The sequence below is a fragment of the Camelus ferus genome, chromosome 6, assembly GCF_009834535.1.
Source record: "Camelus ferus isolate YT-003-E chromosome 6, BCGSAC_Cfer_1.0, whole genome shotgun sequence".
NCBI lineage: Eukaryota > Metazoa > Chordata > Mammalia > Artiodactyla > Camelidae > Camelus > Camelus ferus.
Window position 1 is genome coordinate 24,620,440 of NC_045701.1, and position 144,179 is coordinate 24,764,618.

General features: G+C 35.1%; 1 protein-coding gene across 1 annotated transcript; it reads right to left on the minus strand.

Annotated features, from left to right (window-relative positions):
• Nucleotides 1-5,366: 5,366 nt before the first annotated feature.
• SPRED1 (sprouty related EVH1 domain containing 1) lies at nt 5,367-110,816 on the minus strand. The gene is made up of 7 exons (XM_006192048.2): nt 109,573-110,816; nt 60,619-60,793; nt 40,433-40,601; nt 38,038-38,087; nt 23,717-23,869; nt 12,615-12,716; nt 5,367-10,524 (listed from the first exon to the last, which is right to left on the minus strand). Exons 1-7 carry the CDS (start codon nt 109,602-109,604, stop codon nt 9,874-9,876), a joined length of 1,332 nt encoding a protein of 443 aa, XP_006192110.1. The 5' UTR covers nt 109,605-110,816; the 3' UTR covers nt 5,367-9,873.
• Nucleotides 110,817-144,179: the final 33,363 nt, after the last annotated feature.

A 144,179-nucleotide genomic window follows, 5' to 3' on the forward strand; every position in this document is an offset into this window, starting at 1 on the left:
TAACTTGCAGAGACCATTTTTTTTTGATATATAAAGCAACACTTACAGGTTCCAGGGAGTAGGGTCTGCTATCGTTGGGGTCATTATTCAGCCGACTACAATAATTTATTCCTCTTCTATCACCCTCCATAACTACGTCTGAAGTGGGCCTTTGGAGGCTACACAGATTTCTCAGCCAGTTTCTTGCTGGTGGAAGTTTAGTGGTCCAAGGATTGTTTTAAATCTTGAACACCAGTTTCCCAGAGTTTGTTCTTGATTCAGTTTTCTTCAATAATTTTCTGAATCAGATGACTTCTTGAGAAGCAAAGGGAAGTTTGAAAATTAGGTAACACTACTTATACTAATAATAATTAGCTTCTGGTTAAAAACACTGTCATGTATTTTTAGGTTTACTTATATTAAAAATTAAGTGGAGAAAGTTAAAAGCCTAAGAAAAATATCATTCATATAGAAGAAAAACAATTTTTAAGTGCCAAAAAGAGTACATTCTCTATTAAGACACAAAAAGATCAAACCTATATTATGTCATCAGAAGTAGAGATGATTTTAAGCAATTGCAGCTTAAACTACAGATAATAATGGATGGAAACTAGAATTTACTAAGCACAACAGATTTAATACTGCCCCATTACCAGGAGGTGAATTATGGCCTCTTTGTCAGAATGTAAGGCATTGTTGAAACATGCTAGAAAGCTTCCAGTTAGTCATTTTCTTTCTAAATCTTCAGAGCATAGACTTAACATCTTTAAGTGGCTTTGATATTGATGGCAGTCATGAAAATAATCCTACAGGTTGTTCTTTGAAAATCTAGTATTACTTGAGTGTCATTTGTGGGTAAGAACAGGTCAGTGAGTACAATAAGAGAAAATGCAGAATAATCAAAGAAAATACCAAGGCAGGAATTTGAAGGAAAAAAGTTAGATTAAGCAAATGTGATAAAGGAGTAGAAATCAAAGCGGAGAGACCAGGGACTTAGGGAGGAGATCATGGAGGGGAACTCCACAGAAGCAGAATGGTAGCCAGGAGAGTGGGAGTCAGGAAGACCAGGGTTTGAATTTCAGCTCCCACATTTAAGAACACAGGTACTTTCTTAATTTCTGTATGCCCTCAGTTTCCTCCATGAAATGAAAGTAATCATACCTACTTCATAAAGTTATTAAGAAATTAAATAGTAAATGTCAATATGTGTCACATAATACCTGTCTCCTAATAGGCGTATAATAAATGTTAAATTTTCTTTTCTCATTATCTGCTTACAAAGTAGAAATGGGGAGGAAAGGAACAGAGTTAGGGAAGTGTCAAATTAAGAAAAAAAGTAATAATTAATTCTGAAACTATGATAATGGAAAAGACAAATATTCGATTTACATAGGTAATAAATCAATTCTAAACATAAAAGACCTACAAGGAAGAGTGCAAGCAGGAAGCTGTTACAGAAGCACAGGCAAGAGATAACTGAGGCTTGGACAGAGATGTGGTGCACAGGGGGGAAACTATTCAGATTCATTATCTATTTTTGAGTCTCTTGATGAGGGAAAAAGATAGTAATTCTTCGAGCAACTGGGTAAATTATGATCCAGACTGGAGGTGAAGCAGATTTGGAGGGGGAAATCAAGAGCTCTGCTTTGCCCTTATTGAAAATGAAATGCTATGAAATGGAGACAGCCAAGTGGAGACAGATGTCAAGTGGAGGATGTAAATGTGGGCACCACCAGCATCTGTATGTCAGGTAACTATGAGATTGGATGGGCTCCCCTAAGAGAGAGTATTGCTAGAAAAGAGAATCTAACACTGGACCCTGGGGAATTCCAACTTGTAGAGACTGAAAAGAGGAGAAAGATCTAGCAAGGAGAGGAGGAATCAGTGAAATAAGAGGAAACTAGGATAGTGTAGTGACATGGAAGTGAGGATGTGTCAAAAGCTGCTCAGTGAGGTACAGTCTACCTAAGAAATATCCTCTGCATTTAGAAACGCGGAGTTGGTGGGTGGCGGAGACTTGGTTGAGAGCATTTCACTGGAATGGTCAGGACAAAGTGATGTAAAGGTGACTTAATATAATACCAGCCCAACAACTGAAATCAGTATTGCGTTCACTATTTAAAAAAAATAGGCCACACAGTAGCCAGATCACAAAATGTCCCTGTTCAAAACCTTCCAGTGGATTGGTATCACCATCAGAATAAAATCTGAACTCCTCCCCATGCCTTACAAGTTCCCAAGATCTGGTGCCTGCTACACTCTGCCTCCTCTAGCAAACTAGCCTCCTTGCTGTTCCATTCAACAAGCCAAACTTCTATTTACAGCCTTTGCATTTGTTCTTCCTTTAAACTAGATGGTTCCTTTCCTCCTTAAGTCCTTGGTCTCTCTTCTGCTTTGATTTCTGTTCCTTTATTGCGTGGCATTCCCTGACTCCTCTACATAAAATGGTGCCTCCCCAACATCCTTTAAGTAGTCAGCCTTGCCTGGAGATGTAACATTCAAAAGGGAAAGAAATCTGTACCACTTAGGCAATTTTTGATTTGCTTTAAGGAAAAGAATTTTGTAAAAAGTAAAGAAAACCTTTTGAATGTGGGCTCACCTGGTTATGGAGCTACTGATTTACTTATAATATTATTGGCAAGAAGATTCCTAAGGTTTTCCAGTAACATTCTTTTCTTTCACTGAAGCTCTCAGAAAACCAATACCATCACAAGAAACAATCAACAATAAGCTTATACTACTGAAAAAAAAAAAAAAAAAAAGAATGGGTTTAAGGAAAGAGGAATATACAGTCTAGTTTATCATTTCTGTATGTTCGTATTCGATAGTTCATGTTACTCTTAATTCCCTAGTTGGTTCTAGATGAAGTATTCTTTCAAGTCACCATCTTTCAGTTCCTCAGTCCTACCACAAACCATTTCTTTTCTCTAAATCTGGGGCTATCTCAATCTGACAATCTCAATGTGTCACCATTTTGTTGCAGTCTACAGGACTCTCACCTTTCAATCATATTTACAATATAGACCATCTTTTGTTAAAAATAAAGGCCTTCAAGTGACTCAATGCCTAATTTCTAGAAGAGTGAGACGACTTCTAATAGGCTAGTGGCAGTAAGGACAGAGGAACATGGGCAGATTGGAGGGACACCTAGGAAAGAGAGCTGTGGAAAACTGAGAACTGATGGTGAAAAGTAAGGGAAAATGAGAAACTAAGGGTAATGACTAGGTTTCTGGCTTGGACTCCTGGAAATACAGTGGTATCATCGTCCAACAAGATAGAGGAAAGAAAAAAAGGTATAAGGAATGAGGGAAATAAATTTTGAGCTTACTGAATTTGAGGTGCCTGCAAGAGAACCACTGTAGGCACGTGGATATTTGGGTTTAAAGTGCAGGCTGTGTTACCATGTAATTAATCACCTTGCACTAAAATCTTAACCTCTTTGGACCTGTTTCTACATTTGTAAAATAAGAGGAGCCTTCTGGTCCTAAAATGTCAGTGACCTCAATTTTTTTCAGTAATCTTAATTTGTTTTGGATCCCTATTTCTTCCTTAGAACTTTGGAGTATCATGCTGTCTGTCTGTATTTTACTTTGATAATTTAACAGTAACTTTAACAAGAACTATTCACTAGCTGGGAGCTTCTAAATTCATACAACTTTGTTTTTTCTTAAAACTTCAGGAGACAAAAACTGGATTCCTCTACTGATGACACATTTAAGCTTGCTGGTCATTCTGGTAAGAATATAAGAATTTCAAAAAGAACTATAATACACTGTTGAAATTTCTTCCCCATGAATTCTTTCCTTTGTAGATTTGGAAAAGTTGGAGACATTTCTTTAACAGGAAATGGAGGGAGGAAAATATGGAGGGCACAAAAGGGGTTTATGTTTGGCAAGTAATATTCAGAAGATATTCTGTATCGCATTTTTAAAAGAAAAAAAATTAAATTAGTATCTTGCAATTTGGCAATGCAAAATTCGTTAAGTAATGGAAATGAGAGTTAAACAGGTCTCCTTACTTTTATCATCCAGAATGTTATTTCAATATTAGAAATTCTGGAATCCTCCCTGTCCTACATGTCTTTCCAAATTGTACACAGCCTCTTGGTTATTGTATTCTTTCCAGGTTACAATTAAGTTTGAAGGAAGAGGGAACAGTAGCCTCATCATTCTGACATGTATAAGAAGTAGCTGATACTGAATGCAATTCTGGTATAAAGACAAGTTTTGTCTTTAAAGGCTTTGTACTTCATAAAATAACCGTATTGTTCATCTTAAATAAAATTTTACTTAAACAGGACAACATGATTATTCTGTGAAGTACATCTGTGACTCTTGTAACAAAACACAAAACTGCATTGTGACTAAAAGCGTGAGCTTTGGAGTTAAGACAATTTGGTTTTATCCCAGTACCTCTAATGTGATCTTGGGGTATTTTTTTAACCCCTTGAAGCCTCAATCTCCTCTTTAGCATAATGAAGATAATACTTACATTATAGGATTACTTGAGAACTAAAAGTGATCATTTAAGAACATTGTATAACAAAAGTAAAGACTGCTAGATAAAAGAAGACACAATTTCAACTACGATTTTGTTAGACTTTTATTATGAATATATTTTTTGAGCCATTATTTAAAGGATCCTTCTAAAACTGCAAATCTTAGAGCAGTTAATTTTAAAGAAGTCGACTCCAGCTTTCATGTTATTAATGCTGATGTTTTAAGGACCACTGTGTGCATGACACTATATTGACAGCCAAGCAGAAACCCTAGTTTCAATTTCTCTGATGTAAAAACTATTCTACTTACTTGTCGGTATTAACTTGATGTGAAGAATATAAAGCAAATTTCTGAAAACCTGTAAATAAGCACACGAGACTACATTTCATAATTCATGATAAAGGTATACAGTTAATTCTTGATTTTTCAAATAAATACAACTGTAATATAATAATCCAAAAGTTACCCTGGTGTTGAAATACTTTGATTTTTGAGTACAGTACTGTCCTAATAATTTTTCATTTAGATTACTTTTGCTTATATTACAAGTTAAGTGTAACTTTGAAACCGACGATTAAAAAAAAAAAAAAAAAGGGTAGTAGTGGGTTAAAGATTCCCTAGATATCATTTAAGGTGGTTAATCCAGACTTAGCAGTAACATGTTCCCAAACCATAAATATAATGTATTAGGTAACAAACTGTAAAAAAAAAAAATTCTTGATACAATCAGGAGCGAATAAATAAGTTATTAAAATGAACTATATATGAACTTTCAGTTAAAAATATACCTTAAAAAATTATGATCAAAAGCGTCCATTTCTACTGCTTTCTCCTTTAGTAATTATCTCTCATGTGATAGTTATCCTCTAGAAGAGTAAGAAAAAGTCCTTTTATATTTCATAATAGGTTTAATCAGGTAATTAAAACAAGTTCTTATGATATCATCTGGTATGTCCAATTACATGGGTACGATGTAACAGAAACAGTTACAAACTTATATATGCATATTTACAGAATATATCCCAAACTATCAAGCTAGTCAACTATATCTAAGGAGATACATTATGACATGAGTTAAACAATTTTTCATTGCTTATTAGAAAGAATGCATTCAAGCTTTTAATGGAAATAATATACAAGTGAGGCACTTTTGAGGTCAAAAACAGAAAGCAAATGACTACATACTGGCAATGCTCACAAAAATCTATGTGTATCTTTAATACAAAGGCTTTTCAACTAGATTATTCTTGAAAAATTTCAAAACTAGCAACTTATGCAATTTAAGGAGCTTTCAGGAACAAAGGCTAACATCAGTGTATCAAAGCATATGAAAGTTTTATAACCACCTGGCTGCTAGGCAAACAGTACCTTAATACTGTAAAGCCCTTTTCTTGTTGGTTTTTGTTTTGTTTTTGTTTTATATAAATTACCTCAGGTTGTGATTTTTCTTTTGACTTACTGTAAAACACCCTATGGTACTGTTATTATTGTGGTGTATAAAGATCAACACCCACACCCCTTTTTAGTGCAACAATGATGCAAGTTTCTAGTGCTCCCCCTTATACTTCAAAATGTGATCCTGGAAATCAATATAAGAATGAGAATATTTAGTGAAGAATCTAATTTACAGGTAACTAAATTTTTCAAAGTTTTATGTAGAAAAATGTCTATATTTAATGTATCTTTGGGCTAAAACTAAAAACCCAATCTTAAACACATATTCCAAAGTGTAATCACAAAACCTAAAGTAAATTTCAACAAAACAAACATTCTTAAGATTATTTAAATTGCCCATATGAGGAAAGTATACATTTCCTGTACTTTGGAGACTTAGCTGGATATTAAGAAACTTCTCTGTGGCATTCAATTAAGGGGGTGCTGGCGAGAGAAAAAGAAAAGGCAAGACTTACCCAAGATACCAGATGGCACTATACACATGAATTGAAAGTGCATTTGTATTACTTCAAAAGTTCATTTTAGGCACTGCTGAATAACCAATGAAATTAGGTAGTTTTAAGTTTTCCCCTTTAAATTTTAACCCCTGCCCAACATCATCCCAGAGACATACACACACTCTCTGAAGTTGTCATGATGAAATACAGTGACGCTTATATATATATATATATATATATTTAAAAAAATTCTCCCTGACTGGTTAATGGGAGGAAAAAGAATACCATTTTGGCAATGGCTTTTGCAAGTTAAAAGGATTGGTTCTATAAATGCTTCGGCACATCCATTAAGCTTGATTGCCAGTTTCAAATATCGATAAATATTTTAAAACAGGATATGTAAGAAAAAAGTGCTTAAAATCTTTCAGCGACCAGCAAGACACATTAGGGGAAAGATTGGTTTTACAGTTCCTCTGAGATATTTCTCATTCTTGCTTTCTCCATCTGGAGGTGGCCGTCACTTAAATAGCCCTTTGCTGGTAGTAGTGATGAAACTGTCAGGTCCCAACTGCCACCTCATGTCTGGCCTATAAATCATCCAGTAGGTGGTGCTGAAGTTACACACCTCATATTTCTTTCGCAATCAAATAATTCCCCCATCAAGGCAGGAGAAAAATCATTTAAGAATTTTCAATTCTGAATACAACAAGCCACCAGACCAAACCAAAGTCACTCTTGTCATGCCATCTAGATGACTTCATTTTCAATACTTACTACTACTTACGCAGTTTTGTTCAGCCATTTGCTTATACTACCAGATTAAAAACAAAAGTGAAAGGTTTTAGAGGAAAAGCCAACTGGCAGTGCCAAATCTGCATGTAGAATGAGAAAATGTTCCTGAACATACATCTATACACATATTCAAGAAGAGAAACTTAACTATCCGTTTGTTTTCATATAAGAATTCTAATTTGCTCAAGAGAAAATTTCCACATAGTGATTCTGAAAACATTGTATTATCAGTTAATCTTCTAGACTGATTTGGAAACTGGGTGTGTTAAACTATAAAGATCCAAGGTAAAATAAAAACGATTTCATCACCATAGTTTTTAATGAAGAAATTCGTTTAAAATTGTAAAGGAAAAAATGGGGATGGGACGGAAAATTCTTAGCAGCAAAGTGGTTAAACAAATTGAAAATATTAATGCACAAACATTAAAATATTAAAGCATATATGTTGCATATAAAATACAGTACAGAACCAGGAGTTGCACTACACTGATTAGTGCTCAACAGAAGAAATGATTAAATTTGTTCTTCCCAGAAGTATATACACAGTTCATTTCCACAGCAATTTCCTATATAGCCAGCAAGTTATTTTCTTCAGTTATTCACACCTTGCTCAAACCTGAATTATAAACTCAGCACTTACAAGTCTGAAAATTCATTCACAAGGAAAACCAATATTTCCATTTCACCAATAAAAGGTAATTTTGAAAGTTAACAGTCTATCCTAGGAAACCAAGTTTAGCTGAAAACTCAAGGGATAAAGATCATCTGGTGTAGCAGCATCCAAATATATAAACAGTAAAAATAAGACTTAAAACTGCTGCTACAATGTCATGTTTTGGACTTAGTTCATCCAATTGATTTTTAGTACAAAACTAGAAATAACCTCTTCTTCATAACATCTATAGTTATCAATATATTTTTCTTCTTTTCAATGTGAAATAATACTTCAAGATGATCTATATACACAATGTTGTCAGTTCAAGCTGTCATATAAATATAAATGCTTTCTTAAAAAAAGTATTTTACAGACAGATAGTGTTATATACATTGTTCAGTTTGATCTGGGGCAAAAGAAGAAAGCTAACACAAGTTTAAGTGTGATATGTAAAAAGAATGATTACATAAATGACATTTAAAAACCTGCATAGAAAATGAGCTTCAAACAGTAGTGTGATTTTAATTTTTATCACTTCTGAAACTTCAAGCCATTAAAAAAAGGCACACTTCTCAACTTTATCCCTCTAAGGGAATGTTCTTAAGGAATCCCTTACTTAGTTAAGAGTTTTAATGTAACACTTAAAAAAAGACAATTTGACCTCAAAGTACTTTAAACAATTTGTTGGAACATTTATCCAATTACTTTGTAAATAAAACATCCAGTAGTACAATGCTCTGCAAGAGAAATAAATTTATACGTACAAGATATTTTATTTACAATGTTGGATTAAATACTTCCCTGGGATAGTTTAGCACACCCTTTAACATAAAATAATTTTGCTTTCGGCTGGTTTAAATAAAATAAAATGCAACTGAGAAAAGTTATCATTGTTACGTGAGAATAAGCACTGAGACTTAAGCTAAAAAATTAGTAACACAGCTGAACATATTCTGGTTTAGCAGAATGTTAAATGGAGATTTCAGGAGGAAACTGTTTTACTATAACTATCCAGTTACACTTTTCACCTTGTAAAACATTTGTAAATGCAATATAAGTTTTTGAAGGAGGAAACTCTGAAAGAAAAGAACTTGCTGGTTGAATACCACAAAAAAAAAAAAAAAAAAAAAAAAAAAAAACCAAAACAAAAAACAAAACCAACAACCCCAAACCTCACTTTTTCTATAATGTTTACTCAGTCTCTTTTTATATAAAAATAAGTGTTATGTTCCCATCAGAACATTAGACAATTACATCTGTGCTTTAAAAAAAAGTTGGTCACTCAAGGCTATTAGAATATTTTTTAAGGATTTTAGATTACCAGAATGTACAGATACAACTCAATATAAACTGTAGCCAAAGGGAAATGAGGATGAAAATATCAAATCATTCACATGGAATAAAAACGTTATAACTAGATGAGTAAAATATTCAAAATATAATGGAATGTGACAGTAGATATATGTACATCTACTTCAAAACTAGGAAGGGCAAGAAAAGTTTAATATGTAATTCGTACCTTATATTTAGTTAAATATAAACATTTGTTATTTATACATAAAACTGCTTTCAAAAAACAACTAATAAATGATTTAGTTGCACTTGTTTTACTTCTTACAATTCCCAAGTGTTAACTTTTCTTAGATTGAAATCAACTGTCCCCTAGTGCACTTTTAGTTTATGTCTTAATGAATTCAAACTTTTGAAAGTCCCATCACCCTATGCATAAATATACAAAAATGCCAAAAAATTAATCCCTTTTAGTTGGATCAGATTTTATGCTCACTTTATATAGCCAATAACCAAAAATAAACCATGGTTTCTTTTTGCAAATATTCTTTACAACCTGTAACAAAATGTGCCATGCACTCCAGGGAAAAAGTTAGGCATGGCTAGCATTTGTGAAATGCCAAGAACTGACGACTTCTGCTTCCTCCATGTGTGGCCCCAAATGATACCAGGCAAGATTTCACATTGCTTGCCAAAAGCTTCCACAAATCCAAGTTAGCTAATTCCTGGACACAAAGATTTTAGCTCATTTTGGCACTGGATGCTTTCATCCAGCAGCTTTATGTTTCCCACCACAGCACCCACATGCCTCACCGCAACGATGGCACATTCTCAAAGGGACGTAGCAGCACATACATGGTACAATGAAAGACAAAGCTACTAGGGCTAACCATCGTAAGCAGAACTTGTCATCGCTAGTGTCACATGAACAGGGATCAGAAAAATCTCCCTCTGAGTCTGACATACAATGATACAACATGCTCTCTGCACAGAGCATGCAACTAACTTGATATATGCATCTTTTAATAGGGTCTGGAGCATCCTGACATTTTCCCCTGCCATTTTCTTCATGATTAAACCTTTCCTGGCAGTACACGCAGCGAGAACGTTCACCATCTTCTTTTCTTCGTTTTGACTTCTTAAATTTTAATGAGGAAGGCTGTGTCTTAAATACCACAGAGTCTTTGAGAGAACTTAACTTAGTCTCATCCCCACAAGAGTACAGATAGTCTGATTTTTTAGTGTCTGGTTTAGAAAATTGAATATTGGAGTCAGTATCATCTCTCTCCAAGTCATTTTTCCACATGTCAGGATGTCTGTAGTCTGCATAGCGACGTATTAAGATATCTCGAGGGTTTATTCTGACAATCTCATCCTCATCTTGAAAGCTGACATGTCGGATTGACTTCAAAGGGACCTAAAAAGGAAAGAGTTGAAAATTGCAATTAAGGACTGTGAAGGTTAAATTTATGTGCCAACTCGGTTGGGCCGTAGTGCCCAGATATTTGGTCAAACATTATTCTGGGTGTTTAAGTGAAGCTGTTTCTTGGATGAAATTAACATTTAAATTGGTGGACTATAAGCGTAGTACATTATCTATCCTTCATGAAGTAGGTGGCCCTCATCCAGTCAGCTGAAGGCTCCAAAGACTGACCCTACTGGAGCAAGAAGGACTTCTGCCAGCAGACTGCCTTTGGATATAGACTATAGCTCTTCCTGGGGTCTCAAGCCTGACAGCTTGTCTATCCTGCAAATTTTGAATATGTACCTAGACTACAACATAAGCCAATTCCTTAAAATAAGTCGCTTTCTCTTTATATATGCACATCTTGTTGGTTCTGTTTCTCTGGAGGGCCCTGATTCATACAGATTTTAGTACCAAGTAGTGGAGTGTTGCTCTTAAAAAACATCTAAAAACGTGGAAATGCCTTTGAAACTGGGTAATGGTAGAAGCTGAGTTTTGAGGCGTATGTTATAAAAAGCCTGAGGTAGCCTTAAAGAGATTGTTGGTAGAAATATGAACATTAAAGGTGTTTCTGGTGAGGGCTCAGATGGGAATGAGGAACATATTACTGGACAATGAAGGAAAGGTGATCCTTGTTATAAAATAGCAAAGAATGTGAGGTCAACTGTATTCTAGTATTTTGTGGAAGGTAGAATTTGTGAGTGATGGACTTTAATATTTAGCAGAAATTTCTAAGCAAAGCGCAGAAGATGCAGTCTGTTCCTCCTTGCTAGCAAGCTTAGCAGGTAAAATATGAGAGGAAAGTGATAAATTGAAGTAGTAATTTTTAAAGCAAAAAGGAATCAGAACTTGAAGAGTTATCACCCATGGCTAAGGGGGTGGGCCTCTTCCCTCAAGGGCCTAGAGGAATTTTGCCTCAGGATGAATCAAACTTTGAGTCTCACTCACACTTGACTTAGATGGTATACAGATGAGATCTGGGACCTAGAGGCGATGCTGGAATGGGTTAAGACTTTTGGGCTGTTGTAATGGGGTGAATGTATTTTGCATGTGAGAAGAACATAAATTTGAGAGACCATAGGGGGAAACATTATGGGCTGAACTGTGTTCCCCCTAAATTCGTATGCTGAGGCCCTAATCCTCAGTCTCTCAGAATGTGACTGCATTTGGAGAAAAAGCCTTTAAAAAGGTGATTAAAACAAGGCTCTTAGGGTGGACCTTAATCCAATTGACTGGTGTCCTTATCAGAAGAGGATATTTGAACACATGGAGGCACTAGAGATGTGGGACACAGAGAAAAAAAGGACACAGCTAGAAGCAAGCTGATCATTGGCAAGCCAAGGAAAGAGCCACAGAAGAAACCAAATGTATTGCAACACCTTGATCTTGTACTTTCAGAAATGTAAGCAAATACATTTTTGTTGTTCAAGTCACTCTGTGGTATTCTGTTATGACAGCTCTGGTAAACTAATACAAAGACATATGAGTTCACAGCTTGGCTATATAAATCTCTGAAAATGACTTAGAACACACCTCTCTTTTGCCTTTCCAGGTAGATTGTTTCCTTGAGGCCAGGGAGAAATGTAAATCTTTTGAGGATAAATCAAAATGACCCTTCCCTTCACCTATACAAATAGGCTTCTAGTAGTTACATTTTGTATCTTCTAGTCCTAGTCCTTGGACACAGTAACTAGTTTACAGGTAAGCACTGATGCAGGATGGGGCAAATTTCAATTTCCAGATATTTAGAATTGGGGCTTAAAAAAAAAAACACCATATCTGGACCAAAGGTGGAGTGATGGGTGCAGACTATTAAATTACAACATACAGCTCCTATTGGTGATAAATACACTGGAACAATCCAGAAACTTGGAGGAAATTTAAGTAATAGGGTTTAGAAGTATATATAAACAAATAACAAATTTATACACTCTAAAATAATTCTAGTACAATTCAATTATATGGAGAATTAGACTGGAAAATTTCACTTATATGTTACTTAGTTATATTCCAAACCAGAAGATAAAACTAAGATTACTCACCCTATTTTGGGTCTTTAGGCTTCCGCCATCCTTGGGTATTTGTCGCTGTACATAGTCTATACTTCTGCTCTGAATATCTAGGCTTGGATGACTGAACATCATCTAAAATACAACAATTTCTACTTAAGTGACAAAAGAATGCATTTCATGCTTTTTAATGAAACTAATTATAGATAATTTAATTTATAAAGTGTTTATTTATAAAAAAGTTTTATTTATAAAGTGTATTGCAAAACTTTATAATCTATTAGTAGCAAAGTTTTTAAAAATGGTTTTAATAAAAAGCATTACCTGAGTCATACTCTTTATTATTTAAACTTAGGTTTTTCCTTATACACTGAAAATTTAAAAAGTAATACAGACCTCTAGTTTCTGGTTCTGCATGTAAGGAGCTTAGAAGTTGCCACTCTATTGTATTAAAAAAAAAAAAAAAAGCTGAGCAGAAAAAAAACTGGTAACTCTTCTTGGATCCATGAAAGATGAGGACACAGGGCAAACTCCTACCCCAAAACTGCAGAGACAGACAACAAAATAAAGGGAGACACTGCTTACCAGAGCAGAGACTCATGAGTGGAAATCACCATGGAAACCAGTGCCAGGGTTGAAAAACCTTAACTACAAATGACAAATTGCTGGAGGCTCAGGATGGACAACTCTGGGAGTTGAAAACTCCCGGAGGGGATTCAGTAACTGTGAAGACCGCAAACTTCTGTGAGTTTACCTCTAGCAGCTCAACCAGTAAACATTAGAAAAACCTCTGCATGCTTCCAGCAGGGGGAGGGGAAAGAAACCATAATGAAATGTGCCAGAAGGATCAATCTTATAAAAAATATGGTATCTTTTCATAAAGAAAATGTAAAGCTTTATTGAGAGCTATAGAAGAGCTAAATAGGAGGATATACCACACTCATGGATAAGGCGGCTAAATTCTCCCCAATATACAGATTCAATGCAACTGAAATACAAACTGCAAATGGATTTTTCACCAAACTTGATAAGCTGATTCTAAATTTTGTGGAGGAATAAATAGCTTTAAAAAAAGAAAAAAAGAAGAGGAACAAGGTGGTCGAGGCACTTGCTCTGCAGATATTAAGACTTGTTATAAAGCTAAAGTAATTCTATAGTAAAGCAGACAACGTGGCACTGGTGCAGGACAAACAGACCAACAGATAAGAGAGACCAGAAATGGATCCAAATATATATATGGAAACTTGGTATATGGCAGATGTGGTACTGCAACAACTAATTATTCATATGGAAAAAATAAAAGTGGAAGAAAAAACGACACAACTTTTAAAACAAAATCAAGAGAAAAATCTTTGAGACAAGGATGGGGAGGAGTTTGTAAAGACACTACCAGGAAAAGAATGAAAAATTCAATTATAATAAAATTTATGATGTCTGTTCAACCAAAACAGCATGAAGAGAGTGAAAAACCACACCACAGACTAGGAGATACTGGCCGCAAATAAAATTCAAAAAGGAGAAGTGTCATTGGAACATTTATTACTCAGTAACAAGGTTATATAAGAGTATATAGTTAAAATCAGTTTGTAAAGAACCAGTTATTTCTATCATCTCTCAAATGCTCAATATACATCTCTCATACTCATAAGACACATGAATACTATAGATTAATTTGTCCAAGAGCTTTTTATAGCACATCAATGTTAAAAGTCCATTTCTGTACACCCTAAAGAAAGTCTTGCACAAGAATAGCTGGGGCAAGACAGTTTGCACTAGCAGTATGATTAATAACAGCAAAAACATGGAAACAACCAAAATATCTACCGGCAGAAGAAAAATAAGTAGTAGAAACATCAAGAAAAGCATAAGAATGCTAAGCAAACACAATCCAAGGTAATGGTTACCTCTAGGATGAAGATAGAATAGATAGAATTGGGGTGTTCCCTTTTTTAAGCTGTTTAGTTTCTCAGGAGTTCATTACATATATTGTTTTCTATGTATTAAATATGTCATAAATCTTTGGTCATAAGCTCACTGATACCTGTGGTCTTATCTGTGTATAGTGAAATGACCCCAGGAATTTGAAAGTAAGTGAAATTGAGTAAAAGAGCTATAATGTCCTCTAGGCCTATTCGATTTAACTAAAACCTGCCTGAGAGTATATTAGCAGTTTGTAAGAATGTACCTAATCCATCAAAGGATTTCAATAGCCCATGGAAGCACAGAAAACGAGTCAAAGACAAGCACTGACAATGTCTATTTAAGCACCACTAGAGGGAAAAACCTAAGCTAGTGTTAGGTGACAATTCTCCATAGATCTTATTTCTGAAGATACAGTGAGCAAAGGCACTGTATCTGCTTTTGCTTCAGACTGTCTTTTCAAAGATGTGTGTATAGGGAGACCCTTGAAAGATATAGTATCTCACCTTTGAAGTTAGGTTTGTTTAGTATCCAGTACAACAAAGACACTGTCTCCCTCCCTGGCGAAAGTCAGGCAGGATTATCACTGGTTATAAAAGACTGGGGTTCCCTAAACTCAGGGTTCCAATACTGTGATGCAAACCCACTGAGTGTGCAATATTCACCTAAGCAGGTTAGTGCCACCTTCATGAGATTTGGGAACAAGGGGAAATGACACAAACACGAAGTTCATGCTACTTTATTGTGCTGTGAATAAGAAAGTCCTCTGTATTTGATCTAGCAATCATGTCTTCTGGCAGCATTTACACAACTGGCAAATTAAATTTCTTCATATTTCTTCCTTTAACTTGACAGCATCATTTCCTTTTAAGAAACCTCTGTAATATTTGCTTATTAGATATATAGCTAATGTCTACTGTAGTTTTAAAAAAGAAAATGTATTCCATTCTAATTCCTAATAAACTGAGAAGTTAATTTATTTTAACATCAGCAAATGTGTAATTAAACATCTAGTTATACAAACTCATATAATAGAACACTTGTTTCTCTATGTCACATTGATCTTGAAGGTAAGTAAAAGTATCAGTTGTAAAGAAGGTGGAATTCAGACCCAAACAGTCTGGCTCCATGTTCAAAATAAAATTTAAAAAAATAGGCTAACAGCTATCTGCCAAATGTTCTTCCTTCTCCACAGTTATCTAGCACTATTTTGTACTTTTCTACATGGTGACCATTTCAACACTATCATGGCCATTCTGGGAGAAGAGTTCAGGTTCTTTTCCCTCCCTTCAATCAAAAGAACACCTTTAACTTTATAGTCCTCTCAGCCAAAGAAGGTAGGTCAAATAAATTCCCAGGGTCTAGGATAAAGAATATCAGTCTACTATAACTTTATGTTACATTCACCAGGTTTATTCTCCCTGCTCAACCACATGAATCAGTGACCTAGTTCACTTTCTCCCCTCTATTGGGATGAGTTTTTCTGCCATCACTCAGAATACTGGAACTTATTTTGTATTTAAAAGTGTTAAACTGGCTGTCTCTAGACTTAACTGCCTTATTTCCTGGGATGCCTAAAAGTATCACTCCAGATGGATTGCTGTGATATCTCAAAATCCCTGGAGAAGGTATGCTCTACCTTTCAGCCTCTATTTTTTGCTATTATTTTGCTCAAAGTAAAACTGGCTTGCAATTACTTTTTCCTTCTTGTATCACTATTTTAATATGATTTTTCTTCAATTTCTCATAAAATTTCATAATAAACTTAAACAAAAAACATGTATAAACTATAGATAATTTCTATTCCCCAAATGAGGCAGTTTGCATAATGAATGTTCTGAGGATTAAAATGAGTTACATGGGTAAAGTGCTTTAAACAGTACCCAGCACATAATAGGGACCAGCTATGATAAAGGGTAACAAACCATAATTATCAGATTTAATGAAATATAAAGCTGTCTATTTACCACAGAGGGAAAGATTTTAATCTGAGCTAGAAAAGGAGAAGAAAGAAGAGAAATAAGTTAAGAAGAAGAAACAAATGAATTACCATTTATAAATTACATAGATTTCCAATAAATCAAAAATTACTAGCCCAGTGACTTTGTTCTGGTACTTAATGATTCTTCACTGGTGAAAAATTAAAGATACTGGCTCTGCTCAAATGAAATACTAGAATCAAAAGCACTTAGTGAAGCACCAAAGGACTATAAAATCTCATTTTAAACAGTCTTCTCAATTCCTAAGACAATTACAGAGGTGGAATAAAATTAGTAAACATGAAAACCACATACAACACATTAACAACCATTCTGAAAATAATTAAGTATCAGAATGAGAATTACCTCTCATAGTAAAAGCAGAAAAATTCTCAGGAATTTGAGTGCTGTTCTCAGTAGTTTTATTTTCTGTAGAAGTTAATGAAAAACACCAGACTAACAGGCTTCATTATGCCCCTTCTCGTGATAACACGATATTCAAGGGGTAAAGTGTCAAGAATACCAGGATAAATTATAGTTCTAAGTACTGGGGGAACAGAGACACTCATGTGTTAGAGAGAACAACAAATCAAGACAATCAAGTTCTGTCAAAGAAACAAGAGTTTAACCTTATCTTCTGAGAAGAAAAAAAAAAAACAAAACTCTAAGCAATGGATGACAAGATTCATGTGTCTGAAAAATGGCCAACATGAAAGCAAAAGAAGAATAACAAGTTTATGCAGGAAATGTAAAACTCACAGTTCCAATTGACACAAAGCAGGAAGAAGTATCTCCTTACCCTAACGCTGCCATGATTAGCCATGGAACTTTCCTCCCAATCAGCCATAAATATGATTAAATCAGAAATTGGCCCTTGACACAAGGGCAAGCTGTAAACTTGTAAGACAGCCCAGAACAAGGGCTCTGCCCAAAACTGGCAATGCTGGATGGAGTATGCATCATTTTATCTCCTCTCAGCTTAATGTGTCCCCCCTAAACCTTGGGATGAAAAGCTGTATTCTATGTAAATCTGCCCTATGCAAAGCCAATCAGCTTCCTTCTTCCTAAGAATATGGGATTGGGTTAGAGATTACAGGAATGACACGTAGACTAAAGGGCTGAAATGTCAACTAGACTAAAAGGCTGAGCCCGATATTCTGAAATCCATGACAGACTACAAACCAATGAGACAACAAAGATTCTAGAACATAGAGAAGAATAAAACAGATGTGTAAAGATATAAATAGTCATATGGGGTATGTGTGTGTAGGGTAGAAGGGAGGAGGGGGAGCAGGGAAAGATAGAAGCTACCTAATGCCTTTCCAGATCTCAAAAGTTCTGTCTTAATCCTTAAAATGAACTCTGAGAAATGTCACTTGAGTCATTAAAACAAAGTCCCTTTTCTTTATGCTAGTTTGAATGGATTTGATACTTACAAACTCAATGATCCTAAGTTAACCAAGTTTCCAGTATTCAATGTTAACAAGACTAGAAATAAGATGAATCAAAACATCATTTGCTTATAGGGTGATGTTGCTAGCATTTATTCACCTTTTCTTTTATTCAGCAAATATTTACTGGGTGCTTACTCTATCTTAGGAACTTCTAGATTCCTGAATGAAGAACAACAAAAAAGTACAGGCAGGAGACAAGTTAAATATGTAAAATCAGGAAGTGATATGTGTTAAGAAAAATAAAATAGCATATATACATATATATATATATATGTTCATGTATAATTGAAAAATTGTGCTCTACACTGGAATTTGACACATTGTAAAATGATTATAAATCAATAAAAAATGTTAAAAGAAAAAGAAAACTAAAATAGCATATGGATATAGTTATGGATGGGCTGGTATTTCATTTGGAGTGCTCAGGGATGGCTTCACAGAAGAGTGTTCCAGACAGATGGTAGAGCAAATGCAACGCCCCTGAGGCACAGATGCTCTTAATATATTTAAAACATAGAAAAGTCGGGGTGTTAAGCCTGTGAGTGAGAAACAATAGAAAGTAAGTCTGGAGAAGCCAGGAACAATATCTTGAACAGCTCTGTAAAACCTCTGTATGTTGTTCTAAATGGGATGCTAAGCTTTTATAAAGTTTTGAGCAAGTCTGATTTACATCTTCTTAAAGGATCACTTTGGTTACTGTGTGAACAGATTGTTGGGGTGGGTAGGAAGGATAAGAGTGGAAGTAGGGAGATTAGAAGACTGTAACAGTAAGAAATGATGAAAGTCTATATACTTTCAATGTAAAGCTTATAGGATTGCTGATTGATTGGATATGTAACGGATAAGACTGAGAGAGGGATGAGTCAGGACGGCTTCAATGTATAAATGATACATCATTCACCCGGATGTGTCCTTACAATAAGCCCCTAGCGACTGATATAGCCTGAGAATATCTGTTTCTTGAGACCTTAAATAATCTAATTAATCAGGTCTATTAGCAGGGGAACTTTCATAATCTGCATCTAACCTGAATATTTCAAACTATATTTATTTGCTATGGTATGGCTATATTGAGAGTTGCTGGAAGAAAAGTTCCTAGATGATGCAGAAGGTTGTTTATTTTCTCTTCACTCTCTTCTCCACATTCAAATCTTTAGGATAAAAATAACAATTATATTTTAGGCTCATCCAAGAATCGATGCAGGCTCATCCACTATTGACCTGATCAAGTCTGAATTTCATTAACTTTCTGTTTCCTATATATCTATAGTTCTACCTAAACTTTTCTTTAGCCTAGAAGGATGAAGTACCTCCTCCTCTTTTGGTGTAATTCCTCTGTGTCCGCGATAGTTTCCTTTGTGCCTTTGCTCTATCAGTTATTCTTTCTGTCCCAGATGTTTAACTTCTCACCTTCTTTATCCCTTCAAATTATAAACATATCTATTCTTTGGTCCTGCACCCCTCTAGTTCTATCTACTCTTTAAAGGAAGGCCTTTTAGTTAAGCTTTTGAAAGGAGCCATAGCAAAAAAAAAAAAAAAAAAAAAAAAAAAAATTCCCCTTTGTTTCCTCTCCTGTCACAAATGCCTCCTAATCCCACTGAAACTATGCTAAGGCTACCAATTACCTTTATAGAGAAGAATTCAACTTTCCTTGGACTACATAACTGCAATACATTAATCACTTTCTTCAAACTCTCCTTCCCAGGCTTCCAAGACATTATTATCCTTGACTAGTTCTCCTATCTATGTGACTGTTTTCCTTTACCACACTCTTAATATTTAAAACCAGTGTTCTAGTTTTGAATACCATTTGTCTTACAAAGTAATTCAAACTTCTCTCACAGTTTTAATTTCCATCCTTAGATAATGATTCCCAACTTTTATGTCCAGTCCTTATCTCTCCCTGAGCCTCAGATTTAGAAACAATATTTGAAGACAATGGTGGAGAAATTTCCTAAATGTGTTCAAAGATACCAGCCAAATTCAAAAAGCTCTAAAAATCCAATAAAAAAACATAATACCTAGGCACAGCATAAAAAAACAGCTAAAAGTCAAAGATAAAGATAATTATTTCTTAACAGCAATGATGGGAAAGTACAGACAATAGTACAACATCTTTTAAAGTGCTAAAAGAAAATAAATGCTAACGTAGAATGTGACAGTCAGCAAAACATCCTTCAAAAATGGCGAAAATAAAAGATGTTTTCAGAAAAACAAAACCCAAGATTCACTAACAGCTATAGGCAACAAATAATCCTACATTGTAGTATAGTAATAAACAAGGGACTGAAAAACAGCCAAAAGCATGAGTAGGTAGATAAACTGAAATCAATGCTGATCGTTTGAAATATTATTTTAGGAGCCTTTAAATACACACACACACACACACACACACACACACATAATTAGAATGAACTAAAATTCAAGACAACAGCAATGCAAAAGGTAAATGAAAAAGAGATAAATGCCTGAAGGTATTGTAGGGTCCACCAGAAGTGGTTAAAAAAATCAGTTTAAAGGTAGATTCTAAGGAGTCAACAATTCATACTGTACTCTCTAGGATAACTATGAAAAATACTGAACAACTGCATTACTAATACTGAATAACTGCATTTCTTCTAATAAAGAAGAAAAATTAAGTAGTTAAATATACTCAAATAAGGAAAGTGGAGGAAATAACGAACAGAGAACAAATGGGGCAAGCAGAAAAGAAATGAGATGGTAGACTTATACTGTATCAGTAATTACAGTAAAAGTAAATAGATAAAATACTCCAAAAGACAAAACACTCCAAAAAAAAAAAAAAACAAAAAAAAAAAACCAAAAAAAAAAACCAACAAAATCCAACTGCATACAGTTTAAAGAGACATTTTATATATGACATATAACTCCTGAAAGTAAAAGGATGGAAAACATACACTGTGTAAATGCTAGCCAAAAGAAAAGAAAATTGATATACTCATACTAACATCAGACAAAATAGACTTTTAGACAAAAAGGATTACCAGAGATAAATAAAGATATTTCATAATGACAAGAAACAATCCAACAAAAAGGTATAACAATTACAAAATTACAAGCAATGTATAAAAGCCTCAAATTTTATAAATTAAAGAGCAGATAGAATTAAAGGGAGATGATTCTATAATCAGAGGTGGAGATTTTTAAACATTATCTTGCTCAATTACTAACAAGCAGATTTTTAAAAAAAGTTAAAAAGGATAACAAATATGACCTAGTATATAGAAAGAACGCTGCACCCAACAGCTAAGAATACACATTCAAGAGCACATGGCAAAGCTGACAATGCAATGCCGTTGTTTCAGAAAGTATGAATTTTTCATCACATGGTGTTGGATCAATTGGCTATCCAACTAGGCAGGGAAAACCTTGACCTAATCTCGCACCATTTACATGAAAGAAAAAAAAAAAAGAAAAGCTTCTGAAAGACAACAAAGTATCTTCATAATTTGGTCAGGGTGCTCAAAGATTTCTTACATAGGGCATAAAAAAGCACTAACCATAGAGGGAAAGATGACTAAATTAATCTTCTATTAAAAGTAAAAACTCTTATTCAGCAAAAGACATTAAAAAAGTGAAAAGACAAACCATTACGGTAAGAGAAGGTATCTGCAATACACAAGACTTATTTCCAAAATAAACAAAAAGAAAATGCCTGTATATCAATAAGAAAGGACAACTCAATGTAAGATGTGCAAAATACTTGAACAGGTACTTCACATAACAAAATTTCTAAATGGTCAATAAGCATATGAAAAAAGTTGCTCAACATCAGTCGTAATCAGAAAAGTATAAATTAAATTCACAATAAAATACTACTTTGCTTCCACTAAGTGACTAAATTGGGAAAAAAAAAAAAAAAAAAAGGAAAGGGACAATATCAAGTATACAGGAAAATTCCCACTACTGATATGAATGTAAAACTGGTACCACCACTTAGGAATTTTTTGTTTCTAAGTAAAATTCACACTCTGTAAAAATGCACCATGTTTAATCTGTGGTTTCTTGTGTCTTCTGGCACATGAATGCACACCTAGGTTTGTGAAGCAACAAACAAGATTAAGTCCAAAGTGTTTTGCAGAACATAAAAACTCAACAATCTGGCTCTTGCACTGTTTGCCTTTCTTTTTCACCCTCCATGTTGTTTCCCCCCCTAGATCATGCATACCTTTGCTCCCTGTTACAGACTGAATGTTTGTGTCCTCCTACCAAATTCATATGAAGCCCTAATCCCCAGTGTGATGGTATTTGGAGATGGGGCCTTTAGGAAGGAGTTTGGTCATGAAGGGTGTGGTCCTGGTATGACAGGATTAGTGTCCTTCCAAGAGACACCAGAGGGCTTGCTCACTTGTGCACTCTTGCCACATGAGAACACACAAAGTGGTTGTGGGCAACCTAGGAAGAGAGACTCCATTAGGAATCAACCATGCTGGCACCCTAACCTTGGACTTTCAAGCCTTTAGAGCTTTAGAAAAAAATGTGTTATTTAATCCATCCAGTTTATGGTATTTTGTTATGGCAGACTATGCTGACTAAAACTCCCTGTTTAAAACTTTCATCCTCTTGCTCTTTCTGTGTCTTTCCCCTCAATTTTCATTACCAGCCCTGTCTTCTTCAATTACTTAACAATTCTTCTCATCGTTGAAAAGTTTAGGTCTATCTAAAAAAAACAAAACAAACAAACAAAAAAAACCCCAAAAAACAAAAAAAAAACCCCTCTCATCTTACATAATGAATTCAATGCCCCTATCCTGTGCTCCCATATCACCATGAGAATGTATCTATCACTCCATCGGAAACTCTTTTACAACAGAAATCATGGTTTACTTTCCTTTGTATCCTTCAACTCTTGGCACAGGGTCTGGCATATGGTATACACATGTTAAAACATAACTAATATTAGTAGTTTGTTGATCTAAATGCTGTATCGTGTTATTCATTTGCTATGTTTCACTATCTAGAGTGCACAGATTTCTTCCCGAACAAATTTGACAGATAACATCTATCAAGAAGAAAAGATATTTTATCTTTTTAAATCACTTTGATGGGCCTTTGATTTTGTAGATATATACTGGGTATGGTTTAAACTACATCAGTTCACATAAAGTAACAGTTATGAATGCTTCTTTAATAACAAACATTTGCTTGTATTACTAAGATAATTAGGGTCAAGAATAGTCTTTTGATAGATCTGACAACACTTGTGAGTGGCACAAAAATAGGGTTGTATGTTATAACCGAGGTTTCAATTTTAGATCAATCTGCAACCATTAGGAAGTTGTATACTTAGTGTCCAATAGAAACATTTTCACTGAATAGATTTAGGAGTACATTATTATTTTCTGAAATAGGCTCTAAGAAACAATTTTATGAAATTTGTCAGCGTGTTTGCCATACAGATGTTTGCTGAGGACATTTTCCATATTTCTCATCTGAGAAGTGTCTTGTATAGCTAGGAAAACTTTTGCCTCCCTAAGAGGTTAAATGCTTTTGCCTCCTGGACAATGAATATGTAACTAACACCTCACTTGCACCATCAAAAAATTTAAAGTCAAATTTATGACTCAATTATTACAGCTGTATAGGACAGTATGACCTATATATTTATTGTATCAGTCTGGATTTGATTCATTATAAATCATATTCTCCTGTTTCTATAGTTGTTTGTCTGATAAAGGGCAGATGGTCCTAATGCTCTTCTCTAGTACATCTGATTTTCTATACATATGAATAACACACTGAAAAATACTTATTTTCTCACCTGATTAGCTTGGCTTTGCAAGTAGACTCTTCTGGCATTCAGATCTTCAAAGGGAGAAGGTCGTGAGCTTCTGTAAGGCTCACTGGTAACAACTGTCTCTTGCTGGAAAAGATGATCTTTCCCTAGAGAACTGGAAGTATCCTCTTCAGGGGCCTAATGGAAACAATCCCCAACTCATTAGTTTCCAGAATATAAAAAACAACCACCAAATAATCTGACAAGGATTAGCAAATCAGTAAGTATGTACCACCACCACCTCTGTGAATGGCAATTCCCCAAACTCAAATGTACATTAGGAAGCCATGTCAAAATAATACAAGTTAAAAAAAAAAAACAAAACAACTTCTGAACAAAATGGACCTTTTCATTATTAAAAAGCAATTTTGGAAAAATTAGAAAGCTAACTGTCATGTGAGAGAGATACCTAATTATAATAAAGCTTTTTATTATATATTATTATAACTAAAAGTGACATATGTACACAGAAAGTGAAGAAATTATGAGGAAGAAAATACGTAACAATAGAAGTATTATTTTCCAAGTTTAATTAAAAAAGTATTTTTTAAAAACACAGTCCAAGGATTGTGCTGTATGATACAGTGGATCAAAAGAAGGAAGACAGTAAGTAGTCCATGACTTGAGTGAGTGAATGAATTAATGAGCCTGAACTTAGGGATTACTTAAGATTCAAATCATACATGAGACTCAGGGAAGGTGATATGCTCAATGAGTCACTAATGAAATGTTTCTGAAATTTTGTAAACAATATTTCTGTGACAGAAATGTTGAATAAGTGAAACTTGGCACAATAAAAAATCGAAAGTCCTGAAAAGATGCTTTGTTGTTGTTGCTGTTGTTTTTTTTTTAAAAAGAAATAAGATACCTATTTGGTATTCTTTTTCCCATTAATATATAATTATTTGGGAAGAAACAGTGACAGTCAAGTAAAAATGACAGAAATACTTTTACTGGCTCATTCTAAAGTAATTTAGAGTAATCACTATATGGCTAATAATTTGAAAGGTACAGACTCTTACAAGTTTTTTTTTTTAAATAAAAAACATTAAAATTTGGTGTTACTTCTAAAATTAAGCAATAAAATTCATAAAAAAGCTAAGATATTATAAATTTATAAATACATGTTCTAGTCCTTGCTCTGAAATGAAAAAAGAAGTCTTGTGAAATTTAATTTCTTTAGAACTCAGTTTTCTCAATTATCAAATAATTAAAATACCTATACTGTTTTATGGCATGAATTGTCATAAGGGTTTAATGAGATGATAATACATGTGAAAATGCTATGAAAACTAAAACCTGTTATTTTATCAGGGAGTAAGCAATTAAACTTTAAAAAATATACCTGAGAATCTAATGTCACTTAAAACTTAATATAACAAACCCAGTTAATTGCTGTTTTTATCTCATTTCCCCAATAGCTGTCCTAATGTGTTAAGAGAGTTAACGCTAAGTTATTTGAAAAGGAGTTGGCTAAATAATGGTATCCAGCAAACATTCTTTCAAAATGCATGATCAAAATAGGGAAAAGTAAAAAAAACTTGGAAAATGAAGTTATTTGTTCCAGACAGTTGCAAAATAAATGACCCAAGTAATTGTCAAAAATCATAAGCAAATAGAAGAGAAGAAAACAACAGAGAGGTTTAAAGAAAGGGCCTATGTTGGAAACTTTCCTTATCCAATTAGGATATAAAATTTAAGCTATTAACTTCTCTAAATCACAATTTATTTTTATTATAAACTGGGTGTAACTGTATTAAAAATCTCAGGGTTGGCTGAGATACTCGAGAGATTAAAAACTATAAATAAGCACAAACTGTAGTAGTGGTATCAGTAGTGATTATAAAGTAATTATGCTTTTTAATAGTGCCAACTACTTGGATCAGACTGTCTTTACTGCATTCTAACCTAATTGAGGTGTTACTTACATTCTGTGTATTAAACAATAATACATTTCATTTTGATTAAGAATAAGTATTCATTTTAAAGGGAAACATCAAAAGTATTATTTCATTATTAAACAAACAAAAATATGTATATTTGGATAACAAAGGATTTAGTTCTACTTAAAAATGCTTACCAAAACAGCTGGAATTGACCTATTAACTAGAAATATTTCATATGACACAGTGAATTTACAACTGTACAGCTAAATATGTCTCAGCTAATAACGAAAACATTTTTTAGGTGTTTGATATGGTAAAAACAAAAAAAAAACTTTGAAAATACAGCCTATAATTTGTAACAAGGCATGAATTGTGAGAAACTAACATTTTTGGAGAATTCTAAACTGGAAGAGTATTTTCCTACTACCTAACTATATCTCTTTCAGCAAGTTTAAATTTAGATGTATATTAAATTGACAAAAATTTTTCTAAAAAGTGGTGATAAGGAAAATGGCCATTCTCATTCATTGCTAATTCTACACACAGAAGTAAAATCTGCACCAATCATTTCTGAAAAGCAGCTTTAGTAAAATGCATCAAAAGTTTTTAAAACATTCACACATTTTGATAACTTATTTCATCTAGTAAGGAAAAAAATGTACTAAATGGAAAGAGCTTTAGGCACAAAGTAGTTTTCCTCAGATTTATTTTTAATAGTCAAAATGAAGATACAACCTTAACGCCCCAAATTAAGGGAATAGTTACATAAATTATGGTATGCAAACTTACTGAATGAAGTTTATGAATAATACGTACTTTATATGGAATTATTTCGTGTTAAAAAGTCAGTATACAAAATTTTATTTACAGTATTATAACCATAAAAAGATGAAAGATTAAAAGGATATAAAATGAATGTTAGTACATTGATGGTATGGTTATGAATGATTTTCCAATTTTTCTAGAGCTTGTTTACTTTTATATGGCTGATTTATTTTAAAATTTAGGTATGCACTTTCCCCTTTTCTTTTGGTATACAATTATAATATTTAAAAATATAATGCAATTATATTCTATCAAAATATTCAAGTAATTCAACTAACTAATGAACCAGTCACTTGCTTACTGGCCAAAGTAGATCCCCCCCCCACCCCAACTCAGTACTTGAAATAATAAACTGAGACATTCTTCAACCTTTGCCCCAAACCCTTCTGGATTCATGCAGAGTATCTCTTTTGGTCAATAAAATAAAATAATTTTCTAAACAAGCTAAACTTCTGAGTGCCTTTCAAATCCATTTTCTCTTCTCCATACCCACTTATCCACTGCCTTAATGCAAGCCCTCATTATCTCTTTTGCCTCTTATTTCAGTAGGTTTCTAAGTGATCTCCTTGTTCCCAGCCTTGTGAAAGGCTACGCATGCAAATCTCTCGGTTTTTCTACTCAGAACCCTTCTAAGATACCCTATTATCAAAGTTCTATTAAGCAACCCTGTACACATTGGAGAATAGAGGGCAGAGAATCATTATTGTCTGAAGAACACTTACATAAGATACATAATTTACACAATCCATAGAAATGGGCACTCTCACCCCAGAAGCACTGATGTACAAGATAAAGTCCAATTTTATTTCATAGAAAAAAGAAACAGACAATAAATATGTGAAAAGATGCTGCACTTCAATTAAAGATATAAAAATGTAATGTCAATCTTTTATACAGGCTAGAAAAGATGAAAAATATACATAGTAATAATCCATATTGGCAATGGTAGGGAGAAACAGGAATAATTTGTGCTGTTGGTGGGAGTGCAATTCTTGAGTGATTGTATATACAGATACAAACACAAATAATCATGGTAGCACTATTTTTAACAAAAAAAGACTAGAAGAGGAAAAACATCCTATGGATATATCAGCACAGAACTGTTTAAAAAAATATGGTATATATTTACAATAGAATTCTATAACCCACTAAAAAGATCTATATGCAGTCAGTACTCAAGGTATTTCTAAATGGAAAAAAGCTAGGTACAGAACTGTCAGTATGATATGATCCTGTATGTCTAATTGATAGGATGAATGAATAGATATTTTAAAATTTTATCAATTCAAGGAAAGATATACAACAAATCACTGATATTTCCCTAAGGAATTACTTTATATAAAGGACTATAGACCTAATAATATAAAAATAATAATGTGAATATGCATGTACTTGTCACCCAAGGTAAGAGAATATAACCAAGACAATAAATAACTCCTGTGTTTCTCCATGTTAGCATCCCTCTCTCCCACTCCCACAACATAAGGTAAACATTATCTTGAAGTTGTTGTTTTTTTCCCCCAGTTTTTTACTCTTCTTTACAGTTTTGCCACACAAGTATTATTCCCAAACAATATTTAGTTATAGATGCTTCTAAATTTTATTTGACTGATATCATGCTACTTGGGACATTATGGGACTTGCTTTTATTGCTCTTTTTTTTTTGCATGAAACTTGTTCATGTTGACACGTGTAGCAATAGCTTACTCATCTTCACTTCTACGTAGCAATGATAACATATTAAGCATTTTCTATGTATCAGACATTGTCCCAAGTGCATGGGTTTACACAGGTTAACTCATTTAATCCTCACAACAACCCTTCGAGGTAGGTATTATTTTCCTACTCCATATGAAGAAACTAAAGCTCCAAGAAGTTACATAACTTGCCTAAGATAAAATACTTAATGTTTTGCTATTTCAAACAATGGTGCTAAGAACATTCTTCTACAGGCCTCATGATACAAATATACAATAATTTTTCTGGTACATACCCAGGGGTAGAAATGCTGGACTGTAAGATACACATAAGCTCAGTTTATATATTAAAAAAAAAAAAAAAAAAAAGGCATTTTCCAAGATGGTTTTAACAGTTCACATATCCACAAGCAATGTTCCATATTCTAAGACCAGGCGTTATCACAATTTTCACTCTTATTTATGTACGTGCTATTTAATATCTATAATGGACCAGTCCTATTAAAAATTATACTGTTTTCTTTTCATGAACAAGAAATTTTGAGAATGAACAAAAGAACTAACCAATGAATGCATGGCTCCTTACTCTACTGTTTCATCATCTCTTTTTGTTTCAGAAATACCACTGTACTTGTTTCTCTCCAGTACCATCTGACATTTCACATTTCTGATTCTATGTGCATGTCATTCCATTTGCCCACAAAGACTATCTTCAATTTTTCCACTAGAAAAACTCCTTTTTAACATCAGCCATAAACTCCTCCAAAGTCTGTTAATCCACTCTAAAGTTACTCCTTCCTTTGAACTTCTCAAAAATACTTATATCACCCTATAACCCTTTAAAAATCACCCTATATTCTAAGTGTTCTTTTATTTATAATTTTCCTGTGAGCCAGTAATGAGAAACTCTATGTCTGTTTTATCCCTAGAGCTTAGAACTATAACTGGTACATAGTGAGTACCCTATAAATAATCCATGATATGCAAATATCCACAAATCAGATCGCATTATATTAATACAGACCCTTGGTAGTAAATTTCGTAAAAGAAAAAAATGTAGAAAAAGAACTCCTTAAACAACAAAAGTCTCCTCCCACAAAATAATTTAGTAAGTGTTAGAAGTTCAAATTACACAAAAAATTCTTCACCCCTCAGGGAACAGCACCTATTATTATTTGGCATGTATCTTTCTAGACTTCTTAATGCATACACATATGCATTGAGCATATCTGTTATACTCTATGTATAACTTGATTCCACGTATATGTTTTGACAGTCTATCCATGTAGTGCTTTTTTTTTTGGCTATAAAACATACCATGAACCTCTCCCTGTGTCAATATATAAGATGTACCTTGTGCTTTAAAATAGTTGCAAAGAAGTTCAATATTTGAATGCCATATTTCTGTAGGCGATACTCTAATTATGGGCATTTCGATGTCTTTAATTTTTGGTCATATACATTGCAAGGCACCTTCTTATAAATACATCTTGGTGCAGTGGTAATATTATTTCCTTGGGATTAATTCCTGTTAATGCTAGAGAGTACAAGCAAACTTATGTGCCATTTGAAAACTTCCCAAGAAAGACTATTTCTTCACATCTCTGCCTACACTGGACCTTATTTAAAAATCTTTCTCAATCTAATAAACAAAACTTAATTACTATTTTACAAAAAGATTATCTATCATTTTCATAATTAAAATTAATAACAAAAATGTATTTTTTTAAAAAAGATTTTTCACGGGATAGTCTTTATTTTATTAATATTGTTAATTTATTTTTTGGGGGGTGAGGTAATTAGGTTTATTTACTTATTTATTTTTAGACGTGGTACTGGGCATTGAACCCAGGACCTCATGCATGCTAAGCATGAACTCTAGCGCTTGAGCTATATCCTTCCCTCAAAAATGTATTTTTAAATTTGGGTATGACTGAATAAAAGGTAGTCATGCTTAGTCAAACCTGAATGCTTTTCACTGGATTGTAACTCTTTATAACTAACAATTACTACGGGAACATGGACATAATCTTAGTTAGGTGGTGGAAAATGCCCAAAATCTTCAAGAGCAGAAAATCTAACATATGATATACACAAAGAATGTACATACATTTGCAGAATCCCTAGCTTTAAAAAAATTGTTTTTGGCAGTTATATACACCCATATTCAATGCTTTTAGTACTGTGCTGGCACTGGCTCATCTGTATTATCTGTAAAGTGCCCCATACCAATAATGCATGTACAATGGAAATTTGTTTCACTCTCAGAGGCTGGTATAGTAACTCCTCCTATGGTTACTAAGAAATTGTTTAGCTTTTTCTTTCTGTAAGACCACTATAGCAATTTTGTGTGTAGAGACAAAAGGATACAGTGTAAACTAATAAAATAATTCCAATTGTAGTTTTCTATCAGAACATAAGTCTAGATGACCGCTGTAGAGAAAATAAATAAAGATTTTGCTTTTCTTCTCTTTGTCCCTTCTTTCTGTACTGAGGCAGAGAAAACTTAGTATTGTTCTGCAAACTTTAAAAAATGAATGATTCCCAATAAATGATCTAATGTGAAAAAAAGTGATTATCACAGTCTACCAATTGCTCCAAAATTTCATTCTTGTAGTTGTATATCACAAAGCACAGGTGTGAATGCGTGGCTGGGTCATATCCAACAAAAGAAGTTTTAACAATTATAGAATTAGTTTATTTTAGCATGAGAGAAAAATTTTTTAATGTTCTTTGATAAAGAAATGTCATTATCTTAGCATTGTATATGTTAAAAATGCTATCAAAGCTATATTTTTGGTATTTAAAATTATACAGTCACCAAATTATGCAAACTTAGCACAGAAAAGGAAAAACATTACTAACAATTCTATAAGCTCAACAAAATCACTGTTTACATTTTGATAAAGCACCCAGTAGCAATTCATTTTAGATTTGACCACAACTGTCACTCATTCTTCTCATTAGATTTCTTTAGTTACTTCTGATTAGTTTAAGAATAAACTAACCCTTGAATTTTTAATTTTGCATTTGTCTATGAGTTTTGTCTAAAAACATTAATAGCACATATAGTTTTTGTTTAAGTAATCTGAACACAGTAATCAGCAATGAAACAATTTGGAAGGAACATGAGAAAAGTATCTATATTTATGTCCAGCAAAATCAGAAAAGAAAAACCAGTTCTCCACCCTAGATTAATCGACAGAAAAGCTAAACTACCTTTCTAATGAAAAGTTGTTTGCCTTAAATGTGCTATTAGGGTTTAAGTGACTATTTATTATCTTTAAATCTGGTTTTTAGTTAATAGGCCAAATAGTTACACAGTTCCTGCTAACTATATAAATCTTTAGATAATCCTTTAATTGGTAAATAAATTTCTAGAATTTTATCCTAAGGTCACAGTCATGAAATACCAACAAAAACTGATGTGGAAAATAAAGTAAGTGTCCAATGAAACATTAATGGTTAAATAAACTGTAGTACAATTACAAGATATAATGGCTAAATTCAAAGACTCTGAAATCAGACTGTGTGGGTTCAAATTTTATGATTTCTACCACTCAATTCCAACCACCACTATTCATTATCATTACCAATACAAACAAAAATCCCATCAAAAACACAATAAAAATGAAAAGATTGATTCTGATGGTGCTTTTAAAGAAATCTATTTGAATACAACATGCAAGAACAAAGAAAAACTTAGGCAGAAGTACACAAATCTTACTAGCAATTACCTCTAATAGAGATAAATGATTTCTAATTAATTTCTTCTTTATAATTTTCTAACTATATAAATATTCTACATGAAGATTAGTTTAAGAGTCAAGAAAAAACTTAACAATGACAAAATATGCAAAAAGATTATATAGAGTTTTTTTGCTCCCTTATTCGATAATAAAAATCTAAAATATACTAAGGTTAAAATCCTACTTGATGTAGGATGGTCACAGTAACACAGAACACAGTTTGCTGGCTAAATAAAGTCCTATCCATTACGTTAGTTTCCAAATATAGTGTTTTAAAAATGTTACCACCTTTGAAAACAAGTACGTGAACAATTCATATCCACCTTGCCTAAAGCAAAATTATTTTAAATAAATGAAAATCACAACCCTTTTAACCACTTTGGTTCAAAACTGACATTATCTAATTCTAAAAAAGGATTAAGTTAGTCAAGTACTTCTCAGTGGCCAAGCGAAAACATGACATCATTTTACTTCAGATCAATTAGGTGTCATCTTTCTTCTGCCCAAGCATAGAATCTGAGATCTTTTCCTCTTACAATCACAAGACAATCATGAGGTGAGCTTTATGGATTTCATTACAAATCTAGCATATCTGAACAGTAAGAGCTGTTACAACTGACAACTCTGGCTGGAAAAACACTGTAAAGATAATCTTAAAACAAATGTAAGCTAACATTAAAACAAAACAAAACACTACCTTAACTGTCTCATTAAAATAGTCAAATAAAAAAACCAAATGAAAAGAACTTTCATACTCTATTACTGCTTAGGTTTAAAAAAAAACCAAACACCTTAACTTTGAAGATTTTTCTTCAAACACCCTTTCTTGAGTACCGACTATGTATATGATCAACACTGTACTAAACATCAGGAATCAAAGATGAGCAAGATACAATTTTAAATCCAAATAATCATGTGTTATGAAATCCTTCCAAGCCAGAATGAAATAGAAAGGTAAATACCCTTCTGATGATTTTTGATACTGATGAAGATCCTGAACTGTTGAAAGCTGAAAGTTGTCTACCAGCAAATAACCAAATGGTTAGCCAAGTTATTGGAACAGAATAGGTGCTCAAATGTTTACTGAATTAATAAATACTCAAAATGGAGAGGATTTCCACTGTGAAATTTAAGGCCTTAAAAATATTTATGATCTAACTGTATCATAATCATTACTTCCTTGGAGTTTAAAAAAATTAGATAATAGGTTATTCTTTTAAAACCATTTTAGTTGTCTTTGCAAATGATCACTAATACTGTAAACCTGACATAACTATTATCATAAATTACAGTCAACTTGCACTCCAAATAATTTCAAAATGTTTATTTATGCCAAGCCCATAGATGAATTATGAAACAATTGGTCCTAACAGAGTGGTTAAATAAATTAGAATAATTTTATAACCTCCAATATATTCCAAAATAAGAATGAAGCATGTAAAAACTTTAGCATATCATGAAATAAATGGTACTAAGGCAAATTTAAGAGTTTCCTTTGGCGGTTTAATTCTGGACACTGATTCTTTTTTAAAAATTTCACATTTTGCTAGCATCTCAGTATCTCCCACCCCCTTTTTGCATAATTAAGGTTAATATATTAAATATACATTATCAGATTCAGAATTTTTTAAACTTATAAAAACTATTTTTTTCTACCTGAACATACTTTTAGTTATAAAGGGGCTATCAAACCAAGATACAATGGCAATCTTCTATTGAAAGATGTAATATAACTAAGCTAGATGTATCATCTAAAAAAATTGAAAGTGGAATGGCAAGCAAGATAAAACAAACATGACCATACACGTTAGCTTTCATTCTAATCATCTTCCTTTTCTAGTTATGTGTTGATTAGCAATTGCTGCATAATAAATTACTGCAAAACAGCAGCTTCAAGAACAAGTATTTTGTTATCTCATAGTTTATGTGAGAAATTTGGGAGCAATTTAGCTGAATTGCTCTGGCTCACAGTCCTTAATGAGGTTACAGTAAAGATAATAGCTATGGCTGCAGTTAACTGAAGGCTCAAACACTTGTTAGAAAGCCCCAGTTCCTTGCTGTTGTTGAAAGAAGGCCTCAGTTCCTCATCAAGTGGATCTCTTCATAGAACTATGTCCTTGTATACAGTAGCAGGCTTCTCCCTGAGTGAGTGATCCGTCAGAGAGATTAAGATGGAAGTCACAAATTTTCTTATGATCTGCCATCGTTTGCCATATTCGATTTGGGTTTTTAAAAATTGAAGTATAGGTGATTTACAAAGTTGTGCTAGTTTCAGGTGTATAGCAAAGTGATTCAATTATACACACACATGTTTTCATTTTCACATTCTTTTCCATTATGGGTTAATATAAAATATTGAATATAGTTCCCAGTGCTACACAATAGGTCCTCGTGGTTTACCTATGTTATATAGAGTAGTGTGTATGTTAATCCCAAACTCCTAATTTATTCCTCTCCCTATCTCTTTCTCCTTTGGTAACCATAATTTTGTTTTGTATGTCTGTGACTCTTATTTCTGGTTTGCAAATAAGTTCATTTGTATCATTTTTTCCCTTAGGTTCCACATATAAGTGATATCACGGTATTTGTCTTTCTCTGTCTCATTTATTTCACTTAATGTGATAATCTCTACGTCCATCCATTTTGCTACAAATGGCATTATTTCATTTTTTTTATGGCTGAGTAACATTGCACTGTAATATATATATATACACACCACATTTTCTTTAAGCATTCATCTGTCAATGGACACTTAGGTTGCTTCCATGTCTTGGCTATTGTAAATGGTGCTGTTATGAGCACTGGGGTGCATGACTTTTAGAATTACAGTTTTAATCCAGATATATGCTGAGAACTGGGACTGCTGGATCATAGGGTAATTCTATTTTTAATTTCTTAGGGAACCTCCATACTCTTCTCTATAGTGGCTGCACCAATTTACATTCCCACCAATAGAGTAGGAGTGTTCCCTTTTTTCCATACTCTCCCCAGCATTTATTGTTTGTAGACTTTTTAATGATGGCCATTCTCTCTGTTGTGAGTTGCTATCTCACCACAGTTTTAATTTGCCTTTCTCAAATAATTAGCATTGTTGAGTATCTTTTCATTTGCCTGCTGGCCATCTGTATGTCTTTTTTGGAGAAATGTCTGTTTATAGGTCTTCTGCCCATTTTTGGATTGGGTTTTTTTTTTGATATTAAGCTGTATGAGCTATTTGTATATTTTGGAAATTAACCAGTTGTCGGTCTCATCATTTATAAATATTTTCTCCCATTCCGTAAGTTGTCTTTTCATTTTGTCTATGGTTTCTTTTATTGTGCAAAATCTTTTAAGTTTAACTAAATCCTATTTGCTTATTCTTGCTTTTATTGCTGTGATTTATGTCAAAAGAATGTTCTGTCTATGTTTTCCTCTAGGAGTTTTAGAGTATCAGGTCTTACATTTAGGTCTTTAATCCATTTCAAGTTTATTTTTGTATATGGTGTTAGAGAATGTTCTAATTTCATTCTTTTATACGTAGCTCTCCAGTTTCCCCAGCACCACTTATTGAAGAGACTATGTTTTTTCCATTGTAAATATTCTTACCTCCTTTGTTGTAGATTAATTGACTATAAGTGTGTGGGGTTTATATCTGGGCTTTCTATCCTGTTCCGTCAATCTGTGTGTCTGTTTTTGTGCCAGTACCATACTGTTTTGATTACTGTAGCTTTGTAGTATAGCCTGAAGGCAGGGAATGTGAGTCCTCCAGCTCCATTCTTCTTTCTCAAGACTGTTTTGGCTATTCTGGGTTTTTTGTGTTTCCATACAAACTAGAATTTTTTTTTGTTCCAATTCTGTGAAAAATGCCATTGGTAATTTGATGGGGATTGCATTGAATCTGCACATTGCCTTGGGCAGTATGGCCATTTTAACAACATTGATTCTTCCAATCAAAGAACACAGTATATCTATCCATCTCTTTGTGTTGTCTTCAGATTCTTTCCTTGTTGTCTTACAGTTTTCAAAATACAGGTCTTTTGCCTCCTTAGGTAGGTTTATTCTTAGGTTTTCTTATTCTTTTTGATGCAGTGGTAAATGGAACTGTTTTCTTAATTTCTCTTTCTGGTATTTCATTGTTAGGGAACAGAAGTGCAACAGATTTCTGTATATTAATTTTAATGTCACATTCTATTTGTTAGAAGTGAGTTAGTAAGTACAGCCCACAGTCAAGGAGAGGGAAATTACACTTGAGTGAAGAGAGGAGTATGAAAGAATTTGTGGACATATTTTAAAACCACCACTGTTTGCTGCTCTTTGGACAAGTTATTCACACTTTCCTCATATGCAAAATACACTCACTCTGGAAAACACTTAACTAAAAATACATTTATTTTACATTTTATTACTTATTTCTTATACCAAATTAACTGAAATTCACTGTATTTTTAAAATAATAATTTACCATCAATAAAATAAACAGATTCATGTATTAAAACACAAATAAGAACTCTTAAAAGTGCAATGAGGATATGGACAATTAGGACACATCTATTGAAAACAAATTACATAAACATAAAAAAAGGTTAAAAATTATAAACTTGAAAAAATATTTAAGGGCGCAGAAAATACCATTATGTATTTAAGTGAAAAAAAAAAAAACTATAGTACAATGATATCATAATAACACATGTGTGTACCCATTTATTTGTACAGAAAAAACCCAAGGCTATATTTAAAAATATGTATGATGGTTATTATGGATGGTAGTGTATTTATGTTTTATTCCTTGAACTTTGTTATATTTCTCAAATTTTCAGAAATAAAAACATTTCTATTTCCTGATTATAACTGTACAGAAAATATTTTGCCAGGTCTTTAGATCATTAACAATAAAAATATGAATAACTGGTTATTAATACAAGATATACATACAAATTTTGGTTCTTTCACTATTATCCTAAAAGTATTAATACTTTTGGATATCAAAAGTACTAAAAAGAAAGTCATAAAGCTCAGAATCACACAAGCCAAAAGCAACCAACAAAATTATATAACATTTTAGCTGAGTAATGATGGATGACACCACCACATTATTATCTGTTTTTATGAGTCAATACGTTGCAAGGAAACTAGTAATAAAACTTTAATGGTATCATGACATTCATTAATTTAGCCATTTCCATTCTATTTAGATAGCTTATTTTTTATAATCAATATTTCATACACACACCCAAAAAACTATGTATAAAATTTTTTAATATATTTCTATTTCCTTAAATTGATTTCCTGGATCATGAATATTTTGATTTTTAAGGCTTCTAAATACCTATCACCCAACTGCTTTCTAGAAAAAAATCTCCCAATCTATATTTTCTCTAGCAGAGTGTTAATCTGTCAACCTCATGGATAGACACAGTCTATTAATATTTTAAATTTTTAAATTAATATTAATTTTTAAATCTTTGGTCATTTGGTAACTAAAAGATGTTATTTACAGTATCTGCTGATTATCAGTGAGACAAAACAGAAGGGTGTCCATAGGCTTATTAACAATTTGAAATCACTTTTCTATGAATTTTTTTTTAATATAAGTACTTTGCCTATGGGACAGAGCATCTGTGATGGTTAATTTTATCTGTCAGCTTGGCAAGGCCATGGTGTCAAGTGGCTTGGTCAAACACCAGTCTGAATATTATAAAGGTAATTTTCATATGTGGCTAACATTTAAATCCGCAGACTCAGAGTAAAGGAGATTATCATCCATAAATGGGTGGGCTTTAATAAGAAAAGATTTAAAGAAAAGACTGAGGTCCCCCAAAGAGGAAGGAAGTCTACTTTGAAACTGCCTTCTGGCTCAAGACCAAAACATCAACTCCTGCCAGAATTTTCAGCATGCCTGTCTACCTGCCTACCATGTGGATTTCGTGCTTGCCAGCCCCTACAATCACATGAGCCAATTCCTTAAACAAACAAACAAACCCTCTCTCCAAATATATTAATACATACATACATATACACACACATATTCCATTGGTTCTGTTTTATTTCCTGACAAACACAGTGTCTTAGAAATGTTCTTAAGAATTTACATGAATTATTTATTTATTAAGGCTAGTGATTTCCTCCATATCCTTTATGTTTAGAAATACCTTTTAAACCAAATTACTTACTTGTAAGTTGTCTTCTGCACCTTCAGCTTCATTTTTAAATGCTGGGCATCCTAAGAAAACAGGTAGAAGTTAATTAAGCATACAATATTTAGATTTTAGTATTATTGTCTAATTGATAATATCACTGTGATACTATAGAAAACTGATCAGAGACCATTCTGGACTGCTTGGCAACCAGCAGTTGGCCACTCATATGTGCCCCTTTGTTAGAAGAACAGAGAAAAAAATGATTGTCTTTCTCTTCTACAGGTACATTTCCAGTTACTTACTAAAGACATACCTTCAGTGAAATTTTGCTATCTCGAGCAAGCCCTGTCCCTGATTTCTTTGAAATAGTCAAACTGCTAGGGAGGTATATGCACCACATTCCTCTGGTGTTTAGATAATGTGCACATGATTTATTCAAATTTTCTAAATACTATGACCCAGGAAATAGTATTTAGTACCCCAAACAGGATTTTAGCTGCTTTAGTAAGAAAGAAAACAAATGAGCCTTAATCCACTATTGACAGTCAATTATTGCTACTGACCTTTGCATACCAATGTCTCTGTATAAGTTTTCATGGTGTTCAAGAGTGCCTTTAGTTCTGATAAATTTGTAAGGAAGGATTTATCCTAGCAAGTATTCTGAGTTGATGCTACCCTTGAGAGACATAGCTAGTACGGAGATGAAGAGAAAGCTGCCCTATGGCAAGGGCTGCATAGTTTATTCTTACTGTCACGGAAGGCTAAGTAAGAAAAATGTAATGTGATTGCTGAAAATCTACACAGTGGCTGATAATAATGCTAACCAGTATGTTTCAAAAAATGTTCAAAGACAACAAGACAGGCTGAATTCTTTTCTACCTGGCTAGGAATTTGTAAGCTTCCCCTTATTAACTGTTTTTTAAAAGGTTAAACCCAATCTATTTGATCCAAGTGAAAAAAAAAAAAAAGTACGCTCTTATGAGAGTATGAGTAGGGGCATAAGAGTAATTCAAAACTTTAAAAATTCCAGCAGCCACGGATTATGATTTTCTTTCTAAAGCATTGGTTCAACAGCAACTAAATATCAGAATTAACTTGGGAACTTAAAAAAAAATACTGATGCCAGAGTACAGTCTCAAACCAATAATGTCAGAATCTCTGTGGGGTGAGGCATTGGGCATCATATATTTTTTTATTTTTAAGTGTCTTGCAGTGATTTGAGAACCACAACTACTACTGGCGAATCTGAGGATCACTATTCATCTTCCCCCCTCCCCCAAATCATGATATAATCATTTGACAATCTGTCATCACATCTGAAATGCACAAGAACTTAAGGAAAAACAAATAAATAAAAAGGAATGCCTCAGCTCCATTCCCCAGATAGTATGAGTGAAGTGGTCTGGAGTGGAGACCAGTTCTTCTATTTCTCAAAAGCCTCCCAGGTGATTCAAATGTGCAGCCAACAATGAGAACACTGAAAATAGGGAGAATTTATGGGTTCTTGTACTAAAGGAAAAATGACTGCTATCATTGCTTAGAATTTTATTCTGAATCAGAAAGCAGATTGTTTACCAAATTCTAGTTTTTTAAAGTAGCTAAATAAATTATTTAATTACAGCTTCACACGATATCAAAACATATTTGTACTGAGTATTTCTATGTTTTTGCCTGTGGTTTATCTCATTAGTTCATTTCTTTTAATTTTCCTGTTAAAATGCCATCTTCAAAATATATAAGCCACACTGCTAACGTATTTTGATTCAGTTACTTTATATAAGGTTATTTCTATTAACAGAAAAATTTCCTTTTTAATTAGAAAAATAAATCAAATCTTAGTTATGATTTCTTTTAGGGGAAGAAATGGGTTTTAACTGATTTCTTTTTGTTTAATTAAGCAAAAGCCAGTCTTACATGTAATTACATTCTTCCTCCCTCTAAAACATAATAAGCTTTAGAGTTAATGATATAATAGGTTGGTAAGATATACAGAGGGATGATTAGGGATGTGGTCTCTGTCAATCCTTAATAATGAAATCAGGTAAAGAGTTAACAATTACTGGAGTCTATATCCATTTGATTAGAAATTTTCTCTTTATCATTATCAAAACAAAGATATGAATAACATACACACACACAAGATTTTGAAAGTTGTATCTGACTGCTTCCCTCTTCTTCAAGCTCTTATTTGAAAACATGTGAATTATCTGAAAGCTGCTGCTGCTGTTGGGCCCTTCAAGGTAATACTTGTAATTGGTACTAACTGTGATGCGACAAGTATAAAACAGACTAAGGAACCCATTATTTTATCTTCACCTTGTCAGCTTTTTCAAAGTGTAATCTCATATTACAAAAGCTGACGTGCTTTAAGTCACTTCTACCCTATATAACCGATAAACAAGTTAAGAAAATAATCAAAAAAACCTACCTTGAGAAATATCCTCTATAGCTCTCCGAATGCCTCTATCGAAAGCCCTAGCATCAGCAGGACTTTGGAAAGTAAGGCCAAATTTCTTGTCATCAATCTTCCAGTGGTGAAATGTTGGAGTGACCTTATTGTAAATGAGGTCTTTTTTAAGCATACATTCCAAAACCACCTGCCAAAAGTTAAATGCCAAAAGTTACTATACATATATCAAATGCATCAAATATAGCTCTTTAATACAAAGTTAGGTGAGTAAAGAGCTGTTATATTTTAATAAAAGAATTTCCTTCCCTCTATGAATACAGAGTCTTGCTACTTAATACTTCACAAAGTCACATAATACGAAATTAAGATGGGCTTAAAGAAGATTCTGGGAAGACAGCAGAGTAAGAAGCACCACGAATCTGTCTCTCTACCTAGATAAAACTGCACTGGCAGAAGCTGTCTGATGTGATTATGCTGGAACTCTATAGAGTCTGATGAAGGCTTGTAACTTCGAGGGGAAACCACAGACAGTAAACTGCAGTTAATTTTGGTTAATTTCAGCTATTAGCACAGTAGCAGCACTGTCCTCATCCCCTGCTCCCAGCCACAGGGCAGGGAGCTGTGCACATGCTCCTGGCACACTTGCACACAAATTACAGGAGCCAAGGTGGGTAAAAAGAAAATTGTCCTCCAAATATCAGCAATCTGTGCTCTGATCACTGACTGTTGCTTCTGATCACTGAGGTTCAGACAAAGAGGAGGGCAGCCATTTGACCTCCACTGTTGTATTTTCCCTCACTGTTGCAAGTTCCTCCTCATCAGAATAAAATGACTTCCAAGGCGTTTAAAGAGCCAGTTCCCATTCTTATCTGGCATTTATCACTTTTTGCCATTTTCAGAGCCAGACACTGAAGACCAGAACATTCAAAAACAACTACATAAACAGGGAAAATTATAAATTGACTATGCATACCAAGGAAAGGCTCAGAAAAGATGAGAAGACCTTAAATTTATACTTCAAGCTGATCCTTGGCACAGAGACAACCTATAACAATTCAAAAAAAAAAAAAAAAGTAACAAAAAGTAGGTAACTCGAGGGAAAGGGGACAATCTGATTTCCAAAGTTACCATATTATAATTTAAATGTTCAGTGTTCAACAAAAAGTCCCAGGCACTCTCTCTGGCTTTCTGAGATGATCTATACTCGGTCTATGGAGTGTATTTCTCTGAGTAAATCAACTTTTACTCAAAACAAACAATCCCAAAGCAGTCAAAGAAATAGCAAAGTACAATCTACCGAGAAGAAAAACAAAACAAACAACAGAAAATCTGAAAAAGACCTGATAGCATATCTATCTATTAGACAAAGGCTTAAAAAAAATGATGTAAAAATGTTCAAAGAAATGAAGATACAGAAAAAGTAAAAAAGAAAAAAGAAGTATGAACAAAATGGAAATATCAATAAAAAGAAAACTGAAGAGGAAACTAAAAATGAAATTCTGGAGCTGAAAAGTAGACAACTAAAATGAAAAATTCACTAGAGGGAATCAAAAGCAGATTTGAGCAGGCACAAAAAAGAACAGATGAACTTGAAAGTAGGACAAAAGAAATTAGAGTCTGAGGAGCTAAAAGAAAAAAGACTGAAGAAAAGCGAACAGAGTCTAAGGGACCTATGAGGCATCATCAAGAGGACCAACATACACTTCGTGGGAGCTGCAGGAGAGAAAGGGATAGAGAATATTTGAAGAAACAATGGTTGAACATTTCCCAAATTTCATGAAAGATAAGCATATAAAGATCCAAGATGCTCAAGAAATTCTGAATAAGATAAACTCAGTAAGAGCTACACAGAGACACAGACTCTTGAAAGCAGCTAGAGAGAAGTCTATTGTCACATACAAGGGATCCTAAATAAGAACACCACCAGATTTCTCTTCAGAAACATTGAAGACCAGAAGTTAATGGGCAGACATATTCAAGTGTTAAAAGAAAAAACTGTCAACCAAGAATCTTCTATCTGGCAAAACCATACTTCAAAAGTGAGAAAGAAATTAAGACATTTCCAGATAAACAAAAGCTGCGGGAGTTGGTTACAACTAGATCCGCCCTGCAAAAAAAAAAATGCAAAAGGGAAACCTGTAAGGTGAAATAAAATGACACTAGAAAGTAACTTGAAGCCATATGAAGAAATAAAGGTAAATAAATAGGCAATTATAAAAGCAGCATTATTTTAATTTTGGTTTGAAACTGTACTTTTTGTTTTCAATAAAATTTGAGACTAATACATTTAAAGAAAAAAACTAATTACCAGCATAAAAATTAATCATTGCTATAACCTTGGTTTGTAACTCCAAATATTATTTTCTCCAAAATTTGAAAGGCTAAAACATTTAAAAAAAGTATTAATTTATGCTTCTGAGCAAACAATGTATAAAGATGCTATTCTGTGACATCAAAAACTGAACGGGGTGGAGACAAAGCTGTAAAGGAGCAGACTTTTTGTATGTTATTCAAGTTAGGCTGGTATAAATTTCAATTAGAGTGTTAAAACTTTAGGATGTTAAATGTAATCTCCACTGTAACTACAAAGAAAATAGCTATAGAATATACACACAAGGAAATAGGAAAGGAATTTAAACATTTTGTTACAATCATCTAAACACAAAAGACAGGAATGCAGGAAATGAGAGACAAAGAGCTATCAGGGACATGAGAAGATAGCAAAATTTCAGAAGTCCCTCCTTATCAGTAATTACTTTAAATGTAAATGGATATAATGGTCCAATCAAATGGTAGAGATTGGAAGAACAGATAAATGCACATCCAAAGACACAATTAGGTTGAAAATCAAAGGAAGGAAAAAGACATTCTATGCAAAGAGCAACCAAGAGAGCAGGGGTGGCTATACTAATATCAGACAAAATAGACTTTAAATAAAAACAGACATTACAAGAAAGATATTATATATTAATAAATAAATGGTTCGATAGGGCAAAAGTTATAACAACAAACATCTATGCACCATTAATAACAGACCATTAAAATATATAAAACAAAAATCAACACAACTGAAGGGAGAAACAGGCAGTTCTACTAGTAATAGCTGGAGACTTCAATACCTCGCTCACAATAATCAACAGAAGAACCAGGCAGAAACAAAATAAAGAACTTAACACAATAAACCAACTAGACTGAACAGACATATACAGGACACTCTACTCAACAATATAACACACTTTCTTCTGACGTGCCCATGGGACAGTTTTTAAGACAGACCCTGTTAGGCCACAAATTAATCTCAATATATTAAAAAATATTGATATCATACAAAGGATCTTCTCTGACCACAATAAGATGAAGTTAAAAATCAGTAATAAAAGAAAAACTGGATAACTCAAAAACTTTGGGGAATTAAACAACCAATTGATCAAAGAAGAAATCATACGGGAAATTACAAAATACTTAAAGGATGAAAACAACAACACAATATACCAAAACTTATAGGACACAGTAAGAGCAGTGCTAAGGGAAAAATGTATAGGTATATAAATACTTGCATTAAAAAAAAGATCTTAAATTAACAACGTAACTTTACAATTTAAGGAACTAGAAAAGAACTAAATCCAAACCTAAAAGGAAGGAAATAATAAAGATGAGAGCAAAGATAAACAAAATAGAGAATAGAAAAACAGAAAAAAAAATTGATGAATACAAAAGTTGGTTCTTCAAAAAGATTTTTTTAAAAGGACAAACGTTAGCTAGGTGTACTAAGGAAAAAAACAGAGAAGACACAAATTAGAAAGATAAAAGAAATACAAGTGGAGACATTACCATCAAATACAACAGAAATAAAAAGGATTATAAAAGAGTACAATAAACAATGTACATCAACAAATTGGATAATCTAGATTTAAAGGACAAATGACTAGAAACATAAAACAGACCAAGACAAAGTTAGAAATAAACAGAAAATCTGAATAGATACATAACTAGTAAGGAGACTGAACCAGTAATCAAGCATCTCTCAAAAAAGAAAAATCCTGGACCTGATGGTTTCAATGGTGAATTATACCAAATATTTAAAGAACTAATACCAATAAATACTTCAAACTTTCTCAAAGATTGAAGGAGTAAACATTTCCTAACTCATTCTATGAGACCAGTATTACCCTGATACCAAAGCCAAAGACACTACAAGAAAACTTTAGACCAATGTACTTTATGAACATTGATGCAAAAGTCCTCAACAAATACTTGCAAACCAAATTCATATTAAAAGGGTTATATACACTATGACCTAACAGGATTTATTCCCAGAATGCAAGGATGGGTTAGACATACGAAAATTGATCAATATAATATCCCATATGAACAGAATAAAGGGTAAAAATCCACATGATCATCTCAATTGATGCAGAAAAAGCATTTAACAACATTCAACATTCTTTCATGATAAAAATATCCAAGAAACAAGGACTAGAAGGAAACTACCTCAACATATTTGACAACAGTGCCAAGATCAGTCAATGGAAGAAGGGAAAGCTTTTTCAACAAAAGGTTCTGGGAAACTGGATATCCACATGCAAAAAAGAATGCAGTTGGAACCTTACCTAATACCATACGCAAAAATTAACTCAAAACAGATCAAAGACCTAAATAAGACCTAAACCAATAAAACTCTTATGAAAAAACATAAGATAAAAGCTTCATGACATTGGATTTGGCAATGTTTTCTTGGGTATGACACCAAAGGCACAGGTAACAAAAGAAAAAATGATGTACTACTGATCACTTCTCCCCAACTCCAAATGCAGTGATGTCATATTGATTGAAAACAGCGATGTTAGAAGTATGTAAATGCTAAAAACCTATACCTCCCCATCCCCACGTCCAAAAGCTGACTGTTAAACCTTTACCAGCATATTGCTGAATATAATGATCTTTGATAGTCTTGTTAATTCTGATATAAGTAACCAAGAAGGTAACAAAATAATGTCTTGATTGCCTAGTGGCATTTTCTAAAGATTTACTATTTGTCACAACCATTCTGCAATAATAATAATAAAATTCATAATTAAACTTCTGGAATTCAAGAAGCTAAAGTTGGTATTATGGATTACTGCAACATATTTACTGTATTCATTAACAGTGGGAAAGTGATGTGTATTTTAGAAAACTGCTAAATTGTAATTGTCAAAAAAGAGAAGAACATAAAAAACTGCTTGGTCCTGTAGTCATTATTACATGAAAATATCATTTAGTTCATTCTTAATACATTAAAATACTGCTGAATTAACTCTTCTCTTAAACTTCCCAAAGTTGTTTTCCAACTATTACCTTTTAGATAAATAAAATTTCAGTGAGATCTACACTCATCTAAACCACATATTTAAAAATGGCATCTATTTTTAGAGGCTCCCAAAACACATAGTTAAATAAATTTTTTAAATGAGCTTTAAAATACACCGAGGAAATGGTAAGAATGAACTAGCTCTGAGACTCATAGAAGTACCTATGCAAGAATGTGTTTCATCTAAAAGTCATATAAATATTGAGGTTACACACAACAACTGGTACGAAAACAAACTGCCAACTAATTATGAAGTAAAAATCAATTTATATTATTAACTGTTATCTATAAAATAACATTAGGAAATAAAAATATTTTACTGTTCATATTGTATATTTAATGTACCATAAAAATAACTAACATTTAAGAAAAGGCTACTATGGTAGCAGCTATGCTGAATTTAGGAACAGGTAATGAGAAAGAAAAAGCAGGTACTATATTAACAGAACCACTCACCATCTTTGTACATAATTTAAGAAATGTTTCCTAGAACATTCTGCATCTCTCAGCATTTACATAACTATCAAATCCTCTATATCCAAAGTATAAAAATTTCTCATCTAAGTCACACTATATATTAGAAAGTTGTTTTGCTTGACTTTCAGTAGTATTAAAAAAATAAATACACTCTCACCACGTTAAGGACCATATAAATCATACTTTTATTAAGTAACAGGGATAACTGTCCATCTCAAATTTTTTTTAAAAACTCAACAAGATTGAAAAGGTATAAAAAAAAAAAGTAGGTAAAAGTATGTATCAAAATGCTTCTACCCACCAGGTGATCAAGACTAAATCTGTATTCTTGAAAAACAAAATAATTTAGGGGCTGGAAGGATTCTTAAAATTCAGTGAATTCTGCTGCCTCCCACTTCCACTGTTCTTCCTTAACTACATCAGAACAATGTGTTCTGACTTTACTTCATTGTAGTTTTCACTGTGTTAATTCTGTATCTTAAGATCACAGTAATATTAATAATAATAGGCATACAGGAAGAAGAGTTCAATGTTTACCATATTCGTGAACGCAGTAGCCAGCAAACAAACTAGAAAATGGCAATTATATTTTCGCTGAGAGATTACAATTAACCAATCCAACATTACCAGGTTAATTATTTATGCTGTAGGAAAAATAAGGTAACCAGATAAATTATTTCTAGCCAACAGGAAGTTATATCTATTAACTACTAATACAGCAAACTAACAGGTGTTCTACAAGTCTGAAGTAGTTACAACTCTCCCAGAATATATAAACTGCATTCACTTCTAGAGCTTCTTTCTAAGGGAAGATCTAGTACAAAATAAAATGAATAATTTTAAGTTCTGTTAAGACTATCCCAAAAGAAATTGCCAGAAGGCATTAAAAATATAATCTTAAAAATATCCTGTATACAGTTGTTAAACTTAAAACACACCTCTAACTAATTCTAATTATTAGTTGAATAATATCTTTTTGGAGTTAAGGAGTTCTGAAAGTATGTGAATTTCATCAGACCGCCACAGTAACCATGAAGGACATTTATAAGTAAGATAAATTTGGAAGTGTATCAGTGGCCCTGCCCTTATTTCTACCCAAAAGAAGACAGATTACATTAAATTAACAAGCATAAAAGATATTGAGTGCAAAGAACAACTGTAAAGTGAATATTAAATATAAGAGTGACTCAACAAGAATAACTACAAAAAGATTATGTTGCCGGAGTAATTTGACATCAATAACCCCTAACAGATCCATTAAGAATGTGGCTAGTTAACAAAGAAGAACAAATTAAAGAGTCATGTTTTAGAATCATTACCTTAATTTTTTGAATTTTTGATCATCTATTAGTGTACTGTGATTAGAAATAAATCATTTTTGATCATCTATTAGTATACTGTGATTAGAAATAAATCACTATTTATTATAAACTATAAAAAAGTGTAATAAAAAATTTTAACTAGAGAAAGCAACAACAAATTCAAAATCACTTAAATGTTTTTATACTGACTGCATTAAAAAAAATTTCATTATCAATAGACCTGACTAGGTTTGAGGAGAATATAATTGCTGTAATAGACTGGCTGGAACCAGCCTCAGAAAGGGCAATATAATGAAGGAATGTACGGATATTTGTTAGAACAGCTTAGTATTCTAATATAGGTCGAAATAGATCTAAGTTGGTTAAGACATACAAGTTTTTTCTAGCTGGATATACACTTCTGGAACCATGAACTATTATAAGATCTTAAGGTTTTAAGTCTTTCATATTATGAAAAAAATAAACAGATAAACCAGTAAATTCTGAATTTAAGAAAAGCAAAACTACTGTTAGCATAAATATATTAAAATCTGATATAGATGAAGGGAGAGAGTGGAGAGGAAGTGGCTTCCCTATAGTACCAGACTAAGAGTTAAAAGAAAGGAAAAGAAGAAAAGTGGTTAATGAAAATGGATATTCTTCACATAAGTTAAAAACCTCCAAAATAAAATGGCTAGGTATAACTAACAGAAGGAGCAAAAACAGCACCCATATGCTTCCCAAGAAGAAAAATGTTAGTAAAGTTTAAGAGGAATTTTGGTATAGTAATTAATTAAGCTTGTGGGCTTTGCAGCTTTGACCTAGATGGGTCCTATCCAATCTCCACCTCTAATCATCTATCTGACTTTAGAGAATTAAATGAGGTAACACATACAGAGTATTCAAACAGTGCCTGACACACAGTAGATCTTCAATAAATATTAGTAGCAATGGTGATGTTGGTCACAAAGTGATGCCACTAGCCCGTAACAGAACAGCTGCTATGAAAGGCTGGGAGGTCATTATTTACTTTTTTGAGTAAGGGAAGGAGAGGAGTTTGAATGATCAATAAAGGTACTCAGGATCTCAAAGAGCTTGTGAATAGATTCTGAGAAGCTTAAGTTAATTGATTCTAAAGGCAGTGAAAACAAATTCCAACGTTCTTCCTTCTTCTGAAAGAAATTCTAGGGTATTTTATAGAGAAAAAAGAGGGGGTGGAAATGCCAAGGTCACTAAATAAACTCTAACTTCTGAAGATATATTCCAAGTTATTTTGGGAAATATAGAGCAAATTACTGGACTGTTTGCCAGCAGTATTTAAAATAGACCAAGCCAAAAATGGGCATAAGTACATTTCTGTTTCTCTAGTAACAACTAATAATTTTAGAGAGCAGAGTAAAATTAAATATGTACTTTCCAACTACTATGTACTTTATTACAGATGCTACAAGTAGATAATTACATGTTTACAAAAAGTATTATCTCCGATGTAGTGTAGTTGGTAACTAGACATAAAAATTATTTTAGTAACTTTCTGAAATATCTTTGAGAATCTAAGGAAAAAACATTTCATTTTTGAAATAAAAATTCCAAATTCAAATTAATTTACTTAATAACCAAAATCAATAATTAGTATCTCAAAGAGTTGCCACGCATTATGAACTTTAGTTTTCTGGATGATAAAAAAACTAGTATCCTTTATAAAGGACACCAAGTCATTCTATGAAATATGAAACTATATTGTCATCTAATAACACATTTTTACCAATTATCTACTAATAAAAATTTGTGTTTAAAGCTGGGTTCTGAGCTGAACAGGATTTTAGAAAAAATTTAAAAAGTAACAGAAGGAACAATGGCAGTGTTTCTTCTTGAATAATAAGTCAGCTCCCACAAAATGAAGGGAAGGAGCCAGTATTTTAAAAATATATCTGTGTCATGAAAGAAAGACTGAGAAACTGCTCCAGATTAAAGGAGAATAAAGACATGACATCTAAATGCTACATGATCTTGTACTGAAAGAACAAAAATGTTGTAAGACTACTATTAGAACTAAACTGGAATATGGACTGTAGATTAAAATATTATATTTCTGTTAAATTTCCTAAATAGGACAATTACACTGTGATTATGTAAGAAAACATCCCTGTACTTGGGAAAAGAATATCCAAAAACATAGTGACAGTTGGAAATCTTCAGCCTTTCAGTTGAAGCAAACATGAAAAAGGATATATAAGATTTGAATATTTTAATAAATAAGGTTAGTTTATAAACTCGAATTTTTATATTATAGTGAAATAAAGTTCTTCAAAAGGTTATGGATGTTGAAACAAGGAAAGGTCTCAAATCAACAACTGAGTTCCTACCTCAAGACACTAGAAAAAGCAGAGCAAAATAAACTCAAAGCAAACAGAAGGAAGTCAAATACCAAAGAACAGAAATCAATAAAACTGAAAATAGAGGGGGGAAAAATCAGTAAAACAAAAGACCGGTTTAAAAAAATAAAACTGATAAATCTCTAGTAAGATTGACAACTTAAAAATGAATACACAAATCACCAATTTTAGGAATGAAACAGGTAATATTACTAAAGATCCAGTAGCCTATAAAAGAGTACTTTAGATACTAGGAAAAACTTTACACTCAAATTAGACAGCTTGGAAGAAGTGGATCAATTCTTTGAAAGTCACAAATTATCAAAACTCAACCAAGATAAAATAGATAACTCGAATAGTCCTATAACCATTAAAGAAATTGAATTAGTAATTTAGAAGCTCTCAAAGGGAGATCTTTTCTTTCTGAGATGATTTCACTAGAGAATTCTACCAAATATTTTAAGAGGAACTAACATCAATTTTACACAGTCTCTTTCAGAAAACAGAAGAGGGAACATTACCCAATTCATTTTACGAGGCCACCATTACCTTGATATCAACACCAGACAAAGACTGTTCCAAAAAAGAAAACTACAGAACACTATCTTTCACAAACTTAAACACAAAACTTATCAAAAATAGCAGTAAATCAAACCCAACAATATATAAAAAGATTATACACATGACCAAGTGGGATTTATTTGAGTATACAAGTTGGGTTAACATTAAAAGAAATAAAAGGCATACAGGTTGAAAAGAAATAAAGCTGTTCGTATTGGTAGATGACATGACTGCCTACATTAAAAAACCCCAAAGACGCTACCACAAAACCTCACAGTTCAGAAAGGTAATAGGATACAAGATCAACACACAAAAATTAATCTAATTTCTATACATATACAATGAGCATACACTAACCAAAATTATAAACATAATATTATCTACAATTGCTCCAAGAAAAATAAAATACTTAGGTATACACTTAACAAAACATACCTTTAAGATCTGTATGTTAAAAATTACAAAATGCTAATGAAAGAATTCAAACAAGACCTAATTGGAGACATATCACATTCGTGGACTGTAAGATTCAATACAGTAAAGATGTCAATTCTCCCCCAAATTGACCAACAAGTTTAATAAAATTTCTATAAAAACCTAGTAAGGATTTTTGTAGACATAGACAAGATCATTCTAAAATTTATATGAAAGACCCTAGAATAGCTAAAATAATATTGAAAAAGAATAAATAGGAGAAATCACTTTACCTAATAATAGGGCTTACAATATAGCTATAGTAAAACAGTGTGCGCTACCTCTGAAGGGACAAATAGAGCAATGGAACAAAATGGAGAACCTACACAAAAATGCTCAACTGATTTTTAACAAGAGTACAAAAGTAATTTAATGTAAGGCCAATCTTCAACAAGTAGTTCTGGAAAAAACTGGACATTTATAGGCAAAAGAAATGAACATTGACCTAAGTGTCATTCCCTATATAAAAATTATTCCAAATGGGCCACAGATTCAAATATAAAATATAAAACTAAAAAACTTTAAAAAAAATAGGATAAAATCTCAGGATGAGGGGAAGCATTCTTGAACTTGCTATGAAAAACATGATCCATGAAAGGAAAAACTGGATAAACTGAACTTCATTAGAAATTAAAACTTTGCTCTATAAAATATTCCATGAAGATTAAAAGACAAGCTATAGACTGGGAGAAAATATTTGCAAACCATATATCCTGACAAATGACTAGTATCTAGAATTAAAAAAACAAACAAACAAAAAAAACCACTTTAAAAACTCAACAGCAAAAAACCAAACAATCCAATTAGAAAATAGGAAAAGGACACAGATATTTCACCAAAGAAGGCACAAATAAACACATAAAAGGATACTCAACATTAGCCATTAGAGAAATGTATATTAAAACTACAATGAGCTACCACTACACACCTATCAGCATGACTAAAATAAAAAAGTGACTACACAAAAAGTGAGCAAAAATGCCTAGAAAGATACTGGACTGTTCATACACTGCTGGTGGAAATTTAACACTCAGCATAAAACTATCATACAACCCAGCAACCCTGTGCTTTTTATCCCAGAGAAAAGTCAGCACCTCTATCTTGAACTTCCAAGTTTCCAGAACTGTGAAAAAATAAATTTCCACTGTTTAAACCAGCCAGTCTATTGTATTTTGTTATGGTAGCCCAAGCAGACTTGATAAAAGAAATCTAAATCATATTATTATAGGGGACACCTTAAGCTTTAAAAAAAGAAGAAGAAAAAAGAAGCCTAGTCACAAGAAGGCACTCAAACATTTGTTGATTAATTAAAAGAATATCTATCAATCAATCAATTAAAAGCATGCTACATTTAGATTATAATTTAGATGTTAATGGAGGGAAAGTAGTAAGGAAATATTTAGAAAGCTATTAAGGTAAAAAATTTGAGACTGAAGATTTTTGACTTTATTAGGGAGGCTATTAGACATCACAATAGTTTAATGGCAGTGGCATTGTAATGGAAAGGATGTAAAATATATCACAATCAGGTATACAAGAGAAAGATGAAGCTTAAGATAATCCTGATGAACCTGACAGACCAGATGAAGCAGTATAAATCAATAACTAAAAAATGAAAAGATGTTAGTTTAAAACAACTAAATAATAAAGAGGAAGTATAATATAGTCAGTACAGAGAGTGGTGAATAAGTGTTAAGCTCATGTTTTCTGAAAAGAGGAAATAAAAAAAGGAAATAAAATTACCAGGAAGGTAACATGGGACACATTTTAAATCTTACTTTTCAGAAAATAGCTAACACACACACAGAGCTATCTTATGCTCCAAAAGAAAGAGAACAGAAATGCTAACAGGCAGATCCATTTCTCTTCAAAGAATATTGGTAACATTAAAGAATGAACTATTATAAAAACAACTGCCTGGAGAAAGTCACAAAATTAATGGTTGTACAGAAAGGTAATTAATATTACCATTTATTATCTTTTCAATGGATTGACCCTAAAATGAACAGGTTACTATAGATGAATGAATTATCATTAGCATTTCTTTTGATTCCAATTCTTCACAGCAAAACTTGTTTGCCAAGGTGCTTCCTCTAACTCAATTTTCCCATTTGTCCATCTGTGATTTACCTGCGACAATAAAAGGGAAATTGTTTCTGCCATTATTATTTCCTCAAGACTAGCAAGCTGCAAGCCCACATTTTCTACTCCATGTGAAACTGTAATTTGCTATCTTTACAGTTATTTGGTTAATGTAAAAGAGGGGACAGCATTTCCCTAAGTTCAATGCATGCTTTTAGTGAACCATAAGTAACTCAAGAAAGCAACATCTTGAAAGTGCTGCCTCTGGGAAACAAGCAGATAGAATCAAGGAAGTAAGGGTCAGATTATACAATCTGACAGATTTGTGTTGAAATTGAGGAGATGAAACTGTCTCTAGGAATTTTTGGGAACTACCAAAGGAAAACTAGATCCAAGATGAGAAAATTCAGTATGGTAAGCAATATAAAAGCTAAAGAGTTAGGTAAAACTGGGCCTTGAAAAAATATTAGAAGGCTTATCTGCAATAATACAGGCAAGACTGGAGAAGGGTAGAGATTAAAAGGCTGAAACAGAATCAAGAATAAAGAAGACATGATTCAATAAATGGAGGAATCACTAATACCAAGGTTTACGACCATTACTGATGCATACTTTGATACTACTCAACAAACCTGTGAAAAGTCCAAGATCTTATATAGTGTAGCATAATAATTTAACCAAGAATATAAATTTATCCTACTTTAAGAATACTCAAGATGTGAAAATCTGAACATATAAACTAAAATATAAAGCCTTGTTCATAATAGAAATCTTTATTCAAATGTTACCTAGACCTTCTCAGTAAGGCCTTCCTTGGTTAGTATATCTAAAACTTTAACCAACTTCCCCACAAAAAAACTCCCTATACTCCTCTTCCACCTAGCACTTAGGGCTGTCTAGCATAATATTCATCTTACTTATTTATCTACTGTAATATTTCTTTGTCCCTCACCAGAATGTATATTCTCTTAAGAACAGAGATTTCTGTTTTTGTTCATTTATATATCCCAGTGCCCAGAACAGTGACTAGCACACAGTCGCTGCTCAATAAATATTTGTTGCATGAAAGAGTTGCCTTTTTTCTTCCCTTTAAATAATGTAGGATTCAATGAAGTTCCTTTAGTGTTAAGGTAAGAGAAAAATCTCAGCAACATATTGCCTACTGAAATATCAATGATTAAGTTTAAATGATTGACAAGGAAATTTTAGATTGGATTAAAAAATAAAATAATAAAAGATACTGAATCCAGAAGGAATCTAGTGAAATGTAAGGCACAAATAATAGAATAAGCATAAAACTACAGAGCAAGGGATGAGAAATAAAATAGAAATGACAGGAAATTGTAAAATTCCTCAAACGTTAAAGTTCTGGTAACAACCAGATCCAGGAAAGTAGCCTGCTGAAATGAAGACCAGAAGGTCAGACCGTGCAAAGAAAAGTAGCCAAGAATGATAATGAAGCTCAGATGTGGAAAAGTTGGCTCTGGGAAGGAATTACTAAGGTCAGTAGATGAAAATAAAAGCTAAAGGATGGTGATCTGAATGCTACAGAGTATGAATAAAAGGATTTATGTATGTGGGTTATAAAGTAATACTCTGGAAAGAGAATAAGGAACAAGAAAAAATGCTGACACTACCTCTACTCCCACGTATTTCCCTAACTCTGTGACATCAGGGTGAATAGAAGAATCAGTATCTTTAAAGAGACAGAGGGAAAGCTAGTTAATGCAACTGGTTTTTAGCAGAAGAAGAGTTCTATAGGACTGAGATTTCACAATAGAGTAATTCACAGAGGCACAGTGGGAAAAACTAAGAAGAAAATTGTTGTTCTGTACTTTCATAAAGTTCAGACTAAGGCAGAAAGATGCTTCTCTGGTCTTTTAAGGTTTCCCATGGTGGAAAGGAGGGCGAGTCTGATTTTTATAAAGCTACTATGTTATAACCTCTTTATTTTCTTCCTAAAAAACAAGTACTCTAATTTTGCTTTAGGCGCTAATAACTATAAAGAAACCCCACTTAAAAGATACATCTTTTTAAACAGAACTATTATCTAATAGGCATTTTAATTTTTATAAACCACTTTTTATCCACAACCTAATTACTTACTGATCAAAAAAAATTCTTTATAATCTCTGGCAACTTCCTAAGCTTGACATCTCCTATGTATCTTTTCCCTTTTCTATGTTAGTTATGACTGTTGTCACTCCACTTTATATACATAACTATCTTATAACTTTGCTTTGACATTGCACAGCACCTTTTTCTTGTTTTCACAAAACATCTTAAGTAATCCAGATGCTGTAAGTCTTACTGTATCTTTCTATTAGCCTACTCCATTTTTGTCCTCTCTTAGCACACAATATGCTTTAAAAAGCACAATTTAACATTAAGTAACAAATTTTCAGTATTTTCTTGTCTATTACAAAAGCTTGAGAATGGCTAATTTAGATCCCTTGGTAATTAAAACTGTTTATCTAGTAAAAAAGTATTTTAGCAAAACTTTAAAATCATTATTGAAAATTTATTCAGGTCAAAGACTCTAAAGGTATATTATAATTCAGTGTTTTAGATTTTCCTATCACATACAATTCAGCGAAAAATGGTCAAATAATTTAAATTAGACATATGGTAAACACTTTGATAAAATGTTTGCCTACAAAATAGAAATGCCATACTAATAGAGAAGAGACACTATAGAAAAATGAATGCAAAGAGAAAGTTTCTATCATGGGGAATGTGAAGCTCTATAATGAAGATTATCTACACAAATTAACAGTTAAATTCTAGTTAGCATTAAAAAATGTGATTCAAGATAACACTAACTTGCATTAAAGAATTAAAGAAATCAAGGACATGATGATTTAGAAGGAAATGGAGAATACAATTCATACAGATCAAGAAGAGCGTTCTGAGAATCTATCCTTGTCAAAGACCATTCCATCCATCCCTCAAGTGCCAAAAGATAGTACTTTATCTTGGTCTATAACACCAAAGCCTGGTGCTTTTTTCTATTTCTCCTCAATTATCAATAAAGTATGAAAGCCAACTACATAAAGCAGTTACTTTCCCACTTTTTCTCTAGGCATACTTAGAAAAATAACAATTACAACGCAACCAGGAAAGAGAAGCCTAGTTGTTAAGAGGCAACCAGCCTGGGGGCCTCCAGCTACTTTAACCTATTCATGGCACACAGCTTAGGAAGCTCTGCTTGCTTACTTACTTACTTACTTACTTACTTACTTACTTACCGTATTTGTTTATTTAGGGGAATAGTAAAGGAGTTTATTAGGGATATACTGCTATAGACAACAGTGAGCCACACAGATGAGAGGTTCCTGTGTGAGCACTGAGGGTTAGTGTTGGGATCTTTTACAAGACAGGATCACAAGGTGCCTGACCAGCTTGTACACAAGTCTCTGATTGGTTGTAGGTAAGGTAAGTAGTTTAGGGTCTGTGAAGGGAGGTGGGATTTATGACTCTGATAAAGTGGGCTGAAACAAGCCAGCCTGAGCTACTGTGAGATTAGGCATTACCTAGAGCTAATAAGTTCGTCGGAAGTTCTACCTTAGCAAAAGGTTAACCTGGGAAATAAACTCTTACCTTTGTAGGCATCACAAAACAAGCAAGTTACAGGTAAGTATCACAGGATATAATTTCTGATCACTCTGAATGAATGAGTACTGAGCTAATTACACAAAATGCCAGCTTCCTGAAAAAATTCTGGTCAGGCTGCTCTTGATTTGTGCTCTCTTCCTAATATTTTTTTAAAAAGAGTTAAATATAACCCTTTGGGAAGTATAACAAGACATTGTTAGTGCAAGTAACTATAAATCTAAGACTGGAAAAGTCTACCAGATGCTTCTTTCACACTTCAGAAAAACTATCTTTCTTCTTCACTTTTGTTACTAGTATTTTGACTTATAAACTCTTTTTAAAACATTGTCTAGTATTTCCTTATTAGCTACACAGGTGGCTATAGGTTCCTCATTACTAATTATCTATTTTTTCTTAAAGAGCACAAGCTTTTCCCCTGATGCATGAGGGGCAGGTATCTTACTTCATTTCTAGAACTCATCATAGGTAGAGGATTCTAAGATGTAATCCATAGACAAAATGGGTACAGAACACAATTTTTAGCAAGTATCTTTTACATGATTAACTATTACATAGGAACAATATTAAAACAGTTTAAGAAGGATTTAAAGAAAACTATCATTAACTTGGGAAGAACTTGGTAAACTTACAGACTCAATAGTCAGTGTACACCTTTTTTAGATTACTTGAACCCAGAAAAATGGAATAAAATAAAATAAAATCAATAAACACCTACAGATACAATAGTCAAGACATGGAAACAACCCAAATGCCCATCAAGAGATGACTGGATAAAGAAATTGTGGTATATTTATACAATGGAATACTACTCAGCCATAAAAAGAATAAAATGCCACTTGCAGCAACATGGATGGACCTGGAGATTGTCATTCTAAGGAAAGTAAGTCATAAAGAGAAAGAAAAATACCATATGACATCACTTAAATGTGGAATCTAAAAAAAAAGGACAAATGAGCTTATTTACAAAACAGATACAGACTCAGAAAAGAAACGTAAGGTTACCAGAGAGGCAAGGGGATGGGAAGAGATAAATTGGGAGTTCCAAGATTTGCAGATACTAATATATATACAGTAGATAAACAACAAGTTCATACTGTATAGCACTTGGAACTATATTCAACTTATGGTGAAAAAGAATATGAAAACAAATGTATGTATGTACATGTTATGAATGAAGCATTATGCTGTACACTGGAAGTTGATACAACACTGTAAACTGATTATACCTCAATTAAATATATATACATATATACACACACACACACACAAACAACACCACCAGAAATGGACACTAATGACCCCAATATGTGGTGGTGATAAAGTAAAAGAATACATACTTCAATTCTGTAATTGCTTCAGAAGTATCTTGATCAAAAGTGTATTACTTAGCATAGGTGGCCAATTAATCTGCTTATTTCAATGTCATTGTCCCATTTGTCTTGAGACTTTACAAGACTGCTATTTTAAATTTATTGTCTCTGTCTTTGATCATACAATTTCCCATAACCTAAAATGCTTTATTGTAGCTACTGCCTACAAGAAAGAATTAATTAAGACAATCTTCTAACTCAAAGTAATTTTCTTTTATGTCTGCACTGAGGTATTCTTATCATTCCTGTTTCACAAATAATAAGCTTCCTCAAGGAAAAATGGTTAGGTGAAACAACAGTTCTGATTCCTAGGTCAGTGTTTCTATCAAAAGAACCTTTTTTCTTGTTAGCCTGTTATGATTCTATACCTTAGGATTAAGTAAAGGTTTTTCCTTTTTTTAATGTCCCACCATTGGAAATAAGTTTGTATTCTGTCCGAATCCCTGACTTATTCTCACTAAGCTTTCTGTCAAAGTCACATTCTAAGCAATCACCTAATCCATCAGTCTGAGCTCATCTCTGACCAGCCTCACTTTCAGTGATTCAGATTTGGTTCCTTACTTAACTATCCTTAAGTAAACTTCCATCTTCATTACTATAGCCAATAAATACAGTAGTCCTTTGATACCCACAGGGGATTGGTTCCAATACCCACCCCCACCCCACTGATACCAAAATATGCAGATGCTCAAACCCTTACATAAAATGGCATAGTATTTGCATACAACCTACACATCCTCCCTCCCACATACTTTAAATCATCTCTAAATTACTTATAATAACAAAGTAAATGCTTTATAAATAGCAGCACAAAGCAAATTCAAGTTTTGATTTTTGGAACTTTCTGGAATGTCTTTTCCAAATATTTTTGATCTGTGGTTGGCTGAATCCACAGATGTGAAACCTGTGGATACATAGGGCTGACTATGCTCTGTTTCAGTCAGATTTTTTTTCTCTACTTCACATCTAGGTCATCTTTTCATTGTTCTTATGCTTTTCCTAGCAAGCTTTTTACCTCCAGCTCTTTCTCCACCTTTGATTTCTTTCTGTTCTTCTTCCATCTTTACTATTAAAAAATGCCTTAGATTGTCACTATTTCATTCAGTTTCTAAAATCTACAACTTTTCCTCCAACAACATTCCCCAATTATCAATAGCTCAGACAAAAAGCATTACACTCCAGGACAGGACACTGTAGGCTCTTTCTTAGAAGTCTAAAAGCCTTATTTTAAATAAGCATTAGTATTTGCCAGCTACCATGTTATCCAAGGCCAGAACCACATTTAAATATTTAAACTTTCAGAGACAACACATTAAATTTACTATGTGCATTTCTGACTTCAATTGGGGATTCCTATAATTCTAAAACCACTTTCTAGTTAATTGAGATACACTGTCAGAAGTGAGTCCTAAACTCACAAAAATGAAGAGTTACAAGGCTTTCAAGATGATATACAAAAACTCTCCATTTAACTGAGGCAGAAACTGGAGCTCAGACAAGTTAGGTAACTTTTTAAATTACTGAAATAATTCAGTAGTAAAAAATATCCAGAAATGAAGAATCAAAATTAAGAGTAGATTTATTCAAAATGTTCATGTGTGAAACTTAAGGCACATTTTCAATAGAAATAATATTATAGATGCTATGAGCTCAGAAACTGGTCCACAAAAATATAAAGGGAATTTTAGTTATTTTCAAGAGTCTTGAAATTTTTTGGTACTTTATTCTCATTTTGCTTCTAAGTTGTATGCTCTCCGTTTGCTTGACGCAGGAATGACACTAACATTACTCAGCTTTTCAGATATGATTAGAGTTGTTTTTTGGCTCACAAATGAAATAAAGGAGAAAGAGCTTTCCACACTTATTGAGAGAATAAATATCTAACATTATCAAAGGTCAGATGCAAATTAAAAAATACATAGATGCAAGAAAACATTTATCTGGGTAGAAGATAGTAGAGGTAAAACCTAGGATAGCCACCAGGTAGTCATATGATGAGCAAAATGTTTCTGTAAGGGGCCAGATATTTATAATTTCTGCTGCAACTATTCAGCTCTGTCACTGTAGTATGAAAGGAGCCATAGATAAAATGTAAACAAATAAGCTTGGCTTTGTTCCAATAAAATTTTATTTATGGACATTTAAATCTGAATCATATAGTTTTCACGTTCATAAAATTACTACTCTGATTTTTTCAGTCATTTAAAAATGTAAAAACCATTCTTAATTCACGGGCTGCACAGAAACACACGACAGGCTTGGATTTGGCCTGTGGACTATAGTGCCAACCTCCAATCTAGAGAATGGTGGGGAGAAGGGGAAAAAGGGTGTACCTAGCTTAAAAACTAGGGGGATTATTCATGAATATTCTTGCATTAAACCTAACAGGAAAAGCAGCTCTCCTCTAACACAAGCACATTAATGTTAGTCCCAGTTGCAAAGAAACAGGCATATTTTGCTGTCTTTAAAGAGTTAAAGAACATTCATTGATCCTGGACAAAAATAATTTTCATAAATAATAGTATACTTATCATAGTTTTAATCAATATTTCATTCTATACAATTTAAAAATTATAGCAATAGATGCATTATTCATTACCATTTTGTCCCTGAGTCGCTCTCCACGGATAAAAAAGTCAGCACAGCCATTCTCTTCCTGGTGAGGGACTTTGAAGACAGTGACGCAGCTTAGTCCACTCCCTCCAAGTGGTAACCATCCACCACTTGAGTCATCCCGGGTCATCACCACAGCTCGCACTCGTGCATAACTATTACTAAAATAGATGCAAAGATTAGAAATTAGCTTTTCCATGAACAAAAAACAGCCAAACTGTCAGTCTTCTTTGAGAAACAAAAGACCACTTCAGTTCATGTGTGGTAACTAAAGTGTTTACTACTTCCATGATAGTCCACAGAAAGTAACCTAATTGAAAAATGTCAAAAACCACAAAGTAACTAACTTAAAAAGGTTCGCCTTTATTTTTAAGACTAATCTTTCAATAAAAGACTACAGATCTCTCATCTCAATTTATCATTTGAGTAGTTCCAGCACATCTGATTGTGCTTGGAACAAGTAATAAAGGATCCCAGTAACGAAGTTAGGATGTAAGTTCATGCAACAAGTAATGAAGGATCCCAGAGACAAACATAGTCAAACTACGAAGGCCGCCATCAAAGTTGTCTAAATATATGTCCACCTCCTACAATACAACCAAGACAAATTACTGGTATATTTTAGTGCATTTAATTGTGACATCTCTGTTTCTAACATTTCCAAAATATAAATTATAAATAAAATGCCAAAACAAACATGCTTAGCTCAGACATATTTTTGATTTCCTCTAACAACTGGGAATCTAAACTACACAAATCACACGAAAACAAATGTTTTGTTTCAGTATCTTATCAAGCAAATTGGTCTACAGAAACCTTTCACTCCCTCTTTTGGTAGACTATTCTTAAGAGACACTATATTTTAGTTTCATTCAGAATCATTTCCCAAAATTAACCACAGCTGTTCTTTATTAAAATATAAGAAATGTGTTTCATATACTAGTGTTCTATATAACTGATATCTAATCATCTTAGTTCTAAAACTTAATAATTATTAATGAAATCCTTTCTGAAAGTCGTATACCATGCTGACCTCTTAGAAAATTACTGAATATAACTTAAACTTGTCTTGGTTATTAAGACTATCAACTGAAGCTCAGTGTTACAATTCTGTGCTACTTAGTGCCTCTGCATGTTCTAAGTGTTAGTAGGTTGCCTGTTTTCATTTCTGTTGTCATAGTGCTTGTCTGAAATCTGCCCCTTGCTTTTTTTTTTTCTACTTTAGATATTTATTTTATTGAGGTATACATTACATATAATAACATACATTGATATGAAGCAAATTCTGACAAATATACACATCTGAAAAGCCAATATGATAATCAAGATACAGAACATTTTCATGACTCCAGAAAATTCTCTGAAGCCTCCTTCCCATCACATAGGTACCTAGGTTACCAGTGCTATCCACGGTTTCTAACATATGTATTAGTTTTGCCTGCTACGGGCCTTCACATAAATGCAATCAAATGGAATCACCACTTCTACCCTACCCTTTTTGTCTGACTTCTTTCACTCATTATGGTATTATATTAGTACTTATTTTTTACCACCAGGCAGTCCTCTCACTGAATACATCTATCACAATTCATTTAGTCTTTCTTATGTTGATGGGCATTTGAAATGTTCCTAGTTGGCTATTATCAATAAAGCTGTTATAAACATTCTTGTATAAGTCTTTTTATAGATATGTTTTCATTTCTCTTGAATAATTACCTAGAAACAGAACTGGTAAGTCATAGGGTAGTATGTTTAACTATATAGGAAACTGTTTTCCAAAGTAATTGGAACATTATACATTTCCATTAACAATGTATGACAGTTCCAGTTCCTCCACATCTGTGCCAACATTTAGTGTTTTCAGTTTTTTTCATTTTACTCATTGTAATAAGTATAAAGTGGTAACCCATAGTGATTTTAATATCCATTTCCCATGATGGATGCATGATTTTGCACTTTTTTTTCATATGCTGATTGGCCACGTGTATGCCTTCTTTTAAAGTCTTTTTTTTTTTTTTATTATGTTGTCTTTTATTATTGATTCTAGAGGTTCTTCACACATTTTCAACACAAGTCTTTTGTCAGAGAGCTGTATACTTCTAAAGCTGCACTGTATTGTGGTTGAGTAAGGAGTCTAAAGTCAAACTTTCTTAAGTTGGATCCCGGCTCAGCAACTTACCCACATGTCCTTGAGAAAGTTACAGCACCCACCTTAAATAAATGTAAATAATGCCTGACACATAACAAACACTATATAAGTGTTATTGTAAGTTAATTATTACTACTACAACAAAGAATTTAAAAATGAAGTAATTGTCATACTGGCAATTCAAAGCCAGGCAGGACCCAGGAAAAAAAATTAAATTTAAATAAAATAAAGATTTTCTTACTGGGAAGAATAAGGTTGTCTGATTCATTATACACCTTATTACAACAAAAGAGATTTTAAAGTCAGGCTATAATTAATATAAACTTTCTTTCTGAATCTCATGTTTTCAACCATACCAAATATTTAACTGCCTCCCTTATCTATTCAAGTTGATCCTTCAAGCTTTAAAGTATTCCAGAAGTTTATATCAATAAATTTGTATTGCCTCTACCATAGCTTTCATTAGTTTATAATTTAACAACTCTTTATCAAGTCAGCTTTCAACTTCAAGAACTATGATGAGAATACTTAACATAAAAATTTTCAAGTTGTTTAATAAATGTGGAGGGTTTTTTTTGTGGACGTTCCTTCTTGCCAAGGCTAATCTTTTCACCTCTGCTTCTCATAACCTCTCTGCCTTCAAATGTCATCTTATTCCCCTAAATAAAAGGAGTAACTCTTCTGTCTAAACATGCAACTACTCCTAAAGACATCAGTGGCAGCTCTTACAAACTCTCTCATTCTCTGCCTTGTAGCATATTAAAATCTGTTTTTGTCGCTCCCTCCCGAAATAAAAGTGACTTAAGAGTAAGGAACTAAATCATATGTCCCTATTTAAAATAACAGTAAATGTTTTTCTTGATCATGTAAATAGATGTCCACTCTAGTAAATGTGGAGAATAAAAGTACTTGCCATAATGGAATTAAATTTAACAATCTGTTGAATTTTCACTCTCTCTGGGTATCATATTTGAAATCTATTAGTCTCTGAGACAACAGCCATTTATAATGACAACAAACTCTTATTGTCAAAACTCATCCATTGCATTCTTGCGCTTCTTTAAAATACTTAGTTGAAAAGCACTTGTTCCCAGTGATTCATCTAAAAACATTGGAGAGGATGTGGTGAAAAAAGAACCCTTATACACTGATGGTTAGGAATGTAAACTGGTGCAGCCGCTATGGAAAACAGTATAGAGGTTCCTCAAAATAACTAAAAATAGAATTACCATATGATCTACCAGTTCCACTCCTGGGTATATACCTGGAAAAATTAAAACACTAATTTGAAAAGATACATACACCTCAATTTTCATAGCAGCACTATTCACAATAGCCGAGACATGGAAACAACACAAGTGTGTCCTTCAACAGATGACTGGATTAAGAAGATGTGGTACACACACACACAAACACACACACACACACACACACAAAGGAGTAGTACCCAGCTATAAAACAAAAGAATGAAATACTGCCACCTGTAGCAACATGGAGGGACCTGGAGAATATTATGCTTAGTGAAATACGGCAGACAGAGAAAGACAAATACTGTGTGATATCATATTATATATGGAATCTAAAACAAAAACAAAAACAAATGAATGTATATGCAAAACAGAAACAGATTCACAGATAAAGAAAAAATGAAGAGGAGAAAGAAAGGGGAAGGACAAGTTCAGGTATGGGACTAACAGATACAAACTAACATAGATCAAATAGTTAAGCAACAAGAATACATGGGATAGCATAAGGAATTATATACATTATCATGTAATAACCTATAATGAAGTGTAATCTGCAAAAATACTGAGTCACTATGCTGTACACGTGAAACTAACATAATATTGTAAGTCAACTATTCTTCGATAAAAACATCTTGCCCTTCCAAAAATAAAATGTGAAATCTGACAATAATTACTTAATATCATTTTCTAAAATAGCTCAAACTAAAGCTCTAGTCTTCCCTTTGGTAGTAGACTACATAATAACCACTTTTTCAACCTAGCTTTTATTATAATGAAATGAAGAGGCTCTTCTTACTGTAATATGTTGTTTGGTTTCCTTTATTTTGTTCAAAATCTAAATTGTATCTCAACTGCTAATTGTTCATCTTATTTGAACAATTACATCAAATATATCCTTTCATCCACAGTAAGGGTATTAGACAACTAACACAGAAGTCTAGGTGAGAGGTGATGTTAAACTAGGATGATGATAACAGACACAAGAGGGATGGACTAATCTGGGTCTATTTTGGAAGAAAAGCAAAGAGGATCTGTTGACGAGATTGTAACTACAAAGCAAGTACTCTAAATTATCTAAAATCCTTAATAGTCACCATGAGCTTTATTTTCTAGAATTTTCAAATAGTATTTCAATCAAGTTAGAGGCAAAAGAGGCTCAAACACAAAGATAAATTTTATTTCAGTTGAATTGATCCATCTAGTTTCTTCTGAAATAGCAGTACTATTTTACATGATTCAGAATATCTCATTATACTTCAAAGCATTTTGTGAATAAATGCATAATATGGTTGAATTTTCAACTCTGCACACTGGCAAAATTTTTTGTCTAATTAAGGGTACAGTTTGAAAAATTTTCCAAGCCCTTACAGTCTAATATGCAATGTGCCCTTGGCCTAAAAATGGCCTTCTTTTTCAGTTTCTTTTCTCCCTTGTAGAATTCTCAAGCCAATTATATACTCACCCAATTGCCTTCTTACCATCTTCATTCATTGTATATTTTTCCCAATTTTCAACTGGGTTGTTTGTCTTTTTCTATTGATTTGCATAAATCCTTTACATTACAAGTACTAATCCTTTCCCTTCACAGTTAAGTGAATTCTAAGTATCTTCTTCCAAAATGTGGCTTCTTTTATTTGTTTAATGCCTTTTGAAGAATAAAGCTTTTATTTTACCATGGTCAAGTGTATTTCTTTTCCTCTATGATTCGTGCTGGTGACTTTCTGTAGATCTCATACATACCTATTTTAAAACTTACATCCTATTACTATAAAACCTTTTGTTTTCTTTTTGAAGTCATTTCAGCAAACAGAATGCTCTATTTTCTGTGAAAGTAAGAAAGTCCCTAAAATCACCTACGTCTGGCAGAGCAAGTATTCATATTATTTACTAAATTATAGCACACATTGTTTTCCATTGTCCAGAAGTTAAATCCAATTTGGTCTGTTTCTCATATAATGCTGTTTCTCCAGCAATCAGGTCTTCATAGCTGCTGTTAGGTTAGGAAGGCTGGTGAGACCTATCTTCATTAATTTTTTTTCTATATCTAGGGCCCATCCTGGTATAGCATGGATTTGTTCCAGAAAACTTCCCCATCCCAAACTTCCTTAAGTTTAACCCAACTTCTAAACCTTCCTACCTTTTCATGCTTTAAAACTTCCAGTTATCTTTTTTTTTAAACTTCACTGGTATATTTAACATTACTTTAAACAGGCCTTAGTTATATCTTCATCAAAAAAGCTGCCAAATTATTACAACAATGTTGCTAATATACATCATTTATGCCCTTAACTAAGAAGTTTCCTACCAAAAGAGAGTGCTTAATGAAGATTTACATATCTTGAAAATGCAGCAAAATTTAAAACAAGGAGAGACTGCGGACAGAGAAATTACTTAGGAAATTATTACAACAAATTTTACATAACAAAATATCTTAATAAATATAGATTTTATATAGACTCTTCAGTTTATATCACATTGTCACAACTATCTGTAAGGGAAGCTAAGAAATGTAATATTTCCAGGCAACCATGTACCCATCTAAAAACTGGGGACACTATTACAAAGGAAAGAGTAAAGATATAGGGCATAATTTCCTTTCTCTGATAGAAAGGTAAAAGGAGAAATTACAAAGACTTAAAACCTTAGAATCAAACTGCTCTCAGCATGGAGTCCAGAGGTGCTGTGGGATGGGACAGGAGAGAGAAACAGAGAAAAGGAAAGAAAAACAAAGGAAAGGAACATATTTTAGAAACATTTTAAATTTAAAAACAGTCAAGCTATAACATTATAAATGGTCCACACGCAATTAGAAATGTATACAAATTCAGGAAACAGATCTGAGAAAAAGCCAGAGCTGTACAAGTCATTTTGTTTTGTATAGTAATGGTTCTTAAATTAGAAGTCCAGAATAATCACCGATGCTACTGAAACAGTGATTAAAGCTACAGACTACCTCCCCTGAAGAAAATACTTACGTGGCTAAAAACTCATGTTTGAATACAATTTTGGGGATTTACAGTCCTCCAAAGAGGTTCACAAACCTGAGATTAAGGATATTTAATCCCTAAAGCAAAGTTGCTCTGCAACAGGTTTTTAGATCCTAATAATTTACAGATTTATCAAGATACTCCTTGCAAATGTGTTATGTGAATGTTAGTTAAGTAGAGTTACATCACATTCTCTTAAGTAAACCATAAAATTACTATACTTCCAAGGGACCAAGATATGTTAAGTAATATTCAGAAAAATGAAAATGAAACCAATTTAAGAGCAATTAAAGTAGAAAAGGGAGGCAGAAGGGAGGTCAGAATCAGAGAAACTTGCCTGGCTTTGAAGATGGAAGAAGGGGTCATGAGATAAGAATACAGGCCTCTAGAAGTTGGAAAAGGCAAGAAAATGAGTTCTTCCTTAGCTCTTCCAAAAGGAATGCAGCCTTACCAATACCTTGATATTAGCCCAGTGAGATCCATTTGGACTTCTGACATTCTGACTACAATTTAATAAATTTGTATTATTTTAAGCCACTAAGTTTGTAGTGATTTGTTACAGTAGCAACAGGAAGCAATACAAAGGATGAGGGAAACCTTAAGAATATGAAAGCAATCTATATACAGGAGGCAAAGATAACTATTTTCCATTTCAAACTACAACTGAACCCCTCCAAAATGGCCAAAACCCCCTCAAAGAACAACAAAAAAGAGAAGATACTTAGAATTCCTTAAGATTTGTTCAATACAGAAAGAATTTATGATATTTTCCCATAGAGGGATATTTACAGTGACAAAAATCATATGTTCTCTACAGTATATTTTAAGGAAACATTATCATCCAAATATTAATGTTATTACAGAGACTGGGTATAAGAGAAAAGGGAAGCACTTAATAGAAGTAGTTTATGACATAGCACTTCTCAGAGTAAGTAGTTACTGTTTTCTAAACTATAAAGAAGCAGATGCTATTCAGAAGATAACCGCATTAGTATTTACTCATCCAGAGAGCATTTATTTATATGCTTCACACATAGACAAAACTTGAAAGTTATGGTTCTTTCCCTACAAAAGCTCATAACTTAGTAGCCAAAGATATATTAACACGAAATGGGATTACAGGATAGATGATTCACATGGATGTGGATTTTGAGCAGCAGAGTATCAAGTGGAAAACGGCACAGGGCACTACATGGAGGCGGCAAGACCTAAGTATGTCATGTTTAAAAATCAATATTAAGTTCAAAACAGCATGGCAGGCATAAGCAGAAGAGTGGTAAGAAAATAACAGTTAACTTACTGGACCTTACTGTATCAAGCCTTACATACCATGCACAAGGTTAGTACTCTAATTTACCATAATAAAGAGACCATGGGATTGACAACAGCAAAGGAGTAGAATACCCTGATTTGTGTTTCAACAGAACTTTACTGCATCAACCATAATGAGATAGGTTATGTTTTCATTTTACAGATAAGGAAATTAAGGAATTAGTCTTATTAGAAAGATAAAGGTCTTGAATTACCCCTTTCGTACTGGCAACTTTAAAAACTATAGCAGTTATTATTTTCCATGTAGTAATCATCAATCTAAAGCACCACATGGCAATTAATGGCACTGTGTTTAATAGCAAGTCAGATTTCCTTGATTCCAAAGGCAGTTGCACCATTTAAAAGTTATAATCTTGGGTAAATTATTTAAACTCTCTGTACCTCCATTTCCCTAGTCGGTAAAATGAGGATAATAACTGTATCTATTGCAGTGTTTGAGAAGTAAATGAGGAAACGTGTGCAAAGTGCTTAGCATTGTACCTGGCTCATAGTTGGGTGCTCAATAAATGTTACTATTATAATGATGATATATTAAACTAACTTTATGATGTTACAATATCTATATTCTGAAATAGTCTGAATTTGTCTCATTCTGTATTTATGATGGTTTGGTATAACAAACCCAGGAGATAACCCTCCTAATCAGAACTTTTTAGTAAAAACTGTTAATGACAGATAAGTATCAATAGTATTAGTTATCTAAATCTTCCACATACTGCTTATATGATGGAAGTATTTACATCTAACCAAGTCATAGGCATCTGGGAAATCTTCCAGGAGACTGAAAAATAAAACTAAAATCTGAAGGATAAATAAAAATGTATTCACAAAATACTCCTTTAGAATCAAATATTCTAGGTTCTGCTAACCAGTTATCATCAACTTGCCAAAGCAGTTTAAAACTCTAACACTTAGTATGTCACTGCCTTCTGGCACCACTACTGTCCATTCCCCTGACTCCTTAATTACCAGCACTGATGCTATAATTTCATCTTTTGACGTTCTCTAGGTTTATGTCAGAAGTATTCATTGTCAGTAAGAGATCAGAACGTAGAAGACAGGGAACCAACATTAATACTAGTGTTCATAATGAGATAAAAGCATTGGAATAAAATATGGTAAATTTTAAAATAAGCTTGTCATAGGAAATGCTTAAGATCCAGAGGCCATTAAAAAAATAAAAAAGGTAAATTCAACTATAAAAAACACTACGAAGTTTTTAAAAAGGTAACAAATTGAGAAAAACTGAATAGCATATATGTATCTATTGTTGCTATAACAAATTAATGAAAACTTAGTGGCTTAAAACAACACAAATTTATACAATTCTATATGAACTGGAAGTCCAAAGGGCTTCACAAGGCAGAAATCAAGGTGCTGGCTGTGTCACATTCCTTTTAGGAGGCCACAGAAGAGAATGGGTTTCCTTGTCTTTTCTGAATCCTACAGGTTATCCACATTCCTTGGTTTATGGTCTCCTTTCAATCTTCAAAACCAGGAGCATTGCTTCTCTCTGATCCTTCTTCTGTACTCACATCTCTCTCTGACTGCAGTCCCACAGTCAGGAAAGGTCCTCCACTTTTAAGGATTCGTGTGATTAGACTGGGTCTATCCAGCTAATCCAGGATAATCACTCCAGATAAAAACTCATAACCTTAACCACACTTGCAAAGTTCTAACATATTTACAGGTTCTGAGGATTAGGGAGAGGACATCTTTGAGGTATGGGGGTTGGGGAGGAGGATCAACACATTATTCTATCACAACCAAGATAAAAAGGAAACCAACCATAGTATTTCCTTAAAAATAACATCAAAATCAACCCAGATAAAACACAGATAAAACTGGCAAAGTTCATGAATAAAATTTACAGAAAAATATAGGCGCCATGAAAGACATAAATTTAAAAACCCTAATTTTATTCAAAATAAAGGCAAACTAAAGAACATTTTTTCAATGATTAGATTGGCAAATATCAATAAATTAGTTAATATAAAAGTTGGTAAGGAGCATGGAAGTAACACATGTTTGGAGGGTCATTTGGAAATATCTACCAAAACTGAGGTTTTACATCATATTCTGTGACTCAGCGAATGCTACTTCTACCTATTTTCTTTTACATGTATAAAGTATATCTTTATAAGCATACTTTAAAGAAGAATACTGTTTTTAACAGAAAAAAAAGAAAGGATGAAAGCAACCTAATAAGACTCAATTGGGAACTAAATTATAGAGCATCTTTTCAATGCAATACTGTGTAGCCATAACAAAAATGAGGAAGCTTGATCTCTAAGTTCTATTAGGCTCTTTTTGAAAAGATGCAGATGTTATGTTCAGTATGCTACCATTTGTTGTGAAAGACACATTCAAACATGCCTGTATATGAATAGAATCTTTACATAATAAACCTGGTAACTGTTCCTCTAGCAAGGGGAAATGAGACAGAACTACAAGGGTAATTTTCTTTTTCTTAAAAAACCTTTTATATTTTTTTAATTTTGTATGTGTATGTATTACCCTTTCAAAAATATATTTACCCAACCCTTACATACATACACACACACTCCCTGAAAGGCTAAGACCTCAAAATAGTATGTCTCTGTAATGGGAGTTAGCACTTGCCATTTACAGTAGGACGATGACTTTTTAGTAGAATGCACATTGATCTGAACAGCCTTGCTTCCCTCCCTGATGTCAAAACCTGTTGCACCCTGCACCCCTCCCATCAATCTAAGAGAACCAATACCTCTGATTCCACATATTTACAATTTAGTTCTCCCCAGTCACTCATACACTTAATCAAACATTAAGGCCTGGAATTCTAGCCCTCTCCACATACTTCTACAGAACATCCCACAAATCGTATCATATGAATGTATTTCTTCTAATGATGTTGGGCTCACTTTGCTAAACTTAAGGCGATCTCTCTATAGAGAAATAGACAGCAAATAAGGTCTTGCCTGAAAAAAGCTGGACAGCTTCATACTGGATGTATAAAAAATAGGCACGTCCTAAGAGAGGAGATACAAATTCAGAAGGTAGACAGGTAGGAGAGAGGATTCCAGAGCCCTCCTGAACCTTAGAACAAGGTTTCGAGAAGGAAAGATATGCTTGAGAGGGGTTCCTGGGTGGTAGAAGAAAAATGACTTCTACCCTTGGAAAGAAGACACAGGTTTTAGCAGAGGTATTCCTACAGATGCCAAGGTGAACACGGAAATCTCTAAATTATAATATATCATCTTGTTTTATTTATTATTCTCCAGAAAGTCTTCCCTGATGTCTATCATTGGGCTAGGTATCTTTTGTAAATGCTTCCATCATGTAGAGTGTGAGTAGGAGACTCAAATGATTGACATCTGATGGTTAGCTGTCATTGATAATTCTTATTTAAAGCAAAAAAGGGAATACTGTACTATTTTCAGATTTATATTAGGTATTTTATATTCCTGTGTGTACTGCTATGTAGTTATATGTGAGAAATTCCTCTTTACCAAGTAGGAAGAAGGCACAATAGTCTATTACTGAAGTTTCTCAGTGTCTCTAGTAAATTTATACTGCCTGGTCTTATCTGTGCTACCAGAAATATTAAAGAAAGAAATTGCAGGTTTATTTATGCCTGAGATGAAGTAATACTCTTCTGACTGCATCGGGGCAATGGCAAGGACATTTGGTGAGGGATCAAGGAACAGACTGAGGAAATTCAACCGACACTCCTGAAGAGGAAATTCTTACATTGCCAACATAATATAAGATGGCTTTCACTAAGGAAGTCAAAAGAATGCCTTACGTTTAGTACTCACAACTTTTGAATATGCTGCCAACTCCTTTTACATGGTTCTGTACGTGTAACATCATTTTTAGTGAGGTAAAGAGCGCTCTCTCTTTAAAATGCACCCGGAGGCAAGTATTAAGAGTGCAGCTTTGCCCATGCTGAGAATGCATATAACTTCCAGGCATTTAATGGAAAGAAACAGAGGACTAACAAGGGTAAGCTGTCAAACCTGCAAATCTAGGATGTCAATTTTTCAGGGTTCAGGTAACAAGATGAGGATGCTAAAAAGATATGGAATCAATGGCAGGGACCCAGATTAATCAGCAGAATAATCTGAAAAAAAGAATATTTCCACATTCAGTATTAAAAATCACCAACACCTGAGAATACAGGTTATGACTACGACTTGAAAGTAAGTCCTAGGAGCACCTCCATAAAACAGGCATTTTAAGAAGTATGTGTATAATTGAATCCAAAAATAACAAAAAAAAAAAAATTCAACGAAGAACACTTAGCTCTTCCTATAAATATCTATCGTGTGTTGTTGGAGAGAAGTAGGGAAAGCACAAGGTGGATCAAACACTTAAATGAGACTTCAGTGACGCGGGTACATAAACATACAATGTTAATAACACTTTATCCTATAGGAGAAAGTTTAGAGAGTCCTCTGAAAATGCCACACTAGTCTGGGAATAAAAAGTATAACAGCAACTAACTAATCCTAATTGTGCAATCGTGGGATCTTTGAAGATTTTTTTCCTTTCCAAATTCAACATGAACAGGTTCAATTTTCACTGAAAATTTAATACCCTATAGCAGTACTGTCCAACAGAAACATAATGCAAGTCATATACATAATCTTCAATTTTCTAGTAGTTAGATTAAAAAAGTAAAAAGATGGTAGTGAAGATGGTAGAGAAAGTAGCTCCAAGAGCCCATCCCTCAATGGAAATACTAAATAAAAAAATAAAAATAAAAAAAAAAAAGCTTGTCAATAAATTTTGTCAGAACTCTAAAAAGTAGTCAAAGGTTTACAGTGATGAAGCAAACACTAAATCTAAACACAACTTTAAAATAGTAGGAAAGGTTTGTGGCACTTTTAATTGCTCATGGCCTAACTCTACTCCTCACCCCCACTTCCTCAGCAGTAGTTTTGAAGATGACATTCTGCATTCTCAGGATGGGATCCTGGCCCCCTGGTTCCAGAGAGAGCAGAGCAGACCTCAGTCTCAAAGAATTCTGTCTGCAGCTATGTGAAGGACTGACACAAAGCACTTGCATTCCTCAAATACATCATAAGGCAAATAAACAACCAGCTGCTGCTGGGGGCAAAATATTACAGATGAGGCCAACAGCAGATGTACCAAAAAGCCTGGGAGGAAAAGCTAGGGAGACAGTTTCTTTAGGGAATTAAGAGAGCCATATACATACCCTGGGCAGGACACATGTTCAAGAAGGATCTCGGAAGACCCAAAGTTTTCATCTAGGCTCAGCACAAGCAGGAAGTAATGGGTAAGGCAGAGTTGTAGACAGTTCGGCTAAGCATTAAAGGAGTGCCATAATACTGAGATGATCTGCAAAGAATGGGAAAGTTTTCCTTCCTTCCTTCCTTCCTTCCTTCCTTCCTTCCTTCCTTCCTTCCTTCCTCCCTCCCTCCCTCCCTCCTCTCCTCCCTCCCACCCTCCCTGTTTCTCTTTTTAAACTCCTGGTATTTAAGAAAATCTTTGTCAAAACATAAGAGGATCACAGGCTAAAGGAACAGAAACTTCAGAGACCACACATGGCAAAGAACAGACTTCACAAAAAATAGTTTAGAAAAAAATAACTAAAGTAACAACCACAACCCATGGCCAGCAACAAAAAAACCCTGAAGACTGGGAAGAATATGAGTTCCAGAGTTACCACACTATAATATTTAAACTATTCAGTTTCCAACAAAAAATTATGAAGCATGAAAAGAAAACATGACAGTATGACCCATTCAAAGATGAAATTAACAGAAACTGCCCCTGAAGCAGCAGATACTAGACTTACTACACAAACACCTTAAGCCAACTGTCTTAAATATACATAAAGAGGTAAAGAAAACAATGTATGAACAAATAGAAAAATACTAATAAAGAAACAGAAATTATAAAAAAAGTAACCAAATAGAAATTCTGGAGCTGGTAAGTACACTAACTGAAAGGAAAAATTCATTGGAAAGTTTCAGTAGTGGATATGAGCAAGCAGAAGAATCAGTGAGCTTAAACATAGGTCAACTGAAATGACTCAGTCTGAGGTGCAAGGAGAAAAATGAATTAAGAAAAATGAGCAGAGCCTAAGAAATCTGTGGGATGCTAACAAATGTACCTACATATATGTAATGAGAAGGCTCAGGAGAAAAGAGAAAGGGGCAGAAAAAATATTTAAATAAATAATGGCCAAAAAACTTTCCAAAGACATGAATCTACAAATCCAAGAAGTTAAATTCCAAAAAGGATAAACAAAGAGATAGAAACTGGAGTTAATGAAAGACAAAGAATCTTGAAAGCAGCAAGAGAAAAGCTACTCATCATATACAAGGGATTCTCAATAAGATTAACAGCCAACTCCTCATAGGAAAAACGGCAGCCAGAGGCAGTGAGATGACACATTTAAGGTGCTGGGGTGGGGGGGAACAACCAAAAACTGTATACAGCAAAACTATCCTTCAAAAATGAAGAGGAAATTAAGACATCCTCAGATAACTAAAGGGCTGAGGGAGTTTGACAATATCCTTCAGGATGAAATGAACGGACACTAGACTAATTCAAAGTCATATGAAGAAATAAAGAACTCTGGTAAGAGTTATTACACAGGTAAATAAAAGCTATTATTATTGTATTTTTAGTTTGTAACTTTTCCTTTGTTTCCAATAATTATAAATCAATGTTAATGGGCCCATTAATGTAAAAAGATGTAAACTATGACAATAACAACATACGAGGGAGTAGAGATGTACAGGAGCAGAGCTTTTAATAGGCTAGTAAAGCTAAGCCAGTATCAATTTAAACTAAGCTGTTATAAATGTAGGATGTTAACTGTAATCCCCATGGTAACCAGTAAGAACCAAGAAAAAATATATACATGTATGTATGTGTATATATACATATGAAAATAGAAGGGAATTCAAAATATATGACAAAAACTCAAATGCACAAAAAAGGGGAAGAAATGGAGGAAATGAAGAATAGAAAAGTTTAAAAATACACAGGAAAACAACAAAATGGCAGTAATAGTTCATTATCAGCAATTAATCTATATGTAAGTGGATTAAATTCTCCAATCAAAAGGCAGAAATTGGCAGAAAAGATTAAAAAACAAAACAAAAACCATAATCCAACTACATACTATCTGCAAGAGACCGACTACCTCCGAAACTACAAATAGGTTGAAAATGAAAGGATGAGAAAAGATAGTCCATGAAATAACCAAGAGAAGTAAAACATTGTTATCAGAGACAAAGAGGTATACTGATTTATTGATATCAAAGGGTAAATTCATTAAGATGTAACAATTATAAACATACATGCACCAAACAACAAAATCCCAAATTATATGAAGCAAACACTGACAAAATTGAAGAAATAAACAGACCTACAATAACAACTGGAGACTTTGATACCATACTTTTAATAAGAAATATAACACCATCTATTAAAAAAATAAAGTACTGATATGCTACAGCATGGTACCTCACAAAGATGCTAAATGGGAAAAAAGGCCATAAACAAAAGGTTACATATTATATGATTTCATTTACATGAAAATGCCAAAATAGATAAATCTACAGACAGAAAATAGATTGGTAGCTGCCATGGGGTTTGGGGTGGGGGTGGAGTAAAGGGAAATAACTGCTAAATGGACATGGGTTTGTTTCTTTTAGAGTGATAAAAATGTTTTGGAACTACACAGGGATGATGGCTGTATAAATGTACTAAATGCTACTAAATTGTACACTTTAAATGGTTAAATTTATGTTGTATGTGAATTTCACCTCAATTAAAAAAAAGTAAAAGCAGGTGGAATTAATAACAGTATACTTTAATCAATCCATTATATCCAATATATTTAAATAGATAATCAATGAAAAGAATCAACAAGGTATTTTAGATTTTTTTCATTCTATGTCTTTGAAATTTGATGCACATGTCAATTCTGACTATTGCTTAACAGCCACACATAGCTAACAGCCAACATATTCAACAGGGAATCTTATGAAAAGATTAAAGTTGTGAGCATATATTGAAAGAAGACATTCTTAAAATCTAGAATATTCATTTTCTATCATACAACACTTGTAGGTAATTTCCAGTACCTTCTCTCTTTTACAAACTAAAGTAGCCACCAAAAAAAATAAATATACTCAGAATTCTACCTTTGATCATATTTTCTCCTCAGGAATGCTCTTTACAGCTTGGTAAAAGACCATCACTTAACTTTCATCTTATCTTCTAGAAATTTTATATAAAGTCTTTTCCTTCTGGTGAATTCAAATGTATTTACCATATATCTTTCATTAGGCAGTTACTACCCTTATGATTTCTCTAACTTTATCTTCTATTATTTAACTTCAAACTTCTCCCATTTACCACATCTTAAATTTCCATGTACTACCCACAGTGCCTCAAATACAACAAAACCTCCATTTAACATTCAACACTTTCCTGTTCCATCATAATTCACTTCCTACTACAACTGATAAACAATATTACACATGGAAGTAATGATGATACCAAAGGACATCTGCAACATCCACTCTCAATGAGTTGTTTTCAGCTGAACTAAATAATCAAAGTCCACACAACCTGAAGAGCCTACTTAGCATTTTTAACTTAAAAAAAAAAAAACCCACAGGACAGGAAATAACAGGGCAACTTCAAGACTTCTTTCGAGCAGGAGTCCTCATAGCAATTCAGGGGCTACTCTTCAGCACCTTAAATGATAGTTCAACTATGAGGGAATAAAACCCCATGGGTATGAAATTATGAATGTATGGAAACACTCTTAGCTTTAAAACCTCACATTCCATACAAGAACTGAAATATCTCCTAATAGTCAATGACATAACTTCTTGAAGTTCTGGCAAGAGATATACCCAGTTAAACAAATACACCACACTCAGGGCAGACCAAAGCTCTGGCTTTCCACCAGGTATATATATTTAGTTCATTCACAATCCTCCCAGTTCAGATGCTAACAATCAGCAACGTTGCCTAATAACACAACCGACATTCTTTCTTCATCAGGATTACAGAGGACCACAGTTTAACCCGAAATAATTTTCCATAAAGAAGAATGGATTTGGTTGTAAAACAAGAGTAGCTGCTAAGTAGATGGGGACACATTTACATATACATCTTACATAAGGAGGTGCTTGCTCAATGTAATTCAATTTATTAATATCAACTATCAGAATATAGATATTACTGACCTATATATAACTTATTCATTATAATGATATTCTAACTGTATAAGACTAAAGTTTCTAATACATGTTATTTTTAATAATCTGAGTTGTAAATGTGAGCAGCACAGCTGCTTTCACAAACAAAACATTCCCCCAAAACATATCAACTAAAATATCACTGACAGGGGCAGAAAAAAATTCTAGTAGCACTCTATTTAAAAGGTGGACTGTGACAGAACATTCTGAAATAACATCAGATATGTATCTGGAATTGTGAGGACAGAGAGCAGGTGAGGGAGTACACAAGTACTGCCAGCCAATTTGTGCTGGAACAGAGTAGGTTTTAAAAGTGGAAAGACAGTACATATGTTCCTCTGAATCTAGACTTCTGAGGAGGAAGTCTGGCAGCTGCCAATTAACCAAAAGAACAGGGATCCCTATGGGGATCAAAATACAGACACTCTCTCGGTTACATTTCTCGGTTAGACTAAAATAACTAAGATTCAATTTCAGAACTAGTTTTTCTTACAGTGAAATTTCTTTAACTCCTCAATTTTTCAATACCCAATTACATAGATGGTAAGTGACAGAACAAGGATTCCAACGGAGGTCTAAATAGAAAGCCTATGCTTTTCATCACCATTACAACCAAGCAAATGCATGGTTGATACAAATAACTTACTGATTTAAAAAAACAGTATCCACACTTATATGTATTTATTTATTCAAAAATAAAAATTTTAATCTTTTTTCACAGTTCCAAGGAACTGTTGGATTCCCGTAAGAGAGTAAGTTAAACAGCAATCTCTCTTGCATATGTACATACACACACACCCCTGCCTGCATGTGGATACAACATACAAATGCCAATATGAGGAAGTTAGCAGGATCACTGCTATTGAGTCATTTGAAATGTACTGACCAATACTTCAAACCAAAAGGGTTTTAATTTTAAATAAAACTGACTTCACTTTAAAGTTGGCTCTGGTTAAGGTTTCTGATTTATTTCCCCCAATTAAGTATGCTCTAGGTATGCAAAATCCTTTTAGTTGCTGCAGAGACTGCCTCTTCTCAGAGTTCAAAAGTCCTGGAATTGAGTCTCATTGTCTCTCATTTGTCTGGCCTGAACAACTCACATCCACATAGGGTCAATCCAATCAACTCAAAAGGCCCGAAAGTGAAGATGGGATATTTCCCCACGAAAAGTAGGGAGCTCTTAACAGAAGAAAAGTCACAGTACACTTGGCATACTAAAGCAGCAGATGACCATCACAATATTGAAGAAGGTAAAACGGGCGTGGATTTAAGATGAGGTAAAATATCATTCAAAATGGGTGGCATATCATAAAAGAGGACATAAGAGTATGCAATATAAGTTATTCTTGCTTGAGTTAGAAGATTACTTAAGACAACAAATACAAAAACAAATATATGTATGTGTATGCATGACTGGGACGCGACTGACAATGATGGTACTTGAATTTAAAAAAAAGGTTTTCAGCTAGGTGACTGAGTGATCACCTTTCAGATACACTGTTCTATAAACTCCTTTTGAAGTCAGTTTTAATGTATTTGGAATCTCTGCTTGAAGTATAGTGTAAGCAACATCCATCTATATGTTCAGTAAATATTCTTTTGGTCAAAAAAAATTACTTAAGACAACAAAAATGAGTTAGACTAAACAGGAATCCTACTGGTGAAGGCCTTGTGTATGCAAAAGGGAACTATTCTAGGCTTCTGTGCAGGGAGGATGTAATAAATTGATATCTAAGAATAATTATATCGAAAAATAGGATCAGGAAAACTTGGAATAGTGAGGAAGCAGAGACAGAAAGGCAGCTAGGAAGATGCTATTTGAATCCAAATGCTATTTCAATAATGAAACCTGGGAATACAGCAGTGTCTTTATAGATACAAATTTATGGCAGAATCTTCAGTCTATTGTTCTGAACAGAACTCACAAAGAAAACAAATATTATGTAAACAGGGAGTGAATACAAAATATACAGTAATCAAAGACACCCTTCAAGACTGCAAGCTTGTAAAGATTCAGTCCAGTGGTGCTACATATATTGTAAAGAATGTGGAAAAGAATTTGTCGTCAATCTAGAATAGGAGTTCAGTGATCAAGTGTGGTTAAGAACACTTAAAGGAAATAACTAAAAAGCCATGGGAACCATAAGTAATACAACAGTCCTGAGCACATAATAGATGTTGGATAAAAAATCAGATATATAGATGAATGAATTGGATGTCTTTTACAAGCCAAATAACATATTAAACTGAAAGTATCCAAAGATGAATAATAAGACACAGTCCTTGTTCTCAAAGAATTCACAATACAACTAACTTGAATAAATAATAAGGGCAACAATTCTTTTTAATTGCTATTAATTCTGGAAGCTTTGAAAATGAATCATAAGCCTGTAAAAAAGAAAAGTAGAATATAGTACTGAAGCTGGGAGAAATATTCCTTCTTTTAGGGAAAAAGGAATCAGTGATGGGGGCCAGAGTCTTAAGACAGGAGGGAAAATTTGAGGAATACAGAATAATGAAAACCAAGACAATAGTTTTGTCTTTAAATGCAAAAGAGAAGCCTACTTTATTGGAAGCATGATTTGAACGCAAAAGTACTAATGGATTGATACAATAAATGTGGAACACTCATTTCTTTGGGAATAGAGAATAATTAAAGTAATAATTCAGATTCTGTTAATATCTTTTTGTTAAACAAATCATTTTAAGTAAGACAGTCTGTCTTTTAGAAAGGAATTAACAGCTATAAATAAATGTTTGAATTTTCTTTCTTCACAATTCACAAAACACTCAGATTAATCCTATAACAGTATTTGTAATAGTAACTTAGGGCTTAAAGCAAAGGCCAAAAACAAACATTAAATGAGCAAAGATTACTGCTTTAAGTGTTTATAATATTTGTAGTGGTGGGACTGTGGTCATATAAAGGGGAATACTTAACACTCGACTCCAGCAGCAGCCTTTCAGGAATGCAGGCTCAGTATTAGGAGAATGTTTTGCTCTTTTTAGAGAAGACAGAAATCCTGCCTATATGAAGTCCCCTGATTCCTTATTAAATACTGGCTCATTTGTACCTGGACTGGTTTCACATGAAGTTTTCATCTTCTGTCTTAAATAAATAATGAATCTTTAGTTTAACAGAAATATAAATTGTTTTTATCCATTTTAACCACTGCATTATCTTTTTTTTTTTTTTAACTAAAAGACTATGCAAATAAACATAGCTTTTGGGATCTCCCACACAATGCAAGCAACAAGAAAGAAAATTAACCAATCAGTACTTTATCCTTAATTTCTTAAACTAAATGTCATTTTAATACATTTTTTATTTCAAAGTGCTGAATACACTTTGCTCTTAAACACAAAATAAAAAACTTGTAAAATCCCAACACCATTTAATAATGACCACATAGGTGACCAAGAATCAAGGCCAAATTTGTTTCCAGATAAAAATTCCACTGGTTCACAGGTTCCTAAACTCATGTCTGAGAATTGGTTCACTCTATCAGTATTAGTGGGAGAACTTTTTAAAAAAAGCACATAATCTTCAAGTCTATTAGTCTACTCCCTGATTCCTAAAGGATGAGGCTTAGGAAAGCTGTATTTTAAATTTCTGAAGGAGTTCTGATATGTAATTGTATTTGGGATACCTATTTATTTAGAATATTAATAAACTACAAAACTAATCTTAATTTTGAATACATTAACTAAAAATCTGTCACTATAAAATTCTATCCAGAATAATTTATCTCTTATCACTTCAGGCAATATATAGTCAGACAATTACTCTAGTCTTAGGCTTTAGATAATCTTAAACAGTAAAGTACTAACACAAGAACTCAACTGTCAAAACTAAAATACTAATTTAAAATAGATTGGTAATCTAAAATCTTTTAATAGTTCTTTACCGTGATTTATAAAACAATACCTCTCCTAGCTCACTCACTACCTCCAACCACAAAAGCATTCTCTTCCACAAATTTCCTTCTACCTCAGGACCTCTGCACTTATGTGCAGACTCCCCTGAGATAGTCCATTGGATTCCTCCTTAAGTATCTGCTAACATGAGTCCTCAAATTAGATTCACCCAATCTAAACAAGCCTCAACATCCAGCTTCCCTACAGCCTTCATCTATTACACTCTATATCTCTCCCTGGTTTTATTTTCTTCATAATGCTTATGACTATCTGAAATTATTTACTTATTTCTTTAGGTATTTCTTGTCTATCTCCCAGTAATAGGACTTATGTTTCATGTGAGCAGGGACCCTGTTTTCCTTGTTCAGTATTGTACTGAACACAATGTTATCTAAGATATATCAAGTCCTCAATGAGCAAATAAACAGAAAAGCATACAAATCCCTAATCTTACTTTTAACTTACTAATGTGCCATACTGAGAAGCCTCTACGAAGACAACAAAATGTTTTATACAATTTTTAGCCCTAAGCAAGATTAAAATAGGAAACTGTTCCCTAGGTTCCACTACCTTCCTCCTCTGAGCTCCCTTCCTCCAGAAACAGTCATTTCCTTATACCCTTGTGGTCAAGTAATTTTTGACTTGGGGCAGGTAAGCATAAGAGCCTCCAGAACCAACTCTAATAACACTGAGAGTTGCAAGCAAGTACATTCTTACAATCCAAGCAAAACCCAAAAGATATAAAACTTGTTTCAATTATGTGTCATTTAGAGAAGACTATCTTGGATCTCAGAGTGATTTGTCTTGCCTGTAAACAGGTGCACCCTGGATCCTAAGAAAGCTGAAGGATGAGTAGAAGTAAATTAGAAAGAAGGGGAAAAGTGATGGAAGGGGTAGAATGATTTTCCTACTAGAAGACTACTCTATGCAAAGGGCACCTTGTTCTTCAAGGAGTTCACCATTCACCATCTAAACAGTATTAAATAGCATTATTGACAATACAAACAGCAATGTAATGATGTACAGTATAAGTAAAAATACATAGAGAGGAAAAGCAGAATCTTAGATATATATTTGATAAATTTAATAAACTATTTTTATAGTTTGTAGTCCCAGGTTCAAATTCTGAAAAGGGAACTAACCTGGAAATGAAGAGACACCATTTCAGAAAAACTTTACTACCTTGAACAATGCTTAAAAAAAAAAAAGGAAAAATTCAACATTAATTCTTCAAAATATTCTTGGTAAAGAAATATTAGAAAAATACTTCCCTAATATGGTAAAAGGCTATTAAAAATTCAATAATTATTACACACCTCAAAGTAAAACATCTGGGATACTTCTATTATAGTCAGCTATAGGACAACATTACTGGGGAAGTAAAAAAAACTTAGTATTATAGTGATATGATTAAAGAGGGAGGAAGAAAAAGAGAAATGCAACATACATATTGATTTAAAAATTATCACTATTTATAGATTATATGATTGCTTACCTAAAAAACACAAGCAAATATCTTATTAGAAAAATAAGGATTTTTTGTTTGCAATTCAGCCCATAAGAAGCTTGGAAGCCACCAATCTGTGCTAACAAGTAAAAAGCTGTACAAACAGAAAAATCAACAACACTTCTTACATTCGCAAGAGAAGTGAGGTACAGGGCAAAATGCTGCCCCTAAACTTGAAGAGACAGGCAGGTGAATACAGAGAATCACAATTTATTGGAATAGAAATCTGAGAACACAGACCTCTTTGGGAAAGAAACACTGCTGGGGTAGGAAAACCCGAGGTATTAACTGATGAATTGCTGGAGGCTCAGTGTGGACAATTCTGTTATTAAAAACTCCAAGGAGACCCAGTCATCGAAGTGCCCCTCACTTTTTAAGTTTTACCTTGGTACTCTATCAAGTCCTCACAGTTGAGTATCAGAGAAAAATCCACTCATACTTCCAGAAGGGGGAAAGAAAGCATTCTGAAATAACCAGAACACACCATTCTTCTTAACAGTTTGCCCTCAGGAGAAATTGTTTAACCAGAGTCTAACCCCCTAAAGTTGTATCTGAACCTAACTGACTATAAGGGAAGTTAAATAAATACCCAACTACAGTTCTGTCCAGCCATCCTGTCCTACCTAAGAAGGGTGAGGGAGGAACGAACAAAGAAGTACTTGAGAAGTTCACAGTCGAGAGACATAGGTCACAAAAGACCAAGTTCTGTAGAGCAAATGTTCAGCAATGTAATTATAATTAACAATATTATAGTATATACTTGAAATCTGCTAACAGGATACATCTTAAGTGTTCTTACCCCACACACACACACACACACACACACACACACACACAAAGAAAAATATGATAACTATATGCTGTGATAGATATGTTAACTATGTTGTGTGGTGATTATTTCATATGTGTATGAATATCAAAACACCAAACTATACACCTTAAGTATAAACAACTTTTATTTGTCAGTTAAAACTGAATAAAGCTAGAGGAAAAAACACTGAGACCTAATAACAGAACGATAAAACACTTCCCCCTACCCCACCCCACCCTTTACCACCACATTACTAAAGGCCTATTTACAACAGTTCCTTTCAGTCAATACATCATGTCTGGCTATCATGAAAAAATTACAAGGCATACTAAAAGGTAACAAACACAATTTAAAGAGACAAAGCATCAGAACCAGACTCAGATATGACAGAGATACTGGAATTATCAAAACAGGAATTTAAAGCAACTCTGACTAATGAGCTACACCACCAAAAGTAAACCCTAATGTGAACTGTGGACGCTGGTTCAACAACTGTAGGTTCAACAACTGTAACAAACTTAGGACTCCAGTGGGGAATGTTGACAATGGTAGCAGCTAGGCATGTGTTTGGGCAGGAGTATATGGGAAACCTGTACCCTCCACTCAGTTTTCTGGGAAACTAAAACTCCTCTAAAAAATAAAGTCTATTTAAAAAAAACAAGAGAGCACAGTGCAGCAGTTGGAAATAAGAAAAATTTTAAAAATTAACTGGCTTTCTTATTTACCAGTGAATTAAGAAATTACAATACAAAAAAAAAACTCATTCACATTTAAATAAATAAAAATTATATATAAATAAAAACATATAAAATGACTAAAATAAAATGTAAAATGTGCAGGATCAATATAGGAAATCTGTAAAACTTAAAGAGTATAAAGGACTTGAACGAATAAAAGCACATTCTGTTTTCTAAAAACAAAAGTCAGTATTATAAAGATGACAATTCTGTCTAAATTCTATTTATTGGAAATTCAGTTTAAAATATCAAAGGACTTTTCTGGAGAAGAAGGTAACTTAAAAAAAGTGTCTAAGTATATTCAGAAGCCACGAACATCTGAGTAATCTTTTAAAAACATAAAGAGTCAGGTCATATGACTCTTGATCAAAACCCTGCAAGAGCTACATATGTCATTCACATTAAGAGGCCAAACCCTAAAGACCCAGTTTTGGAGAAATAAAAAGATAAAATGTGTATAAAACACCCTAAAACATCTGGAAAAAATTTATAACATGATGTCATCATGGCTAACCCTTAGTAGCAGAATTAGAATTACCTTTATTTTCTTCTTTTATAATTACAAAAAACAATAAAACTGTCAAAATGAAACAAAGCAATCCAAGGTCAAATAATAAACATTTAATAGCAAACATGTATCTAGCTCTTACTATATGCCTAATCTATTTGGGGTAAAGTTCTTATCTTTAATTCTGACAATAACCCTGCAAAATGGTGTTATTCTGTGTTACAGATGAGGAAACTGAAGTTTCAAGACGTTAACTAACAATGCTTGTGAGAGTCTGAGCAAGGATTTAAGACCCATGCTGTTCCAGTTCTACTCTGCAACTGAAATAGCTGTGACTAGAAAGGAAAAAAAGTCGTTTTATCCCCAGCTTCAATTATGTAAAAGTAAAACTAGTATTTGGAATAAACATTCTCTATCAATTATATTTTCAAGTCTAAATGTAAGCTCACTGCATCTACTTTAAAAATGATTCCACAATCATGACTCTCCCTCCTGCACAGAAACAAGTCCCAAATCTGTAATCCTAATTTCACAAAGTAAACATGTCCATCTTGACAACATATCCTGTATATAAAGCCCAGTATCATTCCATCCTCCGCCTCCAAAAATGTTCAGCAACTTAGCACACCTCGTGGAAATACACTAAAATTTAGGAGACGCTTTTTAATTACGAGCAATATTTGATTTAAATCGGCATCATGGTCCTCATACAGAATAGTTTAAAAAACATAAAACAAAAACAGCATGCCAGCAAGGCCCTTACAAACCTACAAACCATGGTCCTTATGTGAAATTAAAAACAGGCAATGGAGAAATAAAAAGCATCAGCAAACCTTAATCATCATCAGACAAATTATAATCTATAAACTTTCATTTTAAAAGCTGTAAGTAAAGGATTACAGTTAAGAATGTAGAGAATACATTTCTCATCTGATATTAGGAAATATGTATAGATAAAAATTTTCAAGAGTTTCCAATATCTGAAAACTCAAACCATTCTACCACCACTCATTCATCTAGGTCAGCAGCTTTTATATCAGACATAGCTGGAATGAGTCAAACATACTATCCACAGCTTCTTGATCAGAATAAGGAATGCTTAATGCACATACAGTAAAACCACACCCATTCCCCAAAAGATGTATATATGGGAACATCTATGGAATATTATGGACCACGTATGATCTCAGTAATGCTGGTGTCTACTAGAATATGATGATTCCAAAAGCATTAATGAGTGAAGGCTTTTTCATTCCAGGGATAAATTTCATACAGGTATTTCATAGGTGAATTTAAAACAGCCACAAAAACATATTTTCCTTGCCCTAAAGAGCCCACAGCATCCACTAAAGAGGAATGTATGCTGAACTGGGTAAGAACTTCATATTTTAAATTTTTAGGAACCTCTTGTAAGTGAACACAAACTGATTACGTGCACTCTCTTTTAAACCAGAATATTAACAGATATACGTGATTTTCTCTTCATCCATACATCTCAAACTGTAAGGTATTTCTCTAAAAGTACACATTTTATTTTTATACAAAAACGTGCATTTTTCATAAGATGGAAACTTCAAAAAGAGTGGTGTACTAAGTGCATAAAAATTAAAAGCAGGGAATTTAAGCAGTTATAAGGAACCTGAAAGATCTACACTAACCTAACACGGGTTAAAGAAAAGATACCTTTTGGAAAGATCCACACAGATGATCAATTCTTTTTAACTAAGCTTGAAAATAACTAACAAGTTGAGAAACTCCCAATTTCATGAGACAGTCCATTCCATTATCAGTCAACTCACATCATTAGAAAGTTGTTTTCTGCATAAAACAAACATTTATATCCCCACCCTTTAAACTCCATCTGGTTTTATTCTCAGGGGCAAGAGAGTCTAAGTTTACTCTGAATATTTTATGAGGTTTTCAATTATTTTGGACACAGCTAATATTTTTTGCTGATCAACTCTTCCAAGTTCAACTTGGCAAATTCCTATGACTTTTCCTTAACTAACCTAGTTTCTAAATATCTCATCATACCGGTAGATTATGAATTTGTCGTAATGGCTATGTGTGTATGGGAAAAGAGTAAATAACAACCTTTTAGATACAAATGTTAGATGATGGGCTAAGCTCACTCACTAGGCAAAGCACTTCACTGCTTTCCCTTTTAATGTGCCATCCAGTCTACAATTATATGCCTGAATGATGATCTAGTGTTCGCAGTCTATAATTCAATGAGATAAAGCAATCTAGCAACTCAACTTCTGGACTGTGAAACTTCTTGGGGAAGCTTCAAAGGCGGGACTAAAAAGGTTCAAAGTGAGCCTCCCCTATACGTGCCACTTTCACATGTAGATTATTTTGAGCTAAAGGCAACTGAGACTCTGTGGGCTCAAAAGAATCATCTGCCCCTCCCTTAATTACCTAGAAGGACTTAAATTGGGAGGTCTTTCCCAGAATGAGAATTATTGCCAAGGATAAATTTTATCTGAGTGACCCATCTGTATGGCAGGGAAGGTATCTAATTACTCAACATCTGATCTTCTCACTGTCTTATGAGTAACCTTTCTGTCCTTGCAAGCCCTATTCCTTAGCTCAGGATGCCATATATACTTTGAACATCTCATGTATGAGGCTTTCCTGTACATACAAAATTAAATTTGCTTTTCTCCTATTAAAAAAAAAGTTCACAGTCTAGGTGGTTCTTTCAGTCATAAGAAATGCTAAATAATTTGCACTTATTCATTCTAACTCATCTGGTTTTGCAAACAATTGTTTTTGCTTACAAAAGAAAATATAGTTTGCTAGTCTACATACAGACTCATTAACTTTATGAGTACAGTGCCCAACCAAATATCTTAAATAACTGAGGCTAAAATATCACATTTTTCATCTCATCTACTTTTAGATTAAACATATTTAGTAATCTAACTCAATTATAATTACCATTACAAAAACAATAATGGAATTTTAAAACCTGGGACAAAGATGGTTAACAGTGATTAACTTTGGGTGGTAAAAATATAGATAATCACTATCTTCTTTGCATTTTTCTTTCATTTTTCTAAAAATTAAATCAATAAGCAACTCAACCAAAAGCTAAACTATTTCTTGCCAAGACCCTGCTGACTCACATGAGGATCTCAATTGTGTTTTTAGAGATGCTTTTTCATTGACCTGTTCATATTAATGAAGGGATTTTAATTAAAAGTATTATTATGTTATCATACCCCTTTAAAGAGGCAAATCAGATATTTCTCTTTCAAATTACATTAGCTATATTTTAGGAATTATTGTTGATTACTGGTATCAATGATTCATAAAAATTAAGAAGAGGATGACACCCCCAAATAAATTATTTCTCTTAACAGAGATTGAGGTTTCCATGGATGTATGTGGGGAGAAAAAAAAAAACTATGATGTAAAGAACCCTGAATTAACAGTCATAAAGCGAAAGTTTCCACTGAGATTGATATAATGCAAGTGTAACATTTTGGGTGAGTTATTTTATCATTCCAGGCCTTAGTACCCTCACCCTCGGAAATTAAAGACACAAGATGCTATTTAATAAAAATCCTCTCTCCTTCTAAATTTCTTTGATTTCATGAAATACCTAAGACTTACAAAATTATTCCAGGAAGTCCATCATAAATGTTTTGTCAATTATTACTTCGTGATTATTCTACAGTATGAACTTTTAATGTTTCTTTGCAATGAATTAAATACTACTTCTACTACTGTTATTAATAGGCAGCTAACACTTCAGTACTTGGTATTTTTCACAGTTCAACACTTTACGTGGATTCCATTTAACCATCACAATAACCTAAAAGCAGGTGTAATTGTTATCCTCATTTTACAGGCATGATTTTAAAAAGCCCAAGATCACAAAACTGGTAAGTGACAGAGCTAGCATTTCAATTTTGGCAGAATGAACTCAAAACCCCTCAAGGAGGTATACAGAATACACCTGTTCATCTAACCCTCAACAGGAGAACTAAGGGACACTGTGAAAGCGTAAAGAAAATTCATATATAACAGAAAACAGTATTTCACATATTAAGCAGTATACAACTTAGATTTAAAGCCACCTTATGATACTTATTAAGCTTTATGATCTTAGACAAGTCACTTAAGTCTCTTTGCTCATGTGAAATATGGAAAAAATAGTATCAACTCAAGAAGCTATTGTAAGAATTAAAAGCAACAACATAAAGTGCTTACTTAAGTGTGCTTTAGCAAACAGATGTTTAATGGTTGCACAATGTTACTAAAATTAAGTGACAGTGTATTAAAAGGAGGCACATATAAATATATAAAATCACTAAGCTATCTGGATTCACGGATAATGAATTAATTCACAACAGCCATACCACCTAACTCAACCCTTTATCTATTGAAGGAAAAAAACACCAAAGTAAACAAACAAAAAACCATTCTCAGCACAATATACTCCCAAAACATACATGCACATATTCAAATACTACCAATGTCTAGCATCCTGCCTTACCCATAGCAAGCATATAATAAATATTTTTGGCATTGTAATGAGTATTTCCTGTTTTGAAACAGCTATACCTATTATTAGCAAATAATTTCATTGAACACTAAGAATCAGATAGTGCCCTGTCCTTGCCTGGAAAGACAAATAACAAAATCAGTGGAAAAGACAAGTGTAAGTAAGGAACTATGGTGACACAGGAGAGAAAGTAGGAAGAACCTGGACTTTAGGCTGAGAAGGCTTGAGTTTATGTCCCAACTGTATAACTTTCATCTGAGTGTAATGAACAAGACTTTTAACCTTCAGCTTAGTTTTCTTCAACTGTAAAATGGGGTTAGTACCATCAGCCTCACCCTATTGTCAGTAAGCACACCTACCACTCAGATAACACTTTCTAAATATGATTCTCCAATAAAAGAAACCAGAGTTCTTTGGATAAATAGGATGACTCCAAAGCTGGGGCAGGGAAAACACAAGATAAGCCTAGAACATCTTGTGAAGTCAAAAAGAAAGTGCTCAAAAAATGAAGGAACATGTCAAAAGGGCACAAAAGCCAACATGGGGCTCCCAATGGCCAAAACTAGGACAACAGAGTATCAAAATAATGACAGTAATGAACTATTATCTGTACTAATAGAAATTAAAGAAATGTTGGGACAAGAGAAAGTTCATCTATAGAATTCCAATTAATAAAAGTGAAAGGAATGATGGAAATAGAAAATCACCATTTGGCAAGTAACACAATATTTGTTATAGGCAAGAATCATCAATAGATATTAACAGTGGTGAGCAAGTGTGTAATAGGAAATAGTCTCAAGCTAGCTCTCCTAGAAGATAATTATTACAAAAAGAATCTACCATTTGAGACACCTGGCACACATCATCTTAACCAAATGATCACAGTTCATATCATCAGTATGGGATATATCAACATCATAGACCTCCTGAAGCATGGGGACACCTTTACTCAATAGTATTGTTGCCCAAAATGCTTAACTTCAATTTAATTAAGAGTGAGCATCAGACACTCCCAAACTGAGCAACATTCTACAAAATACCTGACCAGTACTCTTCAAAGTTTCAAAATTATGAAAGAAATACCAAGGTTCTAGGAGACTAGGTTCTAGGTTAAAGGAGACTAAGGAGACATGAATACTTAACATAATATGTGATGCTGGTACAACTGTATCCTGAATTAGAAAAAGGACGTTACTGGAACAACTGATGAAAGTTGAGTAAGGTCAGCAGATAATACTACATCAATGTTAATTTCCTGATTTGGATATGTAAGATGTTAACATTTTAGTAAGCCACTTGAAGAATACATGGACATTCTTTGCATATTTTTCCCTACATTTTTGTAGGTCTAAAATTATTTCAAAGTGAGACTGTATACACACACACACACACACACACACAAATCTCTGAAGAAACACAGCAATATGAAGACTAGCTTATACTTGTTTTACCAATAACTGTGACATATCTTTGAATGGCAGCTCTTTAGTATACAATAGAGAAAAAATTCTCAAGATGATGTAGGCTGTTAAGAGTTAATGACAGACCAGCATGTTTATGTAATCCCTTCAGTGCTTCTATCTTGACCTCTCTGCCTCATAAAATCTCTGATTTTTAATACAAATAACTAAGAAGAAAAAAAAAATCCCAACAGGTTCAGTAGGTTCATGACAAGTTATTTGAGGAGTTTGGAACCAACCTGTGTATTTCACTTAAAATGTCCCTTAGTATTCCCATCAGAAATTTAGGTTGTTTGATTCATCTGACTTACAAAGACACATCTCATGCTCTTATATAAAAGCCAGACCCAACTGGAATAAACAGTTACAAATTACTCATTTCAAAGCTCTTGCTAGTCAAAGAAATAAATTTTTTAAAAAGAAAAGATTAAAGTCATTCACAACCTATAAACATTAACATATAGAATTTTATTTGCAATACATCAAGTCTAAAGTTATAAAAGGACTAAGTTTACAATAATCATCTACTCTTAGCTCCGAGTTAACAGACACTAAATCTTTCACCTTTCCTACACAATCTATCCTACTATAAAAACTTCAGAGTGAATGAAGACAATTAAGACTGTAGCTAGCTACTCTGTCAGATCACAAGACTACTGAAGCATAAAGTTAAGCATAACATGGAAACATGTTTCTTCAAAATGAAGTTATTTTTACTTTCAGTGTTTTTCCTCACTCTTCTAGGGAAACAGTATTTTCCCCTAGCAAGGAATCAAGTCCCACATTACCAAAGAACCAATCATGCACTTCTAGTGTCAAATTGAGAAATCCGTGAGGGCAAAGATCCAGATTTTACTCATCTACATCCCCAAAGCCTATCGTCTTAACATCTGTAACCTCAAAAATGTTAGTTTCAATCCTTTCTCTGGCATATAATAAATGCTCAATAAATGTTTGTTGCAGCTATTTCATTTAGTATCAACAGTAACGATTCTGCCAAACCTAAGAGCAATGTAAAATCCAGAAGGACTACATTTGACTAATAAGAAATGCCACAACATCCTGACAGCCATCTGTTTGGCTGCTTCTATCAGCCTACTACTCCAACACACAAGTGTGATTGATCCTTTAGGGCCCACTGCACTGAAACATTTAACTACCCTAAAATATGCACCACAGACATAATGGATTTGAATTAACAGAATTTTCTTTACTGAAACGAGCCTAAACACTATTTTTAGAGAACCTAAACACTTCAACATCTAAGGTTTAGATAATACCCTACTTTAGAAAGATATATGGATAATTAGGTACATATTATTGGGTCTAGTACTTTGTCATTCAACATTAAGCAAATAAATTCTCCTCTATCACTAGAATTATAATTTTAAAATAATATTTTCTCAACTCAGTACCTAAAAGGTAAAACAAAAAAACAAAACATCTATAGAGTACCTAGCAGATGACAAATAAAGATGACTGGCTTAATTTTAAAAACTACTTCAAAGACATTACCTACAAATGTCAAAGAAAAAATTTTCATTCAGTTTAAAAGATTTGTATACAAAAGCCTATGTGGAGATCAGTTAACATTCATGTCTATGACAGAATTTTTTAAACTATTTAATAGACTAAAAATAGTCTATTAAAAAATAATTAACTTTAAATAAAACTACAACAAAATAAAAGTATACTAAACTATTTCACATTTTAATATTAAAAAAAGAAAATGTAAGTAACAGATTATCCTGAAATTAATAATGAACTGTATAGGAGACTGTCAAATTACAAAATATTAGAGCCAAAAATGCTAGAAATCATATGAGCCATTTTATGTATTCTAGCAATGAGGAAACTGGGGTTTTCTAAGAATTTTTTTTTAAAGGAAGACTACACAATGGACAATGCTAACACACAATAATATAAGGACAGACTAACCAAGACTCACCATCACAAGCACATAAGGCCAAAAATTGATGGGGACAAGGGAAAAGGAAAAGACATGGTATAAATATGTATTTGGAAAGGTAAAATATCACAACATTTCAGATGCTGGACTCTGTAGCCTGACCTAGTCAAGTCTGAATCCCAACTGTCATTTACTAGCTTAACCTCATCATGCCTCAATTTCTTCATCTATTAAATGGATCTAACAGTACACAACAGGGTGGCTGTGGGATTTAAAAACGTGTTAATTCATGTAAGTATTTAGAACAGTGGCACATTGTAAACACTCAAACATTTTTAGCAAATATCATTATCTGTTATAGAAAATGCAAATCAAGACCACAATAAAGTACAATTCTTATACCCATTCTCTTACATTGCTAGTAGGGGTGAAAATTAGAACTATTTGGGGACACAGTTTGCCATTTTCTTGTAAACTTGAAAATTTACAACACATCTTAAATCCAACTATTTCACTCCTACATATATGCAAAAAAGACCTTTAGCATATATGTATCAGAAGCATGTTACAAAAATGTTCACAGTGGTAACATTCATAATAGCAAATACCTGAAAAAAAACCCCAAATATCCTTGGACAACAGATTGTCTACATTATAGTAATTTAATATAATGGAATATTATATGGTGGGGCAAATGAATAAAAAACTATAGTAAAAACAATGGACCCATCTTAATAATGTATTACTGAGATAAAAAAATCAAGTTCAGGAGCTGATACATAAATATATTCCTTTTATAGGGTTCAAAAACAATGAGACACTGTTTTTTATATATATACACATACATATATATATATACTCCGAGAAGAGGTCAAAGGAATATAACAGCATGTTAGGTAGGTGTTAGTTATCATTAATGTCCTGATTCTTGGATTGTTCTGTGAGTTGGTATTTGTCAAGTAAATAAAAAGTAAAATAAAAGACTACAGAGGTCCATATATAGATCAATGATGACAGTATGAATCAAGATAATGATTTAGTCCAATTCTGTGCACAGAGTTTAAAAAAAAAAAAAAGAATTGAGGGTTAATTGTAATCTGCTTTGGAGTGAAGGGTCAAATGAGATAATGCATGTTTAACATACAGCAAACACTGAATATACGTTAGTTACTCCAAAATGGTATGTATGATCTATGAGAAATTATTACAGAACAAAACACATTTTAAAATTTTAAATTTCTTCTCACTCTAACACCAATTTCCTGATTTCCTAGAAATCCCAATTCTTCCACTAGATTAGTATGTCACAAACTTGTTTCTGTTTTGATAGCCACTACCTTCAATCACTTTTTTGCCTTATGTATTATCCAAAAAAGGTGGTTCCTAAAAGGACAGATTTTAATCACTATAGCCAGTTAAAAAACAAAACCATCACAAGCCATAAATAAACAGTAACCATAAAATTTAATATAGTAAAAGCCAAACAATATAAACTTGTCTACAAGAAATTGAGGTTAATATCACTCCTTTTTTATTAAAAAAGCAAAACAAGCATACACACAAATGAACCTTTAATTTAATTAAGGGGCAAAAATTATTGATAAAGGAGTAACTTGTCAGTTTAATTTAATGTTGCATCTGTGAAACAACTGAAATTATCTTACATACCAGGGCAACTTCCATACTTTGAAAAAATCTGCATTACCTCTAGCTATCCCCCTATTTAAAAAATTAGAACTTTCTTCAACAAATTGGCTAAGATTGAACAGAGAACATGTCATTGTTTTCAAAAATTTGCTGAGACTGAAGGATTACAAACACTCAAGATCTATGCCATTCAGTATAGTAATCATTAGCAGCATGTGGCTATTTAAATTAAAATTTTGGTTCCTCAGTCCCTCAAGCCACATTTCAAGTACTTCTAAGCCAAGCAGCCACATAGTAGCAGCATACTGAATAGAATAAATAGAACATTTCCTTCATAACAGAAAGTTCTATTCGCTTTAAACTTTCAAAGGATTCTAATAAGGCCCAAATGGTAGCAAATGGAAATAAGGAAAATTTTAGCAGAGAAAAAAAACATATTTCAATAAAATAATAGAAACACTTGGAAATAACTGAGAGATAATTAAAAGATAGTAAAAATACATTTTTTTTTTTTTACAATTCCTTTCAAGTCTAATGATTTCCAAGGCTAGAGATGCACGAAAGAAGGCAGGAATCCCTCCATAACTAAGATAATAGGTTATTACTACAACTGAGGAACAGACTTAAAAACTTAGAAAGGTATGAGACTGAGGTCCTATCTAAATGTATACTGGCAAAAACAGAGCTTACTGTATACCAAACACTGCTTTAACATATGAGCCTATGAAAACTCATAATTACCTTACCCTTATTAATAAAGTCATAAGTGAAATATGCTCAAATAATGGACAGAATTTCAATTAATAGCTATCTTTCAAAAATAGTGAGTCTTGCATAAAGTTTTCTCACTTACCATCCCCTAATCACTTTAAAGTGTTTAAGACCTCCTCCATCCCACTACATGTTTTCAACATACTTACGAACTTGTTTTATTGAAAACAACATCTTAAAAGGGCATTTTCCAGTGCATTTAATACACCACTCAAATAGTCTGATTTTAACTATGTAGATATTTCACAAAAACTTCCCGATGTATAGGTTATATAACCTATGTAGATATTTTGCATTACTTCTCAACATGTAGGTTATGTAACCTTCAACTAAGCTATATTTCTTACATCTACAGATCACATTTAGTTCCTCAAACAGGCCCAGACATTTAAATTCTAAGGCCTAGGTTCATTTTCCTTAGCTTTCCTTCTCTCCCTAAGATTTTGCTAAAACATTCTTTTTCTGTCTGCCTTCTGCTCTCTTTTTTTATCCCAATCCTCTAGAAAACCCTCCTCTCCCCCTTTTCCTCATACATACATAAATCCATTTTTATACAGTTTCCTTGCAAAAGTAATTTATGGATGAGAAAAGATCACTGTCTTCATTAGCAAAGATGCTCTGACACTAAAAGATTTGCTCTAAGTCACATAAATAAATGGCAAAACTGAGACTAGAATCTGAGCTTCCTTTTCCTTCTTTCCTATACAGAAATTACCAGATTTCTTAGTGTGCCAATTAGCATAGTTTTATTCTTTCCAACAGAGGTAATTTACTATCTATATAAATCGTTTGATCTAAATGAAGTTTTTATGGAAACAATAAATTTTAAGATCCTTTCTCTGTATTTTTTGCCTTTATAAAACTTTTAATATGAGTGCAAAAAGAAAATTTCTTCTATGGGTAATTTCCTGTTATCTTCCAAGCTTTTTACAATGTGATTACATTGTCTTCATACTTCAAAAAGTTTATATTAATCTTTGCTGGATCCATATGTTCCTACTTTTTGTTTGAAAAGGGCAGCTGCTGTAATTACAGGGCACAATCATGCCCTTGCCCTTGAGCAACACTCTAATGTACCCCAAATGCTGCCTCTCACCAGACTACCCTTCCTCCCAGGAATGTGCCACGCGAGCTACAGACACATAATGCCACAGGATATAAATATGCAAAGATTTCATGGTTAAAAGTTTCCTTTTTTTTCCCTAGTAAAAATAACTAAAAACATTACATATTGAAAATATAACTCTACTATTAATTAAAATGTAATATTCATATGAAATCTTTGAGATAGTTCACTAGATTTCAAAATAATTATTATATACTTTCTAAAGGCTGCTTTGGGATGCATTCTCTTATCATTGGGGGCACTTCAGTGAAGAAATCTGAGAAGCAATGATGTAACACTTATTAACTATACTCTAGCTAGCAATTCAAATCTGAATTCCCCTGTAGTTCCTCACAATTCAACCTTGAAGTGTTCTCCCCTGAGAATCCTACACCTTTGAGCAAGGTAGCAAGAAATAAGTATTCTCTTATTTTCATGAAATAATAGGCTGAACATAAATATAAACCTTCAGTACCAATAAGGAGGTATATAATTAGAGGACAGTATCTCATATACTACACTGTAGCTCACAACAGGGGACTTTTAACTATAAGGGTCCTGGTCAATATTACATTTTTCTACAGCATAGATAAAATATTCTATAATATATAATTCTATTCTATAGAATAGAATACAAAAGTCAGCCAGTGTCATCACAGTAATTCTAAACCGTTTTAAGAAAGGCTATGTGTGTGTATGAATCCATGTATGTATGTACACTGTGTCAAAAAGTATCATTGTTATTGTTATAGTCAAGAAGTTTTTTATTTTTATATTTTTAATTGAAGTATAGTCAGTTTACAATGTTGTGTTAATGTCTGGTGTACAGAATAGTGATTCAGTCATATACACACACACATATACACACACACACATTTCTTTTCATATTCTTTTTCATCATAGGCTATTAAGAGATACTGAACGTAGTTCCCTGTGCTACACAGTAGGACTTTGTTGCCCATCTATTCTGCAAATCTCAAATGCCCAATTTTCAACAGTTTAAAAACTACTGTTTTAGGGTACAGGCTTTAGAGTTTTCACTAGCTACGTAATCTTTGCCAAGTTATTCTACTCTGCTAAGCCTCAGTTTCATCATCTCTGTAAATGGGGGTAATAACAGTAGTAATATTTAAAATGGTTGTTATGATGACTAAATTCATCAAATGACTTTAAGACAATGCTGGTAATCACTAAAATATTAGTTGTCATTTAATTATGTCCTGCGAGCAACGTAAAAAACCCGAAAGGTATTAAAGAACAAAAATGGAATCTAAGAAACAAGAGAATGAAATTTCATTTATAAATAATCCACAATGGAAAAACAATTTTGGAAGCAGTAATTCATAACAAAAACTTTAAAAAAGTCACTTATATTCTTTGCCATAATTATCTCACACCTGTAAATTTATCCTAAGAAATTAACTGAACAGGAAAAAAATAATCATATGCAAAAAAAGAGATGCTCATTACAATGTTATTTATAATAGCAAAGAGCTGGAAACCTTAACTGTTCACTAAGAAGAAAATAGCTATGTAAACTTATGGTACAGCTTGATGAGCTATTGTGGGCATTAAAATAATGATTAATACAAAACTATGTATAAGTACAGAAATCCTTTAAAAATATCAGGTGAAAATAAATAATGAATACTCATACATACACTATTAAAACAAGCAAAACTATATTTGTATGGAATTAGAAGCAAGTGAAAACTATGTTGGGTTTTTAATTGATTTTCTTCTTTCTCTGATGTAATTATTGCTCCTTGTCCTCCCCAAAACAAAGGTCAGCATCTTAGTCCATTCAGGGTATAATAACAAAATACCACAGACTGGGCAGCTAATAAACAACAGAAATTTATTTATTACAGTTCTGGAGGCTGAGAAGTCCAAGATCAAGGAACTAGCATTGGTTGGGTAAGGGCCTTCTTCCTGGTTCACAGCTAGGGACTTTCCACTTGGTGGAAGGGGACAGGGATCTTTTTGGAACCTCCATCGTCACAATTTAAGCACCTCCCAAAAGTCCCACCTCCTCATACTATCATCTTTAGGGGGTTAGGATTTCAATATATGTATTTGGTGGGGAAGCAAACATTCAGACTATAGCAGTCTGTTAAAAGGATTCAGCTTAGTTTCACTGTTTTCCTCCTGCTATCTAGCTAAATCTACTTGAGACAGGGTAAATGCAAAAATGGGCAACTAGAAGTTAGCCAGTAATAAGTCAAACTACTTTTATTTGACGTATGCCGGGGTCGAGTACACATGACACAGTTACAGACTCAAAAACAATAGCATCTATATAACATCAATTTTTTTTGGCTCACCTAGAAGCTAAGTTTGGTCTCTGCTACATTATCAAGATGAGGAAAAATTGCTAAGGAAAACTAAGGTGGTTAGAGGCTGGCTTGTCTCATTCATCTCCTGTCTCTCCCCTTCCTCTCTGAAATAATCTTAATACAGTAGAAGATTTTAATTTGTACACTACTTATTAAAGTTATTTGTTATATGTTCTTAACTTATACTAAGTTAATAAGTCTGGTTTTCTTGGATCAAATAATTCTCAAGAGAAAAAGCATATACATTTTTCATTATCATATTTTTAAGTTTCTGGTTTATGTTCATTCAAAATCTTGATTCAAAGATAACTTCAAATTCATTCCTAAACTAAGTTTCAGTAATTATGTATAAAAAGCTATTGTTTTTGAATTAACAAATTATACCATTTGAGAATAATGCTAAACATCAAGCTAAATCAAAATATTTAACAAATTTTTGCTTTAGTTGTTGATGACTCTAAAGTGAACTAAACATAAGATGACAGACCTTTAGCTGTCCAAACTAAAGTTAGTGCTAAACCAAGAGCAATGAACTAGCTAGCACACCTAACCTATCTCATCTATCAACAGGTATTCTAGTCTGATTATAGTTGCAAAAAATTAAATATTTAATAACCTGAAAAAAAATCTTCTGCTTCCCTTTTTCCATGAAAGTAGATTTTTGCCCTCCACATAATATGAAAGCGCTTTCATTCAACTGAGAAAGATAGCTTTTTCCACTGAAATTAATACAAAGATTCAAATCTACTTATATATACTTCCAAAATGTGCTCAGATATTAAAATTGCTTTAAAAATGTTCATAATACAGATTCATATTATTTTCTGCTTGTTGGAAATGTTTAGATTTTAAGTTTTTTAAAAAGCTGATTTTTAACATTTAAACTGAAATACAATTTTCCAGCAGGTCAAAAATCCTTTTTAAAAAGTAACCCTACCTTCAGGCTAAATGAAAATGAACACTGATTATTTCATAAATATAGTACCTTTCTTCTCAAGAACTGAAAGTTCTTTTTAATATTCTCTTATTGCCATGAAAAAAAATGTTATTTAGAGAAGTGGAGGTTACATTTTACCTTAACATCCTTCTGAAGTAGAGACATATCATCCTGGTTTTACAGATGGAGAATCAAGCACAGAGACCGGTTATATGACTTGCCAAAGTCTTTATACGATAGTCAGCATTAACCACAGGATCATGTTAATTGTGAACACCAAGTTAATTGTAGAATTTTAATTAGTGAATTTTGTTTTGAAAAGGCCCTTCTAACCACATTAGCACTGGAGTACCCCCAAAATACAAAACCTTCTGTCAAAGACAATACAATTTATTTGGATAAAGCCCTACAAGATCAATCAATACCTTAAAGTTCTTACTAAAATCCAAATCTGGGTAACTTATTCACACATCTATCTTTCTATTTCATAACTCCCAACATCCCTCATTCCTGATAGGGCCATTATCACATGAGATCCTATCATTTCCAATACCCAGCAACCTGAACAGCCATGTTGCTGACTTTTTAAAATATCCTAGCAGATCCTGGTTCTGCTACTACAACATGTTTCTACTTTAATCTTCCCTCATGTTACCACTCTGGAGTCTGGAGTTTGTGTTCTTGGATCAAAATCTATCTTTCGATTTTCCCCATTTCACCCTTCATGTTCTTTAACTTTGCCAAAACTTCCAGTTCCATAAAACAGCTGTCAATTCTAAGTATCAACCTATGACTTCAAGCTAATTTTTTTCTTTGAAATCTAGTCTGGCCATTAAATATATGAGGTACAGTGTGGTATAAATACAGTGCAATTGGAATCTAAGTTCTACCACTTACTCACTTGTGTGGCTGTGGGCAAGGTACTAAACCTCTCTTAAGTCTCAGTTATCTCATCTGTAAACTATGGATAATTCTTAGCTCACACGGTCATTAGAAGGATTAAATCTAGAACAGTATCTGACACACGCAGTAAAACAATATAACAGACTCCTCTTTCCTGGGCCTTGGTCTCCCAATTACACACTTTTCCTTAAATCTTTCTCTTCCTCTCCATTACTGACATCCCCTCATCCAATAATCTCAACTCCTAACTTCCCCTTGAATAAATATAACCTTACTTTTTGCTCTCTCCACTTCATCACTTCTCATTTTGTCTTTAATACTATTTCTCTGAACTCTCCTACCTCTCAAGACTCTTCTGTTTTCTGGTGTCTCTTCTTACTCTCCCTTAAAAACACTGCTGTTTCTCACTATTCATCTTTCCGTTACTACTTAATATTCTCCTTGGGCAATTTTCCACTGGCTTCAACTACAGGCATATCTCAGAGATACTGCAGGTTTGGTTTCAGACCACTGAAATAAAGTGAGTCAATCACATGAATTTTCTGGTTTCCCAGTGCGTATAAAAGTTATGTTTATACTATACTGCAGCCTATTACATGTGTAATAATAGCACTATGCCTAAAAAAAGTATACACCTTAATTTAAAAATACTTTATTGCTAAAAAAATGCTATCACCTGAAACTCCAGTGAGTCACAGTAACATCAGAGATCACCAAAACAAATATAATAATGAAAAAATTTGAAATACTGCGGGACTTACCAAAATGTGACAAAGGACACAAAGTGAGCAAATGCTGTTGGAAACATGTGTTGATAGACTTGCTCCATGCAGGGCTGTACAAACTTTCAATTTGTTCAAAAAAAAAAAAAACCCACAAAAAAACTGCAGTAACTGTGAAGTGCACTAAAATGAGGTATGCCTGTATTATATTTACATAAGACATCACCTCTAACTCTTAACCTTCTTTGGGCAACAAACCTAGACTTAAAACACCTTATGAGACTTTTTCTACTTGATATCTAGCTCGGTACCCACAAATATTAAAATTAAAAGCTCAAAATCGCATTATTTTCCTATTAAAAATTTTCTCTGACTCTTCCCACTTCATTAAAAGCATCACAGCAGCCCAAATTTAAAATGCTGAAGCCATCCCATACCATTCCTACTCCTTCCTTCACATCCAGGGAAGTAATCATACTCACTAGGCATCTGAACTGCCTTAAATTCATACTCAACAGTTCCAAATGCACTACTTTCATCTAGTTTTTTGCTTTATTACATCTTCCTCATCACCTGTAGTTCCTTTTCTTCTCCCTCCTATCAGTTGTCCAAACAAGTCCCAGTATTCAGCTTTCTACACAAATTTGCTATTACTCCCCCACTTAAAATAATGGTTCCCCACTGCCTATACGATAAAGACTTAAGCTGGTGCTTTTCATTAAGCACTCTTACTGACCTAAGAGCTGTGGTGAGGCACTAGGAGGGTTAACTCAAAGAATAAATTTTCTTTGAGCAATTTGTGCTTTATCTGAAAAATCAATGGGCACTCTGTTAAAAATTAATGTTATTACTGACAAGTTAAATAAAATTTCCTCAACTTTTCAAGAAAAACTGATTTGCAGAAGCTTCTGTCACATGCATCTTGTGGGTCTCAAACTCCAGGACGAGCCACCACCCTTTGCCCCAAGGTTGCTGACGCATACTTAAGCACAAATCTAGACCACAAGCAATCTGGCCCCCAACATTTTCTTACCTCCTCTCCCCACTCCTCCAAACCACTGTATCCAAAAAGCTGCTGCTTTTCTTCAAACACACTTTCCTTTTCTCCTTCTATACTTGTTTTCAGTTTTTCCCCTCTCTTCTTGGAATGCCCTTCCTCTTCTCACTGCCCTCATCTGCAGCTGACCCCTGATATGCCATCTCTTTTCTGAACCCTTCCTTCACACACAGCTCTCACCCTGCCATCCACCAAAGGCAGAATCACTTTCTCCTTGAGCCGTGAAGAACTTCAAAAGCAGAGCACTCAGCACATTTCAGAGGGATCTAGTTCCCTTGGTCGACAGTGAAAGCAGTTATCAGGTTTTACTTATCTTTGTATCTCCAGGGCTAAGGAAAAGTCAAGTGCCCAGTGGGCACTCAAATGTCACTGAACTTAAATTCTTGAAGAAAAAGTTACTAATAGTAAGAAATCCATATATCCAGTTCAGCAACTAAAATTCTGAAATGCTTTTACATAATATTAAGGAGGCAGACCCAGAACTGATCTCTAATCCCAGTTTCAATATATCAGTGTAATTCACAATATAACAGTAAAAAATAGTTTGGTGATTTTTATGACAAAGTTAATCATTAACATTCTGATACAGTGAAAGTTACAATAATTGGAAAAAGTGGCATCAAAACAGTCACAGTTCACTAAATTCCATCTAAATTTTGGTAATCCAACTACTGGATACAATACACAGAAGCCATTAACAAATACTCTGTATCTCTGAAGGTAATCTCTAACCAGGTGAATAGACAAACAAGATGCATCTAATCATAAGCAACAGTACCATTAAATACGACCAGGAAAACAATTATATTTTATAGTCCAAGTCAGAATGGTCTTTATCTAAACTGTAATCCCTGTTTTATAGATAACATTTAGAAATAAAATGATAAAACTGTTATCAGATTAAAATTTAATAACCAATTACTCTTGAATTTACCAAAGTTTATTCTTTGTACTTTAAATGTAGAAAGAAAATACCTTCCAAGGTAATTTAAAAATTTCAGATACAAGGTAATTTCTACCAGTCAATCCTACACTTATAAGTAACATGAATAATCTATTAAATGTGGGTTTCAGAAGCACAAAGAAAACACTTAGGATTTTTGAATTAAAAGAAACTCTCAAGTTGACCAAATCCAACACTCCCAACATTCTCATTTTAAATCAGAAAAATAAGTCTGAAATTCTCAGAAGCAAAAAAAATATAAATCTATTTATATTTATGAATCTATAAATTATGGACATTTACTTCCGTATTATGGGCAGAGACTGAATGACAATCTGGCATTTAAGATTGTATCATTTCTCTCCCTTAATCTTTAAATGTGATTAACTACATTGATTTTCTCACGTTGACATTCTTGCAACCTCACCATAAACCCAGTCTGAGAGGCTGTGTTGTTTGTAGTTCACTGAATTGGGTTTAATCTGCTACTTTTTGAAAATTCTCAGCCTTTATCTCTGAATATTTCCTCTCTCCTATCATCTCCCCTTTTGGAACTGTTAGCTGTATGTTAGATTTGTTCATCTTACCCTTCATGTTTCTTAATCTTTCTGTTTTATATCGCTATCTTTGCATTCAGCCTTCAGGGCCTCAGTATAGCAAAGATTTTAACCTTTCATGCCATGGACCTCTTGGACAGTCTGGTGAAGCCTATGGCCCCTTTTCTTAGAATATTAAAGGCTTAAAACAAAATACATAAGATTAAAAAAGAAATCAATTATATTGAAATAATCAAAATATTCTTAGTTTTTATACAGCAATAGATGTTTTTATATTAACATTAAAATATAAGCTCTAGCAATGATTTAATAACAAAAATTTCAAACTAGTGATGACTGTAAGTGGTATTTCAAGATATCTATAACAACTAAGCAGGTACTATACTCTAAGGAAAAAAAAACTTATTTCTATTGGTATTATGGGTTGAATTGAACCCCTCCAAAAAGATGATGGGTCTTAACCTCCAATACCAAAGAATGTGACCTTATTTGGAGAGGATCACTGCAGATGTAATTAGTTAAGAGAAGGTCATACTGGAGTAGAGTGGGCTCCTAACCCAGTATCACATCACTAGTGTCCTTATGAAAAGATGGCCATGACACACATGTGGTACTTTGTTACGAAAGCCCTAGAAAACTGCTGTCACAAGTACCTCTAACGCTGCTTTGGTTTGTTGGCATTTTCTTCAATTATGAATGTAAACAAGTTTCAGTTAGAGATTAGTTTAAAAAACCCTCTGAATACTAAGACCCTATGTCTAAATCAGTTTAACTCCTCAGTTTGAGATCCATTGCTAATGAACTACGTTTTTAGTAAAAATAATGGAGGGAGGGTACAGCTCAGCGGCAGAGCCCATGCTTAGCATGCACGAGGTCCTGGGTTCAATCCCCCAGTTCCTCCATTAAAAAATATGTAAATAAACCTAATTACTTCCCCCCTAAAAAATTAACAAATAAATAAAAAAAAAAGAACTATGCTTAACCAAAAATACATCAATAGTTTTTATTCCATTTGAAACCATTCTGAGTGCCACAAAAACAGCATCTTGGGTATCTGTAACGACTTTGGTTCTGGACTCCAAAATGAGATGCAGCTAAGATATAAAACTTGAAATAAACAGTGAATTAAACCCAAATATTAAAGAATGAAAAAACTTATTATCTGAGTTAACTTCTTACACTGAATAAATGTGAAATTATTCCTTAGTGTTAGATTAATATGATTTGTTCGAATAACCAAATGAAAAGACTTGTTTCGACACTTCTTGGCCAGTAAACAAAGCATGAGGGATGGTATCGTGTTAATATATTCCTCTTAGAACTACTCAAGTTGATGTTTAAGCCCAACAGCCTTTTGTTCACTTTTCATCAAGAGGCCCTATTTATTTAAAAGAAAAAGACCACTAAAAAGTTCTCCATCTGCGAGAAGTACATATATATTATCAAAGACATATGGCTATTAAGCTCAAAATAAGAAAGTCTTAAAAGATTACGAATGCACCAATTGTTTCCAAATTTATCTTGGTTTTTCAAAATTCATGCTTTTACTTCATCATCTGACCAGATCCCTACTGGAAGTCTTTCATTTGCTTAAGATGTTAAAAACAACAATCTAATAAAATAGATCAGTTAACAGATATGTATGTTACAAGTCTAGTGACTTGCAATACGTCTATCACTGCATTAGTTCAGGCTAATTTAGCACAAGAAGGGCCTATAGTGATGCCTAGTTAAAATTCCTTCATTTACAAATGAGCAAACTGAGGGCCACAGAGGCTGTCACTAGCCCAGAATCACAGAATAAATCAGTGACAGTTAAGACAGAAATGCATCTCCCAATTTCAAGTCCACTGTTCTTTACATTATACCATACTGCATAGAAGTTGATAGAAGTTAAATTTTCTGCAAATGCCTTGTGTATGATCACTTTATTCTATTTATAATATATTTAAAAACAGTTCAGTTGCCCAAAAACCTAACAAGTTTTTTGAAAAAATCAATTTTACTAGTCAGCATATGCTAAAAATAGGAGCAAGATCTCATTTTCACCTACAAAATTGGCAACATTTTTTCCAAAGAGAATTAGACATTTCAAGGCATAAGCACTCACACACTGAGTTTTCTAGAGGGCAATTTAGCAGAAAGAATAAAACAACTTAAAATTTGCATCTCCTTTTACTCCATTCCCAGACTATATCAAGGAAAAATAGATTTGGATGAAGGCAGAACTCAGTATCAAACACAGCTGTTCAGAAACAACAAAAATATAGTAGACCGATTAAAACTAACATGTTATACACCAAATATAATGTAGCCATTAAAAATTATGTTTTAGGAAATATTTAATGACATAGGAAAATGTTCACATTAAGGTATGATACTATCTACTATGCTTTTCTACTCTTTTGAGAATACATGTATATACATCAAATTATAGAATACATGTATAAAGCATTTATCACAGTGCTTGGCACACAGTAAAAATCCAGTATGATTCCTCATCAACAGCACAAGAAAGGAAAGGTTATATACCAAATGTTAAGACTTGTTATCTGAATGGTAGAAATGCAAATAAATTATTATTATTCACTTGAAAGACCATTTTGTACATTATCTGAAATAAAATATTACTCTTGCAAAGAGAAATTTTTTTTAGTGGTACTTTTAATGCAGTTCCAGTTTTTACTGAAGGTTGGAGAAGAAAAGGACACTTTCACCAACCCTTCCACAAGTTTGGCACTGCATAAGACAACATGTTACAGACTTAAAACAGATCCTTCAGTAATTCTTGATTAAATACATACTCAAAATCAACATCTGAGAACTTATCTACCTCTTTACACAGAACTCTAATTTCAAATAATACTGCATGTACTAAAGGATTTCGAAATGAGGCCTCTAAAGGCCTTACTGGATTTTACCACAATGGCTATCTAGAAAATGCTAATAATTTTCCAAGACATTGGTGATTTTTACTCTTTTTAAAGGTCGAAATCAGATGAAAAAAACACTCAAGTGTTAAGAACAGTCTCTACTGTAATTAAATACCTGATTGTGGATTCTAAAAAAAGAAAAGAAAAAAATATAGAAAAGGCCCTCCAAAAATCCATATTACAGAGCAGTTTTCAACTATACTAAGGGTTTAAGGGCATCTGTCATAATATATTTCTTCCATTTTTTATAACATATGGTTATAAATAATAAATTGCCATTTCAAAATATTACTTCATATATTAAAAATAAGGTATAAAAATTATCAGGATAAAGTCTATATTCCACTCTTTGGGGTTTAGCCAATGCACAAACAAAGCTGGCTCTAGTAAAGCTGATTACTAGATGAACACATCACTTTCTAAAATAAAAAAAATTTTAAGTAAAACCCCCAATGGTTTGCACCCATGAAGAGTTAATATCTCACTGCAAAATATTATATACTAAAACATATTATTCTTGACCTAACAAAACTAACATGACAAAGCCCCTAGTAGGGAAAAATTTATTAATAAAGCAGAATAAAATTGTGAAAACAGAATTCTAAAGTCTAGGTGAGAGGGATAATTTCCAAATAGTCCCATATAAGTACATTTGAAATTATTAAAAAAAAAAAAGGCAATCCTATCAGTAAAAATTGCCATTTGGTGCTTCAAATATCAACATCTTTGGGACTAAAACCACAAGGAACATTTACTCATTATTCGTGTAACAGCGGTATCATCCACTGATAATCACTACACCAAAAATTTGCACTTTCATCTGCCCATGTCTAAGTATTACAAAAAGAGTCCATTTGAAAACTATTTTACACGTGTGTCAATTCACATTCCCATATTAACTTTATTAACAGCTGTATTCAAAAAGGAGGTATTTAATATTTTACTTTAATATGGTAATTCGTCTCTTCCCATCTCTAAAATAAAACTTGACATTTTGATCCAGGCTACTTTCTTGAAAGATACCAGTAAAAATTATCGCCATTCTGTTCAGAATTTTTTAGCAGTTTTTCTCCCAACTAAGCGTTATCTGAGATACTTCTTGATCTCTCTCAAACTGGGTCTAATCTGCGGAAAGCAGTCAGTGTACTGCACTGTGAATGGACAGCCAGGTATTTTATGAATGAAGGCGATCACGTGATCCCAGCACCTCCCCGAACTGATATTTCCCACATAACTGTGTCAACATTCTGAGAACAGGGGTAGTTGTTTGTGTGTGCGTGTATTTTTGAATTTATCCTATAACTTTGAATTCTCCTCACTTTCTGAACTCAAAAATCTACATGAAGACAGGCAGCTGAGCTTCGAATTTTTTTCTTGGGTAATCCTTTCAACATGTCCAAGGTGATGGATGTTTAATTATTTTTTATGAATGAAGAGTGTGCTATGCAAATGAGGGCGATTCACAAAAAGAGAGAGAACATGGCGGCCACTTCTCCTTCTAGGCTGCACTGACATTGCAGCAATCTACCTTCTCCCATACCCGCTCATCAGAAAAGAGCGCTGGGGCCTGGGGGACGCTGCTCGGCATTTCTCAAGCTATTTTACGTTAAACAGGTCTATGCTGTGGACTTTAAAGCCCTCTCAAAAAGGTCCGACTCGAAGAATGCACTTTATTTAAAGGAATGCATCCTAAGAGTAGTCCTAACTCACTTAACTCTTTGCAACCCTCCAAGATAAACAAAACTTGAATTTAATTACAATCAAACGGATGCTAATATTCCGCGTAGAATTAAATCCCATCTCAACAGAAAACTATTGCCGCATCATTATTCCTTCAGGCAGCTGTTAGGTTAAAGCAAAATATTTAAAAGGCAAAGTATTTCGTTTGGAAAACATAAGGACAGCCCAAATAAACAAAAACTTAAGCCGGGATGCTCCAGAAGTTAATGAATGAAGGCATCAACATATTCAGCAATGTAAATACTATTAAATCAAGGTAAAGTATTTCAATATAGCTGAAAGATAAAAATGAGCGTTCAAAATTATTCTATTATTCTAGTAAAGACAAGCCCAGTATTCACGAAGGCAAAATAGTTCAACATCTCCCACACTCCAGGTGTCCTTAATGCTATTAAATTATAAAAATGTTTCCCTCGCCCCATTTTTAACAAGAATCTTACAGGTCATAAGTTTAAAAGGGGGGGGGGTGAGGGGGGAGGCTTAATCGGTATTTAAGAGTCACTGACTCATCGAATTAAGATTCAAGAGCAGTTTGCTACAGGAGGTGCTCCCCCACATTAGTTTCCAAGTGAAAAAGCTATAAAGGAGGCAGGATGGATATTCAAGATACGTTAATTGGTATGCTAAAATGAAAAAGGACAGGCCAGAGGTCTTTTCGGCACTAGGGTAACTTCAACACCTTTCCATCCATCCACATTACTCCATCTCAGGGACGTACAATTGCCATTCCAGCCGAATAGTCAATACCTTCCTTCCAAAAGAAAGCAACTAAATGCCGGGGGTGGGGGTTAGGGTGGGGGCATTGCTGCCATTAAATAAAATGGCTAAAGAAATCAAATGTTTTCTCCAGAACAAGATGCACCGAAATCTCCAGGGTTGTAAGCATCCAAGTCTCGGAGGGGTTTGGGGAGTGGCGAGGAAGAATCGGGGGGAAGTGGGGTAAGTAATCAAGACCAGTAAGGTGCTTACTCGTTGTCAGAAGTCGCCGTCTCCTCGCTCATCTTTCCCTCACCGTGATCCGATCTGGAGATGGAGGAGCAACAGCAGGCGGAGGAGCAGCAGCAGCACCGAGGGGCAGGAGGCAGCGGCGGCCGGGGGGGCGCGGGGGCAACGGCTCAGGGGCCTCACCATGGTGGATGCCTCACCCAGAACGGTGCCCCCCCCAGCCGGGAACCCCGGCCACCCCCGCAGGGGGGTGGCGGCGACAACCTCTGCCGTGGCGACCCCAGCCTCTTCCCCCTACTCAGCGCCCAGTCAAGGGATCCAAGGAGGCCAGGGAGGCTGGGAGGAAAGAAAAAAAAAGAGAGGGGGCTGCGAAGGCAGACTGGAGAGAAGCTCCTCCAGCGACTGGGGTGGAGCGCGGCGGGGTCCGGCCAGGAAGCAGCGGGCGGGCGGAGAACTCAGGAGCAGAGGCGGCGCTTCCCTCAGGGATGCGGCGAGAAGGAAGCAGGGCTCCACTCGGTGGGGGCCGGCGGGGGGGTGCCGAGCCCAGGCTCCAGGCGGCGGCGGCGCGGTCCTGCGGGAGCCCACCCCACCATCTCCCGCCTCGCCGCGGGCTGCCCGCTCAGCCCCCGGCGGCGACCGGGCCGGTCCTTCGGGACGAGCAGAAGCGGGCGAGGGGCCTCACGGCAGCGGATTCCTCCAGACACGCTCCGGCCGGGAAGGCTCCAGAAGGGGGAGGAGGGGACGGCGGGGCGCGTGTGAGGAAGGGGCAGGCGAACCGATGGCCCCCACCCGGACCGAAGGAGAGCTGTGCGGCCGAGGGGCAGGGTCCCGAGAAGCGGCGGGAAAGCGAGGAGAGTGGCTGCGAGTTCCCCACCAGCCGGTGGCCACCAGCGGCTCGGCGGGCCAGCTCCTCACACCCGCCTGAGGGGAGCTGCGAGGGGGGCGGCGGAAGCGCTCACGCCGCCCGCTCCTTCCGCCGCCGCCGCCGCCGCTGCCCGAACCGGGGGCGCCCGCGGGAGAAGGAGGCGAAGTAGTCCCTGGCGAGTTCCCCGGGCCTCCGGCTTTCCGGAGGGCCAGAGAAGGGACGGGGTGAGGTGGCCAAGCGGACTGCCCGGGCCGTGAGGGCGTGTGGGTAGGAGGACTAAAAGCTGCGGCCTTCGGGCGAATCACTGCAACTCGAAGTCGTGTGCAGCATAGCAAGTTTCAGGAAAGTAGTTCCCTCCTCCCTTCATTTCCCAAATCGTTGTCGAGCCACCGAGCGGGGAGAGGAGGGAGGCGGAGGGATACGCAGGCACCGCTCTCGTGTGCGTGCGCGCGCTCCAAACTCTTGGCTCGCCGCGAAAGGGGGCGGGGGTGCGAGCTGCACCAGGAGCAGCTCGGGAGGTTGCATTGTTGCGGCGCGATGCTCCTCGTTACTCGCTTTGGAATATCCGAGTTGTTTGAACGAAGAGATTAGAATGACAGTGTGCTCAAGAAGGAAATTGGAGGCTGCTGTTATGCCGCGCGCGCGCGCGCGCGTGTGTGTTTTCCTTGCAGAACGAAGAATGGAACTGGCATGAGTTCATTTTTAGTTGGTGGGGGTTGGAGGGAGGGACTGTACAAAGAGAGCTCCGCCTGCTGTCCCTCTGGTTGCACTGCTGCAGTCTCCTAAGCTGCATGCAGAGGGAGTGTGTGTGTGTGTGTGTGCGCGCGCGCGCGTTTTAGAGAGCGAGAGAGACGGAAAGAGTTTTAATACCTTGGACTCTACTGTTTAAGGGGTATGCTCTGCAGGGCATTCATCTCAGAAAGCTGGAGTTATTGTTAATGGAGAACGACTTCCATTGAAGCTCAGGGTAGGCGTGTTACATCAATCTGGCGCAGCCAGAAGCACAGGAAATAACTCCCGCTGCGAGTGAGGTTGCATAACTATAGCGCAGAAGATGCCTCTGTGGCACGCACGAACTGCTCTAAACCGAGGCGGAACGATTATTTAATAGGCAGCTGTCACGTTTGCATTGTTAGAGGACAATGTATGCATTCAGCTCAAAAGGTTTTTGCACAGAAACCTGGGATTGCGGGCCGGAGTCTAGGGTTTGCCATACCAGAGGACTCAGAGCTCCTTCCTCTGCAAATTCTATTATCTCTTCTCTTCCTGGAAAGCTAGCCTATACGTTATCAGGCCTGGGGGATTGAGTTTCAAGTTTATGACGCATCTCCCTAGGTGTTAGTCTAGTTCTGTGTGCAGTGCTTTTCTCTTCATTCTCAGGTTTGTGCGACCCAAGAATGAAGGTTGTTGCTTCTGCCGCCTTGGAGGGTAGAACAGTTCCTGAGAAGAAAAAAGTGGGAGAACCTTCCTAACAAGCCAACCCTCCTCTTCTGCCTCTGTCTCCAGGAAGTTCCAGGATTGCTATTCTCGGGAGCCCGTACACTAGCCTGTTAGCAGTGTTTTGGACATAGTGAGTGCTTAATAAATGCTTGAGGAATAAATAAACGAGTTTAGTCAGTCTGCTCCCAAAACCATCGGGTTGATTTCTGAGGTTTCTTTATGTAGCTCTTGCTTCCTGCCCTGCAGCACAATTATCCTTTCTCAGAGCAGGGAAGAGGCAATGTTGATGACAGGAAGAGGTAAGGGGATCTGCGATAGTCAGAGGTTGCCTCTGTTACCTCTGAACCTGCAGTTTTGGTCTTGTTCCTGCAAAGAATCTGTAACAGGGAGTGGTGGTCCTGCCCTGCTCTCCGCTCTCCTTCTAGTACTTCTGCTAACCGCTTTGGCTGTTCAGATTTGAATCAAGTCCCATCAGTTATAATTTGTGTTCTAGACAAGTTACTTAAACTATGCCTGCATAAAATGGGGATAATGGTACCTAACTCAAACAGCAGCTGTATTTTGATGATAAATGAGATAATATACATAAAGCGCTTAGAACAGACTAAGAGATCCATACATCTTTGCTCTTACATGACTTTGTAAAATAGAGATAATAAATTCCATGATAAGGTGGTGGCAATTGCTCTGAAGGTTAAATGTAAAGCATTCAGTAACATTGTTCATTCCACAAATAACCATCGGTTTTCTTCCGTGTACCACTCTTGCTAGACACGTGGCCTGGTTCTTAGTAAGCCATCAATAAATGATAATTCTCAGAGTTATTATGGGTAAGTACAAGGAATGTTGAGTCACTTGCAAAGGCCTTCTTTTCTTTTGAAGAATATTTGCATCTGTTTGAGGTTCAAGTGCATTAGGGAAAGAATTACAGGCTTTAGGAGAAGATACGAAAACCATCTTGGCTGCCATGTATGAGGCACTGTACTGGCCACTTGTACACACATTGCTTACCTAAAGGGGCGAGATATGATCAACAGCCTGAATTAATGCTTTTCAAATTGTTCCTAATCCCATGACCAAGACACAGTGACCAATCCATTCACTGCCTTTAATGTTCCTTATGCCATTCTCAGGACACTTTTGTGCCATTCTTTAAAGGGTGCATTTGTAGCTCTCTCCTCTCACCCCGTTGTTGAAGATCTTACCAACTTATAAAAAAATTTTGTCTTTGTATGGCCAGAGCTCCAAATCTTCTCCTCTGAAACCATCGGAAATTGTCCTATGATGAGGCTCAGAGCCCAGGGGTCTTCTAGTCTGTCTGTCAGTATCTGCCCCAGTCTATCCCAGTGTCTGGACCTTAGGAGGTAAAGAGACTTAACAAAATGCCACGTATGAGACCTAAGTATCCTGATCTGAACAAATATTTTAAAATTTGAGATAATTGGGGAAACAAACACTAAGTGGAAATTGATGATAATAAAGAATTGGTGTTGTGGTTGTGCTTTTTAAGTCCTTATCTTTCAGAAATCCACACTGAAATATTTACAGATGAAATAATATGATATCTGAGATTTGCCTCAGAATAATCTAGTGGGGTGAGGGGTGGAGAGACGTAGGTGGGGATTTAATGAAACGAGGGTTTACTCTTTACTATTTTATATATTTGAAAGTTTCCATAATACAAAGGTTTTCAAAAGTACACTGCAAGTACAGCTTTCACGCAGATTCCGAGGCCCCACTCGAGACAGTGATCAGCAGATCTGCAATGAGACGGACAAAGCTGCTTTTTCAGAGGTATACCAGGCACTTGGTCCTTCTTAGCCCTTCACAGCCCTTCTCCCCCTTTCCTTGCAACTACTTGTGTTATCCCATCTCTGAACACATCCCTAACTGAAAGCTCATTCCAGCAGGACACACAAAAGTGTGCCAGGGTATATCCTAGGCTAAAGTAGGTACTAATCAAGGCTAGAGGGCTGGTTCAGCTTAGGAAGGTGGATCCAATAAGACTTGAAAAGCCACATGAGATGATAAATATAGATCACAATTTCACCTAAGTTCCAACTCCATTCAGCTAGTATGGCTACCACTGAGCACTAGTCAAGAAGGAGTCTCTGGCCATGTCAGGGGTTAGCAGGGCAAGGGACACTTGTATTTGCTTGGTTGTGTTTTCTCAGGTGGGTCTTGGGAAAGAGGCTGGTCACAATAGCTGGTGCTCACAGGTAGCTCTTAGTACTGTTGCCCTCAGCTTTAGGAATTAGCCACAGGCACTTACCCTGTGATAGATTAATTACCGAAAGCATCCAGGAACCAAGAGCCCAATTGCCAACTAGTTGCCACTACTACAAGACATCATCAAAGTGAATGTCCAAGTGGGTCCTGGGTTCCATGTGGGTGTCAGACCAGGGTTCACAAGCACAGCCAGCAAAGGTGCCCTGTTCTCCTGGAAGCGCTGACAGATGGCATGTAGCACTCCAACTCTCGGCCTTCTCCCTCTTTCCAGACCACTTGGCCCATAGTGGTCATCTTTCTTATGAAATCAGAATTTGTCTCAAATTCTTTTTTTTTTTTTTTTTTTGCCTTCACTATTTTATACTTGTATTGACAACTCTTCCTCTCTCTCTCTCTTTTCCTAATCAACATATTTAAGTGGCTTGAAAGCAGAGGCTGCATTCCCTATTTTTTGGTGTTCAGCAGTGGTTTTAAGTAATGAAGGCTTTTCAAGGGAAATATTATGCAAAAACCTTACGTATGTATAAAAATGAAGTCAGTATTGACTGACTGATGGAAGTGAGGAGTCCCCTCTGGCTTCCTGTTGTGACCTGAATGCTACTGTGGTTCAGCATTTCACACATACTGTCCTTCGCACTAATAAGCTCTCAGCAGATATTTGTATGCTGGAAAAGCCAAAAGGAGACAGCCATGCCAGTATTTGAAGTTCTAACAGTACATAAAAATACATGTAAACATTTCCATTCCTAAAGTTACTCTTAACATTACCCCTTAGCAGATGTTACTAAGATTTTGAATTTTAAAACTGTAGTTAATATGTGCCTAGATCAAAGGGGACTCTATTTTCATGCTGTACTTTGTTTAATGAATGATTTTTTTTTTTTTTTTTTTTTTTTTTTTTTTTTTTAGTGTAACCAGTCTCTTGGCTAATGAGCTCTGCCTCTCAGTGGAATTACTAAATGGTAACCATGTTTCTAAACAGTTTCCTTGCCTCTGGCATGAGTCTGTTTCTCCATCACTAGGATTTCCATGTTCTTCCAAACTAATACAAAGTATAAAGGAGAAGTATGCTATTTTATTCTTCTCCCAAAGGACTGCAATTGTTGGTCTGGTAGTATCCGGTGAGTGTGAAATCAGTTTACTTTTAATGCTATAACTGCCTTTTACAGGAAGTTTCCACAAGATTACAGCCAGTACAAGGGAAATGAGCAGTCTGTGACTTCCTTTCTTTTCAGTATAATCTTAGCAGGGAGGATGCTTACTAGGACCCACGCTACTAAATAAAGCACTCCTCCCTTACCATCATTCTCCCAAATGGCTTTGGCATTCTCCTTCCTTGAAGGTTATCTCCCATTAAAATAAATATGAAGGATTGAAATATCCGTTACATAAAATTCTCAAGGCCACATGCATGCAACACAAGTTCAGTACAACAAAAAAGTCTAAGTGATTCCTTGGATTCTGTTTTAAATGTGGCTTTTCACTTCCCTTTTAGTGAATAATAAATAATTAGCCATTGTATGGGACTTTAAAACTTATGATGCCCTGCAGGAACTTACCTTCCTAACACCCTTGCCTACTATGTATTATCAACTGAATTCAGAACTGAAGATCAGAGAGGTTAGGTGACTTGCCAGAGGTCACACATTAGTGAGGATGTAGCTAGAGCTTAAATTCAAATTTTCTCCTTCAAAAGCCCTGTGTGTGTGTGTGTGTGTGTGTGTGTGTGTACGTACTTATATGTAATTTCTCAAAGATGAGATCCTTCCTGGAATATTCTTTATATTTTAAGTCAGTATTACTGTAAATGATGAAATGGCAGGAGAACTGTCCTTTTGATAAAGGAAGGGTTGAATTCCCTGGCTATTACCAGCTGCCTTCTGTGGCCATCAGGTACGTAAATTCTCTATACCATCAGTTCTCAGAATGTGATCTGGACACTTCTGGGGTTTCTCTTGTAAATTGGCAGCTCATTCTAGAGCCTTGATGGGAGGACTACTTCCATCAGGAGATAAAAACATCTGGTTGTCTTTTGGTGATGCCAGCAGCTCTGATGATTATGGAAGCTACTAGCCATATGTGGTTGTTTAAATTTAAATTAATTAAATTCAATAAGATTAAAAATTTACTCCTCAGTTATACTAGCATCATTTCAAGTGCTCAACAGCCGCAGATGGTTAGTGGCTACTATATTGGACAGTTCAGATATAGAAAATTTCTATCATCACAAAAAGTTATTTTGGGCATTTAATCTGCAGATGTGTAGCTGTAAACAACACAGGTAGTGATCTTGTTATTAACATAGACATCTAGCAATTATTCTGTTCTCAAATATATTATGATTGGTTTGAACTGGGGCACAGTATTACCTCTTTCAATCTTCAGTATGTCTTCATTGTCCTCAACTAAGGGTAAAAAGGAGGATAATTTCATAATTAAAGTCTTTGATAAACCTACAGAGGATCTCTATATTGGGAAGCACTAATTCATTGATAGAAAAATGCTTCACTTTAAATGCTCATAAATCCTTGCTACTCAAATCAGGATAGCTCCACCTGGGAACTTGTTAGAAATGTAGGCTCTTGGGCTCCACCCCAGCCCTACTGAACTATAATCTGCATTTAAAATTTACTAATTTATCAAAAAATAAATTTTTAGCAATAATGTATTTTTAATTAAGTTATATACATTGTGTTTTAGACATAATGCTATTGCAAACTTAATGGATTAAAGTACAGTGTAAACATAACGTTTTTTTTTGAAGTATAACTCAGGATTACATTATGGCTTTCATGTGCCCTAGGCAGCTTTTTTTTTTTTAAGTATAGTTGATTTGCAATGTTGTGTTAGTTTCTGGTGTACAGCATAGTGATTCAGTTATATATATATATGTATTCATTCCTTTTCATTGTAGGTTATTACAAGATATTGAACATAGTTCCCTGTATAATCTGCATTTTAACAAGATCCCCAAGTAATTCATATGCACATTACAGCATAAGAAGTCCTGCTGTAAATTTCTTTCTAATTTTGGTCTTTCCCAATCTTTAGTAGGTATGTTATTCTTCAGGCTTTTGTATAAAAGTAAAATATTCCCCTCATCACTTCCAGCCTTTTTCCCTGCCTTCCCCACACCCCCACCCCCCAGGAGGACTTTGTTCCTGTTTCCTTTCAGACTCTTCTTTCTGGTCTAGGATTTAGACCACTCAGCACCTTATCTCTGCTTCTCTCTGGACTGAGTCTACCATGCACTCTGAACTCCTTGCAGTCCAGGGACTCTGCCAGAGGACTGTGCCCTTGGGGGCTGCCCCTTTCTTCCCCCGCCCTGTTTCCCTCTTTTCTCTCAAATCTCCCAACTTGCCTAAGAAACATTTTCTTTTCCCAACTCTCTGTGTCTAAGCCTGAGGTTCCCTCCTCATCCCACTCTGCAACATCACACTTTAATTGGAATTTATCACACTTTATTAGGCATATGTGAACCCTGGTAGTTCTACACAACCCACTCAGAGAGTCCTAAAACTTTACATTTTTATTAATTTCTATTTACTATAATCTAAAAACAAGCAAAACTTAAGACCCTGTGTTTACATAGAACACTGGCCTTTCCAGTCCTCCACCTCTGTTGTCAATGCATGTGTGTGTGTGTATACACACACACATATATATAATATATAGTTTAATAGTTATAATTCAAAGAATATAGACGTCTAGGTGATAGAGATAGCAGGAGAGCTATAGAAGAAATGTCAGTATTAGAAGGAAAAGATAGCAGTTGTTTTATTTTCTGTTTGGTAAAAAATTTTGTGTTAGCTAAATATTTCCTTTTGGTTTTCCACGTCTTCCTAGATATATTGTGAGATTTTGGAGACCAGCAAAAAGGCTGTTGCAATGGTGTATGTAAGAGAAAAATTAGGGTACTTGGTCAGGAGACAGAGACAAGAGAATGGATACAAACACATGTAGGTAACAGAATATTCAGGACTACTTTAGGTAAACTTTTCAGAAACTTACAGTCTAGATAGGGAGACATGGAAAACCAAAAGGAAGCATTTAGAAAATACAAGATGTTATAAGAACAAATGTCATGGCAAGTAATACAAATAACTGCTACTATTTGCCTCTAATGACACTAATCTTATTAGCATCCCCAAATTATGTCCATTTTGGAATCCTATGATAATATCTTTGTATAATACCATATTGAAAAATTCTGTGTTTAAAAATTATTAGATGCTGAGAACTTCAGTTCCAGTGACGCCTGGCCAGTCCTTATAGCACCAGAAAGAGATGTTTTCATTCTCCATAAGATTTAAAATCCTAAGAAGACACTGACTTTCCCTATACTAAATAATGCTACCCTTGGCTCTCAAGCTCTTTATCAGGAAGCCCTTAAACACTTCACACCCTCTTTATCTTCTGGGTCTTAGCCAATCTTTGTTTATTTCAAGTTTCCTTCCTTTGTTGGATCATCCCAGTCTTCCTTCCGGGTCGCCTGCCAAGCTGTGCCAAGTACTTTGAACCGTCTCTCTTTACTAACTTATTGTCCTTGCTCATTTTAAGTACATCCTCTGATATCTTCCATAGAGCTTTTTAGAACTGATTTGGTAAAGTGAAATTGTTTTCTATTTCCCATATTATTTGGTCTAGTCTACATCTTAGAAATATAGTTATTATTGATGGTCCCATTATATTATTATTAACTATATATTTGTTTAATATCTATATTTAGTTATCCATCATTTCCAAGTTTTTATAAGACCCCAGTATTCATATGTATCCAATTACTTTTGTATAATAACTTATAAAGTGTGCTGTCTGATAGGTGTTTATCAAATATTATCTTATATGGTACTAGTAATTTATTACTCTCAGAAGACAACTTTTAGTTTATATCTTAAATTTATATCTCCGGAGCTCCTATCCATTCAAATATATAAATGACATTAAAGACTTTGCCAAACTTTCATTCAAATTCATAAACTCTATTTATGTATGATTCCCATTTCTTATATACTTTTTATATAGCGACAGTATCAAATTTCCTTGGAAATCACTTGAAATGTAACTCATTAAACTCTAACAATAATCTTTTTTTTTTGTTATTTTTCATCACCTTCATTTCTGCTATTGATCATCTTATATAAATCCAAAAGTGCTCAGTGAAGGATAGAGAGAACCTTCAGAAAAACATCATTAGAATTCATGAGAGAGTGGTGTTTGGGTCCAACTCTCAATAGATCCATCTTTGATAAACACAGAAGATAGCTATATCAGAAGTATTAATTGTTTGGTTGATTGATTATTTTATATGCCAGGCAAAGAACTGGAGATGAAATTAAAGCAGTCCTTGATTTTAAAGAACTCATGTCTGGCAAAGATGTGAATTGGTAAATCACCAATTCAAGCACTTATGGATAAAGTGCTACAGAAACAACCAGTTTTGCTCACTTAAAATAGAGGATTAACAGCAGGTGACTATTTAGGGGGGAAAATCAATTTTCCTCTTTTTATGTAAGGAAAAAATCAGTTCTTCCCTACTATGTGTCTCTCTTGTGTGTCTCCCATACTTTTACACAGAACACTTCACTTTTGGTAGCCAAATGTGTAGAGGTTTCCCCACACCAAGTGACACCAGCTGGATGGCCTACAGTTTAACTCATTCTGCCACCATCTACCTGGAGATAGCATCAGATTCCACAGGTTAAGACCTCAGTTCCATAAGACCACCCCCCTACTCCCCAGCTTCATATGCCAGTCATGAGCCCAAGTTATCACCTGGGCTTCTGACCAACAGACTGTAGACAGGAGTTCCAAAGGCCCCCTTCTCAGGTTTAATTTGCTAGAGTGGCTCACTGAACTCAGAAACATTTACTCACATTTACCAGTTTATTATAAAAGGATATGATAAAGGATACAGATGAACATCCAGGTAGAAGAAATGTGTAGGGCCAGGTATGGGGAAAGGGGTGGAGCTTCCATGTGTTCCCCAACCCAGAAGCTCTCTGAACCCCTACTATTGGGGTTTTATGGAGGCTTCCTCACACAGGCATGATCAATCATTTACTCAGTTTCTAGCCCCTCTCCCCTTTCTGGAAGATACGGGATTGGGCTGAAATCATGACTTGTCCCCCATTCAGGAGCCATCTGGAAGCCCACCCAGGGTCACCTCATTAGAACAAAAGATGCTCCCAGTGCTCTTATCACTTAGGAATTTACAAGAGTTTTAGGAGCTCTGTGTCAGGGACGGGGGTCAAACACAAATATTAGAACAAGAGATGGTCCTAGTGTTCTTATCACTTAGGAAATTACCAGGATTTTAGGAGCTCTGTGGTAGAAGCCAGGGGCAGAGACCTGTATGTATATATTTTTTTCTCTATCATTTCACATTGAGCTACTATAAAACATTATTGTGAAACATAAGCAAGAACAATGAAATGAAAAAACCATCCTTGAAAATAGTTTCACCCGTGTGTTCAAGGAGATTGTGAATAGGAAGACAAAATGCTAATGGTTTTTATTTGTATAATTTCTACCTCCAAAGGGACAGTTGGAGCGAAGAGAGATTTGATAAATGTTTGGCTCTTTTTTGTACAGTTTTATATGAAACAAAGTCAAAACGCTGAAGATAAAGCCCATGAGGATGGAGCTCTCACAGCCACTCTCCAAACTTCAGCCAATTTATGTATTTTACCCCTTTCACTAATACCTGGGAGAATGTCTGTTTGGTACCACCCAGTGAGCCAGTGGGTGTTTAGGTAGCTGGTCTGTTTTTTTCCTATTATGTTTTCTGGTAGCTATTGATTGTACAGGCCCCTTTGGCTTATTTCAGCAATCTACTAATTAGTATGTAAATACTCTGAGAAAATTATCTTTTCCATAATGCACTTTGTCTTGATTCCCAACTCAAGAACTATGGCTGCTTTTTGTGTGCTAAATGCCCCAGGCTACCTGTCTGCTTCTCATTGCATCCACCCTAAGGTAGTTTTCACTGAGTCTTCCATTTCTCTCATCTCTTCTGAATGCATATAAAAATTCTGTACTAACATAATTTGGTTGTATTATTTTTTTCCAAAAAGTGTTCTTAGGTTCCTACTGTGTGTTCTGAATATCACACATTAAGAAAACAGGGGCTTTGCTTTCTAAGATTTCTTTCATCTTCCACACATGTCTAGTATTGTATCCTCAAAAGCATTAACAAATAGAAGTTGTCTGTTGCTTCCCCAAAATTTGAAGGAAGCTCATGTGAAGCTGGGTCATCACGCATCACATGCAGTTCAGAACTATAATTTTAAAAGGTACAAGATAATATCAGGATGAAGAAATCCCAAGACTTAATCAGCTACCTCAAGTCAGATATATTGGAGTTGAAAGTTTACATGGACTTTTCCACGTTTCACCATGGTAATCCCCAAGTGCAAAGACAAAATACTAAACTGCCAGGTTTTGTTCAGTTTTAAATTAAAACAAGTGCTCCTTAATCAAACTTAGAACTCTATTGAAAAATAGTACAGAGTAAAAGTGAGGACTTCAATACCACTTGCCTCAAAGGTGATCACTATTAACTGTTTAGACAATTTAATTTCAGATCTTTTTCTTTGTATTTATACATGTACATAATAAACACAAGTGTTACATATTATTCTACTTCCTTTTTAATATGTCATGTACATTTTTAACATTAGAGTTCATTCTTATAAATGGTTATATAGTATTACACAATGTGAAGGAAAAAAAGAGGAAAAAGATAGGAAAGAAAGAAATGGGGAAAATTACCCTCTGACCCTCTCATGCCATCAACCCAATGGCCGATTCAACTGGGCTTGCTCACGTCAGCACCAGTGAAATGCATGCCTTGTGGGTCTGTGTTCCTCATGCTCTCTCGCTCTTGGCCCAGCCACCCTTTCACACCCACATCAAGACATCCTTCTTCCAACTTGGGAGCATTGTCCTGGCATCTTCCCTTGCTGGACTTCAGAGATACACAAAAATTGTAGAGATGTGGACTCTTACAAAGAAAGGTGGGACTGACTGTAACTCATCATCTGATTTGTAATTTTAGGTGTAGTATAAGCTGGTGGCCAAATGTTTACAAAGTGTGCCCTTAAAAGATTCTAGAAGAAACACTGTGAAATTTGGATTTTGATTTCAAGTTCTCCCTAATTCATTAAACTCACTTAATCTTGAGCATAGTAGAAAAGATAATGGGGATTATTCCGGGACGGTGGTTCTCAGCTGGGGGTGATTTTGCCCTCCAGAGCACATCTGGTGATGTCCAGAGATATTTTTAGTTGTCACAACTGGTAAGTGGGGGAAGGGAGTATACCACTGACTTCTATTGGGTAGAGGCCAGGGATGCTACTGAGGACAGCCCCTTGCAACAAAGAAGTGTCCAGATCAAAATGTCAACAGCGATCAGGGGTGAGAACCCCTGGTAGGTTAGGCCACACTGTCTGGGTCGGGTTAAAGCTCCACTCTGGTGGCATGAGAATTTGTTCCCTAATGAAAATACAAGAATAACTGAAACTTTTCTTTCCAGCCAAACTCTACTTTTTCCTTCCAACTCCTTCCTGTTTGGCCTAAGTCCAGGTCATTCATGAAAAAGGAATTGGTGCAAAACAGAAATAGTATAAAGGTTCAAGCCAAAATATTTGGGTGTGATTTCTTGCCAGAGTTTTCTACCTCTGGTCGTGAAATATTTTGCAGAAGGATTTTGTGAATGATGTTATTTGGGTGTTTCTTTATAAGGCTATGGACTGAAATGAAACTGAGCAGGTATTGTTGAGATAATAACTAGAAGAAAAGAAAGGAAAACCTTTATTCTACTGAAACTATCTAATCATTATTACCCAATAATTAGTATTACCCAAATACTAGGATATTTGGATGAATATTCCTTCTCTTAAGAAAACACACTTTACAGATTTGAGTATTACCTTTTTATGTGTCAATTAATGATAACATGTGATATACTTAGAGAGTCTAAGAAGATAAGTGTTTAATAATATATTTGAGGTTTATATGCTATTTAAGATTTTATGTACCACATACTCAGCTCAGTCCTACGTACATTATCTCATATAAGTCCCATTTATCCATTTAGCAGATGTGGAAAGTGAAGGCTCAAAAAGGTGAACTTACCTGCCCAAGCTTACATAAGCTAGTAAGAAGGAGACCAGGATTTGAATTCATGTTCTCTAATTCTGTCCAAATCTAGTATTATTTGCACAGTGTGATTCTGCTTATCTCATTATCCCTGTCCCAAGATAATTCAAAGAATGAACTATAGCCCTATTGCTAATCTTTAAATACAGCCTCAAATACATCAATGTATAAATTATATACATATATATATACTAAACATGTTATGTTCATTATGAAACACTCTAAAATAGAATTTTAAAAATAAATAAGATTTAAAAACAAGTGAAAATAAAAGTTGTAAAATTGTATTCCTGTACCCCAGCGGATCATCATCTCATATACTTCGTGGGATTCTCCCACCGCTCTGGAGACCACTGGAGCAATGGGGTCAGTTCTTTGCTGTATGTGTCAAACCGAGAGAGTTGGCCTATAAGTGTCTCTTCAGAGACTCCATTTAGAAATGGCTTTTTGTCAGATAAGTATTAGATACCAATCCCAGTTCGGGTCCACACTTAAAACCAAATGATACAACAGTAACAGGAAAATAGTACTCTCATCCATGAGAAAAGAACATGAAGAATACAGCAGAAAGGGGACTGCTGCCACTTTATCATCACCGAGGTGAAAACAGAGTGTAGCCTATTGGAATGTAAATTGGTAGCAGCCACTGTGGAAAACAGTATGGAGGTTTCTCAAAGAACAAAAAATAGAACTACCATATGACCCAGCAGTTCTCCTCCTGGGTTATATATCTGAAAAAAACAAAAACACTAATTTGAAAAGATACATGCACCCCAGAGTTCATAGCAGCATTACCGACAAGATATGGAAATAATTTAAGTGTCCATCAACAGATGAATGGGTAAGTGTTATATATATATAACACTTTATTTATATATAAAACTCAGCCATAAAAAAGAATAAAATTTTTGCCATTTGCAGCAACATGGATGGACTTAGAGGGAATTATACTAAGTGAAATAATTCAGACAGAGAAAGATAAATGCTGCATTATCACTTATATGTGGAATCTAAAAAATATCACAAACTAGTGAATATAACAAAAAAGAATCAGACTCACAGATATAAAGAACAAACTAGTGGTTACCAGTGGAGAGAGAAAAGGGGAGAGGGGCCATGTAGAGGCAGGGAGTTAAGAGGCACAAACTATTAAGTATAAAACAAGCTACAAGGATATATTCTACAACATGGGGAATATAGCCAATATTTCATAGTAACTATACGTGGAGAATAACCTTTAAAAATCGTGAATCACTATGCTGTACACCTGTAATTTATACAATATTGTACATCAACTGTACTTTAATTTGAAAAAGTATATAGTAGGACAAGGCAGATCCACAGCACACAGGATCCAAAGCTTCCCAACATTTCATAACAAAGGCCTTTATCTCAGAGTCCCATAGAAATATGCTTATAATTCTTCTCCAGTACTTCTTCCATAGTAGTCACTCAATAAAATACATACTGGGGTCACTCGGTGAAAATGTAAAACTGTTCTACTAGAGAGAAAGGAAATCTTGGGGACATGAATTATATGCAGGAAGGCAAATTCTAAACATACCATTTAGTTATTTTATTTAGTTTGATTGAAGATGTCACTAAAGCCCCTGTAATTTTCTCCTGTTTCACTTCTTACCAATACCATTCCTTCTCCCCTTGGTGCACACAGAACTCTGTCTCAGGCCTGGGATTCAGGTGAGGTAAACAAAATATCAAAATTTTAAATTCTCACAGAGGAGTCTGTTTTTTGGCTTTTCTGGGATCGTGGAAATAATATCCATTCTGTCTAGTTTCTCCATGACTTACCTTCACATTGAGGCAATACAAGACTTCTTTAAATCCCTGATGTCCTGAGTGAAAATATTCCTTTGATCCCCACTCCAGGAAACCTCCCATCAGCAGAACATCTTCTGTTTTCATCTCTGCTCCGGTTAAACTGCTTCCTGTCAGAGTATAATGTTCCTCTCTGGCTACCCTGCAGGCTTCATAATCCTTAAGATCTTCACCTTTTAGAAACAAAAGAGATATTAGAATATATTGAATATAATTTTTCATCTTAGTGAATATACAATTCAATGACTAAGTGTCTAATTTAACTTTTTTTTAATGGGGAATCCAATGTGAGGATTCTGAGGCATCTAATGACCAAAAGGATGAGAATATATTGGGTCTCAGGGTCATGGATTTAAAAGTTTCTCTCATTCTGTTCTACTCCTGTGTCTGCTTCTTTTTTTCTATCTGTTGGCTGTTTCTACTACTCAGATCCAATTGAGGGAGGTGGCCACAAACCAGTAGGAGTTTTTTATATTCTCAGTTTCATCAGTTTCAGCCACCAGAAGGACACTGATATTAATTTTTTGGTTCCAGTTCTGAAATTCCTTGGGGAAAAAATTCATATGGGCCCAGCTGGACCAGTCAATATTGTCCATGGGCAGGGTTGGAGTTTATGAACTCGGTGGTTAGTAGTGTGGTCCCATTGTAACCGTACAGATGATGGCGTTGATGTGGAATATCTAACAGAAATAATTCAGTCCAAGCCTTTCACGTAATAGATGATGAAAATGAGGCTCAGAAAGGTGGGTTGACCAAGGCTAGTGAGAGAGCTAGAACTGGAGACTAGGTCTCCTGAGTGCCAGACTTGTGTTCTCTTATTCAGCAGACATTTACTGAGCATTGACTATGTGCCAGACCAGCTTTCAGGTGCACAGGTTGGTTACAACAGTAAACAACAGCCACAGAAGTCCCTGTCCTCACTGTACTGTTTCTTAGAGCAAACAGATTGTCTTCTGATCTTTCTGCTTCTTTTTTTTTAATCACTGCCTCAATCTTCCTTATTGAAAACAGCAGAAAATATCCTATTCTCTCTGCTCTTTGTTGCTTTCCCACATGCCAATCGATTAGAACATTAGCTTTTCTAAAATCCACCCAAAGAGTGATTGCTCTGAGAGACACCCAGTCAGAAGACACACATTTAACATACACAAGGCTTTTGAAGGGATAGATGTTTTCATCATATAGCAGGCACATTGTACATAAAGAGGAAAAAATAAACACCTTTATCTAGTAGTTAGGATGCCCCATTTTCTCCTTTTCCTCAAGGGAGGAACATTTACATGTACAACTGCAAGTCCTTTGAGAATTTTTTAGGAATGCCAAGAAATAGAAAGGAATACACAGTAAACTGAATCTTGGTTTACAGTCAGACATCATACTTTCCCTTTGTCAGCTATGTGGCCTTAGAAGTTCACTTAACTTCTCTGTGCCTTAGTTTTCTAATTTATAAAATAAGAACGGGGGCTAGATAATCTCTATTGAAATTATTTATATTTTCTATTCTTACTTTGTAACTTACTACACAGACTGGAGAAGCCAATGAAAATAAAATCCATACCAGTTTCAAAGTCCACATTTTTATGACAGCAAGTGGCTTCACTCTGCTTTGCAAAGGTGAACAGCCCTTGCATTTTACTATTTGTATACAGATCCTAAATGATCTGATTTATATTAATAAAATCAACCAGGTTTCTTTGAAAATAAGATGACTTTGTCTCCCAGTGCTAGCATTATAATGGGTCGCTGCTGTGATTTTAAAAATATCTATTTAGGTAGCCAAAAACATCTGACACTGTTCTTACATGGAAAAATGCCACCCCTGCAAACGATTTCTTTGGTGCCTTCCCATATTAGAAGGCTAAGATGTGGTATGAACATGTAATTCATATTCTTCAGAGTGCTCCACACATTTCATTCCGTGAAAATCTAAGAAAAGAGCAATGATGAGGAAAGACATTTCATTTTGGTTCACGGGATGACTCCAGTATGCCTACCTGATTCATTTTTTCAGCCTGCTTGAATTTCTTTATTACATGCACACATAGTACATATTTTTTGGTCTGGTATCAGAATATTTTCATACCGAATTCTATAAAAAATGATCTTGGAGCCAGCACTTTCACGCTGCCTTGTGTTCCCTTGACTACCGGAGATGGCTATGTCTTGATGGGCCCTGGAAGGGACAGCATGTGAAATGTGCCAGTTCCCAGAAACAGCATACATTCTCTGTGGCCGGATTCTGGATAGGCATTCCTGGAAGCAACCACTCAGGAGTGCTACTTTTAGCAACAATAGCAGCTAAGATATAATGCACGAGACAGGACATCGTGCTGTATCTTTTCTAAGTCTCTTGAATGAGCACTGTTGGTGGGTGCTTACTGACCTGATAGCTGAATACTTGTCTTTGTGCAACATAGCTGTCAGTGTCGTCCCACTCAAAAGTGGCCACTGAGCAAACTTTTTGGAGTGGCATCTAGGCAATGGGCATCAAAAACCTTAAAAATATACTAAACTTCTCTCAGTAATTCCACCTCTTCAGAGTTGGGAAACATGCAATAAATGTTAGATGTTATTGTAAAGACAGTCATCAAGCATGAGTTATGATGGTGGAAACTTAGGTTAAACCTGACTGTACAAGAAAAGGAGACTGATTAATTAAATGGTATCGTGTCTATATAATATACTAACTACTACAGCCTTTAAAAAGAATGTCAGTGGTCTCCAAATTTGGTGTGCATCAGAATTGCCCAAGAAATCTGTTAAAAACAAAGTTCCTCAGGCCTCATCCAAAATATTCTAAGAATAACTGGAAAGTTCAGTAGGTAAGACAGAAGTTAGGCTTCACATGAACTCAATGTGTTTTATAGCAGGAATATTAAGTTTTCTTAAAGCATTATTATTTATGTCAAAGACCTGGAGACTTTTCTCAACCAGTGTATCACACAAGCCATCCATCTGTTTTAAAAGGACCCATTTAAATCCTCCAGGTCACTGAAAACAAGCCTGACTTAAAGCTATATCTCATTCAGTTGCATTTTTTTAAATGGGCATCACTATAAAATGCCTTTTCCCCAGTCCTCCAAATTATGCAATCCTCTTTCTAGACAGATAAATGATAGATAGATAGATCTCTTTAATAAATGAATAGTATTTTCCTTCAAGAGGAAGAGTCCATTTGGAGAAGAATTTCACATCTAGGGCTATCTTTCAGTATGCCTTCTCTGTGTGTGTTTTCATAGCATCTGTATTGGAATGAAAAGTAGCTGGAAGGCTGTGGTTGAGTATGAAAGCATTTAACTATCAACTGTGAAGGTTGCTCCAGCCCCAAGATAAATGACCGTTTATCTGTAGTTCATTTTTTGCTCAAAGAAATACACACACTAAGAAACTGGCCAACAGAGTGTTAAATTAATTAAACAAGGCCATTAGATGGAGTGGCTTTAATGCCTTAGTAGCTCAAGCAAGCAAACTCAAACCTAACCTAAGACACCTCAAGGTGAAGAAATCGAAACCTAAGGACAACCAATCACAAACAGCCAACTTGGCTTTCCCAAATAAGGCAAATGCTTATGTTACAGCAATCAAATAATTTCCTTGCTTTTGCATCTGCCTCTTCTCTATCAAAGTCTTTCCACCAGCTTCTGCTGATGAGCACTACTAACCACTTCCAGTTTGTCTCTGCCCAATTTGAATCAGTTTTTGCTTAAATAAACTGTTAAAAATTCGATATGCCTCAGTTTATCTTTCAACAGCAGGATGTTTTTTCCTGATGAACCATCACTTCAAAGATCAATGTAATGGATTGTATTAACACTGGCAAGTCCAAGGTATTCCCATTTTCCGAATATTCCTTGATGCTTCTCATTATTGTTCCAAACCGTGGAGCTGACCCATCAGCATGGAGTGACTCAGTGAGTTCCGATATGTTGTGTTTTAGGAAGAGTGTTAAAGTCTTAATTTCTTATTCCTTCCCACACAGCAACTTCCCTAACAGCAGCATTTCATAATTATGTAGTGCTTATCTGAGCCAGGCATTGTTCTAATCACTTGACCTAGGTATTTATGTATTTAGTTCTCATCCTGTAAGGTGCAAGCACCATCATTCATCCCTGTTTTACAGATGAAGAAATCTCATCCCAGGAAGGTTAAGGCACTTGCCCAAGGTCACACAGTCAAACACACATAATCCACAAGGATTTGAACCCAAGCATTCTGAAGGTCTTTGCATTAACCTCTAAGCCCCAGTCTTAGGTGTACTAGCCTAGGGCTGACTTTGGCTTCCACTACTGGAGAAGCTATGGGTGGATGAGAGCATGCAAAGGACAGAATGGTAGGAGGAAGAGCCTCAGGGCAAAAAAGGGGAAGCGTTTAGAAGTGGAACTGTGAGAGAAGGAGCAGGGTCAGAATCCTGCTCAGATCTGCCTCCGACTGGCTAAGGGCCCTTGGAATTTCATTTTTCTAAACCTCAGTTTCCCATTTTCTAAAGAGCTGATGATAATACCACTTCCATTGTGTCCCTAGAGTGAAATAAGATAATGTATGCCCTTATTCACCGAATAACCTTAGCTGTCACTTACCCCCAACACTCAATGAAAGGCAAAGAAAGAAACTTGAGATCTTTGAATTAACTAAATTGAAAAGACAGGTCTCTCAGTAGACTTTCTTCAGGACTGGCAAATTAACCTAAACAAAGCAACAAAACAAAAACCTGAAGAAAATCTGGCATTTGTACACATTAATTTCTTTCACTTCAAATGTTCTTTCTTACTTCTCTCTTCATTTTTTAAAATTCTCTCTCCTCCTCCTCATCTTTCTCCTTGTTCATTTTCCCCTTTGTTTCTTGGTCGAATACTTTTTGGAAACCTCCAGCTTTGACTCAGCTGAGAGGGAAGAAGAAGAAGTTTCTACAGCAGCCAGAAATCTACGGAAAAAGCCCAGTACCCTGGGGGACACCCCAGCTGCAAAACAAAAGCACGAAAAAAAAAAAAAAAAGCTGGCTAAGCTGGGAGATGAATGTTCTAGAGGGAGGAAGTATGGGGATGACTAAAAATTGCAGATTTTTTTCCAGCCTGGGATTGACTTTCCCAAGTTCCACTCTGCTTATATAGTTGATTTACTTTACTACAAAGTTGTCCTTTGCCTAGACCATCTTCTATTTCCTTTTGTAGTCCTGCAGAATCATTTAAGTTGTTTCAGGCACATGTGTCTCATTTGCCATCCAAATTGCTGGTTAGAATAGCAAAACGCATCTTTTCCTTTGGTTCCATCTCTGTGTGTGGACAGGAGAGATCTGGGCTTTGGGGTCAAAGAGCCCTGGGTTGAACTTCAGCTCCCTGCTTATGAAATCACCTTGGGCAAATTACTTAACCTCTCTTTCTTCATTTGTAAAGTGAGTGTGAGAATAGTAACAGCCACATAGGTTTGTTTGAGATAATAATACATGTAAATCACTAGCATAAGAGCAGAGCCGGAAAAATACTCATTCTATGGGAGCTACAACAATTATTTTTCAGTCTATTTTTTCTTTCTCCCACAAATGCCTAAGTACTCAGTTTAAGCAGGTTTTGTCAGGTGAACTATATGAATGAAAAAAAGATATATCGTTAGTCAGGGCAAAAGATCCATTATACTAAAAGGCTTTACTTCTTTTCAGGGGTTTGAAGAGTTTTCATGTTCTAGATTATATTTTAGAGGCAAATCAGAAAAAGAAACATTGAAACGTGAAAAATAAATATAAAGTGATATCCTTCACAGTTGTCATCATGGTTAGGACATCTTATTTACACAAATAATTTTTGATTGTTTTAACTGTATTAGTAGAATGCCACGTTCATTTAATAAGTTAAAAAAAAAAAACAGGGCTTGGTTTCCATGAAACTAAAAAAACAAATTTAAAACGTAACCAATCAGTTCAGTCTTAAAGATTAAAAGGGTATTTAGATTCCTCCCCTTGAATTAGCAGCTTTTTGGGTGCATTTCTGCCTCTAAGTGACCTGTTATTTTCATTCTAAGTGACTTGTTATTTCATAATATTTAAAATATTAACCATTTTTAAGCCTATGGCATGGATAAAGTACCTGAGATTAAAACATGAGCGAGCCACAGATACAACCTTAGAAAATAAAAAGCTTGCAAATGCATTGAGTATATATGGAAACTGTGCTATCGAGGAACGCAGTTATGCTTATTTGTGCTTATTATGAGGCTAGAGTGGGATCAATCTGATCATTCCTGCTGTGTCCTGGTTAGAGAACTCTGTGTCCATATGTATTTTCCAGGTTGTTGGCTTACTAGGTTAAGCGGATATTTATTTTCCATCTTGTGAATGACAGTCAAAATTTATCCCCCAAAGTCAGAAGACTGGGTGAGCCATTTGCTAGGGCCCTGAAAACCACCTTTCTCTGTCACACAAGTAGTTGTTGTAATCAAATTGGCTCTGTGCCTAGAGCAGGCTGTGTGACTCAGTGACAGTTGCAATCAGAGCATGGAGTTGGAGACAAAGAAGTCACAGATCAGGAAATCACAGAGATGATGGCCAACTGGGATTGGATGGTTTTGTATGAGTGGAGTTTTTTTTGTTACAGATTTTTTTTTCTTTAAATATCATTCATCAAAGACACATTTAATCCTGTTACTTTTGTATGAAACTGAAAAAATTTTTGTCCTTGCAATACTCTGTCCAACACTGCAAGTGATTCTGTACTAAGGGAGAACTCCAAATATTATAGCAACTATTCAGCGTTTCCAGTGATTTGAGATCCATGCTTGGTGAGGGCATATATGCCTACTCCCACTTGACTTAGATTGACTTTTTGAATACATTTTGATTTTAACATCCACCCCATGCTAGATCCAATTCATTCCAGAGAAGTAACAGAATTAATTTCCAAGTGAATTCTTTGAAATCCATAACACGTATATTTTGTTAAAAAAAGAAATCAAGCGCTTGGGGGGAGGTCATAGCTCAGTGGTAGAGTACATGCTTAGAGTGCACAAGGTCCTGGGTTCAATCCTCAGTACCTCCATTAAAAATAAAAGTAATAATAAACAAACAAACAAACCTAATTACCTCCTCTCTCCCCCTCAAAAAAGAGTTAAAAAAATAAGCACTTAACTTTCATATCTATCCATCTAGTTATTAATAGTTATAAATGTACATGACAAATGATAATAAAAACAGAAATTTGTAGCTATTGGTCAACTTTGAGGGGAAAGTATAAAAAATTGAGGAAGGATGAATAAGGTTGGGAAGTTGTGGTGGTTACAATACAATTTATTTTTCTCTTTTTATAATAGCAGTTATATAGGCAGAGATACAAGATGGAGACACTCTGGTTAACACCAGAGGCATCATCCTTAATTGTGGTTGAGTAGAACTGCTGTCCTACAGGGTAAGGATGGGTATAACCTGGAAACAATAACAGAGAAAGGTGCTAGATTCTGAAATAACATCCTCCCATAAACTTAAAAAATTGGAGGTAGGGGAGCAACTCTTTCACACTGTACCTGATGTGCTCTTGGTGTGAAATACTCTTACAGCACCTCAACATGGAATACTGAGGTTCTATAGGAGGCAGATTGCAAAAGCCATTAAAAAAAGGCCTGGAGAATTGTGATGTAACTTGAGATGGATGTAACTGTACCAGGATTAGACTGCATCACCCCAAAGTGAATAGATACTACTTGGGGAAAGAATTGGACTGACTGCTCTGTGTGATTCAGTTGCTCAGACAGTTGAAATGAACAGACTTGTATGTTTGGATCACAATGTATGTGTAATTGGATCTATGTATGTATCCATGGGTCTGCAATGTGTGATTGGGTCATTATGTCAGAATCTCCCACCCTAAGAAATGTATACAATAATAGATTTTATTTTTCATTCTTTCCCAAAGGAATTTTGTTTTTGTACTGGTTCATTGTTTGAACATAGAAATTTTGTATTTTTTAGGAACATACCTGTCTGCGTGGAGCAATGTTTCTTCTCTGTGGAAATAATTGTCATCAATATCATGCAGAGAAGTGCCATTCAATAAATATTTATTGAACACCTATTATGTTCTAGGTGCTTCTCTAGGGGCTTGAGATACAATGATGAACAAAACAGAGATGCCTGCCCTCATGGAATTTACATTTTATGTGAGGTGATTGACAATAAATACTAAACCTGATAAAGAAGTAAATAGTATGGAGGTACAGCAGGTAAAAGGAATCAGGAGTGCTGGGGGAGGGTGTTGGGATCTTAGAGTGATCAGGGGAGGCCTCACTGAGAAGGTAACAAGTGAGCGAAGACTCAAAGGAAGTGAGAGTCAGACTTGTGGCTTCTATGGGAACAGCATTTCTAGGAAGAGGGAATAGTCAGTGCAAAGGTCCTAAGGTTATTATTTTCATATGGCTCACTGTCTTCTTTGTCCAGGGAGAATGGCATTGTACTCATGGAGAAGTTATTGTATTTCACTTCACGGGGTTGGGAGGAAGATACACCTCTTCCCACCTTTCTATCCAAGGTTCATAACCTCTAATGCCTGAAACATCTGTGATTTTTGGCTCAGAAAGTGACTGGGACCAGTCTTGGCCATATTTTATAAATCTTGCCTGCCTCCCTGAACATGTATAGCATAGGGAACCAAATCAATTATGGGTATTAATTTTTTTCTGTTAGAACAGCTTGGGAAGGAATAATTGTTGCTAACCATCTATATTTATCAACTCTAAGATGAATATACTGTAGGGATAATTATTGTCTCCCCAGAAATGTAACTTATGAACTTGATAGCAAATGAATGGTATGGGACACACACATTTTCTCTATGTGACATTTTGCTCCAAAACCTATTCTTTGGTAATCTTTGAAGTACATGTGCTGTATTGATACTAAGTATTCAATAAGCAATTTCAGATGTAAAAATGCTATTTCATACCATACGATAAACTCTAGAATAAAACATTTCTGCGGCATCGTGACAAACTGTGACCCTGCATATATAGAATACACAGACACACACACACACACACACACACACACATATACACATGCATATGCACACACATATATATAAGGTAAAAAATGCATTCCAATTTAGGAAATGTAAATAAAAGGAAAAATAAATGCACACATATCCCCTTACCCAGGTAAAAACATATTATTAAGCAAACCACAGAAATCATTAACAAACATTTATTGGGGACCTACTATTGGTGAATACTGTGGCAAGGGCCCTTGTTCCATTGCAGAACTTGAATTCTCCTTCTACAAGGAGCACACATAACAACTGTAACCACCACCATGTACCCACTGAGTGCCTGTTACTTCCAAGGAATGTGCTAAGTGCATGTGCTTGCATTATTGTATTATTGCAATATTGCATCATTTAACCTTATGCAGTAAGTACTATTACTATCGACAGATGAGAATAAAAGGGCACAAAGAAGCTAAGAAACTTGTATAAGACCTTAGAGATGGTAAATTCTAGAATAAAGATTCAAACCAGGTATTATTCTATTTATAGGGCCCATAGGCTTCCCCCTTGTAGTATGTTGCTTGAAAAGGATCTCAGAAGTAGTGTGAGAACCCTGGGGTCAGAGGAGACTCAAGTTTAAATCTTGCTTCTGTCTCTTATGTGGCCGTAGACAAGGTATTTAACCTTTGAGACTCAAGGGCTAACAGTATAGATACTAACATCTATAGTACTGCGTGTCTATAGATACTGATATCTGTAGTACTAGCGTTTAGTAGAATCAATACTAGTATCTTTGCCAAATTGTCGTAAGATTAGAGATCATGTGTGCCTGCCACATGGCCACTACTTAATAAATGATAGTTGTTTGATTTAACTGTTACCTCTGAGTCTAAACAGAATCACAGAGGAAGAATGCAATGCCAAACTCAGAGAACTAACTTTTCCTGTTCTTATTAACCAGGGCTACTGATGGCTACTTCATAGCTTGTCCCTAGAATCAAGTGTAACCATCACTAAAGGAAAGAAGACCAGGGAGCGTGTGCTCCTTCTGCATTTTACACAACTTAGAAAAGGAAGCCCATTTATTTATTTTACACCAGAACTTTGGGCACAGTGCAAAGTCTTCCTCTGGAGAAAACAGACAACAAGCTAATGTCCCAAGGAGAGAGAAACAATTTAGCCAATTCATGAACTAAGGTTGTAGTTACAGTATATACTTTTAGCCAAAGTTAGTAATTTGTTAGCTTAAACACCACCAAACCAAGATTACCAGTGTTGCTAGAGAAAGTGCTACTTAAGAATAGGTCAAACCATAAATTATAAAATTGAAAATCGAAGTTGATAAGGATGTTTAGAGACATTAGGATTTACACAGGGGATTTTGCAGTAAAGACAGAAAATCAAGCCTAAAACAAGTTATTATTCTGAACTATAGAGGTATAAACAGGATCCCAGTTAATGAGTATTCCAAGAATGTTTAAGGAAATAACAGTGTCAGAGTTGGAAGGGATTTTAGAGCTCACTTACTCACACGCCTCTTTTTCTAGGTGTGGAAACTGAAAACCAAAGAAAGGAAATGTTGTGGCCAGTTCCATATACTACAGTCGAATATTTCTCATCTTGATTTCCTCCTGGATGAGGTGATGGGACTTAGTGAGAAGCTTAGTTTATAGCCAGGGGCCTTGCTAAATTTAGATTTGGTTCTTGCTTATGTAATTTTCCTTGTGTTTTCAATTATTTATACAAATATATTATTTATATATGTCTGGAACTTGTGCTTTTAGCACTCAATAAACAGGAATAATTTATAGGACTAGGGAGTGCTTCCTGTCCTTACCTTTCAGAGTATGTTCTTTTGCATTGTTAATTAATTGTTTTATTTCAGCCTTGGGCAACTTCCTTTCCCAGCAGTCTTGTCTTAATACTGAACTAGCCAGAGAGAGCCATGTTGTTAGCCTCTACCTTTATCTTCATACTCAGATTCCAAAACCCAGGTTAAGATCCTGTTAGCTATCTCCCTAGTACAGCTACCTATTGGGGGGGGGAGGGCTCAGAGGGTGACTCAGAAGATGCTTTTCCTTCACCAGAGTGAGAACGTACCAAAAGAGGAAGCAGGCTGCCAGTCCTAAATTGAAGTTGTCTCTGCTTCAAGTTTCTTCTTTGCCTCTGCTTTTTCTTTTTTTTAAGTTAAGTTCTTGACATACTCTTTCCTGTACCCTCCCTCATCACCTTTCTTCCTTCTGCTGCCTTGCATTGACTTCAGGTACTTGTGTCATCCCAGCTCCAGGCCATGGGTCTGGATTCTACCACCAGAAATGATTTCTGACTTCTGCCTCTTTCCCTATACTGCTCACTTCCCTATGACTGACTCTCCTCATCCATGGTTCTCACCCGGCCTTGGATTTCTGAGGTTCTTTTTGTTTTACTGGAGTATAGTTGATTGACATTGTGCTAGTTTCTGGTGTACAGCATAGTGATTCAGTTATACATATATATATATTGTTTTTCATATTCTTTTTCATTATAGGTTATTACAAGCTATTGAATATAGTTCTCTGTGCTATACAGTAGGACCTTGTTGTTTATCTATTTTATATATAATAGTTTGTATCTGCTCATTTCCAAATCCTAATTTATCCACCCGCCCGTTTCCCCTTTGGTAACTGTAAGTTTGTTTTCTACATTGGTGAGTGGGATTTCTGAGGTTCTTGCTCTCTGACCCACAGGACTGAATGACGGTTGCTGGGAGGCGCCAACACACAGGTACCCCAGAGTGATGCTTGTCTGTGGAGAGGCCTCAGTAGGGCTGGGACTCCTTTCTTCTCTGCCTCCTTAGCATCTTCCAGAGCAAATGGAAAGAGGTCTTCGGTTGTTTCTCCCTGAGCCTGAAGGATTAGCTTTCTAATCAGTTTTAAGAAAAGTAAATATGGTGAGATACATAAACTTTCCCCGGGAAAGGCTGGACAAAGGTGAGATGGGCTGTCTTTTTTGCTACTGTCACTCAAATCCCTGAGGTCCTTGGTTAGGCCTTGGAGCAAGGTCTTTCCCAGGTTCCTTCTTCTCTTGGATGGAGTAACCAGGTGAGCAGCCCACTCACAGACCATCTAATCTGAAGGCAAGAAACTAGCTTATTATAGGGTATTATTATGAGGATGTAGGCCAGATACAACACTGACTTGACATGAAAGGACTACTGCAATACAAACAAAATAATTCTTAGGAAAAAGGGCCGTTGAGGGAAATTTCTCTTTCTTTTTCTCAGCATTATCAGCAATTTGCTTTCTATTTCATGGTATGGTAGCTAGTCGTTAATCATAATATAGGTGTCAGAATACACTGAATGAAGGATTGATGGGTGGATGAATGAGCATCTCAATGAAAGATGTGGAACTCTCTGGACCTGAGCTGTTCATGCTGGGAACTCCTCATGGTACTTTACATATGTGTCAGGAGCCCTGACAGCATCTTTAAAGGCTTAAGGAATGAACCTGGGGATGCACCTGGTTCCTTGAGACTGACTGGCCACAGCACTGGCTGTCAGGAGCCTCCCTTTTGGGGCACACTTCAGTGGATAGATGCCAGAAAGGTCTGTGCATTCTGGGGCCAACTAGGTCGCCAGGGAACTCCACCTAGTCCTAGCAGATTAGGCCAAGTAGGTAGTAGTTACCTCTGTTAGATGTGAAGGAGAGGATTCTGAGAAAGGTACTATAAATGCCCTGGGCAAAGGTTTTTCATAAATTCATCTGGCTACAAAGTGTGTATTAGCTCCATATTTAAAACATCTTAAATTTTCACAGTGATGTGTTTAATTGGAAAAAATGCAAAAAGTATAAATAAATGAAATAAAGCCCTCCAATTCTGTGACGTCCCTACTCCCACCCCGTGAGTAAGCACAACTAAGAGCTTCTTGTGTATCATGCGTGTATAACTGGTATGTGGAGTGGGCTAGACTAAAAGGCGTGAAATCAGAAGAGTAGCCTTACTCTTCCTCTAACCTAAGCCCTTCAAACTCACTCTACAGACCTTCCTGCACAGTCCCTTGACAACACATTAGGCAGATCCTGTAGCTTTTCCAAATACGTCTAGATATTAAAAGTCTTTTATTTTTAAATGTATTTAAAAGGTCAATCTGATCAAAATCAAAAGTTCCTTCTTACATTTAGTTTAAAATTTCTCTCCTTCCTGAGGCTTAGGCCTGATCCCAGTTCAGAAACCTGAAGAAGGAGACAGAGGAGTGTAGGGTGTGGCTTTCCACTCTCCTGCACCCACCGTGCTCTTCCACTCCTCTGGGTCAGGCACTGAACCCCGCCCACTGCCCAGCTCCTCTTGACCGGGCTGCGAAGGCGATGGGAGGTAAAGGCCAGGCCTTGCTCAACACATGCTGTGTAATCAGAAATCTCAGCCCTCTGGGAGGGTGGATACCTAACGCTGGCTTCTTCCTTCATGGGGTGGTTCTGTGGGTTTTTCCGAGACTCCCTCTGCCCAGTCAGGGACTCTACTCTCTGTTCCTTTTGTGGAAGATGCTCTCTCTCTCAGCCGTGCCTCTCCTGGATCTCCCTCAAGAATAGTCTCATGATCCTTCTATTTCTCAGAATGTTTCTACTGGGGTTATCTTGCCCCAGCTGGCAGAGCTGCAGGGCAAGATCTTTTCAAGATGGCACTAGCCTGGCTAACTTCCAGGGTGATGGCTTAGCCCATGGGGAAACTTGGCATCATTGTCCACCGAACCCTGGGAAAATGGCTATTTTCACCACAGCTCTCTTTGTTCGCTCTGCAATTTCTGGTCATTCTAGGCAATGCCTGGCTTTTAACCTTTTCCAGGCAGTAGGCAGGTACTTCATTCTGTGCCCTCAAGTTCCAGGGAACACAAATTAAGTTCATCCAAGGGCTCTCTCACCACATTCTGTTGCAAGAGCAGTATGGAGGGAGCCCTCTGAATTTTTGCAGGTTGGCAAGCCTAGCAATGAGATGGGTGAGATGCTTTTTCTCCCTCTGGTGAGCCCCCATTCTTTCTTAGGTTTTCTCTTTCATTCTCTCTTCTTGGCACTCCATTCAGCCTCCCTCATGAAGAAGGGAACCCCATGGAACTATAATGCAATCAGGCCAATGGCACATCCCTTTCTTCCTCACACTGCTCATCCTCTAACATCCTTTCAGAGACTGAAGGTGGGTGATGAGCTAAGGGTCACAGTATAGGGTTTTGTTTACCTTTTAGTAAGTTCTGAATGAATAATACAGGATCTCTGTTTAGAATATGGGGGAACATGTTGCTTATTATCACTAATATAGAAACCTCAGCTCAGATTCTAATACAACAGGAAGTCCATTTAAGCAACACACACACACACACAGATCTCTAATTATAGATCCTTTCTTAACTGCAAGTGGAACTATATTGTTTATTGTTCTAGAGTCTGTTTTCTTAAGAACAAATCTTAGACAGCTACTATCATCAGTACATATGGATTCTCTATAGAGTACTGCATCACATGACTATATCCAGATTTCTGTTATGACAAACAACACTAAAGCAAAGAGTCTTGGTGTACTTTTGGGAGCATGTTTGCAGAATAAATTCCTGGAAGAAGAATTACTTTGAATTCACAAGTGAAATTTGAATATATGTTGCCAATTTGCTGAGTTCTTAAAAATCAGTTTTCACTCTAATCGTTAGACTGTGGAATGCCCATTTCCCCACACCTCCCATGAATCAGGAGATTTAAGAAGCATTGAAATATCTGTCAGTCAGGTAGGCTATATATATATATATGTATATATATATATGTAGTATATATACATATACACTATTTTAGTTTAAATTCTTCAATTATGAGCATGGTGGAACGTCTTTTCATACTTTTATTGTTCTTTTGAATCTTTTTTCTGAGTTGCCTGTTCATTTCCCTTGCTCATTTTTGTATTCATAATTTTCACCTTGATGTTTAAAGAGCACCTCGTACATTAAGGACATCTACCTTATTCTGATATGTGAAATGGAACATAAGCTCCAGTTCAGCTTTGATACATTGACTCTGTGTGTATCCTTATTTTTTTCCTGTAAAGAAGTTTTACAATTTTCTGTAGTCAATCCATCATTTTTTTCCCCCCTTTTTGGCATCTGGATTTCATGACATCCTTAGAAAGGCTACAGAGTTCTAAACATATTCACCCACTTTTTCCTAGAGTTTTCATGGCATTACTTTTTTTTTTCTTTACATTTAAATTACTGATTCTTTTGGAATATATTTTAGGGTAAGGTGTGTGTTTTTTGCATCTAACAAGGCAAACTTTTTACCTCCTAGACTTTTCTAATTTCTTTCTCTTACTCACAGCACTGAATGAAAATCTAAGTCATAGTCAAAGTCCCCCTTTAAATACGTATCTTCTCACATAGTTCAACACAAAGGCAAATAAAAAAGGCAAAAACATCTGGAACTTGAGGACACAGAATGAGTAGGTCTACCGCCTACTTTCCAGGATCCTTAGCCTGACTTTTCTGGGCATTAGGCTCTTGGACCAGTGCTTATTTTCATGACAATTACAGTGCATTTTCAAATCCAGTGCTGAAACAGGCAAGAATATTTGCTTCTTCCCATTTTTACAGTGGATGCCAGGAGAGGGGAAGTAACAGACCCAAGGTCACAGAGCAATTCAGGGTGTTGAAATCCAAAGTTCTGAGCCATCTAGCCTGTTTCAGTAATCACCAGACATCATGTACAAAGCACAGGTAAAAAGCATTCCTCTGATTGCATCACTCACTAAATTATATAATCCACAACAAAAACAGCTAGAGGGCAGTGGACAGGGTAAAGCTGAGCCCGTTGAAAGGAGCAGATGTTTCAGTGAATCAGGAAAGTGGCCTGCTCAGAGAGATCATATATAATATTTGACAATGTGAGTCAGACTTGGGCATCATTCAAGATTAATCTTATCCCCTTAATGAAATAGCTGATTGTTTTGACTTGTTCCTCTCTGCCTGTTCCAAGTTGCCTGACAGTATGTTATAGAGACAGTCTCGCTGGTCTGAAGCTCTATTCTCAAATGCTGAATTATGGAGTCCATTAAGAAGTTCAGAAGATCTGTTTGGAGAGGCAGGAATCCAGTAAAGCTTCTAATTTTTCCATGATGACTGATGGATTTGGAGCACTCTTAAGGGGTGGCTGTATAATGCTAAGTGTTTAGCGTGTGCCAGCGTTGTCACCTCACATGAACCCTGCAACTACCTTTTTTTTTTTTTTTCCAACCTCATCTTCACAGGCTGCCTCTAAGGGAAAGAGAATTTCTGACTTTGGAAGTTGGGAGAGACTGGAGAGAAGGTGGGCAGAAGAGGGGGGAGGCACCAAAGAAAACCTGCCTGTGTCTTAATTACCTGGCAGATTCTCTGCTGTAGTTTCATAGGTCATTGGATTTCTTCCAGAAATGTTGTTTTGCAAAGGGTGTGTGGAGTCGTGTAGGCCCTCTGGTGAGTAGGATCTTCCTTTCCAGCAACAGGATATGGGAGTTCAGCACTGGGAAGATCCCTGTGTCCAGAATGGTGGGGAGAAGTCGGAAACAGTCTCTGTCTAACCAGCTGCTATTTTCTCTAAATTCAAGTGGCTCTGGGGATTGGCCCCAGCACCTTGTCATACTACGTGCCTGTGTTTAATCCTAGGTGCCTTGAGGCTCTTCAGTTGGTCTGTGGTTTACGCGGTCAGCGCCGACAGGCAGTGATTGTGCTTGTCATAGAAATGGTTCATTCCTTGATGTACTTTCAAGCGCTGTATCCTATGAATCCTGTTGGCAAGAAAACCATCCTCCACCCTAGCACTTAGTTAATAAATATGGCTTGAAAAGCAGCCAGAAATGCATATGTTTGCTGTGCTGTTACATTCCTTCCTGAAAGGGAAAAGCTCCTCTCAATGTGATGCACAAAAGATTCTATTAATTAGGAGAAATTACAATGTTTCCCTATAGAATCAAGAAAAAAGGATAGCCTGTGTTGCTACTCTGCTGGTTCCTTTGTTGGACAAAGTTTATTACTCTGGCTTCTAGCAAAGAAATGGCCAGTCTGACCCCTCTGTTGTGCCTCTTATCCTCGCACTGTGCACACACGACTATTCATTAATGTCAACAAGACTTATGAGTGCATATCCGGTGGGGTGGAGGCAAGGGGACTAGATCCCAAAGTCAACATCTTCGCAATACATTTCAACATGAAAACGATCAAAGTCCCATTACTCTTCAGTGACTTAACAGAAAACAAAGTAGAGCATTCAGGACACAGGTTAAAGATGAAGCAGATTTTAATTTTTTTCCTCCTAAATTGTGTTCCTATATGCACCAGACTCTAAAGCACTGGAAGTCCAACTTGTCCCCAGGCCCAGTAGGACAGGGTCATAAGAGCTCACTTGGAAATCGAATTTCCAGAAAGAAATGTAAGCTTCCAGGAAGCTGAAGGAGAAAAGAGCAGCCACCCAGGTAGAAACCAGGTGTTAAAGATTCTGAAACACATGCGAGGGAATATAGTCAGATGGGGAGTTACGTGTTGGATGACAGAGGAGACAGAGGGATTTCTTAGCTTCTTTCTGCCGTGATGCGTCTGTGGTTACACTGAGGAGGGCTCCTAAGAAGACTCAGGCTCAGCTCTTAAGAACAATGCCTTCCCTCCAAGTACAAAGAAGGCCCCCTCCTTTCCCCCGATCATTGCACTGTGTAGTCTGTGTGCCCTTCCAACCTGCACCCTACTCTTCTCCGCCCTGAGCCCTGTGAGGCTGATGCCTCCAGATGAAACCCCCTGGGCTCCCTTGTCTCTGGCTTCTGTCTGGGTTTAGCTGATGGCAAGGGGCTGAGAAAGGAGTCAGCGAGCAGCAGGAAAGAGAGGAGGATCTACTTATGCCCCATCACCCTTCCTGCCAGGCCTCAGGTTATCAGCAGCTGTGTTCTTCTAGAAAAGGCCACCACTCCTGTTGGGACCCTTTCCTACCATGCAGGTCTCAGTGGGGCCCAGCGACCACTCCTGCCCCTTGCCATTCAGGCCTAGGATTGCTGGTGGTGGTCTTCTTTTGCTGGCCCAGGGATGCTTCACCATCCTTAGCTGACTTTCCTTGACCTTGTAAGTGGTCTCCTTCTCTCCGTGTGCTCACAGGGCCTCTTCTTTATGTGCATACACACAGAGCGAGATCTCTGTTGTCTGTCCTTCTTTTTAGAAGGATGCCAATTCCACAGGGTTAGGGCCTCATACTTAGGACCTCACTTAACCCATATTACCTCCCTAAAGGCCAAATCCACAGATACATGGCTTCAACATATGAATTTGAGGTGGAGGGGGGGGTGGATTCAATTAAGATCATAACAGCTTCTCCCCTAGGAACCTGAACTTAGCATTGACTCCTGATCCATCATGTCAAAAACAAAAGTCAGACCCTCTAGAATAGGGAAAAAGTCCCTTTCCCTCATACCTGCAAGGTAATAAATCTCTCGAAATTCTTACAAAAGCGCATAAAATTGTTCATAAAATATGCCAGGATTTGGAAATATTTAAATCAAACTCAGTTTAAACTATACACATCTGAGGACCTTGATAGATTGTTTACAGTCAGAGCATCCTATCCTGACTTCGGCCAGAGCAGCATTACATCATCCTAGTAAGACGTGGTTGGTATCACACTTAATCATTCTGTGTTGAATTTACCCGATTCTGAAGTGGCCAGGGCTTACTTCCACAATGTGAGAAAGGTGTGGGAACGAGAGCTGACAGTCATGGATAAAACTTGACTGGAGGTGCTTAATTAAGGAAAGGAAAGTTGTGATGGTGGAGGCATGGGGGGGGGGTGAATGAAACATTTGTCCTTCGACAAATTTTTTTTTGTGATAAATCACAGGATGAAAAAAGTGGTCATATAAGCAGTTCACCCTCCTTTTCTCTCTGCTGGTCCATTGCCTTAAATCTGATTGGTTTCTTTGTTTCTGCTCAGTTCTACCTCAATAGAAGAACACAGATTTGCCATCTATAGTGGACTAGTTCCTGAAGTAAAGTTGGCACTTGGTGATAAAGAGTCTGCAAACTTCAGGTTGTCTCAACTTCTAAACAACTGGTTAATCTGGTGGAAATACCGTTTCTCTCCAGAAGATCAGTTTATCACTTTGTTTGAAAAAAGAAA

Bases quoted from the DNA above. Each gene is read 5' to 3' on its own strand.
- SPRED1 (XM_006192048.2), bottom strand. From the start codon at position 109,604: ATGAGCGAGGAGACGGCGACTTCTGACAACGA. The intron at 23,870-38,037 runs GTAAGTAATTTG...TGTTTCCATTAG, and splicing joins GTGCAGAAGACAACTTACAA to GCCCCTGAAGAGGATACTTC. The intron at 12,717-23,716 runs GTGAGAAAATAA...GTTGTATTTTAG, and splicing joins TGCAAAGCCAAGCTAATCAG to ATGATGTTCAGTCATCCAAG.